Genomic DNA, 132,500 nt, shown 5'->3' on the forward strand with positions numbered 1-132,500 from the left:
GCTTTTTAAAAATGTTTTATAGGTTTCAATTAAACGCCACGTACCTGCTATCATCCAGTCGATGTGTTAATTAAGGTTATAACGATACGCTAAAAACATACTAGTATCCTTTTTTACATAAAATGTTTACTTGGGCGATTTTAGGGAGGGGGGCGGCTGAATATATATGCTTGAGTGTAGAAATACATTGTAAACTGCGCCTTCTGGCCCAAGATGGAAGAAAACTAACGAAGCTTATCCCATGTTGTTAATCTTTTTCTTTTGACCCGGTTTTGGAAATAACAATTTAAAACAATATAGCGTTATATTATAAATCATAGGTTTGGATTAGCAGGAAGTGAAAGGTAGACATAAATGAGATATAACCAATTGCATTAGCTATTAAACATAACGAGTAACATGCAATTTAAATAGCAAACCTTTCGTAACGTGTTAACGATTTGATGGTCAATAATTCCTTCTTTTTTTCTTGTCTTTTTTAAATATTTCTTTTTTTTGTAGGGTCGATCAAGCCTAGACTAAGAAACAGTTTCATAAGAATCTGCGCTCGACATACCCTTGCCAATTCGGGTCAATTATACAAATTTCTTCTAACGTGCGAGCGCATGCTCGACCATGAAGGGTTCCACTGGTCTTTATATACAGTAAATTCTCATTCTACACAGGGCCCGAGCTTCGCTAATTTGCATATAACCAACCAAATAAACATACGTACTATGAACGTACTTCCGTCTATAATGGAAGGTTATATTATGAACGCACATCCGCCGCCTACAGCGGACCGTTACACTATGACCGCACATCCGCCGCTTACAGCGGACCGTTACATTACTTTCCCCTCCGAGGAACTCGAGTCTTGGACTGGGAAACAAAGGCAACTCCAGTCCGGCAGTTGTCATTATCCCACCGCTGCCACTATTTGTAACGTGCGACATCAACAAGGCCAACAGATCCCTTCAGAGAAAAGCATGCTCGACCCGGAAGGGTTCCACTGGTCTTTATATACAGTAAATTCTCAATCCACACAGAGCCCGGGCTTTGCTAATTTGCATATTACCAACCAAGTAAACATACGTACTATGAGCGTACTTCCGTCTATAACGGAAAGTTATATCATAAACGTACGACCGCCGCCTTCAGCGGACTGTTATACTATGAACGCACATCCGCCGCCTACAGCGGACCGTTACATTACTTTCCCATCCGAGAAGTCCCGAGTCTTTGATTGGGAAACACATGGGTAAGTCAACTCCAGTCCGGTAGTTGTCATTATCCCACCGCTGCCACCATTTGCAACGTGCGACATCAACAAGGCCAACAGATCCCTTCAGAGAAAAGCTTGCTCGACCCTGAAGGGTTCCACTGGTCTTTATCACTGTGTGGGAACGGACACCGGCTATCGCTCAAAAAGTGATAAGTAAACAGACAATTATGCAGTTGTTTTTTACCATAGGTAAGATCTTGCAGTGTTAACGAATATCTACCGTATCCAAAAATGAAACAAGTGTTTGAACTAATAGCTGAATGCTATATTTGGCCTAAGGTATACTTTAAAGTGCTAACGATTTAGGAGACCTTGAAAAATGATTTCACAAGCATAAGCTTAACTATCATTATTATAAGAACAGGCAATGTAACTTTTAACCTGTTAAAGATATGCCCTAAGAAATGCTCACAGAACTGTACTGGGGATAGCCGCATTTTGTACTGAGGATAGTTTCAAAGTTAAAAAATGTGTCCTGGTGATAACATGTAAAATGGGACAAAAATTGATAGTTACACTGTTAATATACAATATACATGTATGTCTATTTCGAACTTTTAAATAATCTGCAAAAAGTAAGAGTACAATTTGATAAGAAATTATTGAGCAAACTTTAGTTAACAATGAGTTTGATCCATGCTCTCCTAAATGAACGTATATATACAAGCTGCTTAATTATCAGAGTTGGTCACAATACATACTTTCTCACTGAAGTGAACGAGCAGAGACCATTATTCTGTTCTAAGTAATAGCAACATCGACCCAAGCTTAGATAAAAGGTTCGCGTGTTCTAAATTTGATGACAATATCTCATTCCCTAATGATGACTTTCTGTGTGCAAAAATGTACCTACTTTATTAACAAAGCAATACTATATATGTGAATAGCAAACACCACATAAATTCTACGGCACATGTTTTGTGTTCCTCAATAAATCAGATCACCGGCGTATTTCAAATATTTAGTTATTTGCAACTCGAACGTTGATGCTTGTGAAAAACACACCATGGTTAACTAATCTGTATGAATGAAACAGTTTTAAGTATATACAGATACAAAACACAGCAACATTTTTTTTGCTCTCATCCCTCGATATAGACAACATCGAACAATTTCCCTCGAGCTCGTGTATAGGTAAATGGCCGTTATCATTATCACAGTCTCGTTATTCTAAATACATCGTTACTATCCTCAGTCCACTTAATAGCTAACCCCTGTGCATTTATTTATTTGCTTCATCTATTCCCAGTACACCGACAGGGCATCAAAAGGTATGTATATCTCCGTAACAACAAAACATATCGTATTGATATCTTACACATTACTAGATAATGTAATGACAATGAAATCGCTCGATTCAATTTTTATTCGGTTTTCAATTTGTTGATTTATGTTTGAAATCGTACCACATAAATGAACATTTGTGAGCGATCATGCATTTTTTGGCGAGAATTGGGCTATTATTCAAAAGAGTTGACACATTTCTATCATAGTCGTATATTGCACTGGATCAAGTTATTCGAAATTCTTCGATTTTGTTAAATATATAACCATAAAATACAAAATATAAAATGATAGAAAACTTTCCATGTGTCAAAATCAAACGCTTATCGATTTATCACTTTTTGAGCTATACCAAATGCCCGTTCCCCCACAGGGTTTATATACAGTACATTCTCATTCTACACAGAGCCCGGGCTTCGCTAATTTGCATATTACCAACCAAGTAAACATACGTACTATGAATTAACGTACTTCCGTCTATAACGGAAACTATACTAAGAACGCACATCCGCCGCCTTCAGCGGACCGTTACACTATGACCGCACATCCGCCGCCTACAGCGGCCCGTTACATTCTCAACAGAATGAGTTTTCAACAAAACTTCATTCAAGGTTGTAATCTTCCGGTCCATTCGCAAGGTTACATGCAACTAATATTTACACTTACTTTGAACGGAATATTTTTTGATGTACTATATAAGAACACGTTAATCTGTTTATGATCGTATCAAGGCTTGGATTTAACTATGTATAAATCAAATTTACACAATGTCTGCCATTGCCTGTTCTGTTGTCGACAAAACTAGAGAGAAAAACAATATTAAAACATTTGATTTCAAAGGGGAGTTATGTACTGCTGAGTCGTTACGATCAAAGGTAACAGGCCTGCTACGCTTTTTCCACAACAATGTGACAAGCTGTTAATCATGTTAAGCGACCTTTTTTGTGTTGTCATGTATCGTGGTTAGGAATTAAAAATACATCCCTTTTCAACAATGTTTTCGGCTGTCTTTCAAAACAAATTCTCATTTAACTTTGACAAAAAAGATGTACGATTTAATAAATTACTTTTATAAAGGACTGGGCCTTTCAGATGCAATTCAAAACCTGCGTTTCGTACAGAACGCCTCGTTTTAACGAGGCGCCAAAAAATCCCAAAGTGTTAATGATTTAACGAAAACGGCCGATTAAAATGGTGAAGACGAAAACTTCCGAATAAGTTTTACCACGCTCAAGTGACAATATTAGGTGAACACCGATTTAAGGCTACAGCCTTAACAACGGAACTTTACATACATGTATGTCTGATTTACAAACAGCATTACAACTTATTATTTCCATTCATAGGTTTCAATCCCGTACAGTGGCGTAGCTGCCGTTACGCACAATACGCCCGTGCGTACAATTCGTCGCACAAGTCAGAAAATATTTGGGGCCAGAAATGCAATAAAAACAGAAGGGTAAGGGGGGTGAAGCGTTCGCGGGTCGCCTATTTTCACAAAGTGAGACAACAAAAATCTAAAAAAAATCCTATTGTTCAGTAAGAGCCTCGTTTACCGTTTAGTTGAAGGAACGCCTTTTTTACCCAGGGCTAGTTATACAAGTTATATAAGCTATGGTGAGTAGTTTCCCTTATTGTTCAGTCATAAATCAATCGTCGATAAATACTGAATATATTCGAACGATGTTTACAAAGCGGCAAGTTTCAAAATATCAAATGCAAACCTTGAACCTCCTTATCTTGAAATGTTCAAAGACAGTTGACAATGCTGATAAACTAAACTCTTGGGGAAAATGCAAATGGGAACATTTTTATGGGTTTTTCTCACCAAGGTGTCACATTTTGTTTAGGTTATTTATGAAGCATTATAATTAAATGTGTAGTGCCCTTAGTATTTGATATAATTGGAGGATACAGCACAAATTAAAATAAAGGTGTCTGTTTAAACTGTTAATATTCATGATATATTTTGATTTTAAATATCAGATAAACAAATATTCTCTACAGATATTGACAAGATCCATTTCTCAAAATTGTCGAATATACTGCGGGTAAAAAATATGCTTTATGAATGTTCACGACTCGTTAAACTGTTAATGGCTCACCGCAACTTGTGTTTATACTTAACACTTACGAATACGATAGAAATTGTTCTTGATTTTTTCTGGAGTATACCTTCTGTAACATTACAGTACAATGTGAAGGATTTTTTTTATATACCCACCCACCACCCACCCCTCCCAAATTAAATTTGTCGTCACTTGTCCGGTCTTGGACTGCTTAACGTTTGCCGTGAACGGGAAGTCGAAACCAAACGGGTAATAGAGACCTTCGCCCAGAAGAGGGATCGACGTGTTGCATTACTCTTTCGGGTGTAATTTTATGGTGTAATCGTTGACAATTTCCTTCAGTGCATACTTTAAACGACTTTTGCTATGAAATAGAAGTTTGTTTCGTGTTGAAAATGTTAAAAACCTTTAACAAACGTTCGTATGCATGTTCCTTATTTAAGACAATTACCATTGTTGAATTTTCTACGAAGCCGTTTTAAACATAACATTTTTGAATTGGATATGTAATATTTAGATGACATGAAGTGAACTCTTAATGATTAAGAATGGGTCCTTCTTATTTTTAAGAATTCACTTCATGTCATCTAATTGACTTAGAATACAACCTCATTAGCTGATACATTGTCGATGCAAAATCTGACACAGGGAGTGTGTATCGGATGATTGGCAGTAGGCGGATCATTAAACACGCGCGGAAGTTGAAATTCTTAATGATTTAAGTTTACAACTTAATGACGCCTATCTGCAACTTCTGGCTGATAATGTAGGATGTATTCTAATCGGTGATTAAATGCAGATATCGATGATCCTGTTCTAATAAAATTATTTTGCTAAACAGTACCTTTATTACCTATGACAAAATCGAGAACTCCAGCGGGCAGAGCCCCCCGTCCTGCCCCGCCCCCTCCCTCCCCATGCCCCCCCTCCAGTTCATACCGCTCATGTCAACCACAACTGTGCGTATACTTCGAAACGTCCTAGCTACGCCCCTGTTGTATAAACATTTCCATGGACAAAGTTTAAAACCGTTCATGCGTGCGATTTTACATAATACGAGTAGAAAATGTAGGTGCATGTAATGTGTATTCATATCTTAAATCTCAATGAGGTCACATGGGTATAAAGATTAAAGAGGCCGATATAAAGAACATTGGGGTGGAATTTATACACGTTAAATTTGTGATGAAAATAAATAGTTATGGAGAATACACAACCAAGTTTGCGGTTATTGTCGAAAGAAAAGATAGCCAAGGTTTGTTCATTGCAAACAAAATAACGTAAATCTTCAGCTGTGTGAAGAGATGAATGTCGTGCTGGCACGATATTGGACATTTTACCAGCTTGACATGTATTATATTTTTGAATGTCCAATGTCGTGCCAGAAGACTTCACGTTTTTAACGTCGAATGGCTTTTGTTTTGCTTGTACTCTTTTCAACTTAAATCGGCTATACCATATGTTTCGCTATATTTATAGTAATAATATCTGTCATGTGTTTCCGTTTCGGATAGAAAAATCCGACCTGAGGGCACTTGCGTTGCCACGTAACGAGGCTTGCCGAGTAATTTCTATTCACTGCATACTCAAGAAGTTCCTTCAGTATCACGTCTTTTAAGGGTTATTTTGTTTTGATTTGAAGCTATATGTTTGTAAAGTTAATGTTAAAGGAACTCATCTATTGACATCTCATAATTATTGTTAAATAGAGTGTAAAATAAAAGAAATGAAAAGTATTACGTCACAGCGCGTGACTCATCTGGCATGGGGGGGGGTGCCAGATGGAGTTTTCCAGCACGGCTGAATTCACCGGAAATGCCTATCCGGTGTGCTAGAACATTGAATCTAATTGCAACGATATATTTTAGGCATTTGAAAAGACAAAGAACGAATTGAGCGTTCCCGGGGGCGAACTGGTCTTGATCTCAGAAGAAAACTGCCAGGGTGCTCTCGATGTAGCGAAATCCTGCTTCGTAGATGACGAGCCCCTGGGGATGGGTGTTGGGATCACGTGGACCAAGGAGTTCGAGGATCTATTTATAGATACGTTCAAACAAGGTTTGTCCGTGATGATGGTAGACCCCGAAAGTGGTGACGTCATGGGTATTAGGTCCGTCCGCACCATGTTTTAAGGTGATGCCTTTGATCTGGCGAGTATTAAAGACGCGGCAATGAGGAAGGAGTTTGAATTTATCGAGGCTATGAATAAGGAATTCAACGTTTTTGAGACGTACGGTATTGATGAGTTCATACAATTTCTAGGACTTGGTGTTTCCGCAAAATACCGACGTAGGGGCTTCGGGACGACTCTGATGCAGGCAGGGGTCAAACTTGCTTCAAACCTTGGTATTGAACCAATATATATTAAAGGGAAAGCTTCCTCGAACTATTCGCAACGAATATACGAGAAGTTAGGGTTCAAGACTCTTTTTACGAAGAAGTTTGAGGATTACAAGGTGGACGGTGAAGTCGTGTTTAAAAACACTGGTGAGCATAAGAACACCAAAGGTTACCTGATGCGTGTGAGCAAGGATGAAAAAATAGTCTGAAATTTATGACCCCAAGTATTGAAATATTCATAAACAGATTATTGTATCAATATAACAGAGTAATAGTGATTTGTTCTATAAATCTGAATATATAAATCAACGTTTATCTTTCAATAGATCGATAAAAACGATGCATGTTATAGCTTCACCTCTGTACTCAAGGGCCAGCTATTGTTATAGGGGACTGTCTGTTGTCCATCGTCGTCCGCCTCAATATTTTCCTTCAAAAAACTTCTCTTTCTAAACCAATATTGGCTATTGCAACAAAACTTCACAGAATTGTTCATTGGACGGTCCTCTTCCAGTATCCATAAAATAAATGGATACATTTAGACCTCTGATTGCCAAGGCATCCTAATGGAAAAAGTAAAATTCTTCTGCTCAGAATCCGCTGGCCAGCTTGTTTTCGCAATATGACTATACAGTAGGCAAAACTTTTGAAACTGGCCATCTCCTCAGAAACCACTGGCCAGATTTCAAAATAATTCTACAGAAATGTTCCAAAGGTGGCTCTTTATCGAATTCCGTCAAACCATGTCGGTTCGTTTAAAACTTTGCCGGCATAGGGCAGTGCTTGTTTTCATCGTATTACCATATTTATACAGTGGCTGGCTTCAAAATGTCTGCATGCAAAGGGAGTAGCCCACCTTAATGGCAGTCAACGAGTCGTTTGACTTTTTTACTATGGCAGACTCGTGACGTCCCCAACAAAAAGTAGCGAACGGTCCTTGTTCAGAGAATCCTCGCGGCTACAATTTTGAAATAATCTCCTTTATAAATTCAAATTTCTACGAATACATTAATTATTGCCTACCTTTAAACACATGTTTATCTGTCATTATGCCAACAAAAACATGTTCAGTAATCATTAAACACTTACATGTGTCGATTGTTTATCAAGTTTACCGAAATTTGTAAATCTGGGACAAATCTGACAGGTTGTGTACATGTATAACAGTTAGCGTGACCCAGAATGCATTTATGTGAAAATAACGAATCTAATGATCAATGAAATCCAGTTTAGATCAAGTGATGTGGGTATACATGTAAATTGAACAATTTTGTCATTATTATTCAACATCGATGCATTTTATTACTATATATTTATTCGCCCGGTGTTAAATGGTAGATAGTTGTAGCGTTACTGGGATACATAAGAAATATCAAAATAATAAAAAAGTACCCCTGATCGCTCATTAGTGTAGCTAGCAAAGGGAGCTGACTGCTGACTTGTCTTCGGTGGTTTATGTTGAGAGTTATCTTTCATTTTTGGTATTATGTTTTAAAGCTGCACATTCACAGATCATTTCAACAATTGTTCAATTTTTCGTCTTGGAAAGAGCAAATTTTGCGTAAATATCTGCAAACCAATGATATAAGAAAGCTGACAAAAATCAGATAGTAGATTTTCATATTTCCGTTCGGAAATTAATGTTTAAGAAAAATGCATAAAACTTCAATTTGTTAACTTAAATATAACATTTTGTGTCAGCAGTCTTATATTACTGGTATCCATGGATTACCTAAAAAAATGGCTCGTTCCAGACAAAAAATAATAAAAAATAGTCAAAACGTTCAATCAGAGTGCAGCTTTAAACGTGAACAATATAGGTTGAAGCAAAAACAGTTTTTAATTGAATTCATTTCCAGGTTAAATTCATTTGACTTTACTAATAAAATAGAAAGAGTATGATTCGTGTACATATTTGTCTTATTTTGCGTTTTTTTAACTGTGGAATTCGTGACCACAAAGCTATAATTTCAAAAATCCGTTACATTAGACGCACGTTAAGGGCATACCTTGCGCCTCCAAGGTACCTCCAACAAAGGCACTCAATATGGCAAGAGAGCCCTCCATGAAAAAGTGTTGCTAAGTGGAGTCTAATATGGAATAGTTTAGTGTAAATAAGTCAAAATATCTCAACTGAATTAACATACAATGTTCACTTAGACAATTAAGGTGGGGGAAGGGGTGTATCCCCCACACACGTTCATTCAGAGCTCAAGGACATCACAAAACAACTGAAAAATAAGCTCTAAAAGTAGCCTTGGGTGTTGGTGTTCTTTGTTTATTGCCAACAAGATGGTGCCTTCAGGTTTAATCTAAGCATGCGTCTGCTAAGATTATGAAAGTGGTGTATCGTCTCTAGTACCACATGCACACGCTTCTTTGGAATAAGTCTGAACATAGGAATATGCCTATGCAAATCTGGTCTAATTTGGCGGAGTTCAAATGACAGGCTGCAACTGGGGTTTCGTTCAACATGTTATCATTAGCCAAGCATGGAAAATGCATGTATGTATACTTGTATTTCAATACAATTCAAGGGCTGTTGCTCACACAGGGATTCAGGAGGTAGAGGGAAAACAAGCGACAGAAACAAACAATAATAACTTCTGATTTAATATAAGAATAGATAGATAATATCAAATAATTGGCAAGCCCAGCTGGTCGTATCTATAAAGATTTTAGTCGATAATAGCCGTGTCAATGGTCAGGTGGTGACATACCTTCCGTGTCAATGGTAAAGTAGGTCCAAGGTGTAGGGGTGACACAACTTTTGGGTTCATGGCCTTATGGTGACATACCTCGCAGGTCCATGGTTATGTGATGACTTTACTCACGAATCCATAAGCTGGTGCTGTCATATCTTGCAGGTCCATGGTTATGTGATGACTTTAATCACGAATCCATGGTCTGGTGGCGTCATATCTTGCAGGCCCATGGTTATGTGATGACTTTAATCACGAATCCATGGTCTGGTGGCGTCATATCTTGCAGGCCCATGGTTATATGATGACTTTAATCACGAATCCATGGTCTGGTAGCGTCATATCTTGCAGGCCCATGGTTATGTGATGACTTTACTCATGAATCCATGGTCTGGTGGTGTCATATCTTGCAGGTCCATGGTTCTGTGATGGCTTGACTCACGAATCAATGGTCTGGTAGCGTCATATCTTGCAGGTCCATGGTTCTGTGATGACTTTACTCACGGACCAATCGTCTGGTGCTGACATATCTTGCAGGTCAATAGTTCTGTGATGACTGTACTCATAGATCAATCTACAAGTGGTGACATACCTTGAAGGTCCATGGTTCTGTGATGACTTTACTCATAGATCAATCTACAAGTGGTGACATACCTTGCAGGTCAATAGTTCTGTGATGACTGTACTCATAGATCAATCTACAAGTGGTGACATACCTTGAAGGTCCATGGTTCTGTGATGACTTTACTCACGGACCAATCGTCTGGTGCTGACATTTCTTGCAGGTCAATAGTTCTGTGATGACTGTACTCATAGATCAATCTACAAGTGGTGACATACCTTGCAGGTCCATAGTTCTGTGATGACTTTACTCACGAATCCATGGTCTGGTGCTGACATATCTTGCAGGTCCATGGTTCTGTGATGACTTTACTCACGAATCCATGGTCTGGTGCTGACATATCTTGCAGGTCCATGGTTCTGTGATGACTTTACTCACGAATCCATGGTCTGGTGCTGACATATCTTGCAGGTCCATGGTTCTGTGATTACTTTACTCACGAATACATGGTCAAGTGCTGACATACCTTGAGGGATATGTTGTCTAGTAGCGATATGTCTCATTATTCCATCGTCTAATGGCAACATACCTCGAGGGATTTTGTCTTGTGGTGATATGTCTCATTATTCCATCGTCTAATGGCAACATACCTTGAGGGATGTTGTCTAGTGGTGATATCGCTCATTATTTCATCGTCTAATGGCAGCATACCTTGTGAGGTATGTGGTCTAGTGATGATACAACTTGAAGTACATTAATCTTACATGGTCGTCCTTTAAAGATGACATACCCAGCGGGTCAAAAGTCTAATAGTGACATATGATACCCCATTGGTCCTTGGTCGAGGGGTGAAACTTAGTATTCAACCATGAAAAGGCATGTTCTAAATGGCCTGCCTCACCCTGCTCTACTTAAAATGACACACCCTCATCCGAAAGAAACTTAAATCGGCCCTGTTTACCAGTATTATAAATTTATTCCATCTCGCCTGCATTATGTCCCAATGTAGCACTCCAACTCTCATGTGGGCTACGGATTGTTTTGTTACATCACAGGGCAGCTTAACCTGCTTTTTATGGAGTTAAACATGTTTACCAAAACACTTTTAATATATAACGCTTTATAGCTCTTGACACCCAAAATATGTCTAAATTTAATTTGTAAAGTGGATACTGCTCCGTCAAAAATGAGTGATTTGTAACCAAAATCAAAAATGACCTACTGCATATTGTACAGAGTTAAACATGTAAACCAAAAATTATTTAATTCTTTAACCCGTTTCTGAAGTGATTGTCCAGACAAAACCGACCGACTGTCCACTACTGTTATATGGAGTAGAATAATGAGGCAATGTCAACCAACTACTCTTCAACCAATCCCTTTTCTACTCTTTCAAATTGTTTAAACTCCAGTCCACCATGAGAACGTTTACCATGGTACATGTAGCCAATAAATAAAAACATTACCTTGGAACATTATTTATTATTCACAAGTAGATGACCAATATCAATGATGCTTGTACAAACAATATCAATGATGCTTGTTCAAACAATATCAATAATGCTTGTACCAACAATGTTAATGATGCTTGTACAAACAATATCAATAATGCTTGTACCAACAATATCAATGATGCTTGTACAAACAATATCAATGATGCTTGTACCAACAATGTCAATGATGCTTGTACAAACAATATCAATGATGCTTGTACAAACAATATCAATGATGCTTGTACCAACAATATCAATGATGCTTGTACAAACAATATCAATGATGCTTGTACCAACAATGTCAATGATGCTTGTACAAACAATATCAATGATGCTTGTACAAACAATATCAATGATGCTTGTACCAACAATAACAATGATGCTTGTACCAACAATATCAATGATGCTTGTACCAACAATATCAATGATCCTTGTACAAACCATATCAATGATGCTTGTACCAACAATATCAATGATGCTTGTACCAACAATATCAATGATGCTTGTACCAACAATATCAATGATGCTTGTACAAACAATATCAATGATGCTTGTACCAACAATATCAATGATGCTTGTACAAACAATAACAATGATGCTTGTACAAACAATATCAATGATGCTTGTACAAACAATAACAATGATGCTTGTACAAACAATATCAATGATGCTTGTACAAACAATATCAATAATGCTTGTACCAACAATGTTAATGATGCTTATACAAACAATACCAATGATGCTTGTACAAACAATAACAATAATGTTTCTACCAACAATGTCAATGATGCTTGTACTAACAATATCAATGATGCTTGTACAAACAATATCAATGATGCTTGTACAAACAATATCAATGATGCTTGTACAAACAATATCAATGATGCTTGTACAAACAATATCAATGATGCTTGTACAAACAATAACAATAATGTTTCTACCAACAATGTCAATGATGCTTGTACTAACAATATCAATGATGCTTGTACAAACAATATCAATGATGCTTGTACCAACAATATCAATGATGCTTGTACAAACAATATCAATGATGCTTGTACAAACAATATCAATGATGCTTGTACAAACAATATCAATGATGCTTGTACAAACAATGTTAATGATGCTTGTACAAACAATATCAATGATGCTTGTACAAACAATATCAATGATGCTTGTACAAACAATATCAATGATGCTTGTACCAACAATATCAATGATGCTTGTACCAACAATGTCAATGATGCTTGTACAAACAATATCAATGATGCTTGTACTAACAATATCAATGATGCTTGTACAAACAATATCAATGATGCTTGTACAAACAATACCAATGATGCTTGTACAAACAATGTCAATGATGCTTGTACTAACAATATCAATGATGCTTGTACAAACAATGTCAATGATGCTTGTACAAACAATACCAATGATGCTTATACAAACAATAACAATGATGCTTATACAAACAATACCAGAGATGCTTGTACAAACAATACCAATGATGCTTATACAAACAATATTAACAATACTTGTACAAACAATACCAATGATGCTCCTACTGATGCCTGTACAAACAATAACAAATAAAAATATGACGGGAAGATAATCCATTGTTTTAATAGCAGTGCCCTTTCATATAGTACCATGTTTTTAGTGAAATATTATCAAAAAACTAATTTACATGTTTTCCTCTAGCTGGTAACATATCATCTCTCTCATTTTTTCGTATAAATAATTCCCAACTATTTTCCAGTGAACAGTTTTGATGAAGTCACCTGTGTTATATGAACTGACTTATACTGTATGTGTGCAACTCAATGCTTTGTTTTACATGACAAACAACATTGTATGAATGTCAATTTGGTCAATAACTCTTAGAATATTTGAGCTTAAAACCAGTGATAAGGTCTAAATAAACTTTTTAGGTAAATCTGGCATTATAACATTGCACCAAAAAAAATGATACTAGTGATAGCTTCAAAATATATGCAAATTTACAGGATTTAAAAAAAAAAACAGTTATAAAACATGATTTCAAAATATTCTCAAATCAAACCAAAAGCATTATCTTCACTAAAAGTTTGGTGGCAAATCACCTACAAATATCAAAACCATGGAACAGTTCAGAGAAAGATTGCTCTCTGATCATTGATATAAAATCTGGAAAGTTGACGACTATGCATGACAGTGATGTCAAATAATCCATACAAATATCTGACCAATGATCCTGAGTGTGACCTTGGCCTTTGACCTACAAAAATGGGTCTTGCATGTAACATACCATCATCTCATAGTTAACATTTGTGCCACGTTATTTCAACAATACAAGGGATTTTGACCATTGTGTGTGACCATGACTTTTGATTAATTTAAAGACATTGGTCTTGCTAGCAACAGGACATGTGCTCATGGTGAACATTTGTGCCAAGTTAATTTAAAATACCCTAAAGCTATCTAAGGATAGACTGGACAGGCAAAAATAAAAGGAATTATGACAAATGACCATCAAGTGTGACCTTGATCGTTGACCTAAGGAAATGAGTCTTACATGTGACCGGCAATTTTCTCATAGTGAACATATTAAAATACCCAAATGCTACCCAAGACACAGCCCGGCCATTTAACCATTTAACAAATATGCATTGATCAAATACCAAAAGCTTTTTTGTACGGCATAAGGAAGGGGTATGTCGAGTTATGCTAATTCGACTCTGTGTTTAGTACATGTTAACATGTAGAACTATATGTAGGTCAATGTATTTAGTACATGTGAACATGCAGAACTACATGTTGATCAAACAAATGTTAAACATGATAGTACACATTGTATGCCCTCTGAGATGAAGTCAATGGCGAACCAGGTACTGTAAACCAAGAATAAAACTATTGGACCCGTTGTCAATGGAATTGCTGTTGAAATTTTGTGCTACATGTATATTTCATTAAATATCATTAAAGCATCTTGTCTGATGTGTTTTATGTAATGACAATTTAATTAAACTTCTCATTTTCATACACAGAATCAAAAGACCAAACTTATTTTCTTTTTAAATTGTACAGAAATAAACTTAACTGAAAAATAGAAGCATAATGTAATTTTAAGATTATATACATGAAAATTACAACTTTCATCTGAATATATTAAAGGGACTAGGCAAATACACTATTTCCACAAATCAAGCCTAGAATTGTCAAAATGAGCTAGTATGAGTCTGAAAAAACATCTTTTTACAGGATTGAAATAATATTTTGTCATTGTCTCAGCATAGTTTACCTTTTAAATAAAGGGCATAATGGTTTCCCAGTTGGTATAGTAGTGAGAGTATTTAGCATGTGAAAGCCACGGGAGTAGTACAGATACATATTCCAATGGTATTTTTAAATTAACTTGGACTTACATGGATTTAAGTGGTAGACAAACCCAGTAAATTTCAAATGTGAAGAATATGCAAAAACTGCGAAAGATGATTATGTCATAAGCCAAGTGATACATCGGTTACTCAAGATTTAATGCGTTGCACACGATATCAACTTTTTTTGACAATTTTATCTTTTTCTTGCAATTGTATCATCTGGTGCCATAGTCCTTTTAGCCCTGTACATGTATATGCAGCTTATTACGTGCCACTTTGCTGGCTGAACAAGAGGCCTGTCTATCAGTACTTTCATTTTACGCTTCACTAATTCTGCAATAGTGAGAAGAAACTCCTAGCAATAGTGACAGCAGTGCTTGTTTTTGTTTACTTAACAATAAATACATCACTGTTGCTTAAAGACATTGTGTAGCCTTAAATGTTTTGTCAAGAAAAACAAAACAAAATTGGCAGTGAACAAACCTTAGCAGTTTAGTAAATACACACTTGCTGTATGTACTTATATCACGGACACTATTTAAGCATTAGAGCTGAGGACCATTGAATACCTTTTGTTTTGTAGAAACTAAACTTACACCTAAAAAGTATACAGTATAGTCTGGTCACAGGAAAATCCATTTTTTACAAAACCCTTCAGAATTAAAGATGGTAATCAATTTACTAAGGAAAACTTACATTTTGTATATTTAATCAATATCCATAATGAAATGTTAAAGTGACACTCTCATTCAAAATTAATACAAGTATATAACAAACATCAATTTAGACTGATAAACCTTTAACAACTTACTAAATAATACATTTACAGAAAATATTAATAACTAATAACAAGTTTGTAACCGTGTAATTAATAGCAGAAAGCGCAAAAGTATTAAATGATTGGTGAATGCTAATAGATTTACTGTGATCTACTATTGTCTCATGAGGTAGAAATCATGTTTTATCTTATTTCTGTCAAATTGAACTCGGTATGTTTCATAAGAGCAATTGTTTTTGACATTTATTCATCCTTTTTGGAATATTAAAACAATATTATTTATTGTGGAAAATCTTATCTGTAAGTAATTGTGCATCTTTAATACTTCAGTATTCTCCCACATTTAACTAACTACAAATTGTGATTACTTTTATGAAATGAGCTTACACTTTCTAAATTGATCTTTAATTCACAGTATGCACTCCAATGAAATATCAATGGGGATACTTTGATAAACAGACCCCTCACGGCCATATGATATCACAGACAAATGAATAATGATCACACCTCAATACAAACACGTTAGCTCATCACAAACACCTCAATTATGGAAGTGTGCAAGCCCATAACATCTTGTATAGGGTTGGATACAGTTTGCGTCAGATGGCGTAGTTCTTGTATTTATACGTGCAGTTTAAATGAGAAGGTAAGACAGACTCATAGACACCTTGTCATATGTCTATGTTAAGTCATCTTATTTCCAAGCTTTATCTAACTTTTAAATAATAGATATAGGTAAAAAACCCATATTGTTGATATCACAAAGGAATTGAAACCCACTTTTTTGCATCATAAGCATAACTCATGCTATGTCGTTATCATAAGCATAACTCATGCTACCTCGTTATCATAAGCATAACTGCTTTTCTTCCTTTTTGGAATTGGTATGGTAAAAACGGCTAAACATTATCCAACCCTAAACAGACTATACATGAAGACTGCTCCTCATCTAGACTCCCCTCCTAGCATAATGTCCGTCACTTCCTCTTCCTAACATCCCTCTCCGCCTTGAGTAGGTATCCCTTGGACTTTACAATGCCCCGACACTTTACGAGCACGGAGTACCGTAGCACCCACAGCGGGTCCCAGCCTTCACCGTCCTTCTCTGAGCTTGCATCCTGTATCACCGATTGCAATGTCTCAGCAGGAAGAATGTCTGTGAAAACATGTGCATAAAGACTTTGAAAATTGGCTCTCTACCAGGGCCTTTCAAAAAATCTGCAGACTCTATACATGAAACATTGACAGAGGTAAGAATTACATTTATACATATGACAGAAATCTTTGGAATGTTTCCATTTAATGGGCAAAATGCCATTAAGGTACTTTTTTTTTGCTAAAAGTAGTTCTATTTTTAACAGGGAGGTAGAGAATGATGGCAAAACCCAATGACATCACATCATGTATAAAAATACCATTATTCAGCTCTAAAATTAATAAAGTTATTTTTTCTTTTTTTTTATAAAGATTTTGATTACTGAGTAATAAATGTTTTAAGAACAATACCATTGCCAAATTACACCAAAAGTAAAAAAAAATCAAACAATAATTGTATGTTTGCAAATCAAATATACTGCTTGACAAGATAACGCTGTTCCCTTGCTGATGTAAAAAAAGAGAGGTATTTCTCTGATTGCTTTAAATTTTAACAATATACAAATATATAAGTGGTATTGTTGCACCTGTGTGCAACTTTATAGCACCTTTTAAGACATTGTCATAGAAATGATATTTGTATACATTTTTCTACTACACAAAAAGTTGTTGTTCCGTCCATATTTCATCCATTTCAATCACCTCGTTAATAAAAGCTTTATTCCCGGAGTTCAATTTTTTTTCTTATTTATATTTTAGCAATGCCAGTACATACGGTAAGTGCATTCAGTCACAAAGTTTCAAATCATAATAGCCATGTATATATCTTTAACCATTAAAACATTCCCATGCAACCTTTTCTAAAACATTGAGCTCCATCCAGGCCTATTTTGTTTAAACAGTCATCAAACACCAAATTTTTTAATGCACTTCATCTATTTTTTCTTCCAGTTTCATTGTAAAAGAACATTAGTTTGTATTCGCAGTATGAAAAGATGTCAATAACTTGACAAGTTTTAAAGAAAGTAATTGTATTTTTTTAATACTTTTAGTAGATAAATACTGATTTTTAAATGGCTTTTTATATTCTCATCAAATATGAACAGATGTCAATAACTTGATAAGTCATAAAGAAAGTCTAAATATTTTTAAATGGCACACATTTCCTGTGAGCTTGATATTTTTCAATGTCGTAAAACATTTGCTTTATATACTGTCAGTCATTTGAGTCATTTGATTTCTACAATTATGTTTAAAATTTTACTGTAGAATGTCAACAATTCCTTATTTCAAATTGTCATATACAGTCCACCTCTCGATTTATCTACAAACAACTCATTCTCCCACATCCCCTAATACAACACCACAACCAATACTTCTGATTACTTCAAACTAATCTCCTCTCTACAATTCCCTCCTCCTCTCCCCTAACCTGCCAACAAACACACATCAATTCATACAACTAACTCTCACTCTCCTCTCACCAATCTCCCTCTCTGTATGTCGTCCTCATCCTAAATCTCACTCGCCCTGTTACCCCTCTCAACCCAAAAAATCCCTCTATCTGTCCCCCTCACCTCTGGGATCATTATGTGTGAGTAGCTGTATATCCTTCTCCTTGGCAAACTCCACAAGCTCTTTCGGCATAACACAGCAGGACTCCAGGTTCACCTGGTTCACCATAGGCTTGACCTGAAACACAAGCCCAAATTACTTATGGAACAAAAGTAGAAGCTGTATCAATAAACGCCCTAGATAGCCCTGCTTTTCTATGTCCTCTGCTTCACCTAGTTTAATGCAGTGTAAACAAGTAATGTCAACAGAATTACGACGAGTGCCAGTATTCATAAAACATCTTAAGTCATTTCCTAACTTAATTCATTTTCATCCCACTGATATAATAACTTGATAACATCCAAAATACTTCATTTTCAATACTGAATGTTTAAACATACTTTTGAGTTAAAACACTTAAATTTGACTCTGAATTTTCTAAAAAAAATCGACCTTTGTTAAGAAATGACTTAAGATATTTTATGAAGACAACCAAGGTACAAAATGTATGCTGAGGATGCCATCACAGAGACAGCACACCCAACTATTATGTTTTGTTGAAACATGCATTGAATACTACAAAATTAGACTACATGCAAAACCTCAGCCAAAGGCTCACTTACTAACCTATTTCCTGAACTCGAGGAATAAAAATGTGTATTATATTATAACTCCTTTACATCTCACTTCATTCATTAAGAAGGTTGGAATGTTGGGAAAACATAATGAAAATTTCAATGCAATACATTATGTATTTGCTGAGATAATGACTCAAAGGTGCTAACATGGAAAAGTTAAACCTAAACCAAGGTGTGATGCCAACGCTAGGATGAGCAGAACAGCTCTCCATATTCCTCGAATAGACGACCAAAAATGTATTTGTTTTAAAATTTCGCTAAATTCCAGCTAATGGTTATTCATTTTGGCCTGGCGAGAATGGCATAAACAGATGGACGAACTAACCAATAAACACACAAGTAAACAAACCAACAAACAAGCAAAAAGGTCATGTTCCCCTGAATACTGAAACAACTGTGTATTAAACCAAAAACTCCGAGCAATCAATTTCACCTCATTCACCATTGGTTTGACCTGAAATACAGCCATATATCTAAGCTCCTAAAACCATTACTTGATCATGCATATCTTCAGTATCAACTTTCTTAAACCATAACTTTTATTCTAGCAGCTTAAAGTATCTGAGAAATAATTGGCTAATTTCAGTTTTATCACCAATTAAAACGAGTCTGTCAAATCACAGAATTGTATACATGTAAGTATCACTTTAGGAAAATTATGGTAGTATTAGTCTTACAGACATATTTATTTTGCATGTATACACTATACACTGACAGATGCAATGCATATACTTCCATAAATGTTTAGAAAAAAGAGAATGTTCAGCCCAGTTAACTCCTTGTGAAATTCATGGATTGAATTACATGTAAATGCAATTTTTAAGTCTCTCTGTGAACAAAAGAAGATAATTTACCTCTGCAAACTCATATAGCTGTTCAAGAAGTTTCTTGTCAAAGTCTGCGAGTCCGAGTGAAATGACAGTTTCCCGGTAAACAAGCGTCTCCAGGGCCTTCCAGTATGGCTGTACTACCTCCAGTGTCAACTCCTCATTATCGACCTCGGGGAACGCCACAATCACTGTCTCAATAAACGACACATCCAGCTCTGACAATACTGGAATGGACATAAGAAATAAAAAAATAATACGATCTCATTAAATGTAACATGGCCATCTGAATAACAACTTTGACATCAAGAAAATTGTCAACATTTCAAAGAGCGGAATATTATGAAAATAATATTCTTAATTGTAAAAAGTGCTTCACATTTACTATATATAAATATAGATGTAGGTCTAAGTCAGACGAAAACAAAAATATTTATAAATAAAATTTATAAGGCCTGATTTGTTTTAATTTACTTGCTTTAGAGGAGCGCCATTTACAATTTGTCAGAAAGTAAAATGAAAATATATGGGAATGACAATTTCTAATATTTCATTCTTCCTTACCATATATATTATACTACATTTTTAATTTATTGCAAAACAGTCTCAATTTAATGGATTTTGCTTGTTAACCTTTTTTTCATGTCTGCAACAGTTCCATTTCTGTGCAAATGCATATTTGATGGAAGCAAAAACTTGCAGGGTAGCGTAACTTACTAATTAAACTTATGGGAAAGCCCATGCACATTGCTACTGTAGTGAATTTTTATGTCACTTGTAACACATATAGTAGCAGGGGACAGAAGCCGAGATGGGCAAAATATTGCCTATTTATGGTTTTCCAGCTGTTTTTGACCATAAAACGGTAAACAAACAGTGATCAACTACATCATAATAAATGTGAAATTACCAAAATTGATAAAACAGGCAAAATAATTTATAAAGCCTGTATATATATATATGTATTAGAATTTAGTAGAAAACAAAGTCAAATTGACAAATTTTCACGGGTAAAAAATGTTTATCTGACTTGAGGAAGGGACACTTAATTTCAATTCATGGTGTTCTTTCATGATCTTTGGAAAATAAAGTAAGTGTCGACCCCTGATATGACATTTAAAACAAAGACACTGACAGCCTAACTGTTTCGAAACAAAGCACAAAGTCTATTTTGAATCTGGACATTTTGCAGCAAGATGCTACACATGAGATATTTCAGTCTGACAGTTTAATGAGTATATTATATTTCACTTAACTAATAAGTCATCTAACACAACAAATATTGGTTCAAAAACAAAGCAAAATACCTTTATCCACGGCCTCCTGAAGCACATCTATGGGGAGTAAACTACAGAGGAATATCTTCACTAAAAAATAAAATAAAAAAAGATTTACCTCCAGGAATGAAAAAGACATAATATACTGGTATGCAACAAAAATCATAAAAATGCTTTTACAATAAAAAAAAAACATTTAAATTTGTGAACATTCATTTCACAATTACTGAAATTTAAATAGGAACCAACAAGCTAAAATGTTTATACCATTACTGTACTTGTTTTTGCAACTTAAAAGTTCAAGCTAGACTTGCAGGCATGTTCCAGTTGGAATTATTGACTATTACGGATACACCACATAATTATGCATCATGCATAAAGGTACCTGTGAGCTTGAAGTCGCCACGGTCAGCCTTTGGCACTGTCTCCTTGTACTTCTGATGAACACAATTAAGGTCGGTCACATACTGAAACAAAATGTGCAAATAAATATAATAAAATGTGCATCACATGACACAGTTATAATTGATTTTTACCAAGTCAAAGTCTACTTAAGTTAACATTACTTTGTACATTAGCATTTTGAGTTAATTATTGCTTTATTGTAAAAGAAAACAGCGTTTATAACTTGTGCTGAGACTGCTACAGTCTTAAAATATACAGAGAATTGAATAGAAATGCCAAACAGCTACTTATATCTTAAAGCAATGGCTCATGCCTTTGTTTCCATTTAAGTGACTAAATGATTATTTATTAACATTATTATCTTCATATAAAACACTCCTTACCAGGGATCAAGCTAATCTTTAAGCGAAGTGAACATCTGCTTACCCAGGGAAATTTTTTCTACCAAATCATTTTTTATTTTTTTATTTAGCCTTACTAAAAAGAACTTCTACCTGGAATCCAAAGAGAAGGAAGTTTGACAGTGAATAGGGAGACTTTTTCACCATAGTCTCCTTCTAGCTTTATCCCTGCTTACTATAAATGTTTCATTTAAACTGTACATTTTGTAAATACCTGTAACTCATTTTTGTCGGACCCATTTATAAATGCCTGGAATGTTGTGCCGATGCATTCACTTATCTGTAAAAGAAATATCACCATTATAATACTAACATTGAATAATTCTATTATATGTCATAATATCAGTCTTCCCTGATGGAAAGAAAAGAAAAATAATATCTTTGACACCCAGTTTTGTGCATGAATTGTTTATGTAATGGTTAACTTGAGGACCATAACAGCACTGTGAGAGATGTAGTGTGACAGTGAGAGCCAGAGATGTTGCTGTACTGAGTATTTATTGATGGCACTTGATTCCATAAATCTGTAAGTAGGCAATGTGGATTGTATTGTGTGACATGAACTGTAATCTGAATCATGTTTTATTGTTTTATCCATATTTATGGTAACTGCCAGGCCACTTGACACATAAAGACATTATTATGAGACTATTGAATATAAGGATGTGTAATTCTGTTATCAAATAATGACGGTAAGATATGTCAAGTATTATAGTTCTCATTAATTTAATACACCTTGTGTGACTTTTCCACTTATAAGTAACAAAATATACAAGTGCGGCGGGTCACCAAAGGTTATACTATTTTGAAGCTTCATTTGAACACAAAATATCATTAGTATGCAAAACAGTCGTAATGGAATTGTTAAACAAGTATCAACATCGTAGACGAATATTTAGTACACAACCAAAGACGCTCTTTTTGCAAAATCTTGTTGCCTATGCGGGAGAGACAGTGTCATCAGTAAATCACGATAATATATACTCTGGTGGTCAACGTGGTGGTATGTGTATCACCACATTCATCTGCTGCTAGCACGTACAACATCAAGAAACATACACGAGGCATATCGCCGGCATTCGGCTTACCACAACATGCAATATTTTAACAGGTGCTGCAAGCACAAAAAGAAGCTTGTAAATTGTACAGTGCTCACAGAATGGCTTTCACCAGATATTGACAATATCATCCCCCATAATTATCAGGTAGCTGAAATATTGAATGTTAGTGCTGAAATATTGAATGTAAGTGCTGAAATATTGAATGTTAGTGCTGAAATATTTAATGTTAGTGCTTTCCAATTAAAAGCATTTTTGGATTATTTTGTTATAAGATACAAAAATATACCTGTGAAGGACTTCGGGAAAAGTTTGCACCAATAGTACGCATCTTTGTTCGAAAAGCAGATGTTATTGTAGGGTTTTGTAACTGTCAAAACTAATAAAAACCAAATTGAATTTAGTTTTCATTTAAAAAAATATCATTGCGCAATGTGTTTGTTTAAATGTGATTTGTTATGTATGTTATTATTAAGGGATTTTCAGATAGTCATGACTGAAAGTTACTGGCGTTAAACATTCACTAGTTATCATTGCGGTACTCATTCAAAGTTCACAGCACATGAATACCTTCTCGTCTCGTTTTCATGTGAAACGGTACAAAGAAATAGCATTCAGAAAATTGAAATGAGCTACCTTAATTACCATTAAATAACATTTCACAATGCCTTCTACTTCTACTTCTACCGGTTAGTGACCACCGTCATCATGTTGACTATTCTGTCACTTTTGGGTGTGCACAAATATAATTTTGAATACAATAACAAAAAGGGTGCTATACAAATTAGACAGTGGTGATTCAAAACAGGGGGCTATTGATTTATTTGTTAGTCATGAGCCTCTTGAACGATTCCAGGCTGCTGACAGATGTAACTGAGGAGGGTAAGGCATTCCAATCCCAGGGATGATAACAGAGTTAGTTGCCAATCCTGAAAATGTCTGTGTGGGGTTCAGGGGGCCGCTAAAGGCCCCCGATGGGTCCAGGGCAAAGCCCTGGTGGGGGGACAAGGGGGGCGAAGCCCCCCGAAGCTTTCAGTATTTCAGGGTTTCTCATACCCTTTTTTGCCTTAGAATAGTGTTCAAGGAGTACACCGTTCGGTTTGGTAGATATAATTATGTTCAACAGGAGACATCCGCAATCAGAACAATTATCAGGAATCTTAGCAGTGAAGTTAAACACCTTTGTCTTCAAACAAAGTTAAATTTACTTTTTTACCTGAAGTCACAGGCATAAGACATGTACCTGACATTTTGGTTCAGTTGTCCACTTCCCATAAAACTCAACTGGCTATGATCAAATGCCTGTGTATGAACAGTCTACACTGTGGGATGTTTGATTTATAATAATGAACAACATATCAATTATCAAGCTTGCAAATGTTTATTGTAAAAGTGAGCGTGGTGTGTATATCAGTGTATTGAAAAATAGATTTAAAAGATGACGTCTGCGGTGATAATCAAAATCTGAAAAAATATGTGTGGTTGGTTGTGTTCGGGCAAGAAACTTGTCCCTAACCAGAGTGAGTATATATTTATTTTCAAAATGATTAAATTACTAGACTGGAGAGTATGATTAAACTTTGCTTGAGTCGATGTAGACTAATTGATGCTGGTCTGGTTCGCCTATCTGACCTATATTAAAAACATAGCCCATTTCCCTGGCTATCCCTGGTAGACCCCCGGACCTGGGGGCCGTAGTTACAATTGACTGGTACATAATATCTGGGCTTAATCCTGTGCCATTCTATATTTTGAGTCCAGCAACAGGGGACCATGTTTTCAAGCAGTTATAACGTATGAATCACATTTTGGTTCACACATTTACCTCAACAAATAAAACATCAACAACTCATAAACAAGTGCTTAAAGTGCACAACAACGTCAGCGGTCGTGTTGTAGTGTGTGTGGGTTAGAACCAGCCGCCCGGTTAGCTCAGTTGGTTAGAGCGCCGTGCTAGTGTTTCGGCGGTCGTGGGTTCGAGCCCCACACCGGGCGCACTTTTCCTTCCAGGTTTACTTTACTGGTGGCAGCGGTGGGATCTGTTGAGTGCACCGGTGCTAGGGTAAAACATCGGGGTTACTGAGTTGGACGGCGAGGCGAACAGACGTGCGCAACTGACTGTTAACTTTTGTATAATAAGATCTATTTAGGACTTCACAATATTAGGTGAGACACATTAATGGTGGCAGCGGTAAACGGCAGGAGTGCCTCCGTCGGTCTTAAAGGTTAATGGGGGGAGGAGTGTAGTGTGTGTGGGTTAGAACCAGACGCCCGGTTAGCTCAGTTGGTTAGAGCGCCGTGCTAGTGTTTCGGCGGTCGAGGGTTCGAGCCCCACACCGGGCGCACTTTTCCTCCCAGGTTTACTTTAGTGTTACAACAGATGATATTCCTTACAAACATTAGCAATCGAAAAAAAATTGTAAAAATAACATGCCTCGACTGTAGGACTTTGTGATGGTTTTCTTTTCAATCTGTTCCAATTCACTATATTGCCACTATTCAATAATAAACTTCCTGCCTTCGGTACAACTGGGATATCTTCCGCCATGTTTGTTGTCAAAACGAAAGCTTATTGTGCTTACTCGAACTAATCCCAAACGTAGTCAGTGTATCAAACGAATCAAGAAGATGTCGCTACGTACTCGCACAATACTCAGCCCTTGAAAGCTTTTTAGTATCACATCAGCAGAAGTATTGCCTGATGTTCGATCCAAAAGAAAAAACTGATCCCACGAATTATTAGGTGTTTCAAGAAATTCGCTTTTAAAAGTCCTTGCAAAATGGAACAATAATCAGGATATAAATTACGAAATAACCGAGTACAAAAATCAGAACGTCGTCACTATACTATCTATTTAAAAACTATCATAAACATGTAAATTTAACTTCCACCATTAAATTAGCTCTAATAATATATATTTCATTTGGGACTACCATGGGTATGGTCTTCACGCAGGGGCGGCACCAGGAATTGTCGTTAGAGGTGGCTCAGCAACCGTTTGACATTCGCCCCACCCTCAGAACCGTTTCTTAAATTGTTTAAAATGTTGGCAAGACGGTTTTGGGTACTCCTCTAAGAAATTACACAACTTCTATCTGAAATGGTGTATTTTGAGCGTAGTTTATTTTTTTCTCAGACATTGACATTAAAAGTAACGGCTTCCAAGGACGTTTCAAGGGGAGGGGTGCCCGCCCCCATCGGGAATCCGCTAGTGGGGCGTACCTGCCCATACGCCTATATATACCCTCGTGCCTGGGACCAAAACAAATACTCCCTGCTCATGCGTACAAACTGGGAAAAAACGCTAGTGGGGCTCGTACCTGCCCATACGCCTATATATATATATATATACCCTCGTGCCTGGGACCAAAACAAATACTCCTTGCTCATACGTACAAACCGAAAAAAAACGGTTGGACAAGTGAAAACGATTTTTTATGACTGTGACAGACTGACAGTGATATAATTATGTATCACCATTTCTGGAATTTCAAATTTTGCAAAAACGGCTTTCATACGGCTGATCAATAACCGTACTCCTTTTTTGGCAATTCTCAAATAAATGGGAGAAGTAATATTCAACAAGTAGATCCTTTTTTATTGTCTATTGAAAACAGATCTGTGGCTACCATTTGCCATGTATATTCTGAGATATAATGCAAGGGTTCTTCTGCGCTTGAGTCTCTATACTCTAAGCTCAACATTTAATTTCCTCCGAAATTCGAGGCCCAAACATGATATATCTCACGCCCTTATCACACATTTTCTATACCAAACTTGTAGGCCCGATAGTTCTATTTGAGTTTTGGAACTTTTATATGCACATTACACACACTTTATTATACTTGAATTGATAAAATCAATAAAGTCAAGAATAACACCCTGCACGTAGTTTAAATAAATATCAAACTTGCTTTGGTTGAAAAAAAACAACATTTTTTGTTCAAAGTGTTTGAGTAGATATTAGTTTATATTGCATTTTTGGTTACTTAAATTTTGTCATTTTTTCAAAAAAGTTGAAGGCCTAGGTCTACAAGGCCTAAATGTAGCTACGCCACTGATGAATAATGACTTTTTTAAACATTTTTTTTCGCAGAGAGCTTGGTTTAACAACTGTGTTCATAAGTTCATATATAACGATTCCATCACCTAGCTACTGTAATGCACCTGTCATTATTTTGCCCGCCTGGGGGGGGGGGGGGGGCGGCGGGCATACACGGGGCTTTAGACAGAACACCATTCCTGAAAGGCGGGAATTTGACAAACTTATTGAATCCGGGTCCCGGGAAATAGACTTTGGCCGGGGAGTAACCGCGAAAAGTCGAAAGACGACGGCGATATTTTTATTAGTAGTCACGTGACATACAATTACGTCATAATACAGTCATTTGTGACGTAATAATGTTCTCATCTTGTTCACTCTCGAGAGAGGATTTGTTCAGTCAGGAAAATAAGTTTATTTTATTGACAATTATTTAGATGGAGGAACAGTTTCAGGAGTTTAAAGACTCTGTGAACGAAAGGATTATCGGCGTAGAACGAAATCTACAGACAGTGATTCAGAAACTTGATATTTCTTCCGGATTTGTAAATTCACCACGTGAAGGGTGCTTCTCGGTAAACGACCACCCAGAAAGTAGCCACGTGTTGGCTCCCGGTACCGCAGCTCTAACTGCCACCGGGTCTAATTCTGATATCCAGGGGGATTTTTCCGCACTGAAGGACAGTTTGGCACGGATTAAGCTGCCGACAGAGCTACGACTCAACGAATCCCGTCAAGGAATCAAGCGTTCGGATGTTCCTGTATTGAACATTCTTTCAAAGTGTAGCCGTTACAGTGAAACCACGGCAAAACTCCTATCGACAATTGAACCAGGATCTAGTGTAACCCAAGAAACATTGGACCAGTTGTTTCTTATTTGTCATGCTCAGTCTTTTTTGTCTTTGTCGCAATGTCTGTGTTTTTCCGATCACTTATCAGTAGACACGCCATAACCTTATTGACCTGTATGTCAATTGTCTTCAGTCAGATCTGGGCATGTATCAGGAACAGATACCCTTGATAACGTATCTGGAATGGGTCCTTGCCCATCGATGCATGTTTGGTTTAAGTACATATATGGGCTAAAGTATTGGATAGCTTTTCGGTGCACATCGATCAAGGACTTCCATGTTCAAACTAAAAAGATCACAATGTTGACGATTTTTTAGATGTTTGCAGGAGATCGTCACTACTCCAATTCATAGAAGATAATGGTTCGCCAGTTCAAGATGCACTCTTACTCCCAACTAAGATTTACCACAATTAATACAAATGTTTTGATATACCAAAATGGATGAATATAATTATATACATGTCGAAAACAATGGTTCATATGAAAGATACCGAGTTTAATTAGAAAGAAAGGTGCAGAGAACACGATATTTCTACCTTACTAGTAGTAGAACACAGTAAATATTTTAGCATTCACCAATCATTTAATATAGTTTGCGTTTTCATCTATTAAAACACGGTTATAATCTTGTTATCATGCAGTAATTATTTTTTTCCATAAATGTATTATTTAGTAATTAGTGAATGACGTACCTCTAAAACTTTGTTATACATGTATATGTTTTGATTTTGAATAAGAGTGTTACTTTAACGTTTCATTATGGATATTGATTAAATAAACAAAATGTGAGTTTTCATTAGTAAATGGTGGCCCGTTTGATTGCCATCTTTAATACTGATTGGTTTTGTAAAAAAGGGGTTTTCCTGTGACCAGGCTATACTGTATACTTTTCAGGTGTAAGTTTAGATTTCTACAAAACAAAATGTATTCAATGGTCCTCAGCTCTAATGCTTATATTATAGTGTCCGTGATATAAGCACATACAGCAATAGTGACGGCGACACAGAGAATGGCGGTCAGTTTACTTCCCGACCCGACGAATTGTACATAATCTATGAGCACGAGCACCGGAAGCACAAACAGGAGTATAACGTGAACGCCGATGGGCGCATTTGCTATTAAGACCTGGAGACAGCGAAAATGACGATAAGGGTATTATGCGTCAATTCAGTGCCGACGTCACAACGACGCCAGTAAATTGGAAGGAGAGAACGGCATATATACAAGTCGCTTTTATTTTTAATAATGTTTTTCTTTAATTGTTCCCAGTTTTAGTACAATGATGCTTTTTATTATGAAACTCTATGATCACACAGTTTTAAACCTTTTATTTTATAAGGCAGACTGTGTGGGATATTTTTGGTTTTTAACGATTACTGCATCGTATCTTTGAAAAGTATTTGCATTAGGTGCTCTGAATTGTTTCCCTCCGTCTGCAGATAGAGTTGGGATCTCTAATCATTGAAGTACTTGGGGTTTACCTTTTCGTTTTTTTATTATTATTTGTTTTATTGATAAGTTTCCTCAAGTTAATGCATACTTTGATAAGATTTACCTTTAGCGTTTTATCTTTATTAAGAATTGTTGGGATAAGAGTGAGGTTTGTGTACATAAACTGGTTTAAACCCCCAGTAAATTTACATTTTACTGCCCGTTCCAAGGCGGTACCTAACAATTCTTGATAAACATACCAATTATATATATATATATATATATATATATATATATATATATATATATATATATATATATATATATATATATATATATATATATATATATATATATATATATATATATATATATATATATATATATATATATAGTATTTATGCACTGTGCTGTTTGTAGAGTTTTGTGCTGTTCTATGTTTCTTGTTTGTGAATTTGTGTTCTATGTCTTTGGCGTTTGCCCATTGCCACTAAACCGGGTTTATGTTTAAACATTTTGCTACTGAGCATGTTTCTGTAGCCTTTTGCATATATCCTGAAACCACAACGACATCTAAAACACGTCTAGATGTAATTACAAGTTCAATTTGTCTCTACTGACGTCGACGCCTTTTGTATGCTGGGGTACATTCAAGTTATACATTTGCAAACATTTTCAATATTAATGTTTACTTGTTTTATGTATTTGGTAGCCGATACGGCATTATATATCCAACAAGGCTATGTTACATAAGATTTATATACATTCACTTCACTTGCAGTCATTGCTAGAACATGTAGATAGTACTGAAATACCATGCCATTTTTAACTAATCAGAATGCATTATACTAATACATTAATTCAGAACAATTTGGGGCACCAAAATGATGCTTTTGAGACATTACATATATGAATAAAGCTGCAAGTTATAAGCGCTGACGTCAAACAAAATCGACAGTGCACACGAATGACGACTGAATCTGTTAAAACAACTGGGTACACAACATATCTAGTCATTCGGAACTCCTCGGCCTTTTTAAAAAAAAAAAAAAACAACCTCGGATGTATTTGGACGGTTCACATACTAAAAACGTGGTACGTTTAAGTCCGCTGCAAGTAGATCGTGTAGTAATTTTATTTAACAGTTTTGTGTATCTTGGGATATTTAATTATGTTTACAATAATACAATTCAATGGCAATCAATTTAAACTTATATCAATAAATACAACTCTAAAACACTACATTTAATTAATGATATAATTCAAAATTTTACGAACTACTTCAACTGATATACATGCATACATCCGAGGTTGGTTTTGAAAAAAAGTGGCCGATGAGTTCCGAATGCATATCTAGTAAGAAAAAAAAACAGGAATTGGTTATTGCAAAGTATTAAACACAGGAACAAACCCGGTGAGTGACCAATGGCAGATAGATAATGTAGACCATGCTGGGAACAGAAACGTGTTATGGTGCACAGCCCAGAACGATCTCGAGGGCAAAACAGGGGAATTTTTACCATTTAATAACAACAACGAAGAGCCGACACCGAGATCGGCAGAGAAAGTTACAAGTAATCAGAGAGAAAAAAAACATATCACAAACGCATGCGGTTGAAAATAACTATCTGCAGATATAAACAAACGACCAAGACGCTGAACCTACATCCGTGACCAAATGTATTCTATATTGTGGCGTCACAGTTGGTCAATGCATACCACGGTAACAATTCTTACCTTTACACACTTGCAAATGAAACTCTAAAGATAACACAAAATATAGTGTCACTAAGGATACAATAATTAGAGAGAAAAATAAAAGTGAGCATGCAACTATGATAGACTACTGTATGATACTTTCCCGAGGTCCCCGCAATGCTTTACTAAAAATAAATGTTTGGGAAATACCAACGAAATTCCAAACCGGATCAATGACTTACTATATGGTAATTAGGTAGATAAGTGGGCGGAGCATAGCGCTTTGAAAACAGTAGTTGCCGTAGTAGCCTGGATACGTTACTATAGTAATACTTAATATTTTCTAATGAAATTTCACATAAAGAAATTAAGCTCTTGTTTCTAAAATAAATGATGTAAATAAATTCGAATTAAAATGTATTAATGTTGTTTTGTGAAAAAGGCAGCCATGATTGGTACTCGCTCATGTTTTTTGGTAAAATGCACTTTTTTGTGTATGACGAAATAGTGTGGCAAATTCAAATGAGCGCAAACAGCTTTGTTGTTGCGTAATTGGTTGATTTTATCAATGTATGGTTAACATGTCAAAATGTCGAATTGGTTTTTAGACTGTCGGCTGCAAGCCGAGAGTCTTTAGAGAGCGGTATTTCAGAAACGCGACTAGTCGCCTGACGCGACATATTGAACATGAATATATAAATACACACCACCTGCGTAGCAACAGAACTACTTACGTGAATGTGGGGCGTCAAGTACCTGCTTATATGTGTATTTAACGCGTTATTGCCTTTTTTTATGACAAACATTGCGTGTTACTCTTAGTATAGTTATACCGTTGCAATTTGGGGAGTTTTTTTAACAAAATAATGAAAAATAATGAAAGTATAGCATTTACATACGAAGTCATTTTACCCTACATCCAATAGTAAGCTACACCACATGTTTGCACCCCGTGTGACGTCACACATATCCCGGCATTCAAGACTGACCCGGCAAACCCCGGCAAAGAACTTATTTTATGAATGAAAGCTATTAAGAAATAAATCATACGCGGTTAAAGAGTTCATGTCATGTAATATTTTGTGAAATAGCTTTTATGTTTCAAATGATTTTTTCAGCAGCAATCGAACTATTGTATTGGTTTGAGTAAATTATTTGGATTATACCTATCACAGTGTGTCAACGTTATGCCTATTGTTATTTTGGACTATAGGGTGTAGTTTTTAAAGTCATTCACAATATGGCGGCGATTATGCGGAAATGAAATTGAATGTTACTTCGAACACGTTCTTCTACAAAATAACCGACCTGTATTTAGTGCTATTGCTTTAACATCAATCGAAGCAAAATTGGCATCAATGTATGCGTCTAAAAATGTTAAATTTAGATGGAGACAATCCAGAAATGAGCTGCCAGGAAGTGATCGATTTCGGATACGAAGGTACATGTACATTAGTCTGAAATAATAGACGTGTTATACGGGATTCTTCTAATCCCTAACGTCTAAACGGTTTTGTGCAAAAAGCGGGGATGTTTGAAAAATATTGAAATTGTATTAAGTGAAGTAATTTATGGTTGAAATGGATAATAAAGTAAAGATTTATATTCATATTTTACCATGGAAGTGCAAAGCTATTTTGCAAAAAAACAAGCATTTAATGCATTAAAACACATTATTTACCTTTTCATTAAAAGGAAAGTTGACTGACACAGACATCAATTATGCCAAGTGGAACAACTTGACCCAATGGTAATAATTTGGCCACCTCCGACAAGCTTCGAGATAATACAATCGTAACAATTTGGCCTTGGCCAAACAATCTCAACACCTCAGCCAGTATCCAACAGGGATTGACTATCTCGAAGCTTACCGAAGATGGCGAGTTGTTACAATTGATGGCCGAAATGTTCCGATTGTTGTAAAATTGTGAACTGCAGCCTTGCAGGTGCCCTTCATGTATATATTGTTATGTTTTGACAGAATGAAATGAAGAAAAAACCATCAAACTCATAATTATTTGCTGGATATTACTTTTTGGTTACGGAATTTATATTAAATAACATTATCTGTTAATATTTCTTGTTTTTATGATATGTTATAGATGCAATATGCTTTAACCCGGAATCCCGATCGGAATAACTACCCACTTTTCGTACAAAACAATTTGTACGTGAAGGATTTGCTGTATCAAAAATCGTAAAAAAATCTGTCAACGTACAAGTATTTGGACTAGCAGGTACATCTAGCTGATCTACATCTCTTAGTCTAAATATTTGTATGTTGACGGACTCTTTTTACGATTAAAAAAAATGTCTATATATGGCAAATCCTTCACTACAACATCTTCATGTTACTTTCATTTCAGAGTTGATTATTCACTAAAATTATTTCGCATTTTTAATTGTTGTTTAACCTGAAACGTCTCAACCATCAAAAAAGAACATATATGCTTCAATAGTCTAAAAAAATAGACGTGTTATATGGGATTCTTCCAATCCCTTATGTCTAATCTTGTTTGTGCAAAACAGGGTGGGGGTTGAAAGATATTGAAATCGTAGTTAGATAAGTAGTTTATGTTTGAAATAGATATTAAAGGTTTATATTCGTATTTTAGTTATTACCATGTAAGTGCAAAGATTTTTTTCACAAAACAAGCATTGAATGCATTTAAACACAACCATTTTACATCTATGTAAATCTATGCACCGCAGCCTTGCAGGTAATCTTCATGTATAACAGTTTATATCATTATGTTTTGACAGTATGAAATGAAGAAAAACACTCATCAAACTCATAATAATTCGTCAGCTTTTATTTTTTGTGTACATAACTCATATTTTAGATACATATAATTATCTGACCCGGAATCCCAATCGGAATAGCTACCCACTTTTGGAACAAAAAAATGTATGTGAAGGATATGCCATTTCAAAATTTGTAAAAAGATCAGTAAAGTTACTATTATTTGGACTAGTGCTTCAAGTGTTTGATTTATTGTCTCTATAATGTATAATGCACCTGTCAATTGTAGAGCCAAGCTGGGAGCTGCCTAAAAATCAGTTACCCAGTTAGCTCAGTTTGACAGATCTCCATGCAAGTGTTCACATGGTCGTGGGTTCAAGCACCATACCGGTAGCATCTTTTCTCAAAGGTTTACTTTAGAATCCATCATCCAGGAGTAAACAATTATGATTTTTTTATTAAATATTACAGGCCATGTTCTTTTGTAAACTTTCAAATTGAGAAGTGCCTGGAAACAAGGCTAGTATTGTTAACATCATCTGATACAATCAACTGGAACAAAGCTGAAATGGCTGCCTGACCTGACTTAAAAATTGGATGGCAGTACATCAGACTAGAAGATTACAAGTATTGAGGTGGACAAAATGAAACCTGAGCCTACCAAAGCTGACAGATTGCACAAGAAACACATAAATGCAGGTATTTACTGAGATATTGTAATTATTTTTTGAAACTTCTCATTCATTTAGGAAGTTCAGTTGAAACAGAGTTGGCAAAAAAAATGAACAAAGGTATATACATTTTAAATTCTAATTCAAATGAGAACTTTACTGGCCAGCACAGAATGGTAAAATGCTAGTCTACCAATATAAATGTGCCTGGTTCGAATCAGTAAAGCTGATGAATGTACTGGTTGTGTAGCCAGGATGTGAGTAGGTCTGCACTTGGCTGATAATGCATATCATATGTTTAAGCTGCACTCTCACAGATTGTCTCTTACCAACTCTTTTTTATTTCTTGGTCTTGTAATGAATTATTTTATGCGAATTTCTGAACACTGGACATAACAGACAACTGGAAAAAGGGGATCGCTGCTTCCTTATATTAATTCAGTCAAAAAAGACAACTGAAAATATTGAAACGCTGTTTTCTTATTTTAATTCGGTCAAAAGATGATGTTCTGTGCCAAAAATCTCATTATTAGTAAAGCGTTAGTAATGCTTTTAACCATAAAACCAATAGTTACAAATGTAAATATAAAAACATGATCTTATCTTTTGTCAGCAGTCTTATTTCATCAGTTTTCATACTGCTTTTCATTAGCTTTATATTCCAAGCCAAAAAGTAAAAGAAGTTGTCAAATCCTTCAATCTGTGACTGAGAGTGCAGCACTTTTACAGATTGAACGTTTTGACTACTTTGTTTATTTTTTGTCTTGGAACGAGCCAATTTATGTTAAAATGCATGTTAACCATTCATATAAGATTGCTGACAATAAATTTGTCAGAAAATGTTTATATTTAAGTTCAAAATGTTTTATGCATTTTTCTTAAACCGTTAGTAACGCTTTAAGCCATAAAACCTTTGTTTTCGACCTGAAATATGGAAGTCTGCAATCTAATATTTTGTCAGTAGTCTTATATCACTGGTTTGCAGATATTTTAGCAAAAAAATAGGTCATTCCAAGACAAAAAATACAAAAGTTGTAAAAACAGTAAATCTGTGAGAGTGCAGCTTTAAATGACTAAATGTTTTGATTTGGCTCAATTTTCACCCAAAATCTTTTAGTTTTGTGGCATCTAAATGGTTTGTTTTTAACAACATTACATGTGCATATGTATATATTTGTTCTTAAATTTGTAATTTAGATTGGAAGATTCATTCTCTGGAAAGTAGAAAAGGGCATGTTACATACTGTTATCACTGCCATGACAGAAACCATATTGAGGAGCTGGTCCACCTGTAGGAAGAATTGCGCTATTGGTTGGAGCAGCACTATTACCCAGCCATACACCAGCACTTAGTTTGTCATAGGGAGCATTTCTGAGCAGTTATGGAGACCACTAACTATGCAGGTAAGTCATAATCAAAATCTTGGTTTATATATTTTTTATAATTTAGCATCTGTTGAGAAGAAATTTATTTCTAGATTGAAGGCACACACTATAGATTGATGCCCAAAAATATATTTCTTATTTTAATGCATTATCATGTCTAACTGATTTGACTTAAATAATCAAAGCAAAAGAAATGCAAATGATTAATCTGCAGATATACAAATGTAAGCTTTTTAACTGGGGAAATTGTTGCCACTTGTCTATTAATTAAAGAACACATTTATAATTAATAATGTTTAATCTGTACACAAATCATATGCCTTCTTTGTTTTAACCATCAATGTCAAAGAGTCCAGCATGATAATGCATTAAATTGAAAAAAAATGCATTAATTTATATGAACCCTTTAAAACAAAGACATTTCCTAAATCCAATAAAAAAATAATTGAATATTGATGCAGAGTTCAGTTAGAATATAATATAACTTTTTTTGCAGTTGTTGCAGTGAAACTTGCACCAGTGTGTTTTCTGTGGAGATAAAGAGATAGTGTCCAGCAATGAAGACCCAACTCAAGATCTGACCTTGTAAGGCCAATATGAAATAACTGTGTGGGAAAATGGGAAAAACCTGCAGTCAGGAATGCACGGAAATCATCAAAAGAACAGTGTTAAATTAATCTTGAATAACTTGACATTTATTTTGTTTGACATATTTATTCATGGTGCAGTGAAAACATTCTTTTTTTCTCATGGTTATTTAAATTTAGAATTGATAGGAGGGAACATCACTATGTAGTTTCATGTTCATAGTCAGATCAAAACCCATGTACATGCCCAAATGAGCATTCGAAAATATCAAAATGGTACTTGTTGTATGTAGTGTAAGTTAATTAACATAATAAACAAAAATATTTAATCAATATTATGCGCCTTTCAAAGAAGAGGAGTATATTGCTTTGCACATGTTGGCTGCTACGTCCGTCTGTCTGACAGTAGACCAAAGCTTTTCCGGGTGATAACTCTACAATTCCTAGACCTATTGTCAATCTTGACATGAAAGTTTGGTTTAACCAGTAGATGACCCCTTTTGATTTTAGGGGTAATATGGTCAAAGGTCACAGTGACCTTGAACAGGAAGGTGTCAAACCATACATCTGACTGATAAGTTGACAATGCCTGCACCTATGGCCCTCAAACTCAACATGGAGGCTAAGTCTGACTATTAGAAGATCCTATTGATTTAAGGGGTCATTGGGTCAAAAGTCAAGGTCACAGTGACCTTGAATGCTAAAAGGTTGTACTAATAATGACTGGACAAAACCTGCACCCATGGCCCTTGAACAACTTGACTTTGGGGTTGGGCCTGACCAGTAGGTGAGCCCTATTGATTTGTCACAGACCATTGAAAGCAAAAAGCTTGCCTGTGTGACAACTCGACAAAGTCTGCACCCATGGCCTTCAAACTTGAAATTTAGGTTTGGGGTGACCAGCAGATGACCCCTTTGGATTTGGGGGTCAATGTCACATCTCCAATATTGGTCTTTAAAACTATGTCATTTACTTATTCCCTGCTGCTAAGAGGATACATGTTTATCAGCAAATATTAGCCATCATCTGAATATGAGTGAAAACTGTACCAACTACCCTCATACTTTTAATAGCATAATCTTAAAACTGCCTCAAAGGCATCTTTTGTCAATGAAAAACCAGCTGTCATTTCGGTCCATGCATATTTCATTCAATTGTCCAGATATTCTTGACAACATGGCGCTAATTAATGCTGCAGGTTTGAAATTTAAGACATTGTTTTTTTTCTTCAGCACCATGCAGATTTATTAACACTTCTATAATAAAAACAAACTAGAAAACAAATTTTAAAGATATTAGTTTTTTTCATGGTATGACGCCACAGCACCATGCAGATTTGTTTTCACTTTTATATCAAAGAAAGTAACCCGAGCACAAATTTTGTAGATATGTGGACTCTGTTGATAGAAGTTCTGGGAGGCATTTTTAGGCTTGAAAGAGCATCATTTTAAAGTTATATTTTTATTATGTCCCTTGAATCTTGGGTATAGTTTGTATTGCATTTGTATTTTAAAGACATTGGCTTCAACAGACCCTAATGAAATGAAGGAATGTAATTGCTTACTGAAACTGTTATAAGCGACGTCATAAATTGAAGCAATTTTAACATAATGAATATGCATTTAACTAATTTAAAGCGGTTCAAAATTAGGAAATTTGAATTAAGAATCTTGTAGGGCCAAAATATATTTGTGCTTATTATAATCACATTTATCCTTCTTCATCTACCTTAAAGAGTGTTCATCATTTGTATGAAATCATTTGATCACGTTTCATTTGAAAGAACTTTGCGGTAGTGTTTGCTTGCTTCAGTTACGTCACCGACAGTCTTGCAGCGCTTTCAGCGCTTTGATATTAAAGTCCTGGTGGTCTAGTTGTTCAGGTGTTGATGACCTAGAGTTCTTGACTTTACCGGCGTGGGCCCCCACTAAAACAAACATACTTTTTATACTATAACTGTAATTTCTCTGAAATTTCGACATCGCTTAAATAAGATTATACTAAACGTATACTTTCGGTTTTGTTGCATTTTGTAAACGCCATAAACACTATGTGGGAACGGACACCGGATATAGCTCAAAAAGTGATCATTCGATAAGCGTTTGGTTTTGACACATGGACAGTTTTCTATCATTTTTTGTATTTTATGGTGATATAATTAACTAAATCGAAGAGTTTTGAATTACTTGATACTGTGCAATATACGGCTATGATGGAAATGTGTCTCCTCTTGTGTATAATAGTCCAATTCTCGCCGAAAGTTGCATGATCGCTCACAAATGTTCATTTATGTGGTACGATTTCAAACATAAATCAACAAATTGAAAGTAAGAATAAAAACTGAATCGAGCGAATTCATTGTAATTACATAATCTAGTAATGTGTAAAATATCAATATGATATATTTTGTTGTTACGGAGATATTCATACCTTTTGATGCCCTGGCAGTGTACTGGGGATAGATGAAGCAAATAAATAACTGCACAGGGGATAGCTATTAAGTGGACTGAGGATAGTAACGATGTATTTAGAAAAAAAACGAGACTGTGATAATGATTACGGCTATTTATCTATACGCGAGCTCGAGGGAAATTGTTCGATGTTGTCCATATCGGGGGATGAGAGCAAGAACATGTTGTTGTTATTTGTATCTGTATGCACTTAAAACTGTTTCATTCATACATATTAGTCAACCATGCTGTGTTTTTTCACAAGCATCAATATTTAAATATTTGACATACGCCGGTAATCTGATTTATTGAGAACACACAAAACATATGGCCGTAGAATTTATGTGGTGTTTGCTATTCATATATATAATAAAGCTTTGTAAATCAAGTAGGTACGTTTTTGCAAACAAAAAAGTTACCAGGAGGGATATTGTGATCAAATTTGGAACACGTAAAGCTTTGTTCTAAGCTTGGAACAAAGTTGGTATTACTTAGAACAGAATAATGGTCTCTGCTCGTTCACTTCAGTGAGAAAGAATGTATTGTTACCAACCCTGATATTTACGCAGCTTGCATATATACGTTCATTTAGGCGAGCACGGATCAAACTCATTGTTAACTTAAGTTTGCTCAATAATTTCTTATCAAATTGTACTCTCACTTTTTGCAGATTATTTGAAAGTTCGACATATGCATGTATAGTGCATATTAACAGTGTTACTATAAATGTTTGTCCCATTTTACATGTTATCACCAGGACACACATTTCTCAACTTTGATACTATCCCCAGTACATAATGCGGCTATCCCCAGTACAGTACTGTGAGCATTTCATAGGGCATATCTTTAACAGTTGCATTGCCATTTCTTACAATAAAAATAGTTGAGCTTATTCTTGTGAAATCCTTCGATTCAGATTTTTTATTTATTCGATATAAAAATAACAATACTTGTCGAAATTCAGTAAGTTTTGAGGTGATCATCTCAGATTTGAAGAAACCTTTTACGAGGTCTGTTAAATCGTAAGCACTTTAAAGTATACCATAGGCGACATTTAGCATTCAGCTATTAGTTTAAACACTTGCTTCATTTGTGGATACGGTAGATATTCGTTAACACAGCAAGATCTTACCTCTGTTAAATTAAAACAACTGCATAATTGTCTGTTTACTTATCACTTTTTGAGCTATATCCGGTGTCCCTTCCCACACAGTGATAAATACATGATTGGGGGGGGGGGTTAAAAATATAACAAAGGTTAAGAGAATAAATCTGGATATATATATACAAAAATATAAGCTTACATCATTCACTAAAACATAACGGGACTTAAACGTAGCCGTGTGTATTAATGTGCATGTAATTGACAAACAGCTACAGAGGATGATCAACGAGAATAGCGACATGGCCATCTGTATAACTAAAACTGCACGAATAGATTGGATATATATATATTATTGAAATAAAAGGTTTTGCATTTATAAGCCAATAAGTTAAGAAGCTTCAAACGGAAAAAAGAACACACACTATACTGCACTGCACACAAATCTAGCTATGCAGGCTACACGCGTTTGTATGTGTTTTTTATATTAAGTATTTTCTGAAAACGGTTGTAGACCACAAGGACATGTATATGTCGTGCAAACATGCATATCAGTATATATATATATATATATATATATATATATATATATATATATATATATATATATATATATATATATATATATATATATACTGATATGCATGTTTGCATTCTTTCTCACTGAAGTGAACGAGCAGAGACCATTATTCTGTTCTAAGTAATACCAACTTTGTTCCAAGCTTAGAACAAAGCTTTACGTGTTCACGTTTCATTTGAAAGAACTTTGCGGTAGTGTTTGCTTGCTTCAGTTACGTCACCGACAGTCTTGCAGCGCTTTCAGCGCTTTGATATTAAAGTCCTGGTGGTCTAGTTGTTCAGGTGTTGATGACCTAGAGTTCTTGACTTTACCGGCGTGGGCCCCCACTAAAACAAACATACTTTTTATACTATAACTGTAATTTCTCTGAAATTTCGACATCGCTTAAATAAGATTATACTAAACGTATACTTTCGGTTTTGTTGCATTTTGTAAACGCCATAAACACTATGTGGGAACGGACACCGGATATAGCTCAAAAAGTGATCATTCGATAAGCGTTTGGTTTTGACACATGGACAGTTTTCTATCATTTTTTGTATTTTATGGTGATATAATTAACTAAATCGAAGAGTTTTGAATTACTTGATACTGTGCAATATACGGCTATGATGGAAATGTGTCTCCTCTTGTGTATAATAGTCCAATTCTCGCCGAAAGTTGCATGATCGCTCACAAATGTTCATTTATGTGGTACGATTTCAAACATAAATCAACAAATTGAAAGTAAGAATAAAAACTGAATCGAGCGAATTCATTGTAATTACATAATCTAGTAATGTGTAAAATATCAATATGATATATTTTGTTGTTACGGAGATATTCATACCTTTTGATGCCCTGGCAGTGTACTGGGGATAGATGAAGCAAATAAATAACTGCACAGGGGATAGCTATTAAGTGGACTGAGGATAGTAACGATGTATTTAGAAAAAAAACGAGACTGTGATAATGATTACGGCTATTTATCTATACGCGAGCTCGAGGGAAATTGTTCGATGTTGTCCATATCGGGGGATGAGAGCAAGAACATGTTGTTGTTATTTGTATCTGTATGCACTTAAAACTGTTTCATTCATACATATTAGTCAACCATGCTGTGTTTTTTCACAAGCATCAATATTTAAATATTTGACATACGCCGGTAATCTGATTTATTGAGAACACACAAAACATATGGCCGTAGAATTTATGTGGTGTTTGCTATTCATATATATAATAAAGCTTTGTAAATCAAGTAGGTACGTTTTTGCAAACAAAAAAGTTACCAGGAGGGATATTGTGATCAAATTTGGAACACGTAAAGCTTTGTTCTAAGCTTGGAACAAAGTTGGTATTACTTAGAACAGAATAATGGTCTCTGCTCGTTCACTTCAGTGAGAAAGAATGTATTGTTACCAACCCTGATATTTACGCAGCTTGCATATATACGTTCATTTAGGCGAGCACGGATCAAACTCATTGTTAACTTAAGTTTGCTCAATAATTTCTTATCAAATTGTACTCTCACTTTTTGCAGATTATTTGAAAGTTCGACATATACATGTATAGTGCATATTAACAGTGTTACTATAAATGTTTGTCCCATTTTACATGTTATCACCAGGACACACATTTCTCAACTTTGATACTATCCCCAGTACATAATGCGGCTATCCCCAGTACAGTACTGTGAGCATTTCATAGGGCATATCTTTAACAGTTGCATTGCCATTTCTTACAATAAAAATAGTTGAGCTTATTCTTGTGAAATCCTTCGATTCAGATTTTTTATTTATTCGATATAAAAATAACAATACTTGTCGAAATTCAGTAAGTTTTGAGGTGATCATCTCAGATTTGAAGAAACCTTTTACGAGGTCTGTTAAATCGTAAGCACTTTAAAGTATACCATAGGCGACATTTAGCATTCAGCTATTAGTTTAAACACTTGCTTCATTTGTGGATACGGTAGATATTCGTTAACACAGCAAGATCTTACCTCTGTTAAATTAAAACAACTGCATAATTGTCTGTTTACTTATCACTTTTTGAGCTATATCCGGTGTCCCTTCCCACACAGTGATAAATACATGATTGGGGGGGGGGGGGTTAAAAATACAACAAAGGTTAAGAGAATAAATCTGGATATATATATACAAAAATATAAGCTTACATCATTCACTAAAACATAACGGGACTTAAACGTAGCCGTGTGTATTAATGTGCATGTAATTGACAAACAGCTACAGAGGATGATCAACGAGAATAGCGACATGGCCATCTGTATAACTAAAACTGCACGAATAGATTGGATATATATATATTATTGAAATAAAAGGTTTTGCATTTATAAGCCAATAAGTTAAGAAGCTTCAAACGGAAAAAGAACACACACTATACTGCACTGCACACAAATCTAGCTATGCAGGCTACACGTGTTTGTATGTGTTTTTTATATTAAGTATTTTCTGAAAACGGTTGTAGACCACAAGGACATGTATATGTCGTGCAAACATGCATATCAGTATATATATATATATATATATATATATATATATATATATATATATATATATATATATATATATATATATATATATATATATATATATATATATTCCTTGTGGTATACCGCATGCATTTAAATAGGCTGTTTTTTGTATGTATTCTATACTTAGTATTTTCTGAAAACAAAAGTAGGTCATTTGAAAATATGTCGAGGAGAGCATGCATATCGTTTTATTATCGCATAGATAATTAATACACTAGTCAACACTCATTGCAATAATCAATTCATAAAGTGAACCTATTAAACTGCTTTATATGGTGGCATATTACGTAAGATAACATGATAGCGTTCGCGAATTGTTACCTGTTTAATAACCGCTTAATTTTCGCGATAATCATCTAGCAGTCTAGTTAATATTCGCGTTACCTTTTTGGTAAGATAAATATCATAAGACTAAGAACAGGCTTTAAAGTGTCCAGAACTGTCACCTACCTTTTTAGCTGTTCAACACTTAACAGGTTAACTAGCTATGGTTTTCGAATTCCTGACTTAAAAAGTAACATACTAACAAGTTAGCGTAATAGGATTCGTGTTACAAAAAAGTAACGCGAATATTAACCAGATAGCTAGCTAATTATCGCGAAAATTGAGTCGTTAACACAAAACATTCGCAAACGTTAATAGGTAATCTTACGGCAGTTATATGCCACCATAGTTTTACAAATTAAACAGAGACGCTAAAACTTGGAGTTCTGCCCAGACCAGGGACATGTATATATGATTTTTAGAAAATCAAGGGATATCGATTTCGGAATTCTTCGGCCTCACGTGGTATGAAACTGCGCAGTTTAATCGACGGAGAGCTATGAAGATAGACGGATAGCTATGCGTTTAAATCTTCTGTCATTACTGAGGTAGGCTTTCATTATTATATTGCATTATGCACCAGTCAATTGTACAACAGTTACAAATGACTGGTGCATTACTGTGTACATGTCTTACTTTTGTTACTGTATCTTTGACATATAGTAGCATATATGTTATTTTAAAATTGTATGATTTCCTATCCGCTGATAGTTGCTATGGTAACACACTGGTGCAGGGTGCACTAGCGGATCAAGGAGGGGTGGGGGCGCCCTAAATCGTCCATATTTCTTTTTATATAGGAGATAAAAAGGAATATAATAAAATATTCCCAAAAAGCACCATCTCGAATTAGGTATTGTTAAGATTTCCTTTGGGGAAGTTAAAAGGTTACGCCCCTAAGCTACGCCCCCTCTCACGTCGTTTCCTGGAGCCACTACTGGGGTGTGTTGTTATGCCGCACAATTTTGTCATCTTATATATTTTGCATGTATCTTAATAGATTTAATGTGCTTGTTAGCCACACGTATTGAATTGATGATACCATATATGGCGATAAGGAAAACCTGGGTGAAATTTGCGGGTTACGTATTAGTTATCTTTCATATTTTTAAAAATACGGAATATATTGCAAGCGAGCCGAAGGCGAGCGCAGCAATATGTTCCATATTTTTAACAAATATGAAAGATAACTTGCTTACAGTTTGTCACGTCCGCACACCTGGCAAAACGTTGACTGACAAACGCCGACTCCACCCAAAAATTGATTGACAAGCCAGGGAAATAATCTAGTGGCGCGGCACCGGTTCTTTGATGTCACGTGATGTCTGGTGCGGTACATGCAGACCTAAGAATTAAATTGTCGCAGTCTCGTGTTGGCTTTTGTTCTAAAAAGTTAGCGTCATGGACTTTACAATTCTGGATAGTGATAATGATTTCTTTAAAAACTTTTTGTTTGAAATGTTGTTGATTAATTTTGGTGTAAAATTTAATAAACACACAAGATATGTTCATATCAGGGACGAATTGCAGAATATGGGAAATATTTTTCAAATTTAAAACGAAATGCAGCAATCTCATTGGCTTTCAAAGTAGGACAAACTGTAATAAGTTGTTTCGTCTAGCAGCATGTTTTTTTTTTGCATCTCGGGTTTGAAATGGCAATTATTTTCGGTAAAACTAAAAGTGTACAGTTATTTAAAGATTATTATCGCTGTCCAAGAAAAACCTAAAATTGTTCAGTTTGGGTAAGTTATGGCCTTTTGGACAAATATAGGGAAATACATGGAAAAGTCCTCACCCTTTACAAATATTATAGAATAATAGTATAATTCTTGTTAGTTATTACTAGTAACAGTACAGTTCCCCCATCATTATTAATAAGCTTGGGCTTACTTAATTATTTATTTTTATAAATATTTTTGTTGGAGGGGGGCGGGGCGGGGTATGGTCGTACGGTGTGACATAACAACGCACCCTGCCCCTGTGTGCAATGGCAGGACAACATTTGTACAAATCACAAAGTAGTAACAGCTAATATGTTTAAAATTATTTTATTATTAAATATTTAATACATTGAAGAAAAGAGACATGATTGTATGCAGTTTGTTTCCCCATAAAGATTGTTATCATCGGGTATAATGGTGGAATGATATCTTTTGCTCGTTGCTTTTGTTCGTTGCACTCCAGACTCCCGCATGTTTCTTTTTGAAGCGTATTGATGAAATTATTGATTTGCCTTTTCAATTTCGCAGGTTTACATTTATGTAACAAAGTCTGAGGTGTTAAAAGAACCATGGGTAAGTTTGCTTACTTTGAATAATCCACCACTTTTTTGTTAATTACCCAAACTCATTATTATGCCCCCCTTCGAAGAAGAAGGGTATATTGCTTTGCACAGGCATGTCGGTATGTCGGTCGGTCGGTCGGTCCGTCGGTAGACCAAAGCTTGTCCGAGTGATAACTCAACAATTCCTGCACCCATGGCCCTCAAACTTGACTTGGAGGTTGGGCCTGGCCAGAAGATGGTCCCTATTGATTTAAGGGGTCATTGGGCCAAAGGTCAAGGTCACAGTGACCTGGAATGGTAAAAGGTTATCCGAGTGATAACTTGACAATGGCTGCACCCATGGCTCTCAAACTTGATTTGGAAGTTGAGTCTGGCCAGAAGATTGTCCCTATTAATTTTAGGGTTCATTGGGCCAAAGGTCAAGGTCACAGTGACCTAGAATGGTAAAAGGTTGTCCGATTGATAACTCAACAATGCCTGCACATATGGCCCTCAAACTTGACTTGGAGAATTGGCCTGACCAGGAGATGACACCTATGGTTTTGGGGGGTCATCTGGCCAAAGGTCAAGGTCACAGTGACCTGGAATGGTAAAAGGTTGTCCGAGTGATAACTTGACAATGGCTGCACCCATGGCCCTCAAACTTGATTTGGAGGTTGAGTCTGGCCAGAAGATTGTCCCTATTAATTTTAGGGGTCATTGGGCCAAAGGTCAAGGTCACAGTGACCTTGAATGATAAAAGGTTGTCCAAGTGATAACTCAACAATGCCTGCACCCATGGCCCTCAAACTTGACATGGAGGTTGGGCCTGACCAGTAGATGACCCTTATTGATTTTAGGGGTCAAAGGTCAAGGTCACAGTGACCTTGAAAGCAAACTCGACAATTCTTGGACCTATGGTCATCAAACTTGACATGAAGGTTGGGCCTGACCAGTAGATGACCCCAATCAACTTTGGGGGTCATCAGGCCAAGGTCAATGTCACAGTAAACTTTAACGCAAAAAAGTTAACAAATCTTCCCCCACTGATATCTCAACAATGCCTATGATCAATAAACTTGATATGGATGCTAAGCCTGACCAGTAGATCACCCTTATTGATTTTAGGATTCATAGAGCTAAAGGTCAAGGTCACAGTGATCTTGAATGGTAAAAGGTTGTCCGAGTGATAACTCAACAACGCCTGAACCCATGGCCTTCAAACTTGACTTGGAGTTGCATCTGACTTGTAGATGACCCCTTATGATATAAGGGGTCATCGGGTCAACGGTCAAGGTCACAGTGACCTTGAACGAAAAAAACTTGTCTTGTGATAACTTGACAATGGCTGCACCCATGGCCCTCAAACTTAACATTTAGGTTTCTGGTGACCAGCTGATGACTCTGGATTTTGAGTTCATAGAGTCAAAGGTCATGACGGTCATAACACACTTTATCCTCACACTTTAATGGTCATAATCTTAAAACAGCAACAAATCAGCTGTCATTTCGGTCCATGCATATTTCATTCAATTGTCCATATAATCCTGACAACATGGCGCTCAGGGGGCATAATGTTTGACAAACATCATTTGTTTAGGTTCGAAAGGCAATGCATGTATTATTTACAAATGTACCATCGACCATTCCGGTCGATCCGACCTTGATGCGGGCGTGACTCATCTTCGCTTTTTGGTTTCAACTATGTTCAGTTCAAAGCACAGTACTTCATTGGAGGAAGATTAGCAAACTAAGGCCACACATATAGTTCATATGTGTAACGGCAAACGGCTATAACTTAAAAGCATTTTTATACGCCCGATTTTATAAAGTATTATTGTTTCACCTGCGGAGTAAGAGCGGGCGGGCATATGGGCGTTGTCCAGTATGTCATCCTATAAACAACATTCGAAGCCCATGTCCAGTTATCACCAAATTTGGTCAGAATGTGTATGGGCAGAATATCTCCATTAGGTTCGGTAATCAGCGATGTTGCCACCGTCACTCGAAGAGTTATAACCCTTGGATTGTAAAAAAATGTATTAACAGTGTCTTCTCTCTAAACAGGCTTAATTTGCGATAGTTTGCGCTCTTGTTTCTTAAGTAAGTTACATAATACGGTACAAAATGGCCTAGCAGTTCAGTTGACGGACGTTATTTAACAGATATCATAACTCAAGTACAACGTTAAACGACCAGTTCCTATTCCTGACAAAATTATAGATACACAGTAAGCTACATTTCACATTCGCTGTTGACTATTTTAGCGTTCGGGGGCAGGGGTGATGCGGTCCGGATGCGGCAGCCTCAGTTTAGCGCCATGAGACAACCGCCTTTGATTAGGCAGCTGAGGGGGATCCTTGCTGAGTACCCGGATGGAGGACAGATTCTGAAGGTGCGGGCTGCATATTATTTCGTTAATATTATGTATAAGCTTTGCATGTAGTCTTACACACATTGAATCCCTGTCACGCATTCGAAACCTTTCGTGCAACATGCGATTTGTCGAGATAACGTAGTTCTGCAGGTCGTAACTCAATGTCACCAACGCTCTATTTTTTATTCACCTGGTTGAGCTATTGTGGTCGCCCTATGGACGCCCTAAACCATAAGGCCCACACCATAAATACGACATTGATTTATGAAACTCAGTGTCATCTATTGGTCCCTTACGGATTTTGTTCAAATATAATGCATCAGTCAGTTGTAACCACGGCCCCCCAGGTCCGGGGAATAGCGGGGACTTTGACTTTCAGTCTAGCCAAGCACTGGTAAAATCACCGCCCGGTAAAATCCCCGCCTTGCGGAAACGAACTTCTGGCTAATTCCCCGCCAAATGCCCCCGCACTCCAGGGACCATAGGTAAGGACCATTCCCCGCTATTTTTGACGCGAAGACATAACAACCGCATTCACTCGGCACTGCGGGGCCACCGGGAAGGTAAAAACAGGACCCATTTCCCCGGCTATCCCCGGCATACCCCTGGACCTGGGGGTGGGGACGTGGTTACAACTGACTGGTGCATTATGCCTCTAGGGTCAAAAGTGACACCAACACTGGGGTCGCGAGTTTTTTTTATATACTTACATACAAGTAGTATTTTTTTTAAATCTTCTTTGAAACCGCAAATCCAAGACCATCGAATCGGCTTAATATTTGGTATGCAGCCTCATGTGTGGTCATTGACCAAGAATGTTTAAGTTTTGTCACTGAGGTCAAAAGTGGCTCGCCCCAGTGGTCACAATTTTTGTAAAAAAGTTTGAAAATGTTCTCTGAAGGCGAAGACTTTTGATAATTGATAAATAACCTTATGCAGTGGTTGTTCGAATTATATCCCGGAGGTCAAAGTTTGACCCGTCCGTTGGGTCCAAAAGTTTCTACATTCTTTTAAAGTAAAATATTTGAAATCATTTTCACTCAAACCGCAAATATGTAACATGCCCAAAGGGTCAAGATTAGGTTTTCTGTATATTAAGTAATTTCTTTGAAAATCTTTTTTGAAACAGCAAATCCTAGACCATTGATATTTGGTATGTAGTGGCATTTTACCCAGACAGTTTAAATAATGTCCAAGGTTTTCTGTATACTTATGTTAATAAAGAAATGTTTTTAAAAATCTCTTTGAAATCGCAAAGCAAGGCATAGCCTAGACCTTTGATACTTGGTCTCAGGTTTTCTGTATACACAATGTACTAATATAGTAAAATAGCAACGAATCACTTTCTAATCAACCACTAACTTTCTAAGAAACAAACGATTTTCTTAGCAACCAATGAATTCCTTAGCAACTTCTTTCTTCCATAGCAACCAATGACTTCCTTATCAACCAATGTCTTCCTTATTAACCCCATACTTAAATAGCAATAGGTAACATCCTAAGCAACCAATGTTTTCTTAAGCAACCACATACTTCCTTGGCAACCACACACATCCAATTAACCAATGACTTCCTTAGCAACCAGTTACTTTCTTAGAAACAAATGTCTCCTGTTAAAACTACTTACTTTCATCGAAACCAATGACTTCTTTTGCGACCAATGACTGTCAGATTAGCAATCACTCACTTCCATAGCAAACAAATATTTTTAAACCAGTGATTTTTTTAGCTTCTAACTTCATCCATAGCAAATATAGACTTCCTAAGCAACTCTCTTAGCAACCATACACTTACGCGAATACATGCATCGTAGCAACCATGATTTCTTGGCAACCAGTAGAAACCTTATTACCAAATTACTTACCTTAGTAGCCACTTACTTCTATAGCAACCGCTTACCTTCGTAGCATCCATGCAATGGCTTTCTAAGCAACCAATAACTACCTCAGTAGTTGTCTGTAGTTTTTCATATATAAATATTAACAACCAATTTCTTCCTCAGCATCCACTTACAACAAAACAGCCAATGACCACCATAGCAACCAATGGTTTTCATTGTAACAACTATATCCCTAAGCAACCTGATAAACCATCAAAAACTAGCAACCACTAAACACATCGCCATGAAGCAACTCCCTTCGTTACCTCTGACTTGTTGGTTTAATAATATGAACTTATATTACTCATTCATGTAAGGTTAAGGTGGCATTTTAGGACTACTTTTCTGTCAGATAGCAAAAAGAGTTAAATTCAAATATATAATCTTCCTGACCACTCATAATAATTTATTTGAGACTTCGTATCGGTTGCGGAAGTTATACTTTCGCCAGTGTACATTATTTTGAGTTACTCAAAGTTGTAATTATCTATACTCTGTACGTTGTCTTTATACGGACAAATGACTGTCTGTAAAGGGTAAATGAATCATTTAAAATTACTCATACATAAAATTCACTTTGCGTATTCCCCAGGAGTTGATACAAAACGCAGAGGACGCTGGTGCGCGAGATGTGAGCATTCTTCTGGATGCGGGGCGCACCAACAGGGATGCTGGGGACAAGGCGCCGGTTTACACCAAATTCTTCCAGGTAACAATCCTTGACCTCAAGCCTTCAGTCTTAAGTTCTCTATGGTCTCACGAAATGATTTGGTAAATAATGGATATTTGATGTTCCCAAACATTTGAAAAAGCTATGACTAATCGCATGTTTTTACGTTGCCTGCGACAAAAAGGGATCGTGCTGTCTGGCTTAGTCGTCTTCTAACACTTACTTTCCGTTTTTCTAAGTTTTGCATTTGTTACCGAATCTTCACCAAACTTGTTCACAATGTTTTGGCATAATATCTCCACCGATTTCGATCCAAATTTGAACGAACTCTGACCGCTCTCTTACTTTAGCGTTGTACTCAATATGTTTTTCAAGGTGCTACACTGTTTGAGGGCATAACATATCAAACAAGTTTGATTAACAGCCTGATCACACTATCCACTCTGTTTTTACGGTCCTTAAATTGTAACAATTATGCCCTCTTCGAAGAAGCGGTCGAATATGGCTTTGCTTCTGTCGGTCGGTCGGTAGACCAAACCTCGTCCGATTGATAACAAGATTACGCTTGGGCCCACATACAGTAGGGGAACTAGAAGCTATAAGACAAATATGTATGCTGAACGTTCGCTGTGCATTGCGTCATGCTATCAAACATTTTCTGAACTAGATCAAAGGCATAACTACTTGATTCAAATGGTTTACTTTTTGTTTTCGAAACATGCGATGAACAGATGCTAGCATTGGTTTAAAGATTAAGGTTGTGTTATAAAAAGGAATTATTGCATTTAAATGAGGGCATCTGGATTTGCTTTGGCGCGTAAATTTAGTAGTTTGGCATCCCCGACAGGCGTCATATCCGATTTTCGGTATTCTAGAGTACTTTGTCATTTACGGACACACCTTATGCTTAAATGCCTAGTTTAATCCTTCTATAAGTGACCCCCCCCCCCACCTCCAAAAAATATAAAAATAATAAAAATAATATTGTACACAATGTCTGTGTTTTGATCTTAATCTAAATGTCTATATGTAAGTGTCTTATCAGATTTCCGATCTGTATATCATGCTGTGCAGTTTTTGAGTTTTTTTTAGAAATGGGCCCTAAATGACACTGAACCAACAAACAAATAAACAGGAAACTGGCCCCTACTGTGACATCAGTGCAATTAGCAGGATTATGTTCTGCAGAGGATTGTTTAAATATGGTAGTTCCATTTCACAAAACTCAATCTGTACATAACGGCATCCAGTATGTGCGTATAAAGCTATGTCATACATGTATATAGAATGCAGGTTCCAGTCCCGTGCGTATATTGCCATGAATCTGTACATTACAGACAACCTCCTTGTGTGAATATAGGCATACAATATGTATATTGGAAGTCCCAGCCAATGCTTGTATAACGATGGAATATGTACATTATAACTAGGGATGGAAACCGGATACCAAATCGGTATCCGGATATTCGTATCAAGTATTCGAATACTATCCGGATACTCGTATCAAATTGTTTTCATAATAAGTAAATTTCCTATTATATGTCACCCACCTTCTGTTATTTGACACAAGTGTCCACTTAATTTATAATTCGTCATATGGCAATTTCACTTTTTCATTCATTCTTTCTCAATCTTAATAATTTATAATGTATCAATCAAAGCTAAACAACTCATTTTACGTCATAAAACTCACGATGAATACCACATAAACACCTCGCGAATTTGATAGTCACTTCGGCCGAGGTGGTTGCTTGGTTACTGCCACGAGCTTTCGAGTTTGTTATTTATCAGCAGGTTTCATGTTAAATGACGCTTTGATTATTTGATTAGTCGATTGTATTTTTATTTCATTATATTGTTTGATTTAATGCAATACCTACAATTTCTGCGGTGTTTTTTGATGAAGGATATAATTGCGGAAAAGATAAGAAGACAAAAAGACGATCTGATTTTTCTTTATTTACATGCGTGTACTTTTTTTATTCATCAATAAACTAAACATGTTTACATATCGTATAAAAAAAATAGTGGACATGGTGACGTCAAGAGTTGTCTGCCTTATGGTGGACTTTGAAGGCGTATTCGGTGGACTGCATACGGGGTGTTTTTTCATGTGATTTCTAAGATTTGAAGTTCCACCACAATATACCAGTTTAACATTACACAGTTGACACACAACACTTTTACCATCCTCGGATTTTGTGAAATACTTCCAAAAACTTGAAGTCAATGTTGGAGGCATATTTCCGTTGTCATGATACAGGAATAACGATTAATAATTCAAAACACAATTACAAGATGCAAAATTATGGAAATTTGATTGAAAAGTGAAAAAATAAACAAATTTGTTTTTATATTTATTGTTCAGATAGCAATAATTTCTTCATGCATATTCATCAAAAATACGATTGGTCATTAAAAGCTTTGATTGCACGACCCTTATCTTGTGATTGGACGATCAATTCCTGCGGATTAATGATCAATCCGTTTAATTTCAACTAGTGCCAATTAGTGTCAATTAAGCACATCTGATATCATAAAACAACATTTGTCATTGTAAACAAGGTCATAGAACTTCACAGGGTGCTGCACAAGGACACACTATCACGCCTGTGTACAAACACCAAATTAGCAGACGATTTGTGACACATACCCACTTCGCGACAGACACTGTTGATCACCTGAAATATTTCATCTGAAAAGTTTTATAACAATTGCTATGTCTCTGCTAAGCTATTTCATTGAAATTTTAATTCTTAACGAATATTCGAATACCCATTTTGGTATCCGAATACTTGCGTGATATCCGGATATCCGAATACTCGGATATTCGCTTCCATCCCTAATTATAACTCAATTCCTTGTGCTGTTGCATAACAATAAATATGTACGCTACAAATCTCCGCTCTTTGCGTTAACAAACTGTAAACAATAGATATGTTGATTGCATACACCCGCTCTGAGAGCGTTTGGCGATAATTACAAATTACAGGTCTTTGCTTTGTTTGTGAATAACGAAGAAATATGTACGCTGCAGGTGATCGCTGATCGTGTTTAATGATAGAAGTTGAACCGGTCCCGCTTTGTACTCGAATTTCGATGAAATTTGAAAACTACAAGTTTCGAGTTGTGTGTGTCTAACAATGAAATCTGTATTTCACGGGCCCCGCTCTGTGCATATTACAATTAAATGTGTGCATTGCATGTACCGCTTTGTCGTATATCATAAGCGATTGTGTCTGTATATTGTAGGTACTCTTTGTGTGGGTATCAATTCCACTGTACGTATATAACGAAGAAAAATGTATAATATAACCGTAACCACTCAATTCTTTTATAACAAAAGGATATGTATACTACATTTTGATATGCGTGTACAACGAAGTGAATTTACAGTGAATCATCTTGCGCTCTATACAGTGATAAACCCCGGTATGCGTTTGTAACGATATGATACATTAGGGTTATTATGCCCCCTTTCGAAGAAGATGGATATATTGCTTTGCACATGTCGGTCGGTCGGTCCGTCGGTAGATCAAAGCTTGTCCGAGTGATAACTCAACAATTCCTGGACTTATGGTCATCAAACTTGACATGAAGGTTGGACCTGATTAGTAGATGACCCCTATTGATTTTAGGGCTCATTAGGTCAAAGGTCAAGGTCACAGTGACCTTTAATGGTAAAAGGATTGTAAAGCTTGTCCAAGTGATCACTCAACAATGTCTAGACCTATGACCAACAGACTTGATAATGAAGTTGGGCCTGACCAGTAGATGACCCTATTGTTTTTGGGGGTCAACGGGCCAAAGGTCAAGGTCACAGTGACCTTAAATGGTAAAAGGTTGTCCGTGTGATAACTCAACCATGCCTGCACCCATGGCCCTCATACTTGACTTGGTGTCTGGGCCTGACCAGTAGATGACTCCTATTGTTTTTGGGGGTCTTCGGGCCAAAGGTCAAGGTCACAGTGACCTTGAATGGTAAAAGGTTGTCCGTGTGATAACTCGACAATGCCTGCTTTCATGGCCCTCATACTTGACTTGGAGGTTGGGCCCGATCAGTATTGTTTTTGGGGGTCATCGGGCCAAAGGTCAAGGTAAAAGCGACCTTGAATGGTAAATAGGTTGTCCGTGTGATAACTCAACAATGCCTGCAACAGTGGCCCACATACTTGATTTGGAGGTTAGGCCTGACCAGTAGATGACCCCTATTGTTTTGGGGTCATCAGGCCAAAGGTCAAGGACACTGTGACCTTGAATGGTAAAAGGTTGTCCGTGTGATAACTCGACAATGTCTGCACCCATTGCCCTCAAACATGACTTGGAGGTTGGGCCTGACCATTAGATGACCTCTATTATTTTTGGGGGTCATCGGGCCAACGGTCAAAGTCACAGTGACCTTGAATGTTAAAAGGTTGTCCGTGTGATAACTCGACACTGCCTGCACCCATGGCCCTCATATTTGACTTGATGGTAGGGCCTGACCAGTAGATAACCCCAATTGATTTAAGGGGTCATTGGGCCAAAGGTCAAGGTCACAGTGACCTTGTATGATAAAAGGTTGTCCGAGTGATAACTCAACAATGCCTGCACCCATGGCCCTCAAACTTGACTTGGAGGTTGGGCCTGACCAGTAGATGACCCCTATTGATTTAAGGGGTCAGGTCAAGGTCACAATGACCTTGAAAGCAAGCTCAACAATTCCTGGACCTATGGTCATCAAACTTGACATGAAGGTTGGGCCTGACCAGTAGATGACCCCTAATGAGTTTGGGGGTCATCGGGCCAAGGTCAAGGTCACAGTAACCTTTAACGCAAAAAGGTTAAGAAATCTTCTCCCAGTGATATCTCAACAATGCCTGAAACTATGATAATCAAACTTGACATGGAAGTTGGACCTGACCAGTAGATGACCCTTATTGATTTTAGGAGTCATCGGGTCAAAGGTCAAGTTCACAGTGACCCTGAATGCGAAAATGTTTCGAGTGATAACTCGACAATGCCTGCACCTATGGCCCTCGAACTTGACATGCGTCTGACCTGTAGATGACCCCATATGATTTTAGGGGTCATCAGGTCAAAGGTCAAGGTCACAGTGACATTGAACGAAAAAAGCTTGTCTGTGTGATAACTTGTCAATGCCTGCACCTATGGCCCTAAAAATTGACATTTAGATTTTTGGTGACCAGCTGATGACTCCTATGGATTTTGAGGTCATAGAGTCAAAGGTCATGATCATAACACACTATATCCTCAAACTTGCAATGGTCATTATCTTAAAACTGCCTCAACGGCATCCAATGTCAGTGACAAATCAGCTGTGAGTTCGGACCATGCATATTTCATTCAATTGCCCATATAACCCTGACAACATGGCGCTCAGGGGGGGGGGGCATAATGTTTGACAAACATCTCTTGTTAGTACTGCGTTTTGATCCGGGAGCTTGTATTCGACTCGAGTCTTTTGCAGATTCGGATTTCACGAGGCAAAAATTCCACGAGAGTCGAATAAGACATTCCAGATCAAAACGAAGTACTAATAACCCTTTATTATATACTATTTAAATCACTTAAAAGCCACATATTTTCATAATTAATGTCATTTTAACGATGCACTATTTTGTTTTATGACGTCATTTTAACATCGCGCAACGATACTTGCTATGACGTGACGTCACAAGAGTGAAATAAGGCCGTAATGCTCTGGCCGCGATTTTTCGAAACTTCTTAAGCTTAACAGGCTTAAGTAGCTAATTTCAATTAGCTAAAATACATACTTAAATTGAACTTTTATGACAGGAAAATGGTTGATTGTGATAAGCATAAATTTAATTCCTATCCAAAATATTAAAGTTTTTAAAGAAGTAAATATTACGCAAATTATTGAAAAACAAAAATAGCGAGCTTAGCTAAATCCTGCTATAAGACCCTTAAGAAGTTTCGAGAAATTGGGCCCAGGAGTGTAATACGGACTAACGTATTTATCAATATGTATTGCGTGTGGATTTATTTAAGGAATGAATTGCGGGGTTGATGTCATTATCGGGGTATGAACGCAATTGGGTTGGTCAATGTGTGTGGAGTCCGAAGGACTCCACGCGTACTTTGACCAACCCAATTGCGTTCATATCCCCGATAATGACATCAACCCCGCAATTCATTCCTTATATTTACACAAATAGATCACTATTTCATTCAAGAATTGTTTAAAAAATACTTCATTTCATTTAAGAAAACCTTTTAGTAATCCGTTCTTACCCATTCTGTAAATAGAACGACCCGACTATAACCGGAAACATTTTTTTCAAATGACGTGACAATAACGCGGGAAAAGATCAACCACTTGAAATCACTTTAAAACGTAAAATTGAAACACTTCTGGTACCAATATATTTAAAATATAATAAACTAACAATTTTAAAAATGTTGATCTATATTTTACGGGACCTGCAGACACAATACAACCAATAGCAAGATCAGTAGCTTTCATGTATATTGTTATGCAATGAATTACGATCCGAACATATCCGAAGATGTTGCGTTCATCGATTGATGAACGCAATTGCCGAAAAGCAGTTTATTTAAGGAATGGAAGTTGAGGTGTAAATATGATGGGTATATAATTATTTACTTAAAAGGTAACTGTTCTAAGGTCAGAATCCCGATCTTGGCCTGTTAATCATGAGAAAAATGCTCCTTGTTTATGGCCTGATGTACCGATCATATGCTATGGTGGTTTATAGCCACAGCATTGGCTCATTGTATGACATCCACTCTGTCGGCGTATAACAAAGGATGTAGTAATTTACATTACTTTGGCTTTGTGTATTTACGTGTATAACGTTGGCAATTTACATTTCAGGCTCCCGCACTTTGCGTGTATAACGATGCAGTATTCACGGAACAGGACTGGGAGGGCATTACGATGATATACAGCAGCATAAAAGAGGAGGACAAATCTAAAGTCGGTAGATTCGGGCTCGGATTCAAGTCTGTGTTTCACATTACAGGTAGCTTACTGGCCATCTTTTGAAATGATTTGTTCGCTGTGTCCTTTCAGATTTGTTATATCTGTTAATTTCGGTTGGGATTTAAGAATATCATAAACCTCTCACTTGTGTTGCTTCACCGTCAATCATAGTGTCCTTCCATATTTGTTCTATCTGTTGATTGCTTTTGGGAATTAAGAATAACTTCACACTTCTGTTTGCTGTGATAGGGCGTGTCGTTCTAGTAGTCAAGGTTCAGTATTCACTAACGTCCTTAGTTCGTCGTTTAAACTCGAGGAAAAGTCTATTTTTTTATAAACTCCAGGACAAAAGAAACACCACACCTTTGTATGAAGTGAAAAATAAAACTTTGTAAGATATATATTTTAACAATAACAATTTCATAGGAGCGAAAACTATCAACAAGCGCACACACAATTTATTTGATTAAACAGCAACGTTGATTGATAAAAGACGTCGGAACGGAAGAGGCAGGTAAAGTTTTCTCATGAGCTTTAATAATGAGTATGCCCACCCCACGTTGGAGACATTTTCTTACTCTGGACGGCATTGATCGACACAAACATCGCACCACTTGCCGCGGAATAAGAGCCCATTCCTCTCTCAATGTGTTGTCAAGCTCATAAACGACTTCCTAATTCATCCCACACATGTTCAATAGGTTCTAGATCCGGGCCATTCTAGAGTATTAAATATGGTTTATGGCACCCCACACCCTCTCCATATCGACCAGTTTTAAGAATGACGTTCCTGTTGAATCGTTCCCCTCGTCGACAATACACTCGCTCAGCCATCAGTGTGGAACAAGTTAAAGCGTGATTCACCACTAACACAAAATTGTTCCAATCACGCCTTCGAAGATGATTCTGAGCCCAGTGACGCCTCGCTCTTCGATGACGTTCCGAAAGATTGGGTCAAAAGCACATGAAAGCACTTCGCGCAAATGACGGCGTATGTATGTACGTCTTGACGGGGAGTGGTGCACCTGAGCTTTACCATCCTAGTATCCCTAAATATTCTCACAAGAAGCACAATAGTCGTTCTACTCACATTTAACCGAGTTGCGACAAAAGACTGAGAAACACCAGCATCGAGTTGGCCTTAAATCCTATTCCGATTTTCACAATTTAAACGTGGCATTTTAAATTTCGCTAACTTTTGATTTTTTTTTCGTTTAATCGACTGTAAATGTTTAATGAAACACCATAAGGTCTTAAAACGACACATTCTATGACGATTTTCGATTATCACCGATGTGCACGTGCATGCATAAGCAATGAAGCCGTTAAAAAAAGAAATCACGTGTACATTTAGAGAAAGACAAGTTATGGGGACATCTTTTCGATCTCCACGTTTGTTTATTGACAAATTGGTGTCATTACAATGTATACATGAAGCGTTTCTTTTTTCCTGGAGTTTATATACATGTAATTGTTACAGCTAGATCATTAATGATGATAAGTACCGAGCATTTCTATCTTAAATAACAGGATTTACCATGCTTCATATTCTCAGTGAATATGACCCCTGGTTTACCATACAATTGGTCTATTTTCATGAATAGCATTTCTTCAACAGCCCCATTCAAGTTTTAATACAATGCCTGTGTTTACACAATTTCCCTCTAAAATAAGAAGATACCATGCACATGGCAATGCAAGGGTATGGGGCAATGTATTGTCTCTTCTTTACAGACTACCCTTGTATCATCAGCGGAGACAAAATGTTGTTGATTGATCCGCAACAACCGACTGACAGAGTGAATGCCTTCTTTGAAATACCTTTGATGCACGATCCCTGGGAGGGACTTGACATGAACGATTTTTACAATGGCCTTGGTGGATATTTTGGCGTAGATCAGCGTATGATTAGTGATGGACATTTCAACGGAACGTTGTTCTGGTTTCCTTTAAGGGAAAGAGCGTCCCCTTTGTCTGACACATTGTACGACGAACGCAAGATTCTTGATCTTTTGGATGGCTTGAAGTCTGAGGCACCTAGCATCCTCATTTTCTTAAGAAACCTGGAATCGCTGACAGTTTTTACAGCGAAAGAATGTTATCAACGTACATCAACATTCGGTACGCATGAACACAACAGAAAACGGCCTAGTTTTCATGTACGCATCAAAGATGCTGAGCACCAGGTTCGACATGCAAGGGAAGAGTTTATTGCCAAAATGGACACAAACAGTAGTGATGTCACAAGTATGACAGATTACTGCATAGAAGTTACAACAGATGGACAGGTTACAGATTACTATTGGGCTGTGTTAAACTACTTTGTTGGCACTTCTGCCTCTGGACAATTTCTAACACTAATCAATGACAAAGACATAAGCATGAGTCCTTGTGTTTCCATTGCTGTTTCTTTAGATCAGTCTCGTCAACAGTTTGAGGGACATATATATTGCTTCATGCCTTTACCGAAAGAAGGATCAAAGCTTACCGGTTTACCTTTCATGTGAACGGATTCTTTGCGCTAAGCCAAAACAGACACCATCTAAAATGGGTTACAGATGAACAGAAGATGCAGAAAATATATGACAAAAATGTTTTATGGAATCAATATATGGTGACTGAGGCATTGCCAAAGACATTCAAAGCAATATATCTCTATCTGGTACATCGCGCCCAGCGAAATGGAAACCCAAATGAGGATATAATGAATATCAATAGACTCATTCCTGATTTTCCAAATGTCTTGGACAAGTGGAGACAATTCATGTTCAATGCTTTAAGCTTGGTCAAGTCTGAGAAGATCTTCTTCTGCAGACATTTAAACGCTTGGATTCCATTGCAGCAGAGTATATTTGCCTCGTTTGATAATTTACCAAGACATCTTGACCACGTTCGTTCTTCGGTGAAGAAATGTTTACAATACATGGGCCAATATCTTGTTGAAGTGCCAGATGAAACTGTTGCTACATTCAAACAATTATTTCCTGGACAAGTAACGGACGTGACACCTTTACTGTTGGCTAGATACATGAAACAAAATATGAAGTACATGGATTTGGACGACAAGGCGAAACTGAATATTCTCGAATACCTTGTCTCCGATGCTGATAACACAAAGCTTGAAAATTTACACCTGATACTGCTTGCGTCGCGTGATTGGGCTGCGTTTCACCAACGGGGAGAGCCGATCAACATTTGCGATGAGAAGATCATATCCCTGTTTCCGTTGCTGACAAACAGGTTTCTTGCTCCAGATGCAAGGGAGACCGTTTACAAATCAGGTACGTAGAAAAGATTGAATCTAAGGATTGTTAATTCATATTCTCCTGTTGTTCTCCCGCTAGATTCAAATTATAGTACGAAAGATAAAAAAATAATTATATTGACTTATTATGTCCATGCGAATCAATACAGTCTTGCAAATGTCGGTTTTTTGTTAGATTAACTATCTGGCACAACTCTTCCTGTTTAATTAATACAACAATGCTTTGTAGACATTTTTAAAACGGACAACAAAATAATTTGGAGATCACCAAAGCGTGTTTAAGCGTGTTTCCGTCAACCACTTTTAAACTTCCTAAAAACTTACCTCTAGTTCCATCTGCAATTGTTTTCAACAATACAGATTTAAATACCTTCGTCCTTAAAACTGTATAAAACATAAACTGGAATGAAAACTATATGTTGAGTGTAAATAAGCAATGCAAAAACATTTTTTATCATAACTAGTACATGCGATTTTGACTGTTCCCCTTCTTATAGTTGATAGCAAATATTGAAGTCTGGATAATTCAAGCATGTCAAAAATCTGAACATTATTGTATTGAAGGGTTGTTTCAACTCACGGAAATCACAGAGACTGCAATTAAAACATTACTTCAAGAAACGATGTCGAGATACCTTGATTGTACCGATACAGTTAGCGACAGTTCACCGATAAATGTCCAGTGGCTAGAAAACGTTTGGAGAGTCATTGGAAGAAACATTGAAAACTTCGCTTCCTTGTCGCTGGTGCCATATCTGCAAAGTGGAAGCTTTCTCAACAAGTACAGAGTCAAGTTGATTCCTTTAAGCACCCCATGCTTGGTCCTTGGTGCATGCCGTGGCGCTACGATTTCAAAAGAGCTTGTTCGTCCTTTGGAGCTTCTTGGCATTACCGTTTTACCAGATGTGCCATCTTTTGTGCATCAATATGCGGGACATTTTTTTAATCCACCGTACTTAGAAAATCTCGTACAGATATTGAATGAAATTGCGGATTCTGACAATCAAGAGAATCACATGGCCAATTTCAACGAACTCTCAAATGATGCAGACAAAGAAAATTTATTCTATTTTCTTACACAAAGTTCGACATTAAACGAAAATGGAAAAACGTTCATAACATCGTTGAACATATTCCCTGTTGTGCACGATAGTAAAACGAAAAAGACATTCAGCGACTTGAGGGCAGTCAACAAGTTTGTCGAATTACTGGTTTTAAAAAAAGTTCCAAACAATGTGACGTTACCTTTCCCGTGTGTACTGGCCGGGGACCAGCAAAGACGATTTCTCCAAACATTAGGGGTAACCGAACTCACTCTCGAGCAACTTCTTGAAAAGAAATTAATGAAACTGTCGTCTGTGAAGGGCTATACTGAAGAAAATAAAATTATTATGGAATTCTTCCTCTCTAAAATTGGGTCGTTTCAGAGCAATTCTCGTCTCTTGGAGTTGGCAGCGAAAATACCATTTCTATTGATAGGGAACGTACGCGTCAAAGCTTCGGACTTATTTGATTCATTGGATAGAAATATCGAACGACTCTTCGTTGGACAAGACAAATTGTATGAAAACAGGCAAGCGTTAACGAAGTATCGCACCGAGCTAAAGATGATAGGTTTGAAAAGCTATGACAAAATTAGTGTAGATGACATATATAGCGTGGCCACTACATTACACAACTGGAGCACAAACAAAGACCACCTGGAACATATTGTTGACAAAGCAAAAGCGTTTCAAGAATACATAGAAACAAATCCTGAAATCCTTCAAATGTTATTACGATCAAGTGTAACTCTCGGTGAGGCGATTCGGAATCTACAGTGTTTCACAAGCTACAAAGAAATGTTTGATGGTGCAGGAGAACTATGTAAACAATCAGTTTCCTTGTGTATGCCATCCAGTTTGAAAATAATGCAACAATGGAAACTTATTTGTCTTGTTCGACCTGTAATAGAATCACGCTGCGTTCCTCTGTCTACTTTCTACCAATGGCACGAAGAGCCGTCTGTTGATGATGTCCTCGAAAACCTGAAGAGAGTTAAAAAGGTCATTTCGAACAGAAAGTATGAGCAAACACTTCGTTCGATGGTTGTTGAAGCATTTCAATATTTACACCAGAGACTTAGAGAGTCAATCGAAAGGAAACAAGCGTTTGTGCAGAATGCACTGATATGGACAGAGAATGGATTTTGTACCCCGGATAGGGCTATAATTGAACGAGAAGGAGTAACAAGTATCAACCTCTCACCATATTTTAAATTCATTCCCCGTGAATTTGAAAACATGAGGCGCCTGTTTCTGGAAATTGGTTGTAATTTAACAGAAGATAAAACTGTGCTGGCGCGTTTTTTGCATGACATTAGAGAAAAATATTTACAAGAACATATAACAGGTGATGAAGGTTTTGACAGAACTCGTGTTTCTTCGGTTTTAGATCGTTTGGCAAACGAAACTATTGACGAGGAATGGTTACAGTCAAACGTCATCATAATGGTTGAAACGACTGAAAATCGAATTGAATTTGCAGAACTTACAGCTTGTGTGTACGATGACGAACCAGAAATGTATATGGAAGCAAGCGATGAAGGTGCCCAATTTAAGTTTGTTCATCCATCTCTGAACCACCAAACGTTAATTAAATTGGGCGTGAAATCGGTCACAAGAAGCTGTTTATTGGCTGCCGAAGATGTAGGGATAGAGGAATGGGGACAAAATGAACAGCTAACTACTAGGTTAAATAACATTTTAATAGATAGCTACACTGACGGCCTTTCTGTTCCAAAGGAATTAATACAAAATGCTGACGATGCTCATGCCACTCAAGTGTCATTTCTATATGACGAAAGGAAGAATAATGATGCAAAACAACGTCTATTGAGTAAGCAACTTGAAGAATGCCAAGGTCCGGCACTATGGGTGTACAATGATGCCGTATTTACCAAAGATGACTTAAAGAATATAACTAAATTACATGGAGCTACAAAGAAGTCCAAGAAAACGATAGGAAAATTTGGCTTAGGATTTTGTTCAGTGTACAATTTAACAGATGTTCCTAGCTTTATATCTGGTGGTTATTTGGTAATGTTTGATCCACACGGAACATACCTTGAAGGAGTAAACGCTCAATTAAGGAGTGGAATTAGAATTCCATTGTCTAAACAAATGCTTATAAAACGGTACGAAGACCAGTTTAAGCCTTACGAAGGGATTTTCGGATGCAATCTGCTGAGTGAGTCACTACAGAACTTCAATAAATCTCTTTTCAGATTACCTTTACGAACAGCAAAACAAGCCGATGTCAGTGAAATATCTAAAAAAGTCTATAACAATGCTGAAGTCAAAGAGTTGTTAAGCATGTTCATGAAAACTGCAGGAAATCTTTTGTTATTTTGCCAGAACGTGAAAACAGTTAATCTGTACCATATTCAAGATGGCATGTCAGTAACTAAAGCAAGCCTGTGTTATACTGTTCGGAAATCATTGATACCCTATCTTCCTCTTGGCCGAAATATAATACTAGATGCCGGTGAACATTTCGATCAGAAAAAGGTTCTGAATATAAATGAAACCGTTCGCATCGAACAGGAATTCTATCCCTGTAACATTTGGCTTGAAACGCCATGTAAAACTAAAAATCAATCAACTTGGCTAGTCACTTGGAACATGAACCCCCGAGAACACATTACGACAGCTATAGAACATTTCCCACTCACGGCTGTTGCAACCCCTGTTGACAAAACGACAAAAAAAATACTGCGGTTACACGAGCTTCCGTCGGGATATTATAACGAAGGACACTTGTTTTGTTTCCTGCCTTTACCGGTGAGAACAGGATTGCAGTTTCACATAAATGGATTTTTTAATGTGACTTCTGATCGGAAAGGTCTCTTTGTTAAAACGGAAGATGATAAATCTGACCCTGGGAAAATAAAATGGAACAACGAGTTACTTGCAAAGTCTGTGGTTAAAGCGTTTACAGATCATTTGATGCATATTGTGAGTATGGATTTAAGGTGTGAAGGGAACATTCCCGACGTGTATGACTTATGGCCAGAAAAAGATAAGGATGTTATTGGTCCTTTTATAACAGGGTTTTATCGAAGCGTTATTGAGGAAAATATTCCAATATTTAGGGGAAGGGATTGCTATTACGCCTTTGACGAAATTCTTATGTTAGATGCAAGAATTCAAGATAGTAAAATGGAAGACATATGTTACAATATGCTTATTAATATCCCTATTGATCAATCGAAGTCTGTGATTAGAATTCCAAGATTTGTTTACAAGAATATACAAAAGTATAATAAAGAAAAGAAACATCTTTTCACAGATACCGTTTTGTCTATGACAAAGATACTGCCATTTTTTCTTTGCTCGATTGAATCGCCGTACTGGGCTGATAAGGAAGAGGAGAGAAATTATTTACTGTGTTATGCAGTTCTTCAGGACGATCCTGAAATTGTTAAAGCTCTAAAGGAAAACAGATGTTTTCCCACTGAACCGAATGGAACGTTTAAGAAAGTGTCTGAACTTGTACGACACGATTCAAATATAGCCCGTATGTACCAAGCTAATGAGGAAATATTCATCTCATTGAAAAGTGGATTGCGCGAAAAAAACATAATGCTGAAGCTTATACAACTCGGTATGCATGATAAATTCCTACCCGCGCACATGCTCCTGGGCAGATGTCAGAGTGTTTTGAGACTTTCGAAAAATTGTGTAGAATGCTGCAGGTCACGGATTAAATGTATTTTGTCGTATTTGAAAACTACTGAAGGGCAACGTGCGTTGGTCGAAACAGATGAACTTAAATCAGTAAAAAGAACTTACTTCCTCCCAGTCCTGACAACACCTACTGACTGGAAATTCTCATGGAGAGCCGAGTCATGTGAACATATTGTCGTTTGTGATACAAAGAAACGGTGTAAAATGCATTCGATTTCTTCAAGGACGCTACTACTAGGACAACCAAAGCATTTATTTCCATACAGCTTCAGTCTTTGTGCTGGGTCAGTAGAATGCATATTCGATGAACTATTTGACGGACATACTCCCCAAGCTTTGATTACCTTATTAGGACTCGCTGATAGTAAGTTGCTATCAATAGACATTCTGGTACGGCAACTTGACTGTTTAGCCACTGAATTTACAAGCCCGCATGACCATTATAACCAAACAACGCAACGTATTTATGAGTCGATATACAATGCATTTGATAGGTTGTCAGTGAATCTAACAGATCAGCAAGTCGAAGAATCTATCAAATCAAGTTCCAAAACTATTTTAACGAAGCCTATCGTTTTAGTGGTTGATACAGTTGTGTGTCCAAGTAACGTTGTTTTCAATATGAAAAGATCGTGTCCTCCTGACCTTTTTGGTTTGCACAATCTATCGGAATCACAGAAAAGAGTATTTCACAAGTTTGGAGTTAAGTCTGAATGTAGTGTTGACGATATTATAAACATTCTCAAACAGAAAAAAGCTAAATGGAAAGGGAAACAATGCAACGAAGTCCAAAGCATTGTAAATCTGCTTATTAATTTTGAAAATGGTATGAGTAAAGAGAGTAAGACTTATGATGACATACACGTCGATGATCGGGACTTTATTGTTGCACCGAATTCAGATGGATATCTTCATCCAACACACATGCTTGCGATAGAGGACCCCGAGATAATTACTTCAAAAGGTCTAATGTTGTTACATGGTGATATTGCACCGAATCTAGCAAGAAAGATAGGAGTGCAGACAAAAAGGGTCCAATTCCTGCAAAGCATATCTACTGCTGTGCCATTTGGTCAACGCGAGAAGTTAACAACTAGACTTAAAGGTCTTTTGAAAGATTATCCGTGCGATGAAGGCATAATGAAAGAATTGATACAAAATGCTGATGATGCAGGGGCGACAGAAGTACATTTTATAAAATTCTACGGACGCCATGAGTCAAAAAGGGCAAAATCATTAGAACATCAAGGTAATGACCTTCCAGCGCTTTGTGTATATAATAACAGTTTTTTTAATACAGAAGACTTTATAGGGATTCAGAACCTAGGCGAGGGAAGTAAATCAGACGACCCTACTAAAACTGGTCAATTTGGTGTTGGATTCAACGCAGTCTATAATTTGACAGATTGTCCTTCGTTCTGGACAAAAGGACCTGGATTAGACGAAGAGGGAGAGTTGGTATTGTTTGACCCTTTGCTGAAAAGCATCGGAGATTACTCCCAAGGCGAACCAGGTATACGTTTCAAAGTGAGCGATCTTAACAAAGAGTTCCCTGGTACACTTAAAAACTACCCACCATTTGTTTCTAGTAAGGGAACCGTGTTCAGACTTCCGCTTCGGGCAACATCATCCCCGCTAAGTAAATATTGCATTACAGAAAAACAGCTAGACGATATTATGTTAAAGTTCACCAAAAATACGGCTGATTGCTTACATTTTCTTAAACACGTAACTTGTATAAAATTTATGACATACAACAAGGGTAAACTGTCGGAAGACTTTAAAGTGCAAACGTTGCTGTCTCGGGAGGATGAACAAAACCGTTCACAGTTTTTCACAAAGGTCAAATCTGTTTGCGAACAGAACAAAGAAAATAAGCTGGGCAATCTGTCTGTGGATTTATTTGAAACGACCTATAAAATGACCGTTAAAAGCAGTTACAGCAAAGACGTTAAGTGGTTAGTTACTAATACATTTGGAGTAAAGCAAAGTGATCAACCGCTTGAAGAACATATTACACAAGCGTTCGACGGAGGCGAACTTGGCTTGCTTCCTTTCGCCGGTGTTTCCGTAAGGCTGCCACAAGAAAGCTTTAAGTCTTTAATCGAAAGTCGGGTAAAAGAAAAATACCACAGCAAAACCAACACTGAATTCAGTCCGATCAAAGGCGTGGCCTACTGCTTCCTTCCTCTTCCTATACACACCGGGATGCCTTTTAATGTAAACGGACATTTTGCATTGGATCGAGGACGGCGTGGGTTATGGGAGGAGGGTTTCAGAAAGTCCTGGAATGAATGTGTGCTTTCCTGCTTGGTCACCGAGGCACTGAATATTGCGCTTATGTACTTACAAAAGTATTTTGAACAAGATTGCAAGGATATTTGGCATAGACAACTTATAATGAATGAATGTGTGTCCCTGTATTACCAGCATTTTCCGTGTTTACCTGTGTCAGAAGGTGCATATTGGAATAATTTTGTGACATCATTTTATCAAAGAGCATTCGCAGAACGGTTCACTGTTTTTCCGGCATTAACAACTACCTACTCAATCGAAAACCGTACCTCCGTTAAACTCGATTGGGTGTTCCCAAGTTGTGAGTCCGATAACACCGGCGGAGTATTTAACGTAGTGCGATATTTTGTGAAGGAAGCAAATATGTTTGAACATAAACATGCAAAGAATGTAGAAACAACAATGGACATTATGGGTATAAAATTAATACACGTTCTTAAGTGCATTGTAGATACCTTACGTAAAACAAAATGCGACTGCGCTTTATATGGAGATCCTAATTTTGTTATACAAATTCTTAAAAAGAATATAACAGGTTTGGAACTGGTACAAACATCCGTTCTACAAAATGTGGAGGTTGTTGAAAGTTTGTTAAGGTATGTTTGGATTGCGGAGAATTTCAAAGATAAATTAGTGGATCTTCCTCTTTGTTTGACCAATGACTCTATTCTACGACTGTTCAGCAAGAATTTTCCAGTTTTCTGCACTGAATATTACGGCCTGCTGCCGGGGTCGCCGGACAAATTTGTACACGCTAACCTTTTGTCTTGGTTGTCACCAAAAAATGTTTTGTTGGAGTTGAACGTCGTGATCAATTTCGAAGTTCAGAATATGTTAGAGTTATTGCCAATGTCTTATCCCGACATATATTGCCGTTCAACAAATGTTCGTTGGGACAAGACTCATATCGAAGAACATGAACGAGTGAAGCCGGAAATGATTGTTTCATTCTTTAACTTCATTGAGAGCAAGTCATTTGTGAAATGCAAAATAACTTCTAGTCCGGTCGTAGATGATGACTTGTTTAAGAAAAACTTGTGCCAATTTGCCGATTGGTCGTTTTTACCCTCTGTGAGTTGTTTAGGAAAAATGAAAACATTTGAGCTGATCCCCATAAAAAACCGACACCACCTTCTATTCGAATCATTTGGAAACGAAACACTGTTCACAATTATACGAAGATTGAATATTCCGTTACTAGACAGATCTTTGTTTAAGCATTCAACGATATCTTACCGTTTAGGCACGTTGTTGCCTTCAACGACGAATCCTAGTGAGTTATTGAAATGCCTCGTTTACTACAAAGCGCGGATCGCCGCAAATGATGTGAAAACAGACGAAGTTGCTACATTATTGAACTTCTTTTATGAAAATAGGAAAAAGCTAGAAAAAAGCCTTACAAACAGGACAGCCTTTTTAATTAAGTCTCTTCCCTTGTACGAAACTCTTCCCGATGGAACCTATATCAATATCGAAGACAAAAGCAATGTTGTGATAATGCCTTCTTATTTGCCAACGGAAGGATTGTGCAACTTGGCACAAACCATATCTGTTTGGTTTTTACAAAATCACTTCAATCTTCTTGTTTTGTATGCTTATTTGGAACTTCCGAGACCAGCATCTATTGATGTTTACCTGTCTTATATATTACCACACTTTGGTTTGTTACAAGAAAGTTGTTGGATGCATCACTTACTGTACATAAAAGACAATTTGCTGCTTGTACCGTTTGGTTCACAATTATCAAAAAAGCAGAAAGCTGTTTTAAACATCTTAAAGCAAACAACATTTATTCGAAAAAATGGTCAACTAAAACTTGTAAAAGAGTTATATGATGAGGAACACGAGGTTCATAGGATATTCATGAGTGAAGATAAATTTCTTCCAAATGAGTTTCGAAATGAAACATGGAACGAATTCATGATACAATTGGGGCTTATTACAAAACCATCCGGTCAAATGGTGATCGATTTTGCGAAGGAGCTGGCACAAATGGTTAATATAGATGAAGCAGACTCTCTAGATCGAAAGTCTAGGGTTCTTACCAATTGTGTTTTTGGAGAATATGGAGACAAGTTTGATGATCAAACATATTTTGATTTAAAACATATAAAGTTTGTTCTTCCCCATCAAGTGACCGAAGCTAAACAAACGATATTCAGGTCCTATTCTACAGAAGCTATGTTTATATCATTAAACGGCACATGCAGTTCTAGATTCGAAGACGTTTGCTGGAGTAGTGTTAGCCTATTAAATTCGGTACCCGATAATGACCGTATGCAAAAGTTAGGCATTCTAGATATGCCAACAGTAGATTCAGTAATAAGTCATTGTCAGAATATAACTGAGGTATTTTATGAAGATTTTGAAAACAGAGGAGATATTGAAAAAGACACAAAACGGTACTACATGGAACAGATATATGAATATTTAAACAATACGAATGAGCTTACACGGCCTGAACGTTTGAAACACACCCGTTTCGTCTTGATATCAGATGAAAAGGCTATGGTGAAAGTGTCGAACGTGTTTACAGGATCTTCAAAAGAGCAGGCTATTCCCCCATATTTATTTCAAGCTCCGAAGGAATTCCGAAAATATTTTGATCTGTTTGAAAAAATTGGGGCTAAAGATTCAGTATCATATATCCATTATGTTTCTGTTTTAAACGCAGTAAATTCTGATTTCGAAGGAGATTTGCCTAAAACAACGTTATATCTTGTTTCAAAAGCGGTTGAGAAATTGTTTGAGCAACTCCTGATATACACAGCGCAGTCATCAGACAGTGTCGACAGAAACATCAACTTATTTTTACCGAATTCAGAACAAGTTATGTCACCTTCTGCCAGTTTGACAATAGATGATAATTATGATTTTAGAACTAAACTGAATGGAAAATTGGCCATAAATTACTTTGTGGGTTTCAGGCAATTAAATGTATTGAAGTTCAGTGATCCAGTGAAACCGTTTCTATCGTTGCCTAGTCAAATACGACCTGAGATTCTTTCCGAAGTAGTGTCCGAAATAGTAATTACGAATGAAATGGAAATTGTCGAAAGCAGCGTTGAAGCAGACGATTGGGAACACTTTTTACATTCGACAGAGTTTGTTGAAGGTATCATTCGTTTACTTCGGCATCAGTCTGAAAAAGAAACTGCGACGAATTATATTACCGAAGAAGAGGAAAATGAAATCATGCAAAAACTGTCAAATGTAATGGTTTCGCAAGTGAATGGGTTAAAAACCAAACTTGCATACAAGGGTGAAATAATTCAAGGTACTGATACAAAAAAAACTTGTTTTGTTTCCAAAATGACAAACAATGAGGACCGTACTGACTGCGAATATTATCAGTTTTATTTCCAAACAAATATAACAAGTAGAAGCATGTTAAGCATAGTCCTTGTAGCGGAAGAAAATGGACTTATAGAGCTGGTTGATCTATGTACGTTGGGGAAGTTCTCAAAAAGATGTAGTCACATAATGAGCTATTTGCTAGATTTCAGAGACAAACCACATGAGATATCTTTAGAACTGGACCGACGTAAAATTGCCGCATACAATTTGCCACTTTCATATCAAGGATCAGTCTTTCCAAATCCGGGCACGTATGTAGAAGACAGATTCTTGCCCTTTCTGGTTCAAGGGATTATTCCATTTAAAAAGCACGAATACATGTTTGCTGCACTTGAAATCGAATTTGATGACGACGGTGAAGATCCAGAAAATGGAATTGTAACGTATATATACGTGCATATTTTAAGTGAAATAGCAAGTTCCAATGGTTCAATACATCTTGGCATTCGATATATCGTTAATGTGGGAGATCGATACGAAGAGACTGTCGAAGTTCCAATTTATCGACTTTATAGATTTTTGCCGCAAACCCAAGAGAGTTCGCAAGATGTAGTTGTGTTTGACTCTGAGCCAGTCGGGGCAATAGCTTTTGACGAAAATTGCCGTCGTATAAGAGAGATGTTAACAGAAGCATTCCGACTTGGCGATCAGGCATTGAAAATCGTAATTCGACGTCTAATTAAAAAATGGCACCCTGACAAAAATGTCGGAAATGAAAGCTATTGTACGCGAATATATAATTACTTAAGAGAACTTATTTTACGACTTGAGAGGGGCGAAAGTATTTACGAGGAAATAGTGAATGCTACCACTGGAATGTCAGCCCCAGATATGTCAGGCTCGAGTTATAAGACAACAACAGAGAGAGCATATCAAACAGGGGGAACATACGCTCGTGGATACAGAGCAAACATTGACGAATACAATAGGTCATTTCGCCAGGGTCATTATTCGCATCGATCATCCGATAGTACTCCAAGACCTAGTATTGGAGAGTCTAGAAGATGGCTGAGACAGGCGAAGCAAGACTACTCGGCCGCTAAAAGAGCTCTAGAATGCACGGAGCACATTCAACAAAAGAGTTACAATTGGATATGCTTTATGTGCCATCAGGCAAGTCAAAGTTTACGTAATTAGTAACATATAATTATATATTCATATCTTTATTCATTATTTAGTTATATCTTATGATGAAATGAAGTATAACGGGAATAATATAAAATAATTATGATCCTCATACGCGTATAGAAAATTAACACTGTTATAATTATTACCGGGTATGCAATGCATATAAATGCGACGGTTAAATCCTATCTAACAGTATTGTGACACATTGTACTAACGTGTTTCTTCCCATTCCCAGGCTTGTGAGAAGGCATTAAAAGCAGTCTGGTTTTCCAAAGACGCAAACTTATGCCCACAGAGAGTCCACAGTCTTACCTCTATTGTGCGTGGTCTAGATCATGCCGATCTTCAACAGGAGGTTGGTATTAATTTGTATAGCGTTAAAACACTGTCGGAAATAAGTAAAAATATTCATGTTTTGGAACATTTTTAGTAAGCAATTCTAAACTTATTTGAACAATAACTTTTTTGTATTATTCATGTAAAATTCTGCGTATAAATGTCGATTGTCTGGAAAAGTTTTAATCGGACTTGTTACTTAATGTTCACATTCATCTGGAGATGTACTTTGTCCATCCTACTTACATGTAAAAAGACATACATGTATATCAAAAATGGCGGTAATCAAAATGGTACTTTGTGCATATCTTATTTGGTTAAATAGGCAGCCTAAACAAAACAATATAAATTATATATATAATGACATGTTTGTGTTCATTCGTTTTGCAAACTAAACAAATATATTTAATTATCTTGTATTTTACATGCAGCACAGTCGATGGTCAAATGAACAGTGGCAGATTGAAAAATACGCAGTATTTGGCATCATAATGTCTTGAATAGTCTAGCCCTTATTTTTAGCTCACCTGAGCACAAAGTGCTCAAGGTGAGCTATTGTGATCGCCCTGTGTCCGTCGTAGGCGTCCGTCGTCGTCCGTCGTCAACAATTTGACTGTTAACACTCTAGAGGTCACAATTTGGGCACAATCTTAAATAAACTTGGTCAAAATGTTACTCTCAGTAAAATCTTGGACGAGTTTGATATTAGGTCATCTGGGTTTAAAAACTAGGTCACTAGGTCAAATTAAAGGAAAAGCTTGTTAACACTATAAAGGTCACATTTATGGCTGTATCTTCATGAAAGTTGGTCAGAATGTTAATATTAATAATCTCTAAGTCAAGTTTAAATCCGGGTCATGTGTGGTCAAAATCTAGGTTATTAGGTCAAATCATAGGAAAAGCTTGTTAGCACACTAGAAGTCACATTTATGACTGTATGTTCATGAAACTTAGTCAGAATGTTTATATTGATTAGCTCTAGGCCAAGTTCGAATCTGGGCCATGTGCGGTTCACCAGGTCAAATAATAGAAAAGCATGTTAACACTCTAGAGGCCACATTTATAACCATATGTTCATGGAACTTTATCAGAATGTTATTCTTGATGATCTTTTTGTAGGATGAGTTTGAAACTGGGTAATCAGAGGTCAAAAACAAGGCCACTAGGTCAAATCATAGAAAAACTTTGTAAACGCTGTAGATGTTACATTCTCTCTTTGATAACCATGGAACTATTTCAGAATGTTTGTGTTTATGAAGTCTATGTCAAGTTTGAAACTGGGTAACCTGAGTTTACAAACTAGGTCACGAAGTCAATTCATAGAAAACATTGTTTAAACACTGTTGAGGCCATAGGTCTACTTTATCTATATGAAACCAGGTCAGAAATGTACTTATTACAGCAAGGTAAGGTTTGCAACTGGGTCATCCGTGATATTAAAAAAATCGTCCGTGATATTTAAAAAAAAACTTGGTCACTAGGAAGGATCTTAACCCCTGTCACAATTGCCCTCGCCCTGGAAACACTTATTTCACACTTGAATTGGATCAGGTGAGCGATACAGGGCCTTCAGGGCCCTCTTGTTTAATATTTTGGCAATACATGGAACATGACTGTTAATTTGGTTTGTCGTTACCATGCCGGACAAGTCGGTTTCCTGCGGGTACTCCGGTTTCCCAAAAACACAAAGATTCGCTTTCGCGTAACACCGTGCCAACGGGAGTGATAAATGTAATGTTGCATTAACTTATTTCGCAATAGACGTAAAATGAAAATGTTTAAATTAAAATATATATTGTTTTCAGGCAACATTGTTTGAGGGACGTCTACAGATAGAAGGTAGACAATATTTTAGACTTCGATATCCGGATTGTGTAGCTGGAAACAATATCCCTTCTGATATGTTTCATGATGACGACGCTAGATTTGCCGTGGAATCAGCAAAACGCATGTTGGATATAGTCGATGACTTTACGAATTAAGGACCCGTCATTATATCAAAACACTCAGACGACACCAGCTGTTTGCCGTCAGTGTTAAATAGTATATATATTGTGTTTATATTTTGTTATGAAATGTTCACTGCTATTAGTGAAAAACAGTTGATTATCTGTGAACGTAACCATAAACATGTAAATGGTTTGTTTGAATATAAGTAATAGTATTACCCGTTGATATGTATGTGGTATAGCATATTTTTAATAGTGTTGTAGCTTAGGACATTAAAATATTTGTAAAATGTATTTTTATATACTATATGACTGTTACAAGTTTGTATGTCTTCTGATTCCTTAGTTTGTATTTATATAAATATGACTCTTTACAATAATTTAGTTTGACGTTGTACATATGAAACTTTGGTATGATGTCTATACAGTATAATTGGAATGGTATTGCCCATTTTAATCGTTACAAAGTGTCGCCTTTAAAACTAGCATATAAACCATTTGTATACGCACTTTCAAACGTTTAAAATAATGTATCATTATTTTTGCTTGTTATTTCATCTTTTTTTAAAAAACCTTTTATCGCAATAAGATGTGTTTGAGTATAGCAATTAATCTCATAAAAGTATTGCCCTCCATCTATCGCGTAAGGAGAGGTTTAATTGCAAGATTATCTGTTGTAAATTTGTTCATAACTTTTTGATTTTCCTAATACATGATAGTCCTAACCCTGTTTATGATCCAAAGTAAATGTATATATTCGTTATTGTCCCTTCAGTTTCCATTGTTTTAAAAGCAACTGAATGTGCTTTTCAATTCCTTTATATTTCATAAAATTGTAGTGTTATCAATTCCTGACGTGCTATGTATATATGTATTGTTTCCTTCTTTAGCCTATGTATATAGGAGTATGGAATATATATTTAAGTATTATTTTATTCTTGCGTAATTTATGTAGATTAATTTATGTCGTATAAAACTCAATGAATGAAGCCATGTAGGTGTATATTGGCTTAAAGAAAAATGAGCCATTATTGCATAGTGTATGTAACTGTGATTTTATGGAAAATAGTTAACTAGTTATTTGTATATATTCTTTTTTATAACTATATGTATGAATTTTATTAGCTGTAATGATTTCAACAATGCTATGACTCCTTTGGAGATATTTAACTTTTGTCTTTATTGAACATAAAAAGTATGTAAGAATGTTAGACTGGTTTAACTGTTGGACATAACTCCTTCCTACTTGTCGCTGATGGATTTATAAGGATACTTTATTTTTGGAGGCATTCTTTTCTCTTGAAGCCATTTTTGTTACATATTTTTCATTCTCGGTTAACTAATAAATTGTGTGCCATGATATTTCGATGTTTAAACAACATTGTGTTGGTTTACCATTGTATATTTTGCATTTAGGTATCCCATTACTGTATTTTGTATATTCCAAAGATTATAAATTTTGTTTTATCAGACGTCGGACTTCATAATATGATGTGTTTATTTACAATGAAAGTATGTGTTATTTGCTTTTTATTCTAAAGGTAAAGCCAGTATTTGGCGTGGGCCTTGTTAGTATAAAAATCCTAGAGTTTTTCACATAAGTATTGTGTAAATATTTTTGCTACGAAGTATGTAGTATTTGACTAATCAAAGACCTGATGTTGATTATATGCCATAAATCATAGGTTTTTATGAAAATATAAATATTAGTAAATCGAGAAGATGTAGCCAGTATTTGGCGTAGGCCTTCACAGTTATGCTTAAGCCTGTTTTTGGTAATTTATATCTTTATTATTGAAAATATGTTCAGAAGGATGTAGCCAGTATATGGCGTGAGCCTTCTGAATTATACTTTTTTATAATATAAAGATATTTCGAAGGATGAAGCCAGTATTTGGCGTGGGCCTTCTCAATTAGGCTTACACTTTTTTGCGGAATTTATAACTTTATAATGTAACAGATATTCAAGAGGATGAAGCCAGTATTTGGCGTGGGCCTAATCTCAATTATGCTAAAACCTGTTTTTGGTAATATATTACTTTATTATATAAAATATGTTCCGAAGGATGTAGCCAGTATTTGGCGTGGGCCTTCTTAATTATTCTTAAACCTACTTTGGTAATTTATATCTTTATTTTATAAAATATGTACCGAAGGATGTAGCCAGTATTTGGCGTGGGCCTTCTTAATTATGCTTAAACCTGTTTTGGTAATTTATATCTTTATCATATAAAATAGGTTCCGAAGGATGTAGCCAGTATTTGGCGTGGGCCTTTTTAATTATGCTTAAACCTGTTTTGGGTAATTTATATCTTTATTATATAAAATATGTTCCGAAGGATGTAGCCAGTATTTGGCGTGGGCCTTCTTAATTATGCTTAAACCTGTTTTGGTAATTTATATCTTTATTATATAAAATAGGTTCCGAAGGATGTAGCCAGTATTTGGCGTGGGCCTTCTTAATTATGCTTAAACCTGTTTTGGTAATTTATATCTTTATAATATAAAATATGTTCCGAAGGATGTAGCCAGTATTTGGCGTGGGCCTTCTCAATTATGCTTAAACCTGTTTTGGGTTTTTATATCTTTATCATATAAAATAGGTTCCGAAGGATGTAGCCAGTATTTGGCGTGGGCATTCTCAATTATGCTTAAACCTGTTTTGGTAATTTATATCTTTATTATATAAAATATGTTCCGAAGGATGTAGCCAGTATTTGGCGTGGGCCTTCTTAATTATGCTTAAACCTGTTTTGGTAATTTATATCTTTATTATATAAAATATGTTAAATATTGTAGGGATAAATCCTATGTTAAGCACTTTTTAGCGTTAAATCATTTTTTTACAGTTAGTTCCAGTTCCTTAAGATATATATTGTGAAGGATGTACCCAGTATTTGGTGTGAACCTTCAAAATTATATTTGTATATTTTTGGTATATGTCAATCATTACTTCCCGAAGTATACACCTTGTTTTTGATTTGAGTCAGGTGGGTGTTTTCATAATTCTTTAAAAAAATGTTAATGAGTTAATTGTATTTTATTTATCCGAGGGATGAAGCCTGTATTTGGCGTGGGCCTTCTTAATTCTGTTTTGACCTATATTTCGTTATTTATGTTGTATGTTGCGAAGGATGTATTTTCGTTCAGTATGAGTCATGTGTGGGCCTCCATTATGGTTTTATGGAAAACAGTTATTGAGCGTGCGAGTTGTTTATGTTTGCTGATGGTTTTGCAAGTGTATGGCATATGTCGTCTTTATTTTAAATGAATCACTTGTGATACGTATTGAACATAGTGTGTATGGTTTTTAAAGTTTTTATACATTTTTTATTACCATTGCTCGTTTAGTTCATAAACTATCCCGAACGGTGTTGCAAATTATTTTGCGTGGGCCTTCTTATGTATGTTAGAGCCTTTTTGGTATTTCTTTCGTTACATTATTTTATCATCGGGCGAAAAGACCTTTGTTCGAAGTAACGCTTTCAGCGTCATATTTCAGTTTTGAACATCATTGTGTATTTATTTATTTAACAAAAGATTTGAAAATAATGTAGCCAGTATTTAGCTCCGACCTTCGTAATTCTAATACGTTGGTATAAATCGCACACAATTTCAAAGCCATTTATTTATGCCGAAACGTCAAAAGTCAATATTCTAGTTATATATGAAAAAATAGAGGATAATTGCTTGTTTCAATGAAAAATCGTAATATATATATACTCCAGTTAGCACCAAGAGCCGTATTTCACGAGCGTGTTAGCCACGAGTGAATTATTTTGCGATCTTACACTGAAACCATTTCATGTTTTCATTATATGTTGAAAATGGAGATAAAATAATGAGATTTTACTGTAGTTTTTAGAAAATTATGCGCGTACGTAACGTCATTTCGTAAACTACGTCTTTAAAATTGTGTGAAATTTCATTTCACTGATAAATCTCTGTAAATCACTGGAAACCATATAATGTATATTGAAGGTACTTCATGCTGGCAACGTCAATTATAATATAAATGTGGATAATATAAGATAGTTCGAAATAGGAACATGTGGCTGCTGTGTTCTACTGTTTATTGTCCCATTTTCCTGTATTTTTAAGACATGAATGTATTTGTTTATGGTATGAACATTTGTTGTACATGCTTCGTAGAATGTTTAAGATTTTGTGTTGTTTGTGGTTTAGTTTGAATGGAATAAAACAATTTATTCAATATATTTTTTTTGTTTTATTGTGGCGTTCATTATGCGTTGTGTGTGCTTGACAAATTATGCAAACTTATAGACAGAAGTGAAAACCTGTTTTCTTTCGCACTGGTGAACAAGTCACATTATTATGACCACCTTCGGGGGCATACTATTGTGACTTGACGCACCATCCATCCGTCCGTGTGTCTGACTCAACTTATCATGTCCGGGCTGTAACTTTCTCTTGTATGGACAAATTTTAAAATAACTTGCCACATGTGTTCCATCTACCAAGACATTGTGTTGCGTACAATACCTGTGTTCTTACCTTTAAGGTCAAGGTCACACTAAGTGTCTGAATACTATGGAATGCTTGATATCAGGACTTAGCGTATAGATGGTCGTGTTCGGGCTGTAACTGTCTCATGTATGGACATATTTTTAAAATAACATGCCACATGTGTTTGACATACCAAGACGACGTGTCGCGTGCAAGACTGGTGACCCTCCCTCTAAGGTCAAGGTCAAACTTAGTGTTTGAATATTATGGAATGCTGCATATGAGTATAGGTGGTCGTGTCCGGGCTGTGGTTTTCTCTTCATTGGACAGATTTTAAAATAACTTGCCACATCTGTTCAATATACCGCGACGACGTGTCGCATGCAAGATCTATGTCCAAACCTCTAACATCGAGGTCACACTTAGTGTGTTTTCACAATGGAATGCTGCATGTAAGGACATAAAGTATAGATGGTTGTGTCCTGGCTTAAACTTTCTCATGTAATGACAGATTTCAACAGATTTTGACGGATTGCCACATGTGTTTGACAAACCAAGATGACGTGTCGCGTGCAAAACCAATGTCCCTACCTTAAAGGTCAAGGTGACACTTAGTGTTTGTTTACTACGGAATGCTGCATATAAGGACATAAAGTATAGTTGGTCGTGTCCTGGCTGTAACTTTCTCTTGTATGGACAGATTTTAAAATAACATGCCACATGTTTTCGATATATCAAAACGACGTGTCGCGTGCAAGATCTGCGTCCCTACCTCTGAGGTCAATGTCACACTAAGTGTCTGTTTACTATGAAATGCTGCATAAAAGGACATACGAGTGTATGTTGTCAATTATGAGTGATTGCCAAGTTTCACAGACATAACACAGACATAAATGTCATGTGGTCTTGCACATGCACCAGCCATTTTGGTTAGACATAATGCAATGGGGTATGTCTTGTAAATGTACCAGTACCAGTTATATTGGTTAGACGTAATTTCATGTGGTCTTGCAAGGCCACCAGCCATATTGGTGAGACATAATGCCATATGGTATAGCAAATGCACCAGCCATGTTGGTTAGACATAACGCCATGATTGTGGTCTTACAAATGCACTAGCCATATTTGTTAGACATAATGCAGTTGGGTCTTGCAAATGCAACAGCCATGTTGGTTAGACATAATATCAATAACATGATCATTTTTATCAGACAAATTATTATGTTCCTAGAGTCAAACTGGCAAGAGAGAGAAAACATGTTAAAGAAGCATTTGTATAATAGGGACGGACGATCAAACAGAACAACCTATATACAATTATATAGAAAGTATTCAAGATGCGGTGGCATGATTTTATAAAAAGTGGTCACAAGTTTAATATGTCGCACAGTTAGCTATATAAATGATTGTCAAATTTCATTAAGCTCAGATGACCAAACGTGGTTAAAGTGTTATCAGCACACATTTAGGTGGTTAACCAAAAAAAGGACAATGAAAGCCCTTGTACAGCAAAGAAAGCGTCAACAAATTAAAATACCACATTTGACAGATATTGAAGGATAAAACATTGCAAAAAAGTATGTATTTTGAGCTTAAGTATGTATTTTGAGCTAAAATGACCTTTAAAGTATCAAAATATCGCTTCCCACATTTGTAAACATCAGATTGGTTGAAGGTTTTCCTCTAATAACTTTTTTATTCCGTAACCTAATAGCTTGAAATAAAAAAACCGAGAGTAACATGGAGAATATAGAGCCGAATGCGCATCATGATGTTTTGGAAACATATCACTTATATTACTTACAGAGCGAAAACAGGTTCTAAAAATCCTTCTTTTTTAACCTTTCACCGCCATTTTGCAACCCAGATTCAAATCTTAACTTAAATCCTTGCAGATTCGGATTACGTCTGACCCCCTGCATTGTATAAATACTTCTGTATTATTTTACTATGACGATTTGCAAATGTCAATGAGGTAATCCACGAAGTGAATATGGAATTACCCACAAGAAAAAGTCTGGACTTTTGACGGCTTGTAACCTAACTTGAACGGTCAGACCGCAAAAGAAATATTGACTTTTATAGGAATTCATTTAATAAAAAGTTTTGTCCATGTTCAAGGGAACACATAAGTTGTATACTTAATATTTAAAAGAGCTTCAACATGAATGACATTGATACACCGATACGGACCCAGATGCTGTTACTCTTAATACCGAATAATTCAAAATAAAACGTAACTACCGAATAATACATTCATTTTGCGAATATTACTCATAAACGTATGGGTACTGTGATAATTATATTATATAGTTACGGTTAAAAAACCCTGTTTTGAGCATTTTGTGGTCTCAAAATGTAGGTTTCAAATATTTATGAGTGACCTCCCTTGAGAATATATGAGGTTGTTCCCTTAATTTAATTTAGCATAATTGATCCACCAAAAAAGGATTCGTTTGAACATGTGCCTGTATCGATTTTGGAAAGTATATACAACGCTCCTGCCCACACGAATCTTCATCTATGATGGCAGGTAGTCATCAGTGGCGTAGCTACATATAGGCCTTGTAGGCCTGGGCCAACAACTTTTTTGAAAAATGACAAAATTAAAATAACACGAAAATGCAATAAAAACTAATAACAACTTGAAAGTTGTATATAACGTTATTATTACAAACGCAAGTCTGGTGTTTATCTAAACTATGTGCTGGGTGTATTGCTTGATTTTATTGTAATCACTGCATATATATATTTAAGTTTGTGTAATGTGCATATAAAATGTCTTTTTGCCTTTTGTTTTTCTTCTGGAATGCTCCCAAATTGCACTATTTTGCTTCTAATTTAGAAAGAAATCTTTGGGGTGGGTATCCCCGAACTCACCCAAAACCATCGGGCCTACAAGTTGTTTTAAGCCTAGCTACGCCCCTGGTCATACCCGGTTTTGTTCATACTCATACTCATATCTACATACATGTAAACAATAAATTTAATTGCAAGGATGAATTTAATTTAAGGATCTCGTTTAATAAGCGTCTAAATGGCCCGTAAAACTTTCTGTGTGTATACAATTTAAAACTCGTGAGTTTGATTGTTTATATATGTTCATATGATTTCATCAGGTTATGTACTTAAATTTGATTGCATATCATAGTGTGCGAGGCTAGTCAGCAACGTGCAAAACGTCTAACAGCTCATTTCAAACACGAACAAAATTGTAGTCCACGAAAGATTATTCCCAAATGTAATGCATATGTTTTAACCTTATGTTCATTGATTAATGAATTAACTAAAATTGAAAAATAAGTCCGATTTTTTTTATAAGAGTTTAAAAATGTGATAAAAGGAGGTATAAACGTTTCATAGAAATCATTAATTTGGCTTATTCATACCCTTATAAAACTGGGTCCTTCAGTTTGAAAAGAATAGTTCGAATTTCACCTGGCTTATGGATGGGTCTTCAAAATTGGCAGTTGACGAGTACTTGCGAAATTTCCCATAAGCAAATGGATCTAGTAAGTCTAGTGAGTATGTAAAAACCGAGGTCATTACAAACATTGATAAAAAGTAACAAGTCCAATAATCATTCAAATAACATGGAAACCAAATTCTTTGGTGAGAGAATATGATATTTGAAGGTCAACCCTCAAACAGTAAATTGAAAATCAAATTATAATATCTACATGTTGTCATCTTCCAATAATATGTCCGACCGGGTGATGTGCGCCGCTAAAACAAATAGAAATTGTGATAAACTATTTTTTTCTATAAGCTCTATAATATCCCCTGTATGACATCAACCCCCCCCCCACCCCACCCCCACCACCATCCCCCGTTAGGTATTAACATTAGTAGGTGCATAAGACATGACAACACTATTATAAGTGCTTTACACATCTGGGTGAATGATCCATGCATATTCATCTGAGTACATTTGTATACAAGTTAATTACATAAGTTTTATGATTATGTCAGTGACAACGATTCGCTAATGCTAATCTAAATGAATCTATGCTGGATAACCAATAACATACATGGATATGCTAAGAGCTTATTTCCATAGGTAAACATTTTCTTCCGAGGTATTTTATCTTAGTTAGTAGGAGCACGGACCTATAAAATATAAACCATGGTTTAAAGGCCCATGGTAGGAGTTGTTCACTGCTCTAGTTTAACACTTTAGCGAAAACGTAATGATAGGGGAGATCACTGCGCACTTATCGTAAAAAATAGTGGTCTGTAACCAAAACTTATCACCTGATGGACAAAATGGCGGATGATTCAACTGTTTGCATACTTGAGTAATATAGTCCTTGTTTTCTTTTTTAAAGGTCGTGAAGTAGAACATTATATGAAATTCGTAGATGATTACTAAATGATTTTTCTGCAATGAGAAAGAACATCATTCATAACTGAGGTAAACAAGAAAGTGCTGGAAATGGGAAGCAAAGACGAAGTTGAGCAGAATTCACAGTCACTGGTGAAATATAATCATAGGTTTGTCAAGTGTTGTAGTTGCGGATATTCTGTGTGACTTTGTTATACTGACTGGAAGTATCTATATAGATAGTCGATCGCAATTAATAACACTTTTTTGTTTGAGATTCTTTTTTTTTTACTTTTACGTAAATGTTGATTGTTGTGTTAATCTTTTTCAGTGATCCTCCATCAAGCTGGCTGAAGTGGATTCCAACATCCATGGCTCACCTTGTACAGATCGAATCTCGAATTCTCAGTCGTAAGTCATTAAGCAATAAATCATCTCATTTTTGCACTTGATTAGTTGACATTTTTTGTTTCAAAATGGATAACACTGCCCTGATAGCCTAGTACCAGTATTGGTACCAGTGGCGATGACTGAAGTTATCAGACACTTTTAGATTTCTTTTCTCCTGACTTTTGATAATATTATATTATATGAACATTTTTTTTGGAATAATAAACTTCAGCACTTCTTCTGGTGAAATCAGGCAAATAAGGTGGAATTTAATAACTTAACTTAATTGTCTTTGGCTCCGAATGAAGTGTTGAAAAGGGATCAAATTTTCATTCATACTGTTTAAAGTAAATATCTAAATGTTTTAGGTGAGAGGTTTTTTATTTTTGGTTTCTCAGACCCGTCGACCCCATATTTTGCTATTTTTTCAGAAAAAAATAATACATTCCAATAACTGTTTTTTCCCGACCTTTTCTGCCCGGTATTGCTGAAAATCAAAATGAAAACAATTATTTTAAGCAAGTATGCACTTTATGTGTACAATCAAAGCCTCTGGGCCAAGTTGGCCGAAAAACAAAAAAAAACGTGATTTGGCTCTAGAGGCATTCAATTTTCAGGAACCATTGAAAAAAATATTCAAAGCAATTTTTAAAAGAACATTCATCACAATGATTTAAAAACATCCTGTCATCAGACAATGACACTCCTTATTCAATAGAACAAGTTACCGCATTTAAGTCATTTGATGACTTTATTTGATGACTTAATTGACAAACATTTACAAATCAAGTTTGGAATGTGGTGAAACACACTTTTTTATTTAAACATTTACTAATCACTATCACTAACTATCACAAGATATTGCCCTATTCACCAAAAAATGATTCTAACATAAAGTGTATTTGGAAAAAAAAATCCCTATCTACCCTTAGCTTGTAATTTTTACATTTATATATATATATATATACATTTATTAACAAGCTTTTAAAATTTAATGCATGATAATGGAAATACACAAAAAATGAACAGTTAATTAAAACAATAAGAGTTAAGGAAAACTGTTTCCGATAATCAAATGTTTTAAAAAAAACATGCATCTTAAACTTGAGAAATTAAAGGGGCCATAAACCGTATGATGATATAGCGGGGAAAAACATGTCGAAAACTGACAATAACTTGGTATCGATGTGTACAATGCATTGAAACTAAGCAACTGAAGTACCACATAGTTTACAATTTATTAGTTTTTCGCAGTTTTTTCATATTTTTCCATTGCAAGAGATTACTAGGTATGTATACCTAGTAGAATTCATTCTTATGCGTGATTGGCTAGTCGATGTTATCATGTGATATTACCAAGTTAGGAATATAGCTTAAATATTCCAATGCTTTAGCACAGTGGATACAACACTGGACTGCAATTTTGGCGACACCGGTTTGAACCTGGTCTCCGACTCTATTTTCTTTTTTCATTTTGGTATTTTTTTTACAATTATGATATTAAAGAGTTAAACATTTTATTAAATATTTGTCCTGAGATTCGTCACAGAAAAAAACTGTTTTTGGTGCCAATCTGGTGTATAGTCCCTTTAGATAGTTTATCAACAAATAGCCTAAAAAATGTTTATTTTAATTATTTCCCTCCTCCTGTGTCTATATTTTTTCAAAAGTTTGAGAAACAAAAAATAAAAAAAACTCTGGCCTGAGTTTTAACGTATAAGTGCAAACAGTAACTTCACGAAACATGTTTAAATTTTTGAAATTAGAAAGTGTTTTAAAGTCATAGCCATCGTGTAGAAACATGACATGTAATTTCATTTAATTCTGTTCTTTTTTAGGCCTTAAAAGCACAGTAGAAAAATGTTTTATTACATTACCTCAAAGTCAGCACAGAATATGGATGATAGTTGCTAACAAGGACAAACCCAACACTCCGCTGGTAATGGTCCATGGGATGGGAGGTGGTGTTGGACTATGGGTTCAGAGCATTGACGATCTCGCTGTGAAACGACCAGTGTATGCCTTTGACTTATTAGGGTTTGGTCGTAGCTCTAGACCAAAGTTTAGTTCAAGTGCAAAACTTGTTGAAATAGAATTTGTTGAATCTATAGAGGAGTGGCGTCAGGAAATGAAGATAGAAAAAAATGGCTTTATTAGGACACAGCTTAGGTGCATATCTAGCCAGTGCTTATGCATTGAAATATCCAGAGAATATTGAGCACCTGTTCCTGGTCGATCCATGGGTATTTCCGGAGCGTCCAACAGGGGAGAGTGACCGCAGTCGGCGCATTCCTACCTGGGTCAGGGCAATCGCTAAGGTTCTGTCCCCCTTCAACCCTCTCGCCGTTGTGCGAGTAGCTGGCCCATTGGGTGTGTCTATTTTTGCTTCAGAATAACTGCTTTAATATTAGTGTTTGTGCAGAACACTTTCAATGTTGTAATACATTCATGTAAGTGTAATACATGATGCAATTTGATGTTATAGATCCTTTTCCTATTTTGAACCGTTTATAAAAAAATGCCATTTTAATATCATCATGATGAACATTTCACAGTTAAATGTTTTGCATTTTTATTTTAAACTGTTGCCTATTGAAAAAAAATTCAGTGAGAAAACAACATTTCACCTCAGTTTGAAAATAACAAAAACATGTTAAGTACATTTTACAATGCTAAACTGATTAATATATCAAACTCAATGCATCGATTACTTCCCTTTACAAATCAAAGGGATATTATAATAGAAAAAATTGCAGGTTGCAGAAAAGCTAACTATTTTGGTGTCTGAGAAAAATATACATGCAGAAGCACAAAAAGTATAGATATTTTTTTACATTTTCAAAAAAATGGGTGTGGGAAATTGGCGGAACAAACATACCGTGAATTTGGTATGGCCTTAGATATATATTGTACATGTATTTGTAAAGTTGATTTCATTTTTCAAACATGTATGCTAATTAGTAACAGTTATCCTTCATGTATAATTTTAGACTTATCACTTATATACTGTAGGTATAAATGGCGAACCAAGTGTTCATAGCTTGCTAACTAAGGACTAAGCTAGTAAGACTCTTTGAACTGATGCATCATTCTCTATGTTTCAGGACCGGGTTTGATCCGCCGTTTCCGACCCGACCTGCAGGCCAAATTTGCCCACTTATTCGATGACCACACAATCCTGGACTACATCTACCACTGCAACGCTCAGACTCCCAGGTATAAACCTCGGATCTTTCAAAGCTCTTCAAAGCTTGTGTTTCTATATATTGTACACCCGACTTTATAAATAAATATTACTTGATCATCTCTTACTGAACAAATGCAGTCACTTCATGATTTCTTATTTGATAAGACCTTTATATGCCTTTATATGTTTTATAAAATGTGACTCACCTGCAGTGTGTGGGCACTTCCATTAAATGGCCCGTGCAGAAATTTGTCGTCAAGAAATTTAGGTCAAGTTTGACACTTGTTTACGGTAACATAAGTCAAATAAAAAAATTGTCTTGTAAACACAAAACAGGCCAAACATGTTTTTATGCCCCCGAAGGTGGGCATATTAAAATCACACCGTCCGTCCGTGTGTCCGGCTCAATAACTCGTGTCCGGGCTGTAACTTTCCCTTGTATGGACATATTTTAAAATAACTTGCCACATGTGTTCGGCATACCAAGACGACGTGTCGCGTGCAAGACCCGTGTCCCTACCTCTTAGGTCAAGGTCACACTTAGTGTTTATTCACAATGGAATGCTGCATATAAGGACATAGAGTATAGGTTGTCGTGTCCGGGCTGTAATTTTCCCTTGTATGGACAGATTTTAAAATAACTTGCCACATGTGTTCGGCATACCAAGACGACGTGTCGCGTGCAAAACCCGTGTCCCTACCTCTTAGATCAAGGTCACACTTAAGTGTTTATTCACAATGGAATGCTGCATATAAGGACATAGAGTATAGGTTGTCGTGTCCGGGTTGTAACTTTCCTTTGTATGGACAGATTTTTAAATAACTTGCCACATGTGTTCGACATACCAAGACGACGTGTCGCGTGCAAGAAGTGTGTCCCTACCTCTAAGGTCAAGGTCACACTTAGGTGTTTATTCACAATGGAATGCTGCATATATATAAGGACATAGAGTATAGATTGTCATGCCTGGGCTGTAACTTTCCCTTGTATGGTCAGATTTTAAAATAACTTGCCACGTGTGTTCGGCATAACAAGACGACGTGTTGCGTGCAAGAGCCCTGTCCCTACCTCTTAGGTCAAGGTCACACTTAGTGTTTATTTACAATGGAATGCTGCATATAACGACATAGAGTATAGGTTTTGTTCGGGCTGTAACTTTCCCTTGTATGGACAGATTATAAAATAACTTGCCACATGTGTTTGACATACCAAGACAACGTGTCAGGTGCAAGACCCGTGTCACTATTCTTAGGTCAAGGTCACACTTTATTCACAATGGAATGCTGTATATAAGGACATAAGAGTATATGTAGTGTCTGGGCTGTACCTTTCCCTTGTATGGATAGAATTTAGAATAATTTGCCACATGTGTTCGACATACCAAGACGACGTGTCGCGTGCAAGAACCGTGTCCCTACCTCTAAGGTCAAGGTCACACTTAGGTGTTTATTCACAATGGAGTGCTGCATATAAGGATAAAGAGTATTGGTTGTTATGTCCGGGCTGTAACTTTTTTTTGTGTGGACAGATTTTAAAATAACTTGCCACATGTGTTTGACATACCAAGACGACTTGTCACGTGCAAGACCCATGTCCCTACCTCTAAGGTGAAAGATACACTTAGTGTTTATTCACAATGGAATGCTGAATATAAGGACATAAGAATGTAGGTTGTCAAGTATGGGTGGTATTTTTTATGTTCAGAGGCAATTTAAAATAACTTGCCATATGTATTTGTTTGATCTTTAACTTTTCATGTACTGACCTTGTTCATAGGTCAATGTCACATTCGGGGGCATTTGTCACATACTGTGACAGCTCTTGTTCTTTATTATTATTGTCTTTTTATTCAAAAAATCTATGTTGAGTTTCATTATGTTTCATGTGGGGTAAAAATGAGGTCAAAATGTCAAATCAAAGAAAAATTCAAGATCATTCAAACTTTATTGGAAAGATCGTCTTCATTACAGATAGATCAGTTTTAAATTTGGGATATGCAGTCAAAAGCTAGATCATTAAGTCAAACTAAAGAAAAACCTTAATACTCTCAAGGCCATGATTTTGACCGTAGAATGAAACTTGGTCAAACTGTTTATTTTCATAAAATATTTTTTAAGTTTGATGCTGGCTCATGCGCTATCAAGAAATTGGAATAAAGTCAATCATTTGAATATCCTTGGTGACCCTCGATCATCCATAATTTCAACCCAATATTTGAATCTGCTCTCTTAACAGATTGAATGTTTTGACAACTTTTTTAATTGTTGTCTTGGAACAAGCCAATTTATGCAAAAAGATGCTGACAAAAATAAGATCACAGATTTTTATTTTAAAGTTTGAAAATTGATGTTTTATGCATTTTTAGCTCGACTATTCGAAGAATAAGGAGAGCTATACTACTCACCCAAGCGTCAGCATCGGCGTCGGCTTCGCCCCTTGGTTAAGGTTTTGCATGCAAGCACACATAGGTAAATATCTCAGCAACTACTTGAGGTATTGCATTGGGACTTTATACAATGGTACTCAACCATCCAACCTACTTAATTAACCAAGTTAGATAACTCTAGTTTGCATTTAATGCAAAAAATAGGCCTTTGTTATTTGACTTAGAAATTCTGGTTAAGGTTTTGCGTGCAAGCACACATAGGTTAATATCTCAGCAACTACTTGAGGTATTGCATTGAGACATGATACAATGTTAGTCAACCATCCAACCTACCTTATTAACCAAGTTAGATAACTATAGTTTGCATTTAATGCAAAAAATAGGCCTTTATTATTTGACTTAGAAATTCTGGTTAAGGTTTTGCGTGCAAGCACTCATAGGTTAATATCTCAGCAACTGCTTGAGGTATTGCATTGAGACTTGATACAATGGTACTCAACCATCCAACCTACTTAATTAACCAAGATAACTCTGGTTTGCACTTAATGCAAATAATTGCCCTTTATTATTAGACTTAGAAATTTTGGTTAAGGTTTTGCATGTCACCACTTTTAAGTCAATACCTCAGCGAATACAGCATGTATTGCATTGAAACTTTACACACAGGCTCCCAACCATTTAACCTTCTTATTTAATCAAGTAAGATAACTCTATCTTTCATATTATATAATTTTTGCCCCTTTATTATGCGATTCTGGTTAAGGTCTTGCATGTTAGCACACATAGGATAATATCTCAGCAACTACTTAATGTATTGCATTGAGACTTTATACAATGGTATTCAACCACCCAACCTAATTGAATAACCAAGTTAGATAACTGTATTTTGCAAATAATGGCCTTTTATTATTACGCTTAAAAATTCTTGTTAAAATTTTGCATGTAACCACATTTATGTTAATATCTCAGCACATCATGTATTGTATTGAAATCTAATCTAACAGTGATCCATGCATGTTTCGCCAAAACTTTTCAATCCTTACACTGAAAAGCAGGGGAATAGTCGAAAAAGCTGTCTCTGTGACAGCTTTTGTTCTTAAACCGCTATTAACGGTTTTAGCCATGAAACATTAATTTTAGAACAGAAATATGAAAATCTGCGATCCGATCTTTTGTCAGCAGTCTTTTATCACTAGTTTGCAGATATTTATGCAAAAAATTGCTCATTCAAAGACGAAAAATAAAAAAGTTGTAAAAACGGTAAATCTGTGAGAGTGCAGCTTTAAACAGCAATTGTGAACAGGTGAGCAGTATATGGTCCAGTTGGTCCTGACTATAAACTTATGTTGTCCTTGGTCATAAATTGTTTTGTATAAATAATTATATATGATATTTCAGTGGAGAGTCAGCATTCAGGACCCTGTCATTGCTGCTGGGATTTGCAAAGCAGGGCCATCATGGCCCTGTATCGCTCACCTGTAGCTTTGCTAAATAAAGTGAACATTCTGACCTATTATCATAAAGATCCAATGAAAAGTATGGCCCCTAGAGGCCACTCTTTTATTTGTCCCACTGACCTAGTTTTTTACCCCACATGACCCTATCAGTAGGCAATGCTTCAAACCAAATATTTAAGACCTAGTCCTTGTGGCTTCAGACAAGAAAATTTTAAAGTTTTTTCCTATATAAGCCTATGTAAAACTTGTGACACCCAGGGTGAGGCCTCTTTTCACCACAGGTGCACAAATTGAACAATCTTGGTAGCGGGCCACTAGGTTATGCCACATATAAAATGCCAATGTCTTGTTGGTTTAGACAAGAAGTTTTTTGTTCTATATAAGCCTATGCAAAACTTGTGACTCCCCCCAGGATAGGGCCTCTTCTCCCCAGGGGCATAAATTGAACAATCTTGGTAGAGGACCACTTGGTTATGATACATACCAAATATTGAATGCGTAGGCCTTGCATTTTCAGACAAGAAGATTTTTAAACACTTTCCTTATATAAGCCTATGTAAAACTTGTGACCCCCTAGGTAGGGCCTCTTATCACTTCAGGGGCATAATTTGAATAATCTCGGTAGAGAACCACAAGGTAAAGCTACATACCATATATCAAATGCCTAGGCCTTGTGGTTTTAGACAAGATTTTAAGTTTTCACTAAATAAGCCTATGTAAAACTTGCGACCCCCGGGCAGGGCCTCTTATCACTCCAGAGGCATAATTAGAACAATCTTGGTAGATGTCCATAAAGTAATTATACATGCCAAATATCAAAGCCCTAGGACTTCTAGTTTTGGAGAAGATTTGTTAAGTTTTCCATATCTAAGTCTATGTAAACCACGTGACCCGGGGCGGGGTCATTTTTGACCCCAGGGGCATAATTTGAACAATCTTGGTAGAGGTCCATTAGGTGATGCTACATATCAAATATCATAGCTCTAGCCCTTGTGGTTTTGGAGGAGAATTTTTTTTAAGTTTTTCTTATCGGTTACCATGGCAACCAGAGTTTCGCATGGAATCCATGTCTTTGAACAACTTTGGTAGAGCTTCATGCAAGGAACATCCCTGACCAAGTTGCATTGAGATTAGGCTAAAATTGTGACCTCTATTGTGTTCACAAGGTTTTTGTACTAATTGACCTAGTGACCTAGTTATTGACCGTGAATGACCCAATATCAAACTTGACCTACATTTTATAGCGATGATCATTCTGACCAAGTTGCATTGAGATTAGGCTAAAATTGTGACCTCTATTGTGTTCACAAGGTTTTTCTACTAATTGACCTAGTGACCTAGTTATTGACCGCGGATGACCCAATATCGAACTTGACCTAAATTTTATAGAGATGATCATTCTGACCAAGTTGCATTGAGATTAGGCTAAAATTGTGACCTCTAATGTGTTCACAAGGTATTTCTACTAATTGACCTACTGACCTAGTTTTTGACCCCAGATGACCCAATATCGAACTTGACCTAGATTTCATAGAGATGATCAGTCTGACCAAGTTTCATAAAGATTAGGTCAAAATTGTGACCTCTGTTGTGTTCACAAGGTTTTTCTAATAATTGACCTAGTGACCTAGTTATTGACTGCGGATGACCCAATATCGAACTTGGCCTAGATTTTATAGAGATGATTATTCTGACCAAGTTGCATTGAGATTAGGCTAAAATTGTGACCTCTATTGTGTTCACAAGGTTTTTGTACAAATTGACCTAGTGACCTAGTTGTTGACCGCGGATGACCCAATATCGAACTTGACCTACATTTTATAGAGATGATCATTCTGACCAAGTTGCATTGAGATTAGGCTAAAATTGTGACCTCTATTGTGTTCACAAGGTTTTTCTACTAATTGACCTAGTGACCTAGTTTTTGACCTGGGTTGACCCAATATGGAACTTGACCTAGCTTATGTTAAGATGATCATTCTGACCAAGTTTCATTAAGATAAGGCTAAAATTGTGACCTCTATTTTGTTCACAAGGTTTTTCTAATAATTGACCTAGTGACCTAGTTATTGACCGCGGATGACCCAATATCGAACTTGACCTAGATTTTATAGAGATGATCATTCTGACTAAGTTGCATTGAGATTAGGCTAAAATTGTGACCTCTATTGTGTTCACAAGGTTTTTGTACTAATTGTCCTAGTGACCTAGTTATTGACCGTGAATGACCCAATATCAAACTTGACCTACATTTTACAGCGATGATCATTCTGACCAATTTGCATTGAGATTAGGCTAAAATTGTGACCTCTATTGTGTTCACAAGGTTTTTCTACTAATTGACCTAGTGACCTAGTTATTGACCGCGGATGACCCAATATCGAACTTGACCTAGATTTTATAGAGATGATCATTCTGACCAAGTTGCATTGAGATTAGGCTAAAATTGTGACCTCTAATGTGTTCACAAGGTATTTCTACTAATTGACCTACTGACCTAGTTTTTGACCCCAGATGAACCAATATCGAACTTGACCTAGATTTCATAGAGATGATCAGTCTGACCAAGTTTCATAAAGATTATGTCAAAATTGTGACCTCTGTTGTGTTCACAAGGTTTTTCTAATAATTGACCTAGTGACCTAGTTATTGACTGCGGATGACCCAATATCGAACTTGACCTAGATTTTATAGAGATGATTATTCTGACCAAGTTGCATTGAGATTAGGCTAAAATTGTGACCTCTATTGTGTTCACAAGGTTTTTGTACTAATTGACCTAGTGACCTAGTTGTTGACCGCGGATGACCCAATATCGAACTTGACCTACATTTTATAGAGATGATCATTCTGACCAAGTTGCATTGAGATTAGGCTAAAATTGTGACCTCTATTGTGTTCACAAGGTTTTTCTACTAATTGACCTAGTGACCTAATTATTGACCGCGGATGACCCAATATCGAACTTGACCTAGATTTTATAGAGATGACCATTCTGACCAAGTTGCATTGAGATTAGGCTAAAATTGTGACCTCTATTGTGTTCACAAGGTTTTTCTACTAATTGACCTAGTGACCTAGTTTTTGACCCCAGATGACCCAATATCGAACTTGACCTAGATTTTATAGAGATGATCAGTCTGACCAAGTTTCATAAAGATTAGGTCAAAATTGTGACCTCTATTGTGTTCACAAGCAATTGTGAACGGACGGACGGACGGACGGACGGACGGACGACGGACGAAGAGTGATCACAAAAGCTCACCTTGTCACTACGTGACAGGTGAGCTAAAAAGCCGTACATATAACTCCAGAGAAGAAGTTGCTTACTCGCAAAAGGAAAGCAACTCCACATAACTGGAAAAAGAATGTACGGAAGCAGCTACGGTTATCTGGAGAACAGTACACAACATCAGAAGGAAAGGTCATGCCAGCTAAAGCTTTACAGCCAATTGCTTGTAGCAAATGCAGACTGAAATGAGGAACAAAAATAACACAAGAACAGAGACAACAGTTGTTTGAGTCATTTTGGGCATTAGGAAATTACGAACGACAGAAGGATTATGTGTGTGCTAGAATTGATGAAGTAAATACACGGACATACTTAGATGATGAGGGTAAAGCCAAATCAAAGAGGAAACAAGTCGCAAGAAAGTTTTCACTTTAAGTTGACGACACGAGGCATCAAATCTGTAAATCCTTTTTCATGAAGACATTTTGTGTATAGGCAAGGCATATATTGATCATGCAATGAAATCTAAAAAAGGTGGACACTTTACTGGCAAGGATTTAAGGGGAAAACATGATCCACACAACAAATTGGACATTGAACAAATTACTTATGCAAAAAGGCATATCGAGACATTTCCGAAAGTAAGTGGACACTATGTAAGGAAGGAGACAAACAGGCAATTTCTAGGACCAGAACTGACCTTACCATAAATGTATGAGCTGTATGTAGAGAAATGTAAGTCGGATAGCAGGGAACCAGTAAAGATGTCCAAGTACAGATCAATATTCAATGAAAATTATAATTTATCATTTCACATCCCCAAAAAGGACCAGTGTTCTTTTAATCCGCAAATATCGTTTAAAATGTTAATGCCAATTAAAGGTATAAGAATTTAAGCTCTTTCATCGGTAGTTTGAATGTTAATAAGACATAGTATTATCCTGGCAAAATAAGACATCCCATGTTTTGGCATAATCACAGCAGCCACTTTTTGATAATTATGATTCAGACAGAAAGTACCATTGATAGTTTAAGTTAGCATGTTTTAGCTCGATTCAAGGCATACTGTTTTGCATTTGGAGACATTCTATTTTTACATAGCTTGTTTTGGCACAAATGTTTTTAATTAAATATGTAATTCATGAAAAGCCAAAACCAGCTATGAGATGTTAGAATGTTATGGCAGCATGTATCTCATGTAAAAATGGGATATTTTTGAGAGCCAAAACAATTTTATCAAATATTCACACTATAACTGCATGTTTTTCTACAACATATATCTAGTATAATAAAATACATGTATAAGAATATAGTTCTTGTGTTTAAATATCTGAATAGTGATTCTTAGTTTTTTTAAACAAAAAAATGTGTGTCCTGAAAAATTTCAAAATACGTAGATAGCAGGTTCTGGCAGTAACCCATCGATTTACAATCAAAATGCTAATGAATGTATGAAGTATAGTGTTATCATGAAGAATTTCAAATTGAAAAGACATACTTTGAATGAGCTTAAGGCAGAAAATGATCTCAATTCTTTAAGGTTTTATTTGAAAGAGTCAATAAAATATCGCAAATATCATGTTTTCTTTTGCAGAGTATGTACCATTTTGTCTGCATGTGCACACAACCGGAAATTATACCTTCCAGGTTTACAATAGAAGATACCTCGGGAAACATATATGGCGTTTACTGTGTCAAAGAAAACATTTTACTGTCATAAAAAGAATAATCAGCGATCGAGCAAGCAAGCCAGAAAGACTAACTTGATGTAAGGATTTTCGATGAAAACGTTAGACACTTTTTAAGTGACAAACTTTTAAGTGAAAGGAATGATGAAGAAGCAGAGGAAGTTAACAAGTGCCTGTCATGTTTTAATTTCATTTGAGTAGGGATATTTTTTATGCATAACTTAAAGCACAAACCCAATGCGCTAGGTACCTGGCCAAATTGGAAGTATACTGTCATGGAACTGTATATTCGCATTTTATGCGAACTGTTTTGTCTTGCCGGTAATTTCACTTTGTGGTAGTTGTCTTATCTTTGGTTTCATTTTTCATTCGTAAGTAAAACATTTTCGCACATGTTAAAGAAGATTTTTATGTTGAATGTCCATTTAGAGTCCGCACAGTGTAAGTTTTATCATATTTTTGGTGTATTTTGATAGATAAATGTATAGTTAACAATTCAGCAAAGTGTCAGTTTGTAATAATTCGTTTTAATATGAAAATTCCTCGATAATTTTTTGTACGCTTTCGGACTATGACCTGTTCGTACCAAATGTGTTTTTATGGCAATTCTTTATGTTAACTTAGATTTTGTTAAAAATATTCAAGTACATATTGTTAGGAACACTATGTAAATGAGAACTATTGTCTGTTTTCAGCTTCTTAGCAATTTGACACCAATAAAGATGGTATGGTTTACATGGCTGTTATTTGTTTATTAGACAACATTGAGGCAGTCATAGTATGAAGACTAGACTGACATGGACCATTCAGACAAGACTCAACTGAGGATCCGATCACTTGCCTTCAAAGCAATGGAGGAATTCGAGCAAGTGAATCAGAAATACGCATCTTCATTGAAAACTGAGTGGGAAGCAGTGAAGGACACTATTAGTGCAAGTATTGAGGAATGTTCGTATGAATCACTTCTAGCTATTGAAACAGTACTTAATTCAAAAGTTAATTCATATCGCCTTGTATTTCAGAAGAATTTGGACTTTTTGAGAGAAACAAGAACTGACCTTTCCATTCAGAAACTTGAAGAGGAAAAATCAATCAGTAAATCAAGAGAGACTGAAATACAAACACTTAGAGAATCACTCATAAAGAAGCTCCAATCAACCAGTGGAGTATTTTCACCGCTACAGTGTCACTCACGTAAAAGTTGCACCAGTACATCTAGTAGGGCTAAAGCGGCCGCTGCTAAAGCTCGCTTACAGTATGCGGTAAAGGAAGCGGAGCTCATGAAAGAACATTCAATATTAGAAGAAAAAAGACTTGTCGCAGAAGCCGCTGCTGCAAGAGAGAAGAAAGACAATGAAATTCAATTGAACCTTTTGAAAGAGGAACAAATTGCTGCAGAGTTACAGGCAGAGGTGGATGCCTTAGAAAACAGTGATGATGAAAGAAATTCACAGTCATTACATGTGCCAGTTGAACAAAAAGTCCAAAGAGTGTTTTAATTTGTGAACATGTCTGCGGAGAAGCATAACGATCACACCCAACATGCAAACCAACAATTAGTGACAATGTGAACCACATGCAGGACATCACAAAGTTTTTGTTAAAGAAGGACTTGACATTATCAAGATTAATTCAGTTTAGTGACAAATCAGAAAATTACCAAGCGTTGAAGGGTACTTTTACTAATGTAGTGAAAGAAATGGACTTGTCTGCTTCAGAAACATTAGACTTGCTTATTAAATGGCTTGGCACTGAATCTAGGAAACATGCCATTAGTCTTAAATCATAATGTGTGGACAATGCAGCAAAAGCCGTTAAACTATTATGGCAACGTCTAGACGAAAGATACGGAACAGCAGAAAGCGTATTCTCGGCTCTAACAGCAAAATTACAAGCATTCCCGAAAATTACACAAAGAGACTATAGTAAGCTATATGAACTCGGTGACATTTTGATGGAAATACAAACACTCAAGGGAAATGAAGCATATGAAGTCGCTCTTTCGTACTTTGATTCAAGTGTTGGAATCACACCAATATTGGGCAAAATGCCAAATTTCATGCTAGAAAAGTGGGTGAATATTGCAAGCAACTACAAGGAATCACATGGTCTTGCACATCCACCATTGTCGTTGATGGTTGAATTCATTCAGAAACAGTCAAGGATTCGAAATGATCCAAGTTTCCAGCTCCCAACTGAATCAAAACAATTTGTGACAAAAATAAGTGGAAAAATGGAACCAATAAGATCTGTAGTTCACGCTAGAAAAACAGATGTTGAAAAGTCTTCAGAAAATGCAAATTGTGCCCTCCATCCGGGAAAGTCACATTCGCTCGGCCAATGTAGACAATTTAAGGCAAAATCGTTCACAGACAAACGAACACTACTGAAGAAAGGAGGCCTTTGTTTTAAGTGTTTTGGGAATAGCCATCAGTCAAAAGATTGTAAAGAGAACATTAAGTGTGAAGAATGTGGAAAGTCACATAATACCGCCATGCACATCGACAGCCGTCATGGCGGGGAGAGAACGGTGCCAACTGAAACAGTGAACAACTCATGCACTCAAGTATGTGGATCTACGAAATTTCCTGGAAAGTCGTGCGCTAAAATTGTGCCAGTTTTCATTTATGATTAAGGAAACAAAAACAACAAAGTAAATACTTACGCAATAATAGACGACCAGTCCAATCGTACATTAGTTAGTCCAAGCTTATTAGACACTTTGAATCTAGAAGATTGTGAAATAATTGAGTATTCTGTGAATTCTTGTAGTGGCACCAAAGTGACATGTGGTCGAAAAGTTTCTAGCCTTATTATATCAAACCTTCTTGGCGACAAAGAATTTGAACTCCCGTCAGTGTTAGAATGTAAGAATATACCAAACAACAGAAACGAAATCCCTACGCCAGAAATAGCCGCATGCTATGATCATTTGAATAACATTGAACGCGAAATACCGCAGGTCAACAATGATATTGACATTCAGATCTTAATTGGTAGGGACTTGATACCTAAAGACACACCTTACGCTCAGAAATTAGCACTAGGCTGGGTAATTGTGGGTGAAGCGTGCTTAGGAAGTAGAAACATTCAGGTAGACAATCTCACATTAACTGTGAACAAAACGTGCATCTCTAGTGATGGTAGAAACACTGTTATCTACCTGTACAAACAGTTTCCTTTGTAAAGAAGAATATAATCCACTTAGCCAGGATTGTGAAATCTTCAGGAAAACAAAAGACGATGATAAGCCAGGTCTCTCAGTGGAAGATAGAGAATTCATCAGCTTGATAAATGAAAACTTCGTTTGTGGTCCAGCTGGCAACTGGACAGCTCCGTTACCATTCAAGTCTAATAGGCCGCGTTTACCCAACAACAAGGTTTTGGCAGAACGGCGCGCCAAATTATTGCATGTGAGCCTGAAAAAGAACCCAGCAAAGAAACAACATTTTGTTGAATTTATGAGCAAAATCCTTGAAAATGGACATGCCGAAGTAGCACCAGAACTGAAACCCAACGAAGAATGTTGGTATTTACCTATATTCGGTGTGTATCATCCGAAAAAAGCTGACCAGATCCGCGTCGTGTTTGAGTCCTCGGCAAACTTTCAAGATTTGTCATTGAATGATGTCCTTATGTCTGGACCAGATCTCACAAACAACCTTCTTGGTGTGTTGTTACGATTCCGGAAGGAACCAATAGCAGTGACAGCTGATATCCAACAGATGGTCTACTGTTTTCATGTGACTGAAGAACATAGAAACATCCTCAGATTCCTATGGTATCACAGGACAATGATACAAACAAGAAAGTGATCGAGTATAGGATGAAAGTACATGTCTTCGGAAACCGTCCATCACCCGCGGTTGCAGCATATGGTTTGCGCAAGACAGCTTTGATTAGTTCTGGCGAGTTCGGCTTGGACGTGACAGACTTCATCATGAACAATTTCTACGTAGATGATGGCCTCACATCTGTTCCTACAGAAGAACAGGCAGTCACCTTGATAGTTGGCACACAGTCAGCTTTGATGAAAAATGGTAATTTGCGCCTTCACAAGATTGCCTCGAACAGTATGAATGTGTTGAATGATTTACCCCGTGAAGATTTAGCCAGAAATCTAACAGATATAGACCTTTCCTGCAGTGAGATTCCATTACAACACAGCCTAGGACTCTGCTGGAATATAAAGAATGACACTTTCACGTTTCAAGTATCGAAAGATGTGATTTACTATGATTAAATTTGACTGGGAAAAAAGGTAGAAACAAAAAGAAGAGAAGTGAAAGTGACGATGAGCATATTGAACATAAACGCATAAGTACACAGCAGTCGCCAGAGGGATTAATTAGCCAGGTGTTGAGCGAAGCTAACTCCATATTGTACGAGGATAGGATTAACATTCCAATCACCAACTTATATGAACCTCTTTCAAGCCTAGGATCCGGAAAGTATGGAAGACAAGTCGGGTAGTAGTGCATCAAATGCTTCAAATCCTACAAACTCGGATATTATTGCATTGTTGGGCCGTATGGATTTAAAGTTAAGTGATATGGATTCTCGACTCAGAAAACTGGATGGTCTTGACGTCAAGGTTGATAACTTTGATAGGGAACTGAAAAAGTTGTGGCTACATATAGACACATTTACGAAGGAAAATCGGGCCAAACTTGATCGTTTAGAACATAAGGTAGATTCAGTAGACGTGGAGTTGGAGGGGGCCAGGAGAAGGATCGCAGACCTTGAACGCGACAAAGATAAGCTCAAAGACGATATGAACTATGTACAATCGCAGAGCATGAGGAACAATCTGATCTTCGGTAACATACCGGAAGAGGAGGGAGAGACGCCAGCGCGGACGGAGCGGATTGTGAGGGACTTTATTGTTGATAAATTGAAAGTGGCTCGCGAAGCAGTTGATAACATGCGGTTTGAGCGGGTACATCGAATGGGACAGAAGCAGAATCAAGTGGGCAGGAGCGGAGCGGCCGGAAGTGCCAATACAAAACCTAGAAGTATCGTAGGGAAATTCTGTTTCTTCGGGGATCGGGAACAAGTAAGAAGTAACAGCAGAAATCTAAGCGGAACGAACCTTTATGTTACAGAGCAGTTTCCGCCGGAAGTAGCCGCAAAGAGACGACGACTCTTCAGACGGGTAAAAGAAGAGAAGCAAGCCGGCAGAAAGGCATGGGTATCATACGATACTCTCTACGTGGACGGGAAGCAAGTGAAGGAGGCGTAGGACGGGCCGGATGGGCTACAGTGTCTTGTGTGGAACATTAATGGACTGAGTGCTGCTAAACGTGAGGACCCAAATTTTGTTTCTTTTCTTGTAAAATATGACATAATAGTTTTATCGGAGTCTTGGACTAGTAAATCGAGCAATGTCGAATTGACAGGTTATCATTGTTATAACTATTACCGGAAATATAGACACAGGCATGCTAAAAGGAATAGTGGGGGAGTGGTCATATATGTTAGAAATAGTATAAATGAAGGCATAAAAGTGGTTAAAAATGTTCATGACACAATGATATGGATTAAACTGGACAAGGGATTCTTTAAAATCGAGTCTGATATATATCTCGTAGCAGTCTACATGTGGGGCGATTCGTCACCCATTAACAATATAATTGATACGGACCTTTTTCAGCGTTTGGAAGAAGATATTAACCACTACCAATCATTAGGTACAGTAATGATCGCTGGGGACTTTAACGCCAGGACTTCATGCAAATCAGATAGTATAATATGTGATATGTATATACCGGGTATAGATTCAGAGGATTATATATGTGATTTCCCACTTCCAAGATATTCGCTAGATAAGGGCAATAACGCACATGGAAATAAATTGCTGGACTTGTGTAAAGCGACTTCATTAAAAATCGTAAATGGCCGTTTAGGAGCGGACTTTGGTATTGGTAGTTATACATGTTTTAATACAAACGGTTCAAGTGTTATTGACTACTTGTTACTTAGCCAACACAATTTTAAATTGGTGAATAAATTGGCTGTTGAACCATTTAATATTTACAGTGACCACGCTCCTTTAGCATTTAATATTCTATGCAATACGCATGTTACTAAAGACATACCTTATGCATGTGATTATTTAAAATGGAGTGACGAAGAAAAATATGTGTTCAGAAATGGTTTGATTGCCAGAACTACAGACTTTAATACAATACTTCAGAACACTGATGTTGATTTTGTTGTCAATGGTTTTACTGATATTGTTCGTGAAGTAGCGGATCCATTGTTGGTCAAGCATGCTATGAAATACCCTTGTTTCGAAGAACGTGTTACTACGGAGTCGTCGAAATGGTTCGACCAGGAATGTAAAAATGCTTAATATGTGTATAAAAACGCTTTGTTTGTTTATAACAATTCTCGTGACGAGAATGACAGGATTGAATTATGTAGATTGAAGAAACTGTATAAAAATATTGTTTCCAGGAAACGGAGAGCATTTAAGTTCAAACGATGCCAAGAGTTTGAACAATTAAAGCGTCGTAAACCCAAAGATTTTTGGTACAAAATATCATGCATCACATGTTTCCGTGACTATTATGTTCTTATATTGAACAATATTTAAGACAATATTATGTTCCAAAATAACTTTGTAACGAAATATGTCATACGTTATGTTAAACAACATTTAAAGTCTAGTTATATTAGTTCATCCACAGCTATCCGTTTATTATGTGTCTGCTTACTACATTGTATAATTGTACAATTCATGTATTTGTATACAATATATGTATTTGTATGCAATATGTATGTTTATCACAAAAAACTGTATAAGTTTAAGTGAAAATAAAATCTGTTCTGTTCTGTTCTGTTCTGTGAAACCGTTCACACGCCGTGGCATTTTGTCTACAATCAATAGTGTTTACGACCCTGTGTGTATTTTTTAGACATTTAAGACAGTGTATAAGTGAAACTTCATAATTGAAGATGTGTTAATTTGTCATGTTTGTAACAATAATTGTTGACCAAAAGCACAAACCCAATGCGCTGAAACAAGAAAATATGCCAGAGAAGGAAGATTTGAAGACGATAAAAGACTACTTTCAAGACAATAACAACGATGAAAAATAATACATGTGGATTTATTGCTAATAATGAATATGTTTACATTAACCTTGTAAAAATTTGTACTTTGCTAGATTATGACAACGCCTAGCTGTTAACCTATATCAAGCTATAAAAGCACCATACACGTACTTAAGTTTTAAATAAAACTTTGTGAGCTTATAAGTTATAATTTCTTTATGTTTAATACCAACAGTATTGTTTCAAGAACTTTGTATGGAAAAATGCAGCGTGTGCTATGAGGACGCCGAAATTTACTTAAAAAACGTGTGTCAATGTACATCTTTAGTATGTAAAAGATGTTTTGAACAGCTGGACAAATACCCATTTTGTAGACAGCTTTTTATTACGAAACATTTTACTGTCATAAAAAGAAAAATCAGCGATCGTGCAAGCAAGCCAGAAAGACTAACTTGATGTAAGGATTTTCTATGAAAACGGTTAGACACTTTTTAAGTGACAAACTTTTAAGTGAAAGGAATGATGAAGAAGCAGAGGAAGTTAACAAGTGCCTGTCAAGTTTTAATTTCATTTGAGTAGGGATAGTTTTTATGCAGAACATAAAGCACAAACCCAATGCGCTGAAACAAGAAAACCAGAAAATATGCCAGAGAAGGAAGATTTGAAGACGATAAAAGACTACTTCCAAGACAATAACAACGATGAAAAATAATACATGTGGATTAATTGCTTATAATGAATATGTTTACATTAACCTTGTAAAAATTTGTACTTTGCTAGATTATGACAACGCCTAGCTGTTTACCTATATCAAGCTATAAAAGCACCATACACGTACTTAAGTTTTAAATTAAACTTTGTAAGCTTATAAGTTATAATTTCTTTATGTTTAATACCAACAGTATTGTTTCAAGAACTTTGGATGGAAAAATGCAGCGTGTGCTATGAAGATGCCGAAATTTACTTCAAAAGCGTGTATCAATGTACATCTTTAGTATGTAAAAGATGTTTTGAACAGCTGGACAAATACCCATTTTGTAGACAGCTTTTTATTACGAAACATTTTAATGTCATAAAAAGAATAATCAGCGATCGAGCAAGCAAGCCAGAAAGACTAACTTGATGTAAGGATTTTCTATGAAAACGGTTAGACACTTTTTAAGTGACAAACTTTTAAGTGAAAGGAATGATGAAGAAGCAGAGGAATTTAACAAGTGCCTGTCATGTTTTAATTTCATTTGAGTAGGGATATTTTTTATGCAGAACATAAAGCACAAACCCAATGCGCTGAAACAAGAAAACCAGAAAATATGCCAGAGAAGGAAGATTTGAAGACGATAAAAGACAACTTTCAAGACAATAACAACGATGAAAAATAATACATGTGGATTTATTGCTAATGATGAATATGTTAACATTAACCTTGTAAAAATTTGTACTTTGCTAGATTATGACAACGCCTAGCTGTTTACCTATATCAAGCTATAAAAGCACCATACACGTACTTAAGTTTTAAATAAAACTTTGTGAGCTTATAAGTTATAATTTCTTTATGTTTAATACCAACAGTATTGTTTCAAGAACTTTGGATGAGAGAATGCGGCGTGTGCTATGAGGACGCCGAAATTTACTTTAAAAACGTGTGTCAATGTACATCTTTAGTATGTAAAAGATGTTTTGAACAGCTGGACAAATACCCATTTTGTAGACAGCTTTTTATTACGAAACATTTTACTGTCATAAAAAGAATAATCAGCGATCGTGCAAGCAAGCCAGAAAGACTAACTTGATGTAAGGATTTTCGATGAAAACGGTTAGACACTTTTTAAGTGACAAACTTTTAAGTGAAAGGAATGATGAAGAAGCAGAGGAAGTTAACAAGTGCCTGTCATGTTTTAAATTCATTTGAGTAGGGATATTTTTTATGCAGAACATAAAGCACAAACCCAATGCGCTGAAACAAGAAAACCAGAAAATATGCCAGAGAAGGAAGATTTGAAGACGATAAAAGACTACTTTCAAGACAATAACAACGATGAAAAATAATACATGTGGATTTACTGCTAATGATGAATATGTTTACATTAACCTTGTAAAAATTTGTACTTTGCTAGATCATGACAACGCCTAGCTGTTTACCTATATCAAGCTATAAAAGCACCATACACGTACTTAAGTTTTAAATAAAACTTTGCCAGCTTATAAGTTATAATTTCTTTATGTTTAATACCAACAGTATTGTTTCAAGAACTTTGTATGGAAAAATGCAGCGTGTGCTATGAAGACGCCGAAATTTACTTTAAAAATGTGTGTCAATGTACATCTTTAGTATGTAAAAGATGTTTTGAACAGCTGGACAAATACCCATTTTGTAGACAGCTTTTTATTACGAAACATTTTACTGTCATAAAAAGAATAATCAGCGATCGTGCAAGCAAGCCAGAAAGACTAACTTGATGTAAGGATTTTCGATGAAAACGGTTAGACACTTTTTAAGTGACAAACTTTTAAGTGAAAGGAATGATGAAGAAGCAGAGGAAGTTAACAAGTGCCTGTCATGTTTTAAATTCATTTGAGTAGGGATATTTTTTATGCAGAACATAAAGCACAAACCCAATGCGCTGAAACAAGAAAACCAGAAAATATGCCAGAGAAGGAAGATTTGAAGACGATAAAAGACTACTTTCAAGACAATAACAACGATGAAAAATAATACATGTGGATTTACTGCTAATGATGAATATGTTTACATTAACCTTGTAAAAATTTGTACTTTGCTAGATCATGACAACGCCTAGCTGTTTACCTATATCAAGCTATAAAAGCACCATACACGTACTTAAGTTTTAAATAAAACTTTGCCAGCTTATAAGTTATAATTTCTTTATGTTTAATACCAACAGTATTGTTTCAAGAACTTTGGATGGAAGAATGCGGCGTGTGCTATGAGGACGCAGAAATTTACTTTAAAAACGTGTGTCAATGTACATCTTTAGTATGTAAAAGATGTTTTGAACAGCTGGACAAATACCCATTTGTAGACAGCTTTTTATTACGAAACATGTTACTGTCATAAATGGAATAATCAGCGATCGTGCAAGGAAGCCAGAAAGACTAACTTGATGTAAGGATTTTCGATGAAAACGGTTAGACACTTTTTAAGTGACAAACATTTAAGTGAAAGGAATGATGAAGAAGCAGAGGAATTTAACAAGTGCCTGTCATGTTTTAATTTCATTTGAGTAGGGATATTTTTTATGCAGAACATAAAGCACAAACACAATGCGCTGAAACAAGAAAACCAGAAAATATGCCAGAGAAGGAAGATTTGAAGACGATAAAAGACTACTTTCAAGACAATAACAACGATGAAAAATAATACATGTGGATTTATTGCTAATGATGAATATGTTTACATTAACCTTGTAAAAATTTGTACTTTGCTAGATTATGACAACGCCTAGCTGTTTACCTATATCAAGCTATAAAAGCACCATACACGTACTTAAGTTTTAAATAAAACTTTGTAAGCTTATAAGTTATAATTTCTTTATGTTTAATACCAACAGTATTGTTTCAAGATCTTTGTATGGAAAAATGCAGCGTGTGCTATGAAGACGCCGAAATTTACTTTAAAAATGTGTGTCAATGTACATCTTTAGTATGTAAAAGATGTTTTGAACAGCTGGACAAATACCCATTTTGTAGACAGCTTTTTATTACGAAACATTTTACTGTCATAAAAAGAATAATCAGCGATCGAGCAAGCAAACCAGAAAGACTAACTTGATGCAAGGATTATCGATGAAAACGGTTAGACACTTTTTAAGTGACAAACTTTTAAGTGAAAGGAATGACGAAGAAGCAGAGGAAGTTAACAAGTGCCTGTCATGTTTTAATTTCATTTGAGTAGGGATATTTCTTTATGCAGAACTTAAAGCACAAACCCAATGCGCTGAAACAAGAAAACCAGAAAATATGCCAGAGAAGGAAGATTTGAAGACGATAAAAGACTACTTTCAAGACAATAACAACGATGAAAAATAATACATGTGGATTTATTGCTAATGATGAATATGTTTACATTAACCTTGTAAAAATTTGTACTTTGCTAGATTATGACAACGCCTAGCTGTTTACCTATATCAAGCTATAAAAGCACCATACACGTACTTAAGTTTTAAATAAAACTTTGCCAGCTTATAAGTTATAATTTCTTTATGTTTAATACCAACAGTATTGTTTCAAGAACTTTGGATGGAAGAATGCGGCGTGTGCTATGAGGACGCAGAAATTTACTTTAAAAACGTGTGTCAATGTACATCTTTAGTATGTAAAAGATGTTTTGAACAGCTGGACAAATACCCATTTTGTAGACAGCTTTTTATTACGAAACATGTTACTGTCATAAAAAGAATAATCAGCGATCGTGCAAGCAAGCCAGAAAGACTAACTTGATGTAAGGATTTTCTATGAAAACGGTTAGACACTTTTTAAGTGACAAACTTTTTAAGTGAAAGGAATGATGAAGAAGCAGAGGAAGTTAACAAGTGCCTGTCATGTTTTAATTTCATTTTAGTAGGGATATTTTTTATGCAGAACTTAAAGCACAAACCCAATGCGCTGAAACAAGAAAACAAGAAAATATGCCAGAGAAGGAAGATTTGAAGACGATAAAAGACTACTTTCAAGACAATAACAACGATGAAAAATAATACATGTGGATTAATTGCTAATGATGAATATGTTTACATTAACCTTGTAAAAATTTGTACTTTGCTAGATTATGACAACGCCTAGCTGTTTACCTATATCAAGCTATAAAAGCACCATACACGTACTTAAGTTTTAATAAAACTTTGCCAGCTTATAAGTTATAATTTCTTTATGTTTAATACCAACAGTATTGTTTCAAGAACTTTGGATGGAAGAATGCGGCGTGTGCTATGAGGACGCAGAAATTTACTTTAAAAACGTGTGTCAATGTACATCTTTAGTATGTAAAAGATGTTTTGAACAGCTGGACAAATACCCATTTTGTAGACAGCTTTTTATTACGAAACATTTTACTGTCATAAAAAGAATAATCAGCGATCGTGCAAGCAAGCCAGAAAGACTAACTTGATGTAAGGATTTTCGATGAAAACGGTTAGACACTTTTTAAGTGACAAACTTTTAAGTGAAAGGAATGATGAAGAAGCAGAGGAAGTTAACAAGTGCCTGTCATGTTTTAATTTCATTTGAGTAGGGATATTTTTTATGCAGAACATAAAGCACAAACCCAATGCGCTGAAACAAGAAAACCAGAAAATATGCCAGAGAAGGAAGATTTGAAGACGATAAAAGACTACTTTCAAGACAATAACAACGATGAAAAATAATTCATGTGGATTTATTGCTAATGATGAATATGTTTACATTAACCTTGTAAAAATTTGTACTTTGCTAGATTATGACAACGCCTAGCTGTTTACCTATATCAAGCTATAAAAGCACCATACACGTACTTAAGTTTAAAATAAAACTTTGTAAGCTTATATGTTATAATGTCTTCATGTTTAATACCAACAGTATTGTTTCAAGAACTTTGTATGGAAAAATGCAGCGTGTGCTATGAAGACGCCGAAATTTACTTTAAAAATGTGTGTCAATGTACATCTTTAGTATGTAAAAGATGTTTTGAACAGCTGGACAAATACCCATTTTGTAGACAGCTTTTTATTACGAAACATTTTACTGTCATAAAAAGAATAATCAGCGATCGTGCAGGCAAGCCAGAAAGACTAACTTGATGTAAGGATTTTCTATGAAAACGGTTAGACACTTTTTAAGTGACAAACTTTTAAGTGAAAGGAATGATGAAGAAGCAGAGGAAGTTAACAAGTGCCTGTCATGTTTTAATTTCATTTGAGTAGGGATATTTTTTATGCAGAACTTAAAGCACAAACCCAATGCGCTGAAACAAGAAAACCAGAAAATATGCCAGAGAAGGAAGATTTGAAGACGATAAAAGACTACTTTCAAGACAATAACAACGATGAAAAATAATACATGTGGATTTATTGCTAATGATGAATATGTTTACATTAACCTTGTAAAAATTTGTACTTTGCTAGATTATGACAACGCCTAGCTGTTTACCTATATCAAGCTATAAAAGCACCATACACGTACTTAAGTTTTAAATAAAACTTTGCCAGCTTATAAGTTATAATTTCTTTATGTTTAATACCAACAGTATTGTTTCAAGAACTTTGTATGGAAGAATGCGGCGTGTGCTATGAAGACGCCGAAATTTACTTTAAAAACGTGTAAAAGATGTTTTGAACAGCTGGACAAATACCCATTTTGTAGACAGCTTTTTATTACGAAACATTTTACTGTCATAAAAAGAATAGTCAGCGATCGAGCAAGAAAGCCAGAAAGACTAACTTGATGTAAGGATTTTCGATGAAAACAGTTAGGCACTTTTTAAGTGACAAACTTTTAAGTGAAAGGAATGACGAAGAAGCAGAGGAAGTTAACAAGTGCCTGTCATGTTTTAATTTCATTTGAGTAGGGATATTTTTTATGCAGATCATAAAGCACAAACCCAATGCTCTAGGTACCTGGCCAAATTGGAAGCATACCTTGGGAAGGAGAATAACCGTAGTGAGCATGGACTTTGACACCATGTTGTGTAGCGACTCACAAGTTTCATTAGAAACACGTTTAGATGGGTGTTTTTTGACAATTTTTTACCGGATCGCCCCTAACCGAAGATCTGGTGGCCAATGGGTTATATTCATGTGGTACTGTACGTGTTAACAGGAAAGGCCTTCCTCCAGGATTAAAAAACCAAGGGATGTACGTGAGAGGGGGTACTATAAGATTATGCAGAAAGGGGATGCAGCAGTTTGGATGGACCGAAAACCCGTTTACACCTTGTCATCCCTCTCTGACCCAGAGGACATACGCGCGTGCACACGGAGAAGGGGGCGAGTAGTGTTGGATCTCTTTCAACGCACAGCATGGCGGCTTACTATAAGTCGATGGGTAGAGTGGATCTCCATGATAAGCTACGAGCAAAGTACCCTGTAGGCCGAGACTCCAAAAAAGTGGTGGCGCTACCTTTTTTGGTTCCTTCTGAATAGTGCTATCGCTAATTCATTTATATTGTTCAAACAAGCATCATCAAGGTCAAACAAGACGAAGCGTTTCACTCATCTAGATATCCGCCAGGAATTGATCAACCAATTGATAGCTGGATTCAGCAAACGCAAGAGATCAACGTTTGAAAACTGACTCCTTTCAAACTGACCCCGTGTTGGAATAGCTGTTGAGAATGTGGATGGCCACTTGAATGTGAAAAGGTCTGTCAAGAGGTCAACATGCAAGTATCATGCCCTCTTGAAACAAAGAAAAGAAACAATGTATGGATGGAGATTTGCAATGTTCATTTATGTAAACAGTGTCACATGAGTTACCATACTCTCCATGCATCTGCCAGAGGTCTGCCACCTGTTTAGGCATTACAACAAATAATGTGAAAAACTCAAAGATATGCTCATGGATTGCCTTTGTAAATATTGTCATTTGATAGATAACATTTTAATGAGGTGGTTGACTGTAATATACTTTACACTATACTATATTCAAATGAAGAGTAAAAATATGTGGTAATCTATATGCAAATGAGCTGTTATTACGTTTTTTCTGTGATCTATCAGTGTACGAAGTTTTATTAAATTCCATCCAATAGTTTTCAAGTTATGCTCCGGACAAGAAAAAAGTAACAAAGGGCAGTAACTCTGTAATGAGCTGAAATAGAATTGCGGTTCCTGTACACTGCACCCCCTCTCATTATGATCAATCACTGTATGAAGTTTTATTAAATTCCCTCCAATAATTTTCAAGTTATGCTCCGGACAAGAAAAAAGTAACAAAGGGCAGTAACTCTGCAATTAGCTGAAGTAGAGTTATGGTTCCATGGGTGAAAGTTTTCCGTATTTTCGGTCTTCTCAGGGGTCATTTTTCTAAATCGTGTAAATCCGTGGAGTTTTTCGGGGGTGGGGGGGGGGGGGGGGGGTGGAGGGGGTACCCCAAACCCCATTATCAACATCGCGATCTACTCAAAATCGAAGATAAAACAAACTTAAATTTTCTGGTTTCCCAATTTCGTTCTATAAATAGCATTGCCATAAGTGGTAAAATTCTGTCGGCGATATCAGCCGAACGTTTCCGAAAATAGTCGTTTCTTTTCGTAAAAAAAGAATTGTCATTCCAATCTTTTCCAATCTCTCCGAATAACCTCGGCAGTTTCCGCGCCAACAAAAACTTGGATGGCGGAAAAAGCCGGTTTTTACCGAATATTTACAGTCAGTATCCTTTACGACTTTTACGACATACCGCAAATTGGAGGCAAAAATTAACAATGAAATAAATCGAAAAATCGAACAGCCTGCGAAAAACAAATGGAGGTGGCAATGGCTGTCAAAAGTCGATCCGAAGGGTGTGAAATGGTCCGATTGGTAACTTGATAAGAATACAATACACTATTCATAATTCAATATAAATCTTTAATTGTATTCTGTTTTTCATTTTTTAACTTTTATTGAATGAGTTACAGAGTCAAATGAATTCTTGATTAATGAGCAAGAATTGAAGTATTGAGGGATGTTTTTGTCAGGGGCCTTATGTAAATGTATGTTGACAAAAGCTGCCAGAAATATTATAAATATACAACATAGATTTGATTGATTAAAAGACAGGAAAGGCTTTGAAATGTGTTTTAAAATGCTTAATTCCTGGAGCTTTCAGGGGCCTCCGGCCCCCTGGCCAGGGCTTTGCCCTGGACCCACCAGGGGCCCTGCGGCCCCCTGGCCCCCAGCTTAATTTTTCAGTATTTTGAAAATTTGCAACTTTCACCCATGTGGTTCTTGTGCACTGCACTTCCTCTCATTGTGCTTTACCATTGTATTAAGTTTTAATAAATTCCATCTAGTAGTTTGCAAGTTAATGTCTGGAAAAAAAATGACAGCAAAAAAACAAATTAATGGCAATAACTCAGTAATTAGCTAAAGTAGAGTTATGGTTCTTGAACACTGCACTTCCTCTCATTGTGCTTTACTATTGTATGAAGTTCCAATCAATTCCATCCAGTACTTTTCAAGTTATACTTTGGACCAAAAAAAGAAACAAAGAGCAATAATTCTGTAATAGGCAAAAATAATTTAAGTTAAATTTTAGTTTAAATAAGTTAATTGTACACTGCACTTCCTCTCATTATGCTCTACCATTGTATGAAGTTTAATCCAATTCCATCCAGTAGTTTTTAAGTTATGTTCCGGTCAAGGTAAATTGCAATGGACCGACCGACAAACCGACCGACCACAGGGTGACTCCAATATACCCCCTTCAAACTTCGTTTGTCGGGGGTATAAAGAAGCAAAACTTTTTATTGACTGATGACCCACAGTAGAACCGCCCAGGTTTGGTAAGGGTTACAATAACAAGTGTATAAGTTTTGAAATCTACATGGTATATACAGTTTACTATTTCAATGAATATGAGTATTAATACTATTATTGTATCTCTACAGAGGTATACATTACTTAAGGAATATCCAGACGTGTCTGTGGACCAGGAGCAGCTTGCTAAGGCGTGTGCAGCAGCGCAAAAATCCCCAAGTCTTGATATAAGATGTGCTACCTACTACTGAGGGCAGTGTTTTCCATGCAGGAAATAGCCCAATCCAGGGGGCAGGGCTTGACAAAACCAAAAGATCGAGATTATCGAGAGCCCCTCGACAAGGGAAAAATTGCTGCCACTAGGTTTGTTGTTAGTTATTTTATGCCGATCAGTCTCTCTTAAGTGGTTACGGTTAAGTATATATATATATATATCTATATATTATGTATTATAGTCGGGAGTCCATAAGGGGAAAAGTCGCTTATTTTTGACGGTCCATGGCATCGGAGAGTAGAATTTGGCATGCATGCTATATCTTAACTTTGATATGTTAGTAATCTGAAACTGCCCCATGCCATCCGAGATTTGGCCCTATATGCTCAGAATTAGGTCAAAGGTCAACTGAGTGCACTTTATGTACATGGTAATTGAAAAAAACATCATATCTTTGTCAGTTTTAGGTTTACAATAACCCAACAGGTATCAAAATGAAGCTTAGGCTTTGGCCTTTATTTGTCACTTACTAAATTTTATATACCTAATTTGTATACTCATGAATATTAATGAGAATGTCCAAAAAAGGGTGATTTTTTAAAAAATATAATAATTTATGGACAATAGTTTTGCAATATCTTCGTTATTTATGTTATTTATACAGCCAGACTTTACCAAAATAAGGATGAGATATTCCTCTATCAGTAAATATATACTTTTTAATATTTTGATGCATCATTTACATGCACAATTACTGCTTAAAGTGGGTGGGGTAACTTGACACCAAAATCTTGAAAAATTTAAATGTTGTAAAATTAAAAAATCCGATGTTGTTTTCTTTTACATATGGTTTATGTATATAATGTGTATTAATTACCAGTATTTGTACATGGATCAATAACAATTATATAGGTCAAAGGTCATTCAAGTGCAATAATAAGTCAATTCAAGTCAATGTGTTACGTCGGGAGACCATAAGCGGAAAAGTCGCTCATTTTTGACGGCCCATGGCATCATAGAGTATAACTGATTCAATTCCATAATCGTATTGCCCAATATCAGCGTATGACCACCTAAACTATGCTCGATGGGGACCTGTGTATTTGGCCGAGATGAAAGACCTGGAGAACAGAGCACCAGAAGTTTACACTGAGTTCATGAATGGGAATTTCGTCGTCAAGAGAAGTAACAACCACTTCAGCCAGATTCCAACAGACCAATCAACCGAGTGGATAAATAAACTCTGCAAGCTTAACAATGGAATCATAGGAATAACACGAAATGACTCAGCACGGGACAAGTTCTGTATAACTTGGGCATTTCGCTCAAACATCTCACAAAAGATGAGAGCTCTCTACACAGACACTAGTGGAGATGATGAAGATGAGTTCACATCTACAAGGGCCGACTTCCAGCGATCACGGGTAGATCTTGATGAAAGCCATGTTCAAGCGCTGCTTCAATACCTCGACATACGGGACGTGTTTTGTTGCAAAGGACTAGACTTACTGACAGAAGTAGACATTGAAACCGATAATGCTGATAATAACCTGGTGTTACCAGTAAGGGAGTGCTCAAAGTTAGTCTCAATTGCAACAAAAGATGTAGCCACTACCGAAATAACCAAGGACCTAGTTGAAGCAAGGGATCAAGGTGCAGCACGTGTACTACAAAATGCTCACGAGAGACTAGTTTCAAAGAAAAAACAATTCTTTGACCCAATGAAAAAAATGAAATTGAAAACCTTTGCCACGCTTTACCAAGTGCCAGTGAAAGCAAAGCAAACCACACAGATAATAAAAGCTGACAGAAGATTGATGCAACGACTCTTCAACGCGGCTAATGCTGGCAGAACTGTCGAAATAGCATCTGTATTAAAACATGAGTTGTCTCCAGTACCACTGTCACTTGCAAAAGTTGGCGGAATTATGAACCCAACAGCCAAATCTGATCTGCTTGCGGTCCTTACTACAGATAGTGCAGTCTTTGTCCAGGAAGAGCTTCCAGTGGCTACTTTGAAAACAGCTATAGTGATTGATGGACATGCAATGATTCAGGCATTAGGTAAACCAGATGGCTGTGTTACATTTGGAGAGTATGCAGACGTGTTTGTGCAGTGTGTACTGAGGTATTTTAACACAACTACACGCAGAATAGACGTGGCATTCGACAGATATATCGGAAAATCATCAATAAAGGCAAGTGCTAGGAGCAAGCGATCCGGCAACCGACGCCCAATTCGTAGAATGATTACTGGTCCAGATGTACCACTGCCGCAGTCATGGGATACCTTCCTAGCAATGGATGAGAACAAAGCAGATATTGCGAGGTTTCTTTCCGAGAATTTGGCAACAAGGGCAGACTCGTTACCGAGAGATCAAGAGCTTGTAACAGGAGGAGGTTACCAAAATGTACTCAAAGCTACATCCAACAGACGTGAAGTACCACAACTGTCATCGAACCAGGAAGAGGCAGACACGAGGATCTTTATACATGCCTTAGATGCTGTAAGAGAAGGTTATGAGAGAATAGTGGTCAAATGTCAAGATACAGATGTACTGCTCCTACTGATATACCATCTTGGGTATCTAAACATCGAAATATGGATGATGGCTGGGACTTCAAAGAAAACCAAACTATACCCCGTGCATAGTATCGCTCAGAAAATACCCAGAGATGTGCACCTTAACATTTTGGGATTTCATGCGTTAACTGGATGCGACACAACTTCGGCCTTTAGTGGCATTAGTAAGAAGACCTGTTGGAAGACTTATGTTACTTGTCCTGACCTACTTTCGGATGTTGGAAGAGACAGAAAGTCAGATAAGGCAGAGAAGTTTGTATGCTTGCTTTATGGGACCAATGCAACCTCTGTTGATAATGCAAGGCATTCGCTATTTGTTAAAGCTAAGAAAACGCTTGAAATGCTCCCACCAACAACTGATGCTCTTGAATTGCACATTGCAAGAGCAAATTATCAAGCAGCAATTTGGATCACAGCTGATGTACCAATTGTTGATACAGAGATCAGGCCTGTAGATACTAAGGCATGGCAAGATGGTCCTGATGGATTAGAAGTTGTCTGGAAACGATTACCAACAGTACCTGATGCTTGTATTGAACTGACAAGTTGTGGGTGTAAAACCAAGTGCAAATCTATCCGCTGCAAATGCTTTAAAGCGTCATTGAAATGTACACCAGCATGTGGGTGTGATGGCATCAATTGCACTAATCCAATTGACACTTGAGTCTATTAACTATGCACCTTTAAGTAAGAAGTTGGAAAACTCTGCATATGCATTTGAATTTACACATGTCCTACACATAGGCAATTGTAGTCAACGCCTATTGACAGTATTGTAGGGAATGAATCAACTGCTCTTGACAAGCAAATGCTCAATTTCCAACAGTGATTGCAATGCAATTAAACAAGGAAATTATATTTTGCCTTGATTTTTATCAAGTTTTCCTAGTGGATACTCTTTACATAGATTGTGGGCAATACATTAACTGTTCATACTATCCTCGGCAAGCTATGTTTAGATTTACCAACAAGGAAATCATCTGATAAAGAATAATGAGTGTGGATGAGTATTGAACTAATGGCCGCATCTCAGTAAAGATGCATTAATATGCTAACAGTAATATCTAATAGGTATTTCTTCCAAATAAGTACTGTAAAGTGCCATTATATTTGAGACTACATGTATTGACAACATTGTATGATATGAAGCATTTGCTAGTTGCGAGCAAACGCTTCATTTCTTAAAATGATTTAATTACAGTAAACAAGAAATGAAGTTTCAGTTGCCTAACTGTTAGTATTTTTATTAGAGTTTTTCATCACAGATAGGTCTAAGCATAGCTTGATGAGTAAATGGTTAAACACTAAACATTAATCCTATGCCGCGTCATATCAGACGCATTAAGATTGTACCAGTAATATGTTATAGAGCTTTCTCACACAGAAGCGCCATCTATTAATGCCTCAACATTGGATAACATTGAAAACATTGTAGGACATAAATGATTGCTCGAGCAAACGCTCTATATCCTTAAATGGTTTCAATAAATAAGAAAACAAATAATTTGTAATGCCAATATATTCATAGTTTTCATTTGAGTTTAACTTGTGGATCATTCTTACAAAAGCCTTCGTAGAAAATTGTAAAATGTTAACATGTTCATTTTAACACAATCAAGATTTGCCGATAAGGAAAGTGTCTGATGAAAAATATGTTAACATAGACCTGTTTTAAGTGTATTGAAATCATTTCAGCAAATACAGATTTTGCTCGAAACAATTAAGCAAACGATTCATCTTCTACTGTGATTTTAACAGTCATTACAAATGTGGCGATAAGGGCATTTCTGTGTAGAAAAATCATTAATAACACACTAAACATTGTTAACTTAGTTTGGTTAACAGTGCAAAACATAATAGTTATGACTGCTAGTGTTTTATGTATGTCTTTGCATTAATACATGCATACTTTAATAAATGACTTAAATTTACTTATTATTGCACTTGAATGACCTTTGACCTATTTAATTGTTATTGATCAATGTACAAATACTGGTTATTAATACACATTATAAACATAAACCATATTTAATAGAAAACAACATCTGAATTTGTAATTTTATAACATTTGGATTTTTCAAGATGTTGGTGTCAAGTTACCCCACCCACTTTAAGCAGTAATTGTGCATGTAAACGATACATCAAAATATTAAAAAGTATATGTTTTCTGATAGAGGAATATCTCATCCTTATTTTGGTAAAGTCTGGCTATATAAATAACATAAATAACGAAGATATTGCCAAACTAGTGTCCATAAATTATTATTTTCTTAAAAAAAAAAACCCTTTTTTCGGACATTCTCATTAATATTCATAAGTATACAAATAAGGTATATAAAATTTAGTAAGTGGTAAATGAAGGCCAAATCCTAAGCTCCATTTTGATACCATGTGGGTTATTGTAAACCTAAAATTGACAAAGATATGGTGGGGCAGTTTCAGATTGCTAACATATCAAAGTTAAGATATAGCACGCATGCCACATTCTACTCTCCGATGCCATGGCTCGTCACATTTTCCTCTGATGGACTCCCGACTATTATCTAAAATTGTAAAGAGTTGTCAGCATTAAATTTTTAATATTTCTTACAAAGTTTGTATCAGTGGTATTATACCTTTATACACTATTTTAAGCTTTTGCTTTTCTTTTAGACTGTATTTTAGCAGCAAAATAAATACTGTATATCAGTACTGAAATTTAATGACGTTCCCAGATGGTGCAGAAAGATTGAAGCGGAAGGACCAACAGAAGTGGAACTAAATGGGGCAATGAAAGAAGGTTCCTTCTGTCGAAACAAATTAAACACAGAATATTAACTCATAAAACATTAAGTGACAGTAAAAATGTGTAAAAAATAGCATTTCCAGCTAAACTTTTTTTTAAGAAAATAAATTCAACAATGTTTTACTTTCCTGTTCTGCAAAAACAGGTTGTTTTCAAGTGATGCCAATTTTTTTGCATGTTTTTTTACGATAGTTTTTTACGCTTGGTTTATTTTACGCCTGAATTTTTAAAAACCAGCTGGAATCTAAACCCAGCTAATTTGCATAATGCTCGCATATAGACGTCTCTTTTCCGCTTGGTTAACGCTTGGTTTTAAATTTGACGCTTGGTTATCCATATGTGTACTAGATTTAAAATTTCCTAACCAACTGGTTCTAGTCTGATTTTGACGCCTGGTTTCATGCTCACAACCATACGGTTAATTTCGTACAGGTTTGAAAACGTTTTCTGAAAGCAAATAGATGAAGTGAAACGTCCAAGTAAAGCCGACAGCTTCAACAACAAAATGGAAATTCTAAAACACAAATGGTTCAACAGCCATCCGACAGGGAAGGTTTCGATTCATAGTATAAGAGACTACAATATAAGTCAAATACATTGTTTATATTTGACCCTTATTCACATCATACATCTTAAATACTACGGACAGAGTTTTTGATGAGACAAGGTCAATAGCGGGACTCGGGTCTCCCCAAAGTATTTACAATTCAAATGCTAAAGAATGTATGAATAGTGTTATCATAAAGAATTTAAAAATGAAAAGACTTCGAATCAGGCTATCAAACTTAGACACCATATCGTAAAGAGTCAACATGATGAAGCCGGATTGGCGATGAATGGTCGAGGGGAACTTATATAAGGAGTATAAGTCAATACTTCACATTTAATATTTCACTTATATTATTCTCTTGTTTTCTTATATATCATCATTATCATGCATACACATGTACGACTTAGTTATGTACCTATTATTATGCAGGGGAACAGTTAAACACACTGTCTGACAAATATTGTGATGCCGTTCATTCAGGTTACATTCATACCTTTAATTACCGTATTTTTCTTTTACACACTGCATTGATTTGGTTCCGAATTATGCATTTAGGTATTTAGGCACAAAACGATCTCAAATTTTTAAGGCTTATTTGAAAGTGTCAATAAAATATTATTGTTATTATCATGTTTTTGCAGAGCATATACCATTTTGCCTGCATGTGCATATGCCGGATATTATACCCTCAAAGTTTAGGATTGAGGAAAAATTTATGAGGTTGATTGTATGATTGGACTATCTGATATACCAGAAATGCTTTTCATCAAGGAAGATGTACATATATATTCATTTTTAGTTCAACTATTAAAAGAAGGAGGGCTATTACTACTTGTCTCTGTGTCAGGACTTAAGTTTTAGGGTGAGACATTTTCACTTCAGACTCAAATTCCATTTATTCAAGTCACTATAATTATTTCAATCAATTGTTCAGGACAATCACACAATTAGGTTTCATAATTCCATGACATCCTAAATATGGTTATAGCCCCTGCATGATTGACCTAAGGTTTAAGTTTAAGGGCACATTGTGTCAAGTTGTATGGTAAGTTTGCATCATATCTCATCATATACATGTAACACGTCCCTGACAACATCGATCTCACGCGATGGTCCCCAGTCAAGATAGTGAGTTATTTATTTCTTAAAACCATTAAAGAGGACCTTATAAAGTGAACAGGCTGTCATGATTTAAATTCAATTGAGTAGTACTTTTTTAAGTAGAGCACCAACCCAACGCATGAAATGAGAAAACCTGAAAATATGTCAGGGAAGGTTTGAAGACGATGAAAGATTACTTTCAAGACAATAAGAACGATGAAAAATGATACATATGGATTTATTGCTGAAGATGAATATGTTAACCTCCGAAATGCATTTGTATGTCGCTAACTCCTTTAATGCTAGTCGAGGGCGTGTGCCAAGCCGACTTATGCTAAAGGAGTGGAAGGAAGTGGACACTTTTGTGAGGATTGAATGATATAAAAGAGATGATGTCCAGAATTCCGAAGATAAAAGAAATGCTAGAGCATTGCAAGGTTGCATATCAAAAAGTCAAGAACAACGTTGTGCCATATTTGATAATGAGTGAATGTGTACCAGCCATTCAAGTTTGGTTGACCCAATTACATGGAAAGACGCCAAAATATATACATTTTTTTTTTATTTCCGTCTACACAGTTTTCAGTAAAAAAAAACATGTAAAGGTAAGTGCTTGTACTCACTTTGTTTACCAAAATGCAGGGTTGAATCGATAACAGCTACTAAAGTGAGAGTTGGGCTACAACCCAATTTCACTCTAAAATGGTCGACACTGAGCAGTTTGATGACCATCACAGTGGGAGACAACAGGGGCCAAATGACGATGTCACTATGGGCAGCACATTTTGACAAGTCACTCAACAAAAATGCTACCTAATCAATAACCTGTACACGAAAACATTCAAATCGAAAACGATAATATCCACGACCCAGGAAACAACATTTGAACTTTTGACAAATGACATTCAAGTAGGTGACGAAGAACTCAACATGAATAAGACAATGAATAAATTAATGGATTGGGTGCCAGTTGGTTTACCCAGAGTACGACATCAATAAGTGAGTGTCTTTGTAATATATTTTCAAACATTTGAGAAAATGGCGACGAACAACAAATACGAAGGTATGACTGAGGAGGAAATAATGATAAACAAAATCTTCAAACAATTTGCTGAGGAGGTACCCCTTGAGGAATTTCAAGAACTGAGCGTAACAGAGTCCTTTTTGACAGTTCAATTGAAATGTGTTTTTAAGGTGCTGGAGGTGCGAAAGATTCGGACCGCGTTATATGGCGACCGAGTTATCGTTAAGATAATTTGTTGGAGTGGTTCGGGGTCGTACTGTGCAGCAGAGGGACGTTTTGCCTTTTCGAACTTGCTAAAGTTGTATGCTACGAGGACCACTACGAGTGCCGAGGCCGTAGCACAACCGAAGAAGCATTTGTATGATATGAAACCAGAGTCCAAGTGGCCGCGATATCTCTGCATCAACGACGTTGGACCTCCATATAGATTCCGTGTGTGCAAATCTTTTGGCAGCAAAAAGCACAAAAAGGTTAAATAACTATAATGGAAATAGAATATAATTTTGTAAAGAATCATCATTCCTTTGGTTATTCTACAGTTTGTGAACATGTTAAAGAATGTTAAGTAAATACTTTGCTACTCTTGACTACAGTGAAATTCATATATATCGTAATAAAAAAAACTTTCCTTGTATGAAATTTTCACCTGTGCCCTCATCTAGTGGCGAAATAGTTAACTAGAGCTGTCACAGGAGTGACGAATACCCCCAAAAGCCGCCTGGACACAGGAATGACAAACCATTCCTTTGAAAAGAGGCCATAACTCCAAGGTTACTGCACACTGCATCTTCTTTTATCATGCATGTATTGTTTGTCAGGAAACCGTTTTTCTATTTTCGTAACAGTGCACAAAAACCTTTACTCCACTGGCCCCATTTTCAATCACAAGGATTGTCTTCACAGAGGCTGCCTATACAGCAAGTTCCATCACAATATCTCATGCCCAATAAAAGTTATGAAGCAGAAACCATTTTTCTATTTTTAGTAACAGTGACCTTGACCATGGCCCCACCAGCCCCAATATCGAACTTGACCTGTATCTTCTGATGTTACACCTGTGTACCAAAAATGTTCAAATCTGTCAAGCCTTTTATGAGTTATCGGAAACCGTTTTTCTATTTTTAGTAACAGTGACCTTGACCCCACCAGCCCCAATATCGAACTTGATTTGTATCTTCTGATGTTACACCTGTGTACTAAAAATTGTTCAAATCCGTTTAGCCTTTCATGAGTTATCGTCCGGAAACCATTTTTCTTTTTTAGTAACAGTGACCTTGACCCCACAAGCCCCAATATCGAACTTGACTTGTATCTTCTGATGTTACACCTGTGTACCAATTTTTTTTCAAATCTGTCAAGCCTTTCATGAGTTAGCGTCCGGAAACCGTTTTTCTATTTTTAGTAACAGTGACATTGACCTTGGCCCCACCAGCCCCAATATCGAACTTGACCTGTATCTTCTGATGTTACACCTGTACCAAAAAAAATTCAAATCTGTCAAGCCTTTTAAAAATTATCGTCCGGAAACCGTTTTTCTATTTTTAGTAACAGTGACATTGACCTTGGCCCCACCAGCCCCAATATCGAACTTGACCTGTATCTTCTGATGTTACACCAGTGTACCAAAAAAAATTCAAATCTGTCTAGCCCTTCATGAGTTATCGTCCGGAAACCATGAAAACCGACAGACCGACCGACCGACAAGCTCACTCCTATATACAATAAACTATTAGTGCGTTCTATTCACGTTTGGGGTTATGATTTTGTAAGTTATGAAGAAGACTTTGACTTTTATGATGATGGTAAACTTGTGCATATTATAAATATTGCTAAATGTATTCGAAGTGTTTTTCATTCAAAATGTTATCAAAAGATTGTTAGGAACATATTTACTCGTGAAATTCATGGCAACAGGAAACATAATAGACGGTAATAAGCATTATAATCATGCTGTTCGAAGTATTTGTAATTACCTGTGGCCTGGTGCATTGTTTAAGATCAACAAGAAACCTAAACACTTTAGGCTTTTAATTGAAGCAACAAGTTTTATCATTTTGATAAAAAAACAGGATATTGCAAACATTTGTTACATGCCATTTTGACTTGTAGGAGACACCAGATATAATTTAATAATAGGTGGGGGAGAGGGGTGACAGATTTAAGTATTATCCAGAACGTAGATATAAACATATCGTCTATTGAAAACCAGAACATTCTATCTGACCAATTTTGCAAAAATCACTTTTTTGCATTCTTAGATCCAGAAAATGCGGATACACATTGTCTCAAAATTTCAGACCTATATACCAACTATATCAAAAGTTATTGATAAGAGATCAAACATTCTATCTGAAATCAATCACTTTTTTGTAATGCTAGAACAGTGTATCGTCACATGTAACATAAAATGTCACAATTTTCATTAAGAAAATTGCCAGTCCATTTCATTTCGTCATAGAATGGTATGCTTTTACAGTTTAAAGAATTAAACAGGCAAATGCTGTCTACCAGACTCTATCATCTGAGTATGAAAGTATCTGGGTTTCATTAGAACAGCCCATAACATCATCATATTTTACAACCAGAACATTTTATCTCAGATACACATGCATGTTTGACTAAATGGCTGATAGAAGAGTTAGCCACAACGTTGTATCTAGCGATGAATGGTTCTGGGTTTATCGTATATCAACTTAAATGAGTTATCAAGTGAAAAGCAGACACTATCATTTACGTATGAACTATTTAAGCATATGTGTGATAGCACTTGACAAGGCTAATTGGTGTTAATAACATTCTATATCATGTTTCATGTGGAACTGGTTTTTGTCTTGCGAAGTGTTTGTTTAGAGATAAAAACCTCACAAACCGCAGAACTGTATAGAATGTGGTCAGGGAAGGATTTCGACCTACAAAAACTAAAAGGTAAGCATATTTACTTATAATGATTGTTATTATTTGTGTTTTCAATGTAAATATACTAATATCTTAATTTAATTTTACAATTAACCCTTAGCCTGCTACAAAAATTGTCGTCTGTTCACCTGCTTCAATTTTAAACATCGACCTAATCGCTTCAAATTTGAGGGAAATATTGACCGAGTAACTCTGTGTCTGACCGGAATCAAATATGTATTTCAACTGCTTTATTACACAACAGGTTTTTTCAACTCTTAGCCTGCTTATCCCGATCATAAAAAAATATGGAAACAACTAAGATTCCGGTTATTAATTTACTCTAAATTCATAAGATTTACGTTGAATTGATTTTATTTATATACTACGTTTATGTAAAAAAAAAAACATTGATCTTTCAAAATGCATCCGTCATCCGTGATATAAATTCACGGGCCTTATTGTTTCAACAAGTGGGCATTTCGCATAGCAAGGAATATTGATGACGGAATCGAATGGTGGTAGAAAACACACTTGGACTAATAGTAGAATGCTATTTTTTGATTGAACGCATAGTTATTTTTGTGCAATAATGCCACATGCATTCCTAGAAAAAACACACACTTGACTGCAAAATGTTGCAAGCGGTTTAACCTTAAAAGATTTGTTCATACCGTCTCCATTCTGAGTACACAAATACCAAATACATATAACCAATTGCCAATGTGTCATGATTCCAGATGTGGTCGGATGCAGACGACGAGATATTAATTGAAGCTAGCCAGAAATGGGATCATATCGCACAAGAACAGCCAAGCCCTGCAGGCGTTCCATCAGAACAGCAAAGCACTGCATACGTGTTACCAGAACAGCAACGCATATCAGACGTGCTACCAGGAAAGCAAAGCACTGCAGGCGTGCTACCAGAAGAGCAAATCACTACAGGCCTGTCACCAGAACAGCAAAGCAGTGCATGCGTGCTACCAGAACAGCAAAGTACAGTAGGCGTGTTACCAGAACAGCACAGCACAGCAGGCGTGCTACCAAATCAGCAAAGCATATCAGACGTGTCACCAGAACAGCAAATACCAAAACAGCAAAGCATATCAGGTGTGCTACCAGAACAACAAAGCACTGTAGGTGTGCTACCAGACCAGCAAATCAATGCAGGCGTGCTACTAGAAGAGCAAATCACTACATGCCTCTCACCAGAACAGCAAAGCACTGCATGCGTGCTACCAGAACAGCAAATCATATCAGGCGTGTCACCAGAACAGCAAAGCATATCAGGCGTGTCACCAAAACAGCAAAGCACTGCAGGCGTGCTACCAGAACAGCAAAACACTGCAGGCGTGCTACCAGAACAGCAAAGCATATCAGGCTTGTCACCAGAACAGCAAAGCATATCAGGCGTGTCACCAGAACAGCAAAGCACTGCAGGTGTGCTACAAGAACAGCAAAGCACTGCGGGCGTGCTACAAGAACAGCAAAGCACTGCAGGCGTGCTACAAGAACAGCAAAGCACTGCAGGCTTACTACCAGAACAGCAAAACACTGCAGGCTTGCTACAAGAACAGCAAAGCACTGAAGGCGTGCTACAAGAACAGCAAACCACTGCAGGCTTGCTACCAAAACAGCAAAACACTGCAGGCTTGCTACCAGAACAGCAAAGCATATCAGGCTTGTCACCAGAACATCAAAGCATATCAGGCGTGTCACCAGAACAGCAAAGCACTGCAGGTGTGCTACAAGAACAGCAAAGCACTGCGGGTGTGCTACAAGAACAGCAAAGCACTGCAGGCGTGCTACAAGAACAGCAAAGCACTGCAGGCTTACTACCAGAACAGCAAAACACTGCAGGCTTGCTACAAGAACAGCAAAGCACTGAAGGCGTGCTACAAGAACAGCAAACCACTGCAGGCTTGCTACCAAAACAGCAAAACACTGCAGGCTTGCTACCAGAACAGCAAAACACTGCAGGCGTGCTATTAGAACAACAAAGCATATCAGATGTGTCACTAGAACAGCAAAGCGTTGCAGGCGTGTCACCAGAACAGCAAAGCACTGCAGGCGTGCTACCAGAACAGCAAAGCGTGGCAGGCGTGTCACCAGAACAGCAAAGCACTGCATGCGTGCTACCAGAACAGCAAAGCACTGCAGGTGTGCTACTAGAACAGCAAAACACTGCAGGTGTGCTACCAGAACAGCAAAGCATGTCGAAAAAACGAAAAAACAGAGAGGAGACCGACACGAACAAAACTGATATATATTTCTACAGATTCTGATGACGATGTTCCTCAAAAGATGTGAATTCTACCGACTCAGAATACTCGTCCAATCTTTCAGAATCAGGTAAACGGATTTACATGGCGGAAAAAAGGTTTAAGAAAGAATGGAATAAGGATACAAAGCACAGTGAAAAAGCAAAACTTGCCACTACATCAAAAAAGACAAAACTCAAAACAAAAAGGAAACGTTCAAATAGTGATTCAGCTATTCATGATGCAGTACGTCTAAGTTTTCAAGAAGAAGTTCTTCGGACAACACTCATCGCTGCAAATGAAGGCCGTGTGGATCAAATATTAAATACTGAAGGATATGAACGCATACAGGTGCCCCCGCATGGCAACTGTTTCTTTGAGGCTGCATGTGTATCCAATTTGATACCTAAATCCCCTAGCCAGCTGAGGAAAGCATTGTGCAAGCATCTTGAAGACAACATTCTTGAATACATGGGATTTCTAATCAACAAACATGCCCCAGAGAGCCAAGAAGAATTTGTGTGTGAATATTTGAGCGAAATTGAGCATCTTAAAGAAGATGGATACTGGTCAAACAGAGTGGCGGACCTACTTCCACTTGCACTAACAAATTATGCTACGTGTACATTAACACTATTCACAAGTAAGCCTGATCAGCCAAAGATCATCATCGAACCTAATTTGGTAGGAAATGTTGACAATAGGAATCTTAACTTGGCATATATTTCCATTCCATCAGTTCTCGAACATTATGACGCATGTAGGGTTTCTTCAAGCGGTTGCCAGACCGAGATGTTAACGGCTACAAAAGTAGTAAATGAGCAAGATGAAACACATACGCCAGTGAAAAGTCAAACCCCGAAAAAGGCTGCTAAATTTGTGTCGCCAGTAAAAAAGCATTTGTTCAGAAAGAAAAAAGCTATGCCTCAGAACTGGAAAAAGAATGTAAGAAAAAGGTTAAGAATATCTGGTGAAGAGTACATTGCAACAACAGGGAAAATGGTGAAGAGAAAGGACGTGAAAGAATGTAACTGTGCAAAATGTAAATACAAATGCAATAGCAAAGTGTCATTTGAACAAAGATGTGCGATTAGAGACTTATACTACGGACTAACGTCTTACGAAAGACAAATGGACTTTTTATGTTCAAATGTCCAAGAGAAAACTACAAAATCCTATGTAGATGATACAGGAATAAAAGTACAGAAAAGAAAGCAAGTTGCAAGATCATATTCATTTGTGGTAAATGATGAAAGCATAAGGGTTTGCAAAAAGTTTTTTCTCAGTACTATAAGCATAAGTCAAGCAATTGTAAATCAAGCTCTTTCTAAAAAAGTTAGTGGTCATTTTCAAGGCAAAGATGAAAGAGGGAGACATAGAGCACCAAATAAAACAAGTGACGGAATGTTAAATGAAGTAAGGGCACATATTGAATCTTTCCCAATCGTTGACTCACATTATACAAGAAAATCCACCAAACGACAGTTCCTCCCCCCTGAATTGAACATTAAGAGAATGTATGAGGCATACATACTGAAATGTGCAGAGAAAGAAACAGATGTTGTCAAGGAGCCAATTTACAGAAGGGTTTTTAATGAGGAATACAACCTTTCCTTTCACGTCCCCAAGAAAGATCAGTGTAGCCTATGCAACAGGTACAACAACGCAAAGGCAGACGGAACACTTAATGAAGAAATGAAAAAAGAATATTTAAATCACCAACAAAGGAAAACATCAGCAAGGGAACAAAAGTACGAGGACAGCAATAAGGCAAAACAGGACAACAAGACTCACACATGTACGTTTGATCTTCAGTCAGTGTTATACACACCCTGCTCTCTGGTAAGCCTGATGTATTATATGAGAAAGCTGTGCTGCTATAACCTGTCAGTCTACAGTGCCGGTGACAAAACAGCAACATGTTTTCTGTGGTCAGAAATTGATGGGAAACGGGGATCCAACGATATTTCTACATGTCTAAACTTGTATCTGTCAAGATTGAATTCAAGGATCGAACATGTTATTCTGTACTCCGACGCTTGCCCTGGGCAAAACAGAAATCAAATTGTGGCGACAAGTCTGTTACATTCTGTATCAACATCACCAACTATTAACACAATCGACCACAAATTTCTCGAGAGTGGACACACTCATATGGAATGTGACTCAATGCATTCGGCAATCGAGTTCGCCAAGTCAAAAACGAAGATATTTGTCCCTAGCCAATGGGAAACTGTCCTATCTATGGCGAGAAGAAAAAACCCATACCATGTGGTTGCTCTGAAAAACTACGACTTCAAAGACTTCAAGGCAGTAAAATCATCACAAACAAAAGCTACAAAAACTGAACAGGGCACCAGGCTGAAATGGACATCCATGAAGTGGATGCGATTTTTGAAGAACGAACCCGATGCATGCTTCTTCAAGTACAGTTTTGACAATACAGAAGAGTTTCAGAAGGTTAAGCTTGTAAGTAAACGCGATATTCACCAAGTACAGCCCTTGTACAAAGCAAAGCTGCCAATATCAAGTGCAAAGAAGAAAGACCTCATCACTTTGTGCAAACAAGGCATTATTCCGACAGAATACCAGGACTTTTACAGGGGTTTATCGGCCAGTCAAAGTGTAAAGGAAAGGTTACCAGAACCTGATAAGGAGGAATCGGACGCGGACACTGATGTTGAATAAACTCGACATGACAATGTTTCAATTATCTTAACACATTTATTCCCTGATTAAACCTGAGTCGAATTGAACTAAAAACATGACTGACAATAATGTTTCTAACACAAATGGTATTGTCATGAGAAAATGAATCCATAATGTATTTCTAAACAGAGGGCAATTGGGCATGTAAATGCTTCAAATCTGTTAATTTTAACGTAGCTACATCCAATCTCATCTCAAGACGATGCTGATAACAATCATTTGTAATAATAATATAAAAAATATAATCACTAGCATGAAAATAGTATCCTATTCAATAAATGACATAATGGTCAATTTCTCATGACAGTAGTCACTTTAGGCAGTTAGGTCTTATGAAAGGGAAATAAGTTTAGACTCACCTTTTGATCTAATAATTAACAGATATCTTAAAATGATACAGGTCATAAGTTTGTTAACATAAATCAAACGTACATCATTGTTACGTGTTATACATTAATGCTTACAGTTTACAGTGAAAGTGCATTGTCAACATAAGTATACTTATGGTTATATTATAGCTTTTTAACAAGTGGAATGAATTTACATTAGTACATGTATGTGTAAATCTTGCCAAAGGAGCTTAGATAATGTTTGCTTTACTACTGTTCTTGTTTCCAAAGGTTAAATGACTGTGTCTTGAAATGACTATTGAGGTTTATCAGTATGACTTAAGACACATGAAGACTGTTGGCAATATGTCTTTATGATATCTGATAGCTACAAAATCTTTGAATGACCACTGACATTTTTGTCTGTATGAAAACAGATCATGAAATGCACTTGAAAAATGTCAATTGGCAACATGCATAAAATTATGCATGGCATGAACTTGCATTAGACTAAAATATTATTCTATTTTTACAACATGTATAGTGAACCAGTGGAAAGTAACACATAAAATACAAAATACACAATCAAAACTTCTTTCTTATTGAAAACTGAAATTGAGAGCACATTACTCATACTAAGGTATCGTTTTTCCAAGCATTATCATTAATTTTAGTTTTGATTTTTCACCAGATAATATATTTAAGCACGTCATAGAACATAAACAGTATGCTTTTGTCACAACCAGACCGTAGTAACAGTACTTACACTGTTCTGGTCTCATATTGTATTGTTTTAAGGTAGCTGTGTTTCTTTCCAGTCCATCTTATCTCTGTATAAATGTATCTAGCAAAATAAATAGTACTTAAAAAGTATGCTCTTTATTATTCTAAAATGTGTCATCTTTGAATGACACATTTTGTCACATATTTTGTCTTGTCAAAGAATTAGATTGGCTAAAAGCAAGAATATTGTATCACAAGATGAAATACTCTGGCATTCAAAATCGCTAGTTTTATATCAATTTTTTTTTTTTGCTTACACCTTTCATTTCCAGATGCAACATTCTGGTTGTCTAAACATAACAATAGTTTTCCTGATTTCATATGCCAGAACATTCTATCGTGAAATAAAACGTTCTGGTTAGTTCAAAATGTCGGTTCCAGTCTCAGATTTAGTATGCCAAAACTAAAAAATCAATTCTGCCTCATAATGATCATATTTCAAAATATTTTCAACAAAAGTACATGCCTATGCTTTAACCATGTTACAAACATTCATGATGTGAAGTATTTTATCAAAAGATTCTGAATCAAAAGATTTTAACAGTTTTTAGTGATTCCTGAAAAATTTAGAATGTTGATAGAAGGTTCTGGTTTTCAATAGACGATATAAGGTACTTAAGAAAAAGGAAATATGACGTGCGATGTCGTATTTAATGTTTACATTAGGCCTGAAATGCAACTTGAACTGAATATAATTGATGAAGATTTTGCCATTTATTCTACTTTTAAGTTTGTGACAAAGTGTGGTGAATATGAGGAAGAACTAGAGATTGCTTTTTTGAAAAAGCGCATGTCTCCCCCATTGTGTGGTCGTAGGTGAGAAATAATCAATGATGGATCCCAAAATCAATAGGGGCCATCAACTAGTCATGACTAACTGGCATACCAAGTATGAAGTTCCTGGGTGTAAACGTTCTTGAGTTATTGAGCAGAAACCGGTTCTTCACCTCAAGGTCAGTGACCTTGACCTTTGACCAACTGATTGCAAAATCAACTAGACATCATGACCAACCTCACTTCAAAGTTTGGTGAACCTAGATCAAAGCATTCTCCTGATATTGCACGGAAATATTTTTTTACATTAGAGGTCACAGCGACGTTGACCTTTGACCTTGTGACCCCCCAAAATATAGGAGTTTTCTAAACCTCATGATCAACCTCCCTACCAAGTTTGGTGAACCTAGGTCAAACCATTCTCAAGATATTGAGCGGAAATGTTTTTTACATTGGGGGTCGCCGCGACCTTGACCTTTGACCTAGTGACCCCAAAAACAATAGGGATCTTCTACACCTCATGACCAACCTCCCTACCAAGTTTGGTGAACCTAGGTCAAACCGTACTCAAGATTTTGGGCAGAAAAGTTTTTTATATTGGGGGTCGCCGCGACCTTGACCTTTGACCTAGTGACCCCAAAAACAATAGGGATCCTCTACACCTCACGACCAACCTCCCTACCAAGTTTGGTGAACCTAGGTCAAACCATTCTCAAGATATTGAGCGGAAATGTTTTTTACATTGGGGGTCGCCGCGACCTTGACCTTTGACCTAGTGACCCCAAAAACAATAGGGATCCTCTACACCTCACGACCAACCTCCCTACCAAGTTTGGTGAACCTAGGTCAAACCATTCTCAAGATATTGAGCGGAAATGTTTTTTACATTGGGGGTCGCCGCGACCTTGACCTTTGACCTAGTGACCCCAAAAACAATAGGGATCCTCTACACCTCACGACCAACCTCCCTACCAAGTTTGGTGAACCTAGGTCAAACCATTCTCAAGATATTGAGCGGAAATGTTTTTTACATTGGGGGTCGCCGCGACCTTGACCTTTGACCTAGTGACCCCAAAAACAATAGGGATCTTCTACACCACATGACCAACCTCCCTACCAAGTTTGGTGAACCTAGGTCAAACCATTCTCAAGATATTGAGCGGAAATGTTTTTTACATTGGGGGTCGCCGCGACCTTGACCTTTGACCTAGTGACCCCAAAAACAATAGGGATCTTCTACACCTCATGACCAACCTCCCTACCAAGTTTGGTGAACCTAGGTCAAACCATTGTCAAGATATTGAGCGGAAATGTTTTTTACATTGGGGGTCGCCGCGACCTTGACCTTTGACCTAGTGACCCCAAAAACAATATGGATCTTCTACACCTCATGACCAACCTCCCTACCAAGTTTGGTGATCCTAGGTCATGCGGTTTTCCAGTTATCGATCGGAAACGAAGTGTGACGTACGGACGGACTGACGGACTACCGGACTACCGGACTGACGGACAGGGCAAAAACAATATGTCTCCACCAGAGAGGGGGAGACATAATTAAAAGTCCTGCATTTTCAGTTACATCTCAAATAATTGGATTTAGTTGTAGTTCGCGTTTTTTATATGCTTCCAGTGTGTTATCATTAGAAAGACAACATTGATGGAATTTTATATGTGTATAATAATAATTTTTAAAAATACAGGAACTAGTTATTTTTTATAAAATTTGGTCAGTTTTGTTTGACATTTGATGAACATTTTTACCGTGGGTTCAGAAAACTGATATTGCATCCTTCAGAACTTTGGACTTTTGGTCGCTTCAGACGATTTATCTTTATAGAAAGGTATATTTCCCAACGTCCATTTGCCAAATAAGCATTTGGAAGAGTTGAAAACATATAAATCCCGGTTTAATCTGAAGAAAACATGACGTAACATTTCGTGTCAAATATGTTACATCTCGAATCACTTGGTTTTTTGACAACAACAGACATGTATAATTCACTTTAGTGACCTGTTTTTAATTTTACCGAGGTCAGGTGTTCATTTGATGAAAACAATAGTTCCCATAAATTCGTACAAAACGTGTATTGATCGACCGAAATATTTCGCCTAAAGTCGTGTCTC

At 36.4% G+C, this 132,500-nt stretch overlaps 6 protein-coding genes, 1 long non-coding RNA gene, 1 other non-coding gene and 1 pseudogene across 8 annotated transcripts; 8 read left to right on the forward strand and 1 right to left on the reverse strand.

Moving 5' to 3' along the window:
- The first annotated feature begins 6,788 nt into the window (after nucleotides 1-6,788).
- On the forward strand, nucleotides 6,789-7,166 carry LOC128244434 (arylalkylamine N-acetyltransferase 1-like). Its single transcript, XM_052962439.1, has one exon. The coding sequence runs from the start codon at nucleotides 6,789-6,791 to the stop codon at nucleotides 7,164-7,166; it is 378 nt and encodes a 125-aa protein (XP_052818399.1).
- A 7,720-nt stretch (nucleotides 7,167-14,886) lies between these two features.
- LOC128243870 (glutamate--cysteine ligase regulatory subunit-like) lies at nucleotides 14,887-25,707 on the reverse strand. Its single transcript, XM_052961850.1, has 7 exons — nucleotides 25,541-25,707; nucleotides 22,263-22,328; nucleotides 21,628-21,709; nucleotides 21,273-21,332; nucleotides 19,993-20,192; nucleotides 18,524-18,638; nucleotides 14,887-17,007 (listed from the first exon to the last, which is right to left on the reverse strand). The coding sequence occupies exons 1-7, from the start codon at nucleotides 25,652-25,654 to the stop codon at nucleotides 16,829-16,831; spliced, it is 816 nt and encodes a 271-aa protein (XP_052817810.1). The 5' UTR covers nucleotides 25,655-25,707; the 3' UTR covers nucleotides 14,887-16,828.
- Nucleotides 25,028-25,101, forward strand: Trnat-agu (transfer RNA threonine (anticodon AGU)). Its single transcript has one exon. It is a non-coding gene; the product is annotated as a tRNA-Thr (tRNA).
- Nucleotides 25,708-34,361: 8,654 nt separating the features above from the next.
- LOC128244686 (uncharacterized) lies at nucleotides 34,362-36,851 on the forward strand. The gene is made up of 3 exons (XR_008262969.1): nucleotides 34,362-34,573; nucleotides 35,743-35,949; nucleotides 36,428-36,851. It is a non-coding gene; the product is annotated as an uncharacterized LOC128244686 (long non-coding RNA).
- A 7,133-nt stretch (nucleotides 36,852-43,984) lies between these two features.
- Nucleotides 43,985-60,182, forward strand: LOC128243158 (sacsin-like). Its single transcript, XM_052960733.1, has 6 exons — nucleotides 43,985-44,056; nucleotides 45,761-45,805; nucleotides 48,042-48,169; nucleotides 50,623-50,739; nucleotides 57,563-57,710; nucleotides 59,405-60,182. Exons 2-6 carry the CDS (start codon nucleotides 45,802-45,804, stop codon nucleotides 60,175-60,177), a joined length of 1,170 nt encoding a protein of 389 aa, XP_052816693.1. The 5' UTR covers nucleotides 43,985-44,056; nucleotides 45,761-45,801; the 3' UTR covers nucleotides 60,178-60,182.
- A 23,302-nt stretch (nucleotides 60,183-83,484) lies between these two features.
- Nucleotides 83,485-97,358, forward strand: LOC128244435 ((Lyso)-N-acylphosphatidylethanolamine lipase-like; annotated as a pseudogene).
- A 2,170-nt stretch (nucleotides 97,359-99,528) lies between these two features.
- On the forward strand, nucleotides 99,529-102,911 carry LOC128244599 (uncharacterized). Its single transcript, XM_052962604.1, has 2 exons — nucleotides 99,529-101,162; nucleotides 101,513-102,911. Exon 1 carries the CDS (start codon nucleotides 100,313-100,315, stop codon nucleotides 101,099-101,101), a length of 789 nt encoding a protein of 262 aa, XP_052818564.1. The 5' UTR covers nucleotides 99,529-100,312; the 3' UTR covers nucleotides 101,102-101,162; nucleotides 101,513-102,911.
- Nucleotides 99,686-100,102, forward strand: LOC128244436 (uncharacterized). The gene has a single exon (XM_052962441.1). The coding sequence runs from the start codon at nucleotides 99,686-99,688 to the stop codon at nucleotides 100,100-100,102; it is 417 nt and encodes a 138-aa protein (XP_052818401.1).
- Nucleotides 102,912-123,142: 20,231 nt separating the features above from the next.
- Nucleotides 123,143-125,805, forward strand: LOC128244437 (involucrin-like). Its single transcript, XM_052962442.1, has 2 exons — nucleotides 123,143-123,550; nucleotides 124,261-125,805. Exon 2 carries the CDS (start codon nucleotides 124,261-124,263, stop codon nucleotides 125,803-125,805), a length of 1,545 nt encoding a protein of 514 aa, XP_052818402.1. The 5' UTR covers nucleotides 123,143-123,550.
- The last annotated feature ends 6,695 nt before the right edge of the window (nucleotides 125,806-132,500 follow it).

Source organism: Mya arenaria, chromosome 8 (genome assembly GCF_026914265.1).
Source record: "Mya arenaria isolate MELC-2E11 chromosome 8, ASM2691426v1".
NCBI classification, from domain to species: Eukaryota; Metazoa; Mollusca; class Bivalvia; order Myida; family Myidae; genus Mya; species Mya arenaria.

Coding starts and splice junctions, on each gene's coding strand:
- LOC128244434 (XM_052962439.1), top strand. CDS start 6,789: ATGAGGAAGGAGTTTGAATTTATCGAGGCTATGAATAAGGAATTCAAC.
- LOC128243870 (XM_052961850.1), bottom strand. CDS start 25,654: ATGGCGGAAGATATCCCAGTTGTACCGAAGGCAGGAAGTTTATTATTG. Junction 22,329..25,540: donor CACAAAGTCCTACAGTCGAG/GCATGTTATTTT, acceptor TTTCTTTTACAG/ATAAGTGAATGCATCGGCAC. Junction 21,710..22,262: donor CCGACAAAAATGAGTTACAG/GTATTTACAAAA, acceptor ATTTTGTTTCAG/TATGTGACCGACCTTAATTG.
- LOC128243158 (XM_052960733.1), top strand. Junction 50,740..57,562: donor TTTACACCAAATTCTTCCAG/GTAACAATCCTT, acceptor TTTACATTTCAG/GCTCCCGCACTTTGCGTGTA. Junction 57,711..59,404: donor GTCTGTGTTTCACATTACAG/GTAGCTTACTGG, acceptor TCTTCTTTACAG/ACTACCCTTGTATCATCAGC.
- LOC128244436 (XM_052962441.1), top strand. CDS start 99,686: ATGAAAGTACATGTCTTCGGAAACCGTCCATCACCCGCGGTTGCAGCA.
- LOC128244599 (XM_052962604.1), top strand. CDS start 100,313: ATGGAAGACAAGTCGGGTAGTAGTGCATCAAATGCTTCAAATCCTACA.
- LOC128244437 (XM_052962442.1), top strand. CDS start 124,261: ATGTGGTCGGATGCAGACGACGAGATATTAATTGAAGCTAGCCAGAAA.